General features: G+C 34.1%; 6 protein-coding genes and 4 long non-coding RNA genes across 15 annotated transcripts; 3 read left to right on the top strand and 7 right to left on the bottom strand.

Moving 5' to 3' along the window:
• Window positions 1–8,811: 8,811 nt before the first annotated feature.
• On the top strand, window positions 8,812–11,829 carry LOC127902714 (uncharacterized). Its single transcript, XR_008055253.1, has 2 exons — window positions 8,812–8,863; window positions 11,396–11,829. It is a non-coding gene; the product is annotated as an uncharacterized LOC127902714 (long non-coding RNA).
• Window positions 11,830–33,975: 22,146 nt separating this feature from the next.
• On the top strand, window positions 33,976–35,357 carry LOC127902388 (protein STABILIZED1-like). The gene is made up of 3 exons (XM_052441297.1): window positions 33,976–34,018; window positions 34,429–34,724; window positions 34,827–35,357. The coding sequence occupies exons 1-3, from the start codon at window positions 33,976–33,978 to the stop codon at window positions 35,355–35,357; spliced, it is 870 nt and encodes a 289-aa protein (XP_052297257.1).
• An 11,488-nt stretch (window positions 35,358–46,845) lies between these two features.
• LOC127902387 (F-box protein At3g56470-like) lies at window positions 46,846–47,994 on the bottom strand. The gene has a single exon (XM_052441296.1). The coding sequence runs from the start codon at window positions 47,992–47,994 to the stop codon at window positions 46,846–46,848; it is 1,149 nt and encodes a 382-aa protein (XP_052297256.1).
• A 10,866-nt stretch (window positions 47,995–58,860) lies between these two features.
• On the bottom strand, window positions 58,861–65,535 carry LOC102618979 (disease resistance protein At4g27190-like). 2 transcript variants are annotated; one of them, XM_052440645.1, is made up of 5 exons: window positions 61,942–65,535; window positions 61,332–61,820; window positions 60,275–61,108; window positions 59,933–60,025; window positions 58,861–59,502 (listed from the first exon to the last, which is right to left on the bottom strand). In XM_052440645.1, exons 1-4 carry the CDS (start codon window positions 64,813–64,815, stop codon window positions 59,972–59,974), a joined length of 4,251 nt encoding a protein of 1,416 aa, XP_052296605.1. In that variant the 5' UTR covers window positions 64,816–65,535; the 3' UTR covers window positions 58,861–59,502; window positions 59,933–59,971. The 2 variants fall into 2 exon arrangements, with proteins under 2 accessions (XP_052296605.1, XP_052296604.1); XM_052440644.1 differs by lacking the exon at window positions 58,861–59,502 and having other exon boundaries at window positions 59,654–60,025.
• A 4,724-nt stretch (window positions 65,536–70,259) lies between these two features.
• Window positions 70,260–73,266, bottom strand: LOC127902781 (uncharacterized). The gene is made up of 2 exons (XR_008055378.1): window positions 72,811–73,266; window positions 70,260–72,462 (listed from the first exon to the last, which is right to left on the bottom strand). It is a non-coding gene; the product is annotated as an uncharacterized LOC127902781 (long non-coding RNA).
• A 4,603-nt stretch (window positions 73,267–77,869) lies between these two features.
• LOC102622643 (uncharacterized) lies at window positions 77,870–85,913 on the top strand. Of its 4 annotated transcripts, none has more exons than XR_008055375.1 (3): window positions 77,870–80,000; window positions 80,269–84,535; window positions 85,015–85,913. It is a non-coding gene; the product is annotated as an uncharacterized LOC102622643 (long non-coding RNA). The 4 variants fall into 4 exon arrangements; XR_008055374.1 differs by having other exon boundaries at window positions 77,870–81,293; window positions 82,339–84,535; XR_008055373.1 differs by having other exon boundaries at window positions 77,870–84,535; window positions 85,430–85,913.
• Window positions 85,914–86,445: 532 nt separating this feature from the next.
• LOC127902783 (uncharacterized) lies at window positions 86,446–88,069 on the bottom strand. Of its 2 annotated transcripts, XR_008055382.1 has the most exons (3): window positions 87,042–88,069; window positions 86,872–86,918; window positions 86,446–86,768 (listed from the first exon to the last, which is right to left on the bottom strand). It is a non-coding gene; the product is annotated as an uncharacterized LOC127902783 (long non-coding RNA). The 2 variants fall into 2 exon arrangements; XR_008055381.1 differs by having other exon boundaries at window positions 86,446–86,918.
• An 8,147-nt stretch (window positions 88,070–96,216) lies between these two features.
• On the bottom strand, window positions 96,217–103,344 carry LOC127902778 (probable disease resistance protein At4g27220). The gene is made up of 5 exons (XM_052442837.1): window positions 99,945–103,344; window positions 98,311–98,790; window positions 97,289–98,110; window positions 96,899–97,004; window positions 96,217–96,506 (listed from the first exon to the last, which is right to left on the bottom strand). The coding sequence occupies exons 1-4, from the start codon at window positions 102,837–102,839 to the stop codon at window positions 96,957–96,959; spliced, it is 4,245 nt and encodes a 1,414-aa protein (XP_052298797.1). The 5' UTR covers window positions 102,840–103,344; the 3' UTR covers window positions 96,217–96,506; window positions 96,899–96,956.
• A 16,649-nt stretch (window positions 103,345–119,993) lies between these two features.
• On the bottom strand, window positions 119,994–121,826 carry LOC127898693 (uncharacterized). The gene is made up of 3 exons (XM_052442838.1): window positions 121,178–121,826; window positions 120,214–121,008; window positions 119,994–120,120 (listed from the first exon to the last, which is right to left on the bottom strand). The coding sequence occupies exons 1-2, from the start codon at window positions 121,787–121,789 to the stop codon at window positions 120,808–120,810; spliced, it is 813 nt and encodes a 270-aa protein (XP_052298798.1). The 5' UTR covers window positions 121,790–121,826; the 3' UTR covers window positions 119,994–120,120; window positions 120,214–120,807.
• Window positions 121,827–121,836: 10 nt separating this feature from the next.
• LOC127902386 (uncharacterized) lies at window positions 121,837–123,492 on the bottom strand. The gene is made up of 4 exons (XM_052441294.1): window positions 123,432–123,492; window positions 122,636–123,354; window positions 122,022–122,480; window positions 121,837–121,872 (listed from the first exon to the last, which is right to left on the bottom strand). The coding sequence occupies exons 1-4, from the start codon at window positions 123,490–123,492 to the stop codon at window positions 121,837–121,839; spliced, it is 1,275 nt and encodes a 424-aa protein (XP_052297254.1).
• Window positions 123,493–128,887: the final 5,395 nt, after the last annotated feature.

Here is a 128,887-nt window from a genome sequence, read left to right as displayed (position 1 = left end):
ACTTTTCACATGCATTGTAGAAGAGTCTAATAATCTCCACAGGTAGACAGAATCATGTTTGTTGATACTAGCAAAAGCTAGCTATGAGGTTTTGTACATTAGAAGAATCCTAACCCTAAAATTCTCTCTCCTCCAACTTTGTCTTACCTTGTTGTTTTTTTGTTCAGTGGCGAACATGTATGGTTGAAAATGATTGCAGTATCTCTCTCATATTATTTCTAACTTTTCATGTATAAGCTGAAGTGTGAAAGCTTTTTTATTTTAAGTGACACCGGCAGAATAAATATTTAATGGGATGAGCTCATTTCGCTTCAAATAGAAGAAGGAAAATTACAAAAAGAGATGGGAGCTAGATCAGGATTTATATCATATATGTCATCCAATCATAGGAAAAAGTTAATTCATTAAAATGCAGATAGAGACTTCCTTCTGTCAAAATAACAGAATAAAACAACAAAGAGATAAAAGGCACTACCAAAAATTAATTAGAATACCCTGAAATGGGACATGAAAAAGAAGCACAAAAAAAACAACCATCATAATTGATTAATCAGGATGTTAATCTGAAGAGTTTTGGTCCCACACGATGGACCTAGCAAAAAAGGAGAAGTAAAAGAGGAAAAAAGTTACACCAGTACTGCCAATAAAATTCGGGTGAAATTCGTTCATTTGTTGATTACTCTTGCTAAGATATTGGTGCCCCGATCAATTAATTGAAATTTCAAATCATATTTTGATTTCGAATGATTTGTATGCACACCCGCGCAGGGCAATGACGCTGCAACGGTTTTAAAAAAAAGAGCAAGAAATTCATATGATAATTGTAAAGTACTTTATTATTTAATTAGTATTCAATATTTAAATAAAATAAGGGAAAGCGCATTTGTGTGTTGGGTGGTATTATTGTAAAGTAATATTTAGTTTTGATATTTCTGGAGCAAACTTTAGCTTTCCTCCGTCGCGCAAGTTGTTAGGTCACATATATAAATAAAAGCTGCCAGAACTATTTTATTTTCTATTTGATTTCTATTGTGTGTTGAATAATAAGAAAATCTCTCACAAATTATTTGTTCATTTTCTTAAATTTTCTCCATGCTTCCTCTTCTTCCTTACTCCTTAGTAAACAAACATCAAAAAAAAAAAAAAAAAAGAAAGATTTTTTATTTTAACTTTATGAAAATGAAGATTAAAAAAATATCGACATATTTATATAGCAAAAACAAAACTGTTTCAATAGTAAATACAATCAACGATGCTGGATGCTCTAAATCTTAGTTTCTCTAAGCCTGAAGTTTTATCTATTAAGGAAACGGCCAAGTTTTGGCATTACTGAATTTTGTAGATTGTTGACCAGTTTATAGAAAAATAAGCACTTACATCATTTGTTAAATAAAAATAAAAATAAAAATAAGAATAAAAATTAAAGAATTTGAAAGCAATTAATGAGTTTGTGTCTGATAAGGAAATTGAATAAGTAATTAAATCTTGACTCACTAAATATTAACATGTCATAATCTCATTTAAAACTTAGGAAGAATAATTGGATGACAAGAGGATACAGGTCCTTACTGTCCATTAAGTTACGGAAACCAACCTTGAATAACCAAATATTGCCCTTTGTTTTTCTCCTCCAAAGTTTTCAATACTAATTAATAACGAATAAAAAGAAAGGGGACCCAATTAAATCCACTTTAAATAGTTATCTAATTTTTATTTTCGCATTACTCCGCCGTCAACAAACATATTCTCACAACCATACTAACGTCAACAACCAGATTGTTTTTAATTATATAATATTTATACATATATTTCTTTTCTGAAAGACAAGAAAAAGTACTTGCAATGGAATTCATGGAATCTAAATGACGATTATTTTACATGTCGTCATGTGATAGACGAATGGAATCCAAATCCCCAATCAAGCAAAAACTTTAATCAACTTCCCAAGCTTGGGAGCAGCCAGTCATGTCAAAATCCGCAACCCTAGTAGCATGTGCTGCCTTCATACTTAACAGTGTGGTTAAAAGTAGATCCATCTATCTCCATCCAATCTTCCTCCAAGTTATCCGTGAATTCAGTACTGAAATCAGTGATGGATTGACGTTTAATTGAAAAGCTTGGTCTATAAACAATGTCCAACTCGCTTAACTTAAAAAGCCAAACTTGTGTAGCACTTGCCTTAAATGCAGATTGGTGTGGATCACAATAGTGTGTACTTGGAACTAAAGCCAAGACAAGTTTCTCAGAATTAGGGTGGCTTTTTTCGATTTCTATCATTGCCTTGTTGATGTAATAGATGAGGCATTGTGTTCAATCCTCTTCTTCTTGGACCAAAACACAAAACTAGTGATTGCCTTTGAGACAACAAAATATAGAAAAAGAACATAACCGAGTCTTGGTTTGATCAACAATTAAGAGTTGATAATGTAGACTTTTAGTTACTAGAAGGCCATTTTACATTCAGGGCCACTCTAACTTCTTTCCCTGCCAGCTCTCTGAACTTCTTTAATGTTCCTTTGCGATCACATCTCAATTATGGCCCGTATTTTGTCATGATTGGCTTCAATACCCGCTGTTGAACCATGAACCAAAAAAACTTCAAAGGTCCCGTGAAGGTACTTTGCATGGTTGTTGGCCTTAAGTGATTCGGTGATCATATTATCAAATTAAATTTCTACGATCTTCTCTATTTGATCTTTATATAATTTGCTAACTAGGCACTAGTAAGTGGCCCTAGCATTCATCAAACTGAAAGATATGACCTTATGACAGTAAAGCTATTTATTAGAAATAAAATAATCTTCTCTTTATCTCTTAGGTTATTTTTTCTGATTTCAGCTCATAAAGGCGTCCATAAAACTGGTCAATCCTTGGCAAAGGAAAAGTATCTCTAGGACAAACCTTGTTGAAGCCGGTGAAATCCATAACATTCGCCATTACCCATTAGCCTACTTTACCATTGCCACATTGAAGACTCAATCGAAATATTTAGCTTTCCGTTGGCCTTCTTACAACATTAACATCCCAAATTCTTAAAATTTAATATTCTTCTAATAATAATCATTTACTTTTTATATAACATAATGATGTTGAGCACCAGGAATATATACTGCTAATAGGATACTCTATTAATGCTTTCTTCATAAATATATCAAAATTACCATTTTCCTCATATCTCAAATAAGCTTAAATTATCTTTTTTGTCTCAGCTCTAAAATGTGTTCTTTAACCTTTGACGACCTATTTGCTCATAAAATTTATCACCATACTTATCAAGATCAACTCATTAACTTTTTTAGTTTTTTCTTGTCACTTAAAACAATTCTAGTTGGCCTATCTTTAACCAATTTTTAAGAATGAAAGAAATCGTTCCAATCCTTATTAAGAATGAAGCCACGACAAGAATACATTTTCCAAATGAGATTTTTTTTAATAATATTTATTATTTTGATAAAGTATATGGAATTAGAAAAGTTGTCATATTTATTGAGAGAAGCGGTTGTTGATTGCCTGGGAGCTAAGGTTTTGTGGATTATGGGTTCCAACAAGATGTTGCTTCCTAGAGATGAGAATGAAGCTTATGATTTTCTTAAATGAGAGGAAATGTAGAACGATAATTGAGGAGGAAAGATTTCTTAGATAATGACCAGAATAATCACCTTCCCTCTTTAAAATATGGCTTATGTTAGGCTAATTCTCTATTCAGATTTTGGTCATGTGGAGGATACTGGCCGTGTTTTTTTTTTTTTTTCCACATTGTTGTTATGCTCGTGCTCTATAGAATTGGCTGGCGTCTTTCCTTGGCTTTCGTTTTCCTAATGCAGCCAATGTTTGGGAGCTTATTAATTAATTAATTTTTTTTTTTTCACTTCGAGTTCTCCTTATGTGCAGTTTGCTAATCTTAGAATTTCCTTGGTGCTTTTTGTTCTTTATGCTACTTGGCATGCTCTTAAAGAAATTTGATAACAAATTCATGCATGTGATGCAAGTTATTTCTAATTGCAAAGCACATGGTAACATGTATTGAGCCTTTGTCTTGGGTACACGCGACCTAGTGAACATAGAAATTTGCTTTGGTATTTTGATATTCAGCCTTCTTTATTTCATGCTCCAAAAGCGCTTACAATTGTTTGGCTTCCTCCTTTCATCGGCTGGGTCAAGGCTAATTCTGATTGTATGTCCAAATGTGATTCGTGTTTGTCAGCCTATGGTGGGGTGTTTCGTGATTCTTCGGGGAACCTTTTTTAGGTGGCTTTGCTGCTTCTCTAGCAAACGATAAAGCTTTCAAAGCGGAGGTTATGGGTGTGATTTACATTATTGAACAGCTCATGCTCATGGCTGGTATAATTTGTGGATTGAAAGTGACCTATATATTGCTTGTATTTTTTCACCTTCGCAGTAAGAAAATTCCTACACCTTGGTCAGTTATGTATAATTACATACAAATTTATCGTACGTGAAGGTAATCATGTTGCTGATAAGCTTGCCAATATGAGTGTTATTTTGAGTCTCTTGGTGGGACTTAAAACACTTTTTGATAAGTTGAGAGGTATATATCTTTATTGAGTAATTTGCAAAAGAACACAAATGATATTTATACACAAGAGTTTAGTCTAGTTATGGTATTTACATAAGTCTTGGAGCGTGATTGAAGGTGGTTATGTACAATCAAGTTGGGAATCCTTGATTGATTGGAAATCTGTATTTAATTTCCGTTGATGGTGCTGTTGAGATAACATTGTTGAAATAATTTTCGTCAAATATGCAATTACCATATTGGCTTCATTCTTGTCTGCAGAAATTAGCTTTATTCTTCTTGTATTGTTGTAGAAGAGGATACATCTTCGGTTGAAGATATGGCATTTTATGAATCAATTACATCAGGTAAATATTTATATTATGATTTTTATTTTTATTCTATTTATATTTTCCTTGTATTTATTTGTTATAACATATATGCCTAATATTTTTATTTTTATTGTTATATAGATTCAAGATTGCATCAAATTTTGATGTCATTAATTTGGATTGATCTGGATTTTGATGTCATTGGACTGATCTTCATTACACTCTTGTTGGTTGGTGTTGAGCAATGGTTTCGGGAAACTCTCTTCCCATGTATGGAAGACTTATAAAATTTTTCACTCTTTGGACTTTAATGTTTTGTATTAAACAAGATTTTAAATTTATGGACTTTTTTTTCATTAGTTATGTACTAATAATTTGATTGTTAAATTTTGAAATATTGAATTTGTTGTAAGGATTTTAGTATTTGTGTTTTTTTTTTAATTTTTAATTAATTAATTTATTTTTGTTTAGACCATAAAAATGAACTTTTTCAGAAGCCCAACTCAATCAACCCAACTCGACCCAACTAGCAACTCTGCGGGTTGGGTTGAAAAATGTAATGGGTTGAAAAATGTAATGGGTTGGGTTGGGTTGAATTTTTTCAACCCGTTCTATATGCGGGTTGGGTCGGGTTGATTATCAACCCGACCCAACCCTAGATACTTGTCTTATTATTCCGCATTTTTCAAGGTGATTGATAAATGCTATTGAACTGAATTCTCCACCACCATCACTTTGGAAAATTTTAATCTTCCTGTCAAATAAATTTTCATCTTGTCTTTGAAACTTTAAAAAACAGTCAAGAAAGTCAATTTTAGATTTTAAAGGATATAACCATGAAAACCGAGTATTATCATCAACAAATAATGCATAATATCTAAAATTTTGAGATGAATTAATAGGAGAAGGACCATATAGATCACAATGTATTTTATGCAAGGGAAATTTTGATTTATTATTAGAGAGACCAAATGGTTGTTTACATGCTTTGCCTAATTGGCAAGATTCACACACATTCGGTTTTTTATTCCATCTAGAAAAACAAATAAGGTTATCATTTTTTAAAGCTTGCAAAATTCGTGAACTTGGGTGTCCAAGTCGTTGGTGCCACAAACTAAACTCTTCAGAATTTCCTTTTATTGCACTTAGAGTAGCAGCATGAACCTCCTCCAAAGCATAAAGGTTCCCTTTTCTACGCCCCTTGGCTAGAACTTGGTTCTCCTTGTTCTTCACAATGAAACCATTAGAATTAAATTCAAAAGAACATTTAGAGCTACTAGTAAGCTCAGCAACAGATAATAAATTCTTTTTCAAATGTGGAACCAAAAGAACATTATTTAATTTTAAATTACCGTGTGGTGTTTTTAAAATGGTATTACCAATATGTGAGATATGTAAGCCTTTTCCATTACCTGCATAAATTTTATCATATCCCACATATGGTGAATATTGAACTAGGTTACCTGTTGTGTTGGTCATATAAGCAGTAGCCCCTGAATCTGCATAGAATTGTCGATCCGTTGGATCCTCGATATTTATAGCGGCTAGAGCTTGAGGTACTTCATCTCCAGGCCCATAATAGTCATACATGTGATAACAAACAACAGCACTATGGTTATTTTTACCACAAATTTGACAGGATATGGTGCATGGTTTCATCCGTCTTTGGCACTTGAGATGGCTGTTGTGGTGGCTTTTGGGACCTTTGACCATATGTTCGCTGAGTTTGATTATTATTGGCCCACAAATATTGATTATTATTATTTCCTCGACCTCCATTGTTTTGTGAGTGCCCTCTGCCACGAGCTCCTCTATAATTTTTGCCCCTTCCTCTTTGACCGAAAAAGGCATAATTAGGATCAGTATGATTGTTGCCTTCTTCCTCTTTTGATACCATCACTGTCTGCTCATGGTTATAAAGGGCTACTGTAAACTCCTTTATGCTTGGGTAAGGAGGTTTGGTGAGCATTGCAGTCTTAAAGTTGGCATACTTTAGTCCCAAGGCACGAGCCAATTGAAAAACTTTATCTTCATCAAATAAAGGTTTTCCAATCGCAGCGAGGTTGTCTCATATCCCCTTGAACTTCTTCAAGAAATCTTCCAACTTTAGTGAACCTCTCTTTAGTGAATACAAACTGTCCTTTAACCAGGACTCTTGCTCTTTGGTTGCGGGAAGCATCTGCTCCTCTATGGACTGCCAAACATCTCTTGCGTTTTGAAGGCCTATGATTAGACTCAAAATATCTTCGGTCATCATTCCCCTTAGCCAAGTCATGAGTAATCCGTCATTGTTTTTCCAATTAGAAAACTCTGGATTGTTAACTTCCTTCCCATAAATAATAACTTGACTAGATGGTGTCCCAGCATCATTAATGTGATGCTCAAGGTCTAGGCTTTGTATAAGCGGAAGAACCTGAGACTTCCATACAAGATAGTTTTGGGAAGTAAGTTTGACAGAGACTAGGCTGGAGCATTGGTGGAATGTTTAGAGAGAAAATTTAGGTTCAACCATTTGGGAAATTGAAGCCATATGGCTCTGATACCATAAAACACGTTTTGATAAGTTGAGAGGTATATATCTTTATTGGGTAATTTGCAAAAGAACACAAATGATATTTATACACAAGAGTTTAGTCTAGCTATGGTATTTACATAAGTCTTGGAGCGTGATTGAATGTGGTTATGTACAATCAAGTTGGGAATCCTTGATTGATTGGAAATCTGTATTTGATTTCCGTTGATGGTGTTGTTGAGATAACATTGTTGAAATCCTTTTCGTCAAATCTGCAATTACCATATTGGCTTCATTCTTGTCAGGACTCAGCTCCGAATTCAATTTTGGATGATTTATTCCAAGATGTAGTTCGTGTCCCAAATTATAGATTTTGTTTGATTTTGCAAATTTTCAATTTGTTATTTATATATTGTTTTTGCATGCATTCATAGCTTGTACTTATTTATAGAGATTTTTTATTAGATTATTCTTAATATTTTTCACAGGGATAAGTCTCATTATGTTCCCTTAATTAAGTGTAACTTTTCTTTTTTAATTAATAAACTTTCCGCATGTGTTTTTTATACACCTGTAGATTCGTAGAAATAGATTAGTTTTATGCATGAACAACAAATATTTCATTCGCCAATCGGTGTTAACTATTTTTTTTACAACTGATTATTACAAGCTAAATACAGAATCATTTGAAAGTTCTGTTCCTCCAGATGTTGGAGACTATTACTGGTTCTGTAAAATAAATTAGAAGAAGAACAATTGATAAAAGAAATGATTTGTGTGTGTATTTCACTATTTGCAGGTACATATTTATAGTACAGAATTGATGATAAAAAAAGAAAGAGTACATGAGTTACGCATTTGTTATGGTAATTTCGTCAAACATGTGATATGCCAAAATTAACTGCACAAGTTATGCTTCTAACGGGTAAAAGACATAGCCTACAATATTGCCAATAATCTTGGCTGATTGCCAATGATCATGGCTGAACCAATTCCAATATTCCCCCCTAAGTTGGAGCATGGATGTTGTGAATGCCCAACTTGCCACTAAGACGATGGAACTGTTCCTTTCCAAGGGCTTTTGTAAAAATATCAGCAATTTGATGAGCAGATGAAACATGTGTTGTCTTGATCAATCTTGCTTGGATTTTCTCTCGAACAAAGTGACAGTCCAACTCGATATGCTTGGTCCTTTCATGGAACACTGGATTGGCAGCAATATGAAGAGCAGCTTTATTGTCACAATAGAGTTGCATAGGTTGTGGATGTGAAACGCCAAGATCATGTAAAAGCGATTTCAACCAAATTAATTCACAAGTAGCGGAAGCCATAGCCCTATATTCTGCTTCTGCTGTAGATCAAGCTACAGTTGCCTGTTTTTTGCTTTTCCACGAAATAGGATGTTAGAGTTCAATTTATGCACTAGTTTTGCATTGTTTATTTATCTTAATATCGATGTTTTGCACTTAATAATAGTGATTTACTTGTGTTTTACTTTTGTAGGTGCAATTCTATTGATTGGTGATAAAATTGAGCTATAAGATGATGTTTAAGGATGATTGTTCTGTTGGAGAAATTATGAGCGGCAGAAGAACTTTGTTGATAAGGCGTGGGCGCGTGCTGTCAACTGCGGACCTGCAGTTTTTAGTTTAACGTGTTTTGTATTTTTGGTTATTTTTGTAATTACGAATTTAATATTTCAGATATTAGTATTTTATTTTAAATAGAATTCTAAAAGAGAGGAGAGAGAGAGTATTTAAAGGAGGAATCTATTGTGAAAAAGGAGGATTGAGGAGAAAAAGGAGGAAACCCTAGATCTAATTTTTCTCTTCTCTCTATGAAGAACTAAACTTATTTTTCTGGTTGAAGGTTAGTGAAGTTTTGATTCATCACTACTGTGAGATCTTTCTTATGCTTTAATTATTTTATTACTTTTTGGGTATTTGTTTATTCTCTGAATTATTTTCATGATTATGTTTGTTAATTAGGTAATTGGCCACTATTTAATTATCAACTTAATCTATTGTCAATTAAAGGATTCATCGTATGAAGAATTTAATGTTTGTGACAAATAACATAGCAGAGAGTTGTGTTGTGAGAATAAACAATCTAATTTAAATGAATAATCATATGTGTTGATTAGGATTTGGGTCTCTCTGGTTTTTCAGGCTGTCAATTGATTAAATCCTATGATCGTATCTAGGGTTGTCTATTGATTAAGGAAATATCCAACGGTCGTACCTTGGTTATCGACTAGTTAAGGAGAGATTGGCTATTAGAGGGTCTCAATAGCTATAACCGGTCTATTCATAAGTAATAACAATCTATATTTGAATAAATGATCAGTAGTCGAATCAAGCTGAGTTAATTCCTTCAACCAGAGCTTTCTCCAATTTGAATTACAACTTTAATTTGCATTCTTGTTATTTTAATTTGATTTTTATTATTATTAACAATTTCCCCATTTTACGTTTTACGTTTCAAAAGGATTTAAATAATTACCGATCTCTGTGGACACGACCCTGCTCAATCACTATACATAATTTATTTAGAGTAGGAATTTATTTTTGTTGCCTTCGACAACCATCATAGGACTTTCTCCAAGGAAGACACAATAGCCAGTGACAAATCTTCGAGTGGTTAGACAGCCTCCCCAATCTGAATCACAATAAGCTTCAATGTGAAAAGAACTATTAGAAGATAATAAGATGCCTTTACCAGGAGAAGATTTTTAAAAAGCTAAAATTCTATAAGCAGCATCTAAATGAGGTTTACGCGGATTAGAGACAAATTGACTAAGTTTTTGAACTGAATACACCAAATTTGGTCTAGTAATGGTAAGATAAAGGAGGCGTCCCACTAGTCTTCTGAATAAGCTTGGATCTTCTAAGATATCACCATCACCTGGATCTAATTTTAAATTTTGCACCATTGGAAAATCAATTGGTTTAGCACCAAGAAAGCCTGCATCATTCAAGATCTCTAAGGCATATTTTTGTTGAGATAAAAAAATTCCTTTACTAGATCTAGCAATTTCAATTCCCAAAAAATATTTCAAAATTCCAAGGTCTTTCATGTGAAAACGATGATGCAAGAAATCCTTAAGAGCTTTTATGGCAAGTTCATTATTACCAGTAATGACGATATCATCAACATATACAAATACTACAGTAATGGAGGACCCTATTGTAGATGTAAATAATGAATAATCACAATGAGATTGTTTAAATCCAGCAAGACGAAGGACGGAAGAAAATTTTTCAAACCAATTACGAGAAGCTTGTTTAAGACCATATAAGGACTCTTGAAGCCGACAAACTAAGTGCTTCCCTTGTTGACAAAAACCTAGAGGAGGTTTCATGTAGACTTCTTCATGAAGATCTCCATGAAGAAAAGCATTATGAACATCAAGCTGATATAAAGGCCAATGTTTTATAGCTGCAACAGCAAGAACACATTGAAAAGTTGTTAGTTTAGCTACAGGGGAAAATGTTTCATGATAGTCCAAACCTTCTTTTTGAGTAAAGCCTTTTGCTACAAGGCGAGCCTTGTATCACTCAACAAACCCATATGACCGAAACTTAATTTTATACACCCATTTACAGTCAATAGGCACTTTTCCAGGAGGAAGCTGTGTAAGAGTCCAAGTCTTGTTCTTATTAAGAGCTTGAATTTCAGCAGCCATAACTTCTCGCCATTTTGGGTGCCTAATTGCTTGAGCATAAGATGTTGGCTCAATTTCTGTAGAAATAGCAACTGTAAAGGCAAAATGTTTAGAAGATAATGTATTGTAAGATATAAAATTATGAAGAGGATAAGAGATTGTTTTAGACTTAGAAATGATTGGGAAAGGACGATGAGGTAATAAATTAGAGTGAGTGACTAGTGAACAATGATAATCTTGAAGATATGAAGGTGGTTGATGAGTCCTAGTGTTAGAGTGCAATTTATGCACTAGTTTTGCATTATTTACTTCCCTTAATATCAATGTTTTGCACTTAATAATAGTGATTTACTTATGTTTTACTTTTGTAGGTGCAATTCTATTGATTGATGATAAAATTGAGCTATAAGATGATGTTTAAGGATGATTGTTCTCTTGGAGAAATTATGAGCGTCAGAAGAACTTTGTTGATAAGGCGTGGGCGCGTGCTGTCAACTGCGGACCTGCAGTTTTTAGTTTAACGTGTTTTGTATTTTTGGTTATTTTTGTAATTACGAATTTAATATTTCAGATATTAGTATTTTATTTTAAATAGAATTCTAAAAGAGAGGAGAGAGAGAGTATTTAAGGGAGGAATCTATTGTGAAAAGGGGGGATTTTGGGATTGGAGAAGAAGAAAGAAACCCTAGATCTAATTTTTCTCTTCTCTCTATGAAGAACTAAACCTATTTTTCTGGTTGAAGGATAATGAAGCTTTGATTCATCACTACTGTGAGATCTTTCTTATGCTTTAATTGTTTTATTACTTTTTGGGTATTTGTTTATTCTCTGAATTAGTTTCATGATTATGTTTGTTAATTAGGTAATTGGCCACTATTTAATTATCAACTTAATCTATTGTCAATTAAAGGATTCATCGTATGAAGAATTTAATGTTTGTGACAAATAACATAGCAGAGAGTTGTGTTGTGAGAATAAACAATCTAATTTAAATGAATCATCATATGTGTTGATTAGGATTTGGGTCTCTCTAGTTTTTCAGGCTGTCAATTGATTAAATCCTATGATCGTATCTAGGGTTGTCTATTGATTAGGGAAATATCCAACGGTCGTACCTTGGTTATCGACTAGTTAAGGAGAGATTGGCTATTAGAGGGTCTCAATAGCTATAACCGGTCTATTCATAAGTAATAATAATCTATATTTGAATCAATGATCAGTAGTCGAATCAAGCTGAGTTAATTCCTTCAACTAGAGCTTTCTCCAATTTGAATTACAACTTTAATTTGCATTCTTGTTATTTTTAATTTGATTTTTATTATTGTCAACAATTCCCCCATTTTACGTTTTACGTTTCAAAAGGATTTAAATAATTACCGATCTCTGTGGACACGACCCTGCTCAATCACTATACACAATTTATTTAGAGTAGGAATTTATTTTTGTTGGCTTCGACAGCCATCACCTAGTGGAGTGACGAAGTGTATCAATGTCCAAGTCAGATGGTGGTGGCTGATTTTGTTGATCAAGCGTAGATAGTTGCAGATTTTCTTGATCACTTGGTGGTGGTTGAGCATTAGCCTCATTTGATGTTTCATTGATAACTTCATTTATAGGTATGGGCAAAACAATTGAGGGTTGATTTTGCTGAAGTTGTTTCTCCTGAAAAGGGAATATCCTTTCCTGAAAAGTGACATCACGATTAGTGAATACGATATGCTTTTCAAGATCATATATGCGATAACCTCGTTGAGCAAAGGGGTACCCGATAAAGATACCTTTAATTGCTCGAGGAGCAAATTTATGTTTCTTGGGAGATAAATTTTGAGCATAACATAAGCATCCAAAAACAGGCAAATAGTCATAAGATGGCTTAGATTTAAGAAGAACTTCATGAGGAGTCTTACCAGAAAGCAAGGGTGTAGGCAAACGATTTATAAAATATGTTGCCGTTAGAACACATTAACCCCAAAACTTAAGAGGTAAGTAAGCTTGAAAACGAAAAGCACGTGCAACTTCTAAGATGTGACGATGCTTGCGTTCAGCAACACCATTTTGTTGGGGTGTGGCTACACAAGTACGTTGATGCAAAATGCCATGTTCATTAAAAAAATGAGACATAGATATAAATTCAAGTCCATTATCACTACGAATTTTTTTTAATGGAACATTGAAATTGAGTTTTAATCACGGCAAAGAAATTTTTTAAATGAATTTGAGTTTCAGATTTATGTCTCATTAAGTAAAGCCAAGTGCAACGTGAGTAATCATCAACAATAGTTAAGAAATAGTGAGCTCCAGATAAAGAAGGAACTGGATAATCACCCCAAATGTCAACATGAATTAAATCAAAAGGTTCATTACACCGGTTATTTTTATTAGGAAAAGGTAAGCGAGTGTGCTTAGATAAAGGGCACACATGGCAAAATAAATCATGACTAGAAGAAAAGTTATTAATACTCTTAGCTAAATAAGGAAGTCGAGATGCAGATGGATGACCCAAGCGCGAGTGCCATAGATCAAATGCAGGATGCTGTTGTTGAGTGAGCAAAATAGTAGGAAAAATGGTAGGATAATAGTAGTAAAGTCCATTGTGTTCTTTACCCAGACCAATCATCTGTTTCGACACAAGGTCCTGAAAAACACAGAAGTCAGGAAAGAAAATAACAGCACAATTTAAAGACTTAGTAATTTTGCTGACAGATAAAAGATTAAAAGAAAAATCAGGTACACAAAGAACTTTGCTAAGTCTGATTTTTTCTGATAGATTGATATTCCTAATATGAGAGATTTGTGAAAAACTACCATTAGGCAAGCGAACAGGTTTATGAGCAGAGATAAGTGTAACATGTGATAATGAATCTATAGATAAAGTAATATGATCAGATGCACCAGTATCAATAATCCAAGATGAAGATGTAGAATTTGAATAATAAACAGAGTTACCCGTGAGATTTGCTGCTGGTGCAGTAGAGTTAAGATTGAGAATGGATATCAGCTGCTGATATTGCTCTGTTGTGAGGTGAGGAATTTCAACCTTATTTGTAGAAGTAGGAGCTGTAACGTTGTTTGTTGAAGTGACATCGGTTGTGGTGGAAGCTGCATGAGCTTGTTTTGGTGGATAACCGTGAAGTTTGTGGCATTTTGCTTTAACATGCCCAAGCTTACCGCAATGTTTGCACTTTGGTCACTGCTTGCCTTTAGAATCACTATTTTGTGGACGAAATTTATCTTGATTGAATTCACCCTTAGCTACAGCTAGTGCGGCAGATTCAGGAAGGGGATTGGCATTAATATGAAGCTCTCTTTGTTTTTCTTCTTGGATGAATGTGGAGTAAACCTTTCCTAAGGTTGGCAGTGAACCCATAGCAAGAGTTTGACTTCGAAGGGCAGCATAAGAGTCATTTAACCCCATCAAGAATTGATAAACACGTTCTTGTTGTTGATATTCTAGAATTTCTTTGAGAGATCCGCAAGAACAATTTGGAATGGAAGTATAAGATGCAAGTTCATCCCATATGGTCTTTAATTTTGTGTAGTAAACATTTATGGATGACTGTTCTTGGAGAAGAGTGCATATAGCAAGCTTGATTTGAAATATTCTAGCAAGATTTCCTTGAGAAAAACGATTGCAGAGATCATCCCAAACTTCTTTAGCTGTATCAGCATAAATAACACTGTTAGCAATATCAGGAGATATAGAATTCAATAGCCAAGATAATACCATATCATTACAACGCTCCCATTCTGCAGCCTCAGGGTCCTCTGGTTTTAGGATGGTTCCGTTGACAAATCCCATTTTATTTTTGGCTGATAAAGCCATTCGAATTGCTCGACGCCAAGTGGGATAGTTATCACCGGTTAGGAGTTGGGACACTAGTACAGTGCCTGGATTATCAGAGGGATGAAGATAATATGGAGAAGTATGATTTTGAGTGACCAACCCAGTGGATGTACTCGGATAAATTCCGAGGCTGTATTCAATACTCATGATGAAGAGAATAATCAATGCTCTGATACCATGTAAAATAATTTAGAAGAAGAACAATTGATAAAAGAAATGATTTGTGTGTGTATTTCACTATTTGCAGGTACATATTTATAGTACAGAATTGATGATAAAAAAAGAAAGAGTACATGAGTTACGCATTTGTTATGGTAATTTCGTCAAACATGTGATGTGCCAAAATTAATTGCACAAGTTGGCTGATTGCCAATGATCATGGCTGAACCAATTCCAATAGGTTCTCCTTGATGTAGGAAGCATATTAGATAAAATAAATTAGAATTTACTGTGAATTATAATATTTGGGTCAATTTAGTATTTAATATTTTATGAGGATTTATCTTGTTTTATTAAGCTTATTTAAGTCATATTTGCAATTATAGTCTAATTAGAATTTGAGATTATTTCTCTCATCTGAGAATGATTAGGATTAAGTTAGCTACTAATATGTATATAGACTTGTTATTCATAGTTTGTGGTAACACACACAAGTTTCTCATCAATAATATTCAATATTTCTCAATTGAGATATTTTTCTCCTTCGTGAGAGTCCCCTTCTTGAGTTTTCAAGAATTTACACTAGAATGAAATCTAGTATCGCTTCTGCCCTACATCACTCCTAAATATAACAGCCAATATAAAAATCAATATAAAACAAAACGTAATTTTCAACTGATTATTTCAAGAGATTACAGTTAAAGGAGATTATCTCTAAAACTCTCAAAATAGTTAAACTGTTGGGAAATTTTATTTCATATATCGTTGATGAGGAGGCTGACTCGATATTTTCTACAAGTACAGTTGGTCCTTCCAATCACAATCATAAATATTGGGAGTAGGGTGTGGCTTAGATGTGGATTTTGCAAAAGACGGGCAATTAAAACAACATGAGTGGTCAAACCATAATATTGTATTTGCCAAATGACCTGACTCCTCCTCCATCGGATCAGATATAATTGACACATTGGATGTTGCATCTTCTATGAAGAGCGATAAATTACTCAAGTTGTCAACTTGAAACCAATTCACCTTTGAACGATCAAGCTTGAGAACACAACAGTGAGGACTTACCCTTAAAACTTGCAGTTCTCCATCAAACTCAATCAAGAAAGTTGCGAACATGATGTGGTGAACTCAGTGGGTGTGGGTATATTTTCCTTTTTTCCTTAGCAACGTCGAAGGTGCCTATTGCACGTGACCTGAAACAACAGTAGAAGACGCCGTCTAAATATTCTATGTCGTCAATCGAGTTATTTTAAGAATTTCCGGCATCGATAAACCAAATAGTCTTCCATGTTTGATCTTCAAAGTACACAAACTGACACGATATTTTAACATGTACCTCCTCATTATACTTAAACCAAAACGTCGTCCATGTATAAGCTGCTATAAAATTTAATGATGTCAATGCTAATCGTCAAGAAATAAATCAAGTTTCAGTTTATTTTTTTATTTTTAATTTTTTTTGGTACTTCAATTCTACAGTTAGAGCCCTAGGGTCCTTACAATTAATTTTGCTTCTTCAAAGCATGAATTTTCCTCGTGGTTGCGATTTCGATTGGTTTCTAAGAAGTGATGCAAAGAAATTGACAGTATTTGTTTTGCAAACATGCATGTTTCGAAACGAGCCGTATAGAACCTCAACTTCTTCCTCATCTACTAACAGATGGCGGCCTAGTCATCGTTCATTTATATTTGAAGAAGATATAAATGAAATGTTCAAGTGCATCGACTGAGCTGATTTTAGTTTATCATGCTTCCGAGCAGGTCTATATACAATCCTCTCAGAAGTCCAGTTTTAGAGTTGCCGTCACCATAGTATTACAGTAAGGATTTGGCAGATTATTTTGGAATCGGACTTGATGAATATGGCTTGTACGACTATAAGCAGCTGATAAATTATGGAATCGGATTTGATGGTACCACCATTACATATTTTTTTCACAATCTTCAACTATGGGTGAAGGAACCAGATAACAGTGGGGTTCTGAGACCTGATACATGCTTTTGGGGTAGCCAGAATGAAGTCCATGTGTATGCTTGCCGCTGTGGGTTGGTTTTTGAAGCTTTTTAGCGGAAGAAATTATTCGTTCTTGATATAGAAACAAATCGGATTTGGTACGTGCAAAACCCTTTGCCAGACAAATATTTATTTGATGCCATGGTAATTAACCATGTTAAGTTTTACAGGTACGAACCGTTCTTTCTCTCAAGTACCTTGGCAATCCAATTGCAGAAATTTCTGATAGGTTGAATTTCTCGACGTGCTTCGTGAGGTTTTTGTGTCTCCCTAGCTACTAGCTAGACAAACACGACATCGTCATCCATTACAATGTATATGGCTCTAGATTTGACCTAGTAGATTGTGGCAAAAGTTTAAATTAGAACGAATTTTTTATTTAGTTAGATGCAATTCGATCTAATAGGTGAAATCTGTTGGAAAAAATAGCATAACATGCTAATTTGAGAGCACATTTTGAGTGGGTCCCACTTAACGAAAGTGAAAAATATTGTGAGGTTCGGATTCTACTCCGTTGATACTTCAATAGTATAATTTTATTTTCTCAAAATGGTGCTTGGGTGAATGAGAAATTGTCTCTCAAAGTTCACCCTTGAAGTTGAAAATTTGAAAGGAAATGAGTCTTATCCCACATGGGAAAAAGAAGCCTAGGAATAAGTGTTTAAATATAAACACTTAACGATGCATGAGTAAGAATTATAAGGATAGAGGCTCTCTCCGCAGGGGGGTGCGAATCAAAGCCCGATTTGGTTGAACTCGTGTGCGCTCGCGCGTCCTGCGTACACGAATGTCAGCCCAAAATCATCCATGCAAGCTAGGCACGTTTTTAATTTAATTCAAAGAATTGGTTACAATTATTTTTCCCTTCATTCTTCTTCGTCTTTCTCTGATCGAGTTCACTGTTGTGGTTCGCCGGAATTTCCAGCCTGTGCTTGACTGGAAGTTCGTAAACAGATACCATTAGACCTTAAGCACTCTTCGTCTTTCTCTGATCGAGTTCAATGTTTTGGTTCACCGGAATTTCCAGCCTGTGCTTGACTGGAAGTTCGTAAACAGATACCATTAGACCTTAAGCACTCCGAATAGGTGGTAAATCTGTTTTAAGGAGACTGTTTTTGTGCAGGCCTCATGTTCCTTTTTTTTTATTTTAATTCGGTTAGCTAACATATAATTTGTTATCTCACTGTTTGGTTTTCTTACAAAATCTAGGTAACATATTTTTATATGCTTTATTTATTATCATTCTCAAACAAGGAAACACCACTAATAATTTTCTAAAACAAAATTTAGTCATAACTTATTTCGCTACAAATTGAAACAAACAGCATTTTTAGAGAAAAAAGAAAGTAAAGATGATAGAAAAATAATAATTAATTCAATATATTAGTGGTCCCAACATTTGAGTTCTAACATGAGTACTAATGCTATGTGTCACTTATCTATTAGATGATGGATTTTATAACTTGTAAAATTATCTAACCACCATTCAATGGATGAATGTCACGTCAGTTGGGATTCAGATTAGAACTTAGATGTTGGGATGCCTAGCTTTGTTCTGCTTTCTCAAATACAATAATTAATATTCGATAAATTGATAAGGTTGATTAAATAATAGTTTTTGTTGGTCCTGATATTGGGCAATACGATAAATTAATAATTCAATAAATTTATTACATAACAAATTTTCAAAAGAAATCTTATTTTTCTATAGGACCCAATTGCACATAAATTAATAATTAAGTAATCTGAAACTAAATGCATATGTTATGTTTTTTATTTTCTTTGTTGTACTAGGATAATGCTTTATGCGTTTCATAAGCCATTATTAATTTCTTTACACCTTTCAAATGAGAAGCCATTATTGTATTCTTTATAATATATTAAGAGAAATAAAAGAGAAATTGGCTTAATATATTGTCTCCAAAAAGTATTTTATGATGAGTTACTGTGTAATCGTGATCTAATCATGCAGTCAACCAAAGGATTATGAAGTGACTGATTCACTCAATCAAGATCAAATCATAGTTGTACCATACTGTTTGAAAGAATCACTATATTATTTAATTATATTAACTATATTTCATCAAAATTCCTATTATGGATGTGATATTACTTTATAAATTAATATGGTTCGGAACTGTTCCGGGGAAATACCGAAGATATTTACACAACACACGCATATCTTTATTTTTATACTGTCTGTTTGCTGAACAAGTCATTGAACTGCCGAATTTGTACTCTGAGGCCGAGGCAACAACACTCTTTGCATCAACATTCTCAACCATCCAGTTTCTTCGGATTGTGTTATATTTCCAGTGAGGACGTTCAGGTCTAAACGTTGTGTCAGCTTATATAGTCTCGGATATCAAATACCGACAACATTTATGCCCGATGATATGATGATGATAATTTTGGTGTGATTTACGATATAGAATATCTAGACGAAGTCTTATACTGTTTCAGTACGTGTGCAGTCGGCACCTTCGATGTTGCTCAAGCAAAATGGAAAACCCATCCACATTCTCTGAGCGGACTCGATTACGTTCCAAAAAATTCCACCTTCTTGGTTGAGATTGATGGAGATCTGCACCTTTTCAAGTAAGGACCTTTTGATAATGATTACTATTCTATTCTCGCTATTGTGTTTTTAAGCTGGATCGTCCAAAGAGGCAATGGTTTCAAGTTGATAACTTGAGTAATAGATCGGTGTTCATAGATGGTACTGATGATGCATTCTCCAATGTGTCAACTATATCTCCGGAGTTAAGTTAATTGGCAAATACAGTATTTCGGTTTGATCACTCATGTTATTTTAATTGCCCCTCCCTTTTCCAAAATCCACAGCAACGGCACAACTCATCACTTCCAAAGATTAATGATTGAGATTGGAAGAACCAACGGTACTTGCAGAAAATTTGGACCTCCTCAACAGTGATGAAAGAAATTTTCCCAAGAATTTAATTGTAACTCGAGAAATAATCAGCTGTAAATAACGCATTGGTTTATAAGCGAGATATACATACATACATGTGTGTAAATAAAATTTAATTTTCCTACATGTCGTTGTGTATGTATAATAAGTGAGATTTGACACTTACCACTAGAATTTTTATAATACTTCGTTATCCATACTATCTTTCTTAATTGAGACAGTCAGCAATTTTGAGGTAAAATGAAAATAAAGACTGATTAGAAGCGAACTAAAAAATATATATAGATTTTCAAAAAAGTGTCTTAACTCGAACGAGTTGGTATGAATACATAAAATTGTGGAATGAATGAATTGCATGTGATATTAGAGCATCTTCAAAAGTCTCTTTAAATTTCACTCTTCAAGTATCTATTTGTTTACCTATGTGGCAAATAGAAGAGTAAAAAAAATGCTATTCTCCAAAAAACTCTTCAAATATAAACAAGTTAAAATTATTTTAATCAAATAATAATTATTTTAATAAAAAAAGTCAATAGAAATTAAATTACTTCTCCCTCTTACTCTAATAAAAAGTAATAAAATATAAATTGAAGAGGGAGAAAATAACTATCTAAATTTGAAGAGAGAGAATCATTTTTTATTAGAAGAATTTTAATTGAAGTATCTTTTGGAGCCTTAAATGTTGATGTTGCTCTTCTTATAAATAATAAAATATTATTTGAACAGTGTTTTTGTGATGCTCTTACTGTTGGAAAAATATGCTCTTTAAAAGCATATGTGTTTATTTAATTGTAATAAACTATTTTTCTGATTAATAAAATAAATGAGATATTTTATTCAAATATCTTAATTGCATTAATACTTGTATTAAAGTCCATTTAATCATATTATATGTATTTATGTGATCACCATGTGGATTCACAGAAGACATAAATACAAGTTATCTTATGATTAAATAAATTTAGTTCGCAGTTGATAAATAAAGTTGGGCACTTTATTTAGGTATAGACTGTAATAAATTCATTGAATGATTTGTCTTAATCATGTATGAATTTATTGATGTAGTACGACTACATTGAACAGGATCACATATGAGATTTAATTAACTTTGTAATAACTGTCAGACTTATTAAATCTCATAGGCGTTGATTTTACTGTAATCTTAATCTTGAGTTAATTATGATTTCATGATTGTAATTGTTATTCCATTTGAGTTACCAATGAGCACGACACATCCTTGTGGTCAAGATTACCTAGTATCTTGGTGGGAGCAATTATGAGTATTGGAGTTATGGATTAACAATATAGAATTTGTACAACACATCTCTTGATGGGTTTTCGGCACTTGATCATAGAATTCTCTGGCCAGAGTGTGTCAACATATTTAGTATGTTGAAAATGATCATTAGAGAAAACCAGTAAAGATCAAGGAATAAGATGTTATTAAATTGATTGGACAGTTGAGATATCAATTTAATTAACGATGTGGTACAAAGGATTGTGCAGTAAAGAAATCAATGTGGCTTGGGACGAATTATTATTCGAGCATACAATTATGGAAGTCAGTTCCAATCTTTTAGTGGAGTAAATTTGGAATTAAATAATTGGACTAGTTTAATTACAAGCCTAATTATTGTAGCCACTATTGTATGTTCCCAAATGATCCCCGGGTTAGCTCATTTAATTGACTGCACCACTACTGGACTAATAAGTAAGATAACTAGCGATTTGGGTCAAAAGCCTAAATATATCATTTAGTGGGAGGCTCCATTTAATTAGCTTTTGTATAAGGGGCCTTATGTTATTTTACAAGGTAGGTCCCCTATTGAAAAAGTAAATAAACGTGAGTTTTATTTAGGGCATTATTTGGAGCCTAGGGTTTTCACTAAAGAGGGCATTATTTGGAGCCTTGGGTTTTCACTAAAGGGAAATATATAAGGCTTATTTTTCCCTAAAGAAAAGATAAAAGCCACTTTATACAGATCAGAGAATAAGATTTTTCTCTCCATTGTTGAGAGAAAAATTTTCTCGTGCTAGTTGCTTTGGTAGTGATAAAGGCGCCCACACGTCAAGTGCAGATCGAACCTGAGTCATAACCTGGAAGATCATTGGTGACAGTTCATGATCTAGCAAGCGTGGTGGTGACGGATCGTGATCTAACAGGAGCGGTGGTGGTGGATCGTGATCTAGGAGCCTAAATCATTTCAACGGAAAAAGCCAAATCGGATTTTCAAGGTACGATTTCTGGATTACGTATTCTTATATATTATATGAGAGTGATCTTCAAAAGGTTTAATAAAAATTTAAAAACCTAATTTTTCCCCAACAATTGGTATCAGAGCCATCTCATATTAATATATAAGAATTCCGTATGAAATTAATCTTGAAATTTATGTATTAGAGTGGCACAATTTATTCAGATATATATTATTTGTTTAATATATGAATAAAGCATGTTTTGGTTTGTCTTAATTCATGGTTAGATTTTCTGTTGTATTTTTCTTTGGATCTGTAACAAGAGGGGTGGTTTTTTATCACCATGTTTCCCTCTTGATTTATTTTACTGTAATTGAAATTTTGTAAAGCCAAAATTTGCGTTGAAAATTTGTAAATCACCGAAGCATCATCACTGGAAAATTGCGGAAACGTGCTGGAAACTGCAGCAACGAACCAGCACACGCAGCGAGCGGCCAGCAGCACATGCTGCCAGCAGCGCGCGCTGCACGCGCAGCGGCCAGCAGCCACGCTGCTAGCAGCGCGAGCTGCACACGCAGCAGCTGCAGCGCGCGCTGCACACGCAGCAACTGCAGCGCGCGAGCAGCTGCTGCAGCGCCCAAGCAGCAGCGTGAACGTGGGCTGGAGGCGCGAAGCGTTCTGGTTGGCGTCTTTCCGGCGTCGATGACGGCTGTCCGGTGTGGAAACAGTAAACAACGGCTAGGTTTTTGTGCTGGTGGCGGCTGGGGAAGAAGGGGAAAAGAAAAATGTGATTTTAGGGTTCCATGATTTTTATCGTGGAGGTCCCTATATTTTCATATTTTTCAGTTGGGCAGAAACGTTTTTAATATTTTGCATTTAAGTCCAAAAACCGTTTTGGACTTAAAGAATCCTAGTTTTAGGCCCAATTTCAATTAGGCTTAATGGATTAAAAATGCATAGATAAAATTAAATACATTAAATTTATTTTTGGTCCAAAAGTTTTATTTTAATAAAAACAAAATTAAAACTATTTATTTTATTTATTTCCTTTCAAAATTAAAATTGGACCAATTATAAATTTAAAAGCCCAATTTCCCCTAGTCCATTAACAAAGACAAACTTATGGAAGATGGACATTGACAAGAAGCCCAATGAAGATTAGGCTTAGGGTTAATGTATTTTTTCATTATTAGGAAAGCCATGAATTAAGATTATTTAATTGTTTTTCTATATGTTATGTTTTGGATGATAACATGCCATGATAACATGTCATATAGAATAGGTAGTGCCACTCTATGCATAATTATACATGTCATTCATTAATAATGAATCTCATTATATTGTTTGAAATTTGCACATGCTTAATAATATTTGATGTCATCTAGATAATATTATAGAAAGCATGCAATTAACAATATGTATGTTTTAAAAAGGAAAAACCAATTTTAAAATATTGAGTGGGAGAGGGAAAATTCAAGATAATTTTCCCACGGGCTCCATTGTTAGTTCAATAATAAAATTATATATATACCTCGACTTCATGATACGGTGATGCTCCCTTCGGAGGGTATATATATTAGATATTTTATTTGATGAACTTCTTCAAAGATAAAATTGAAATATTTTTCAATCGATTGTTCACCCCAACGGTGACTATTGATATGAAAAATACGTAGATTGAAACAATGGTTATACACTCAACTAAAGTTTGTTATTAACCTTCCCAACGAAGCTCTGTTAACAAATTTAGGCCCAAAGGGATAACGATAATTATTTATCATGTCTTTACATGAAAGTAAATAATCTAATGGATAATTGGGTCTAGTAAGTGTTGACATGACTTCCCCAACGGATAGCTTGTCAAAGCGGTACTAGATTATCGTTACAATAAATTAAAATGCATTTATGGTTTTTTGCATTTTTGTCATTTATTGTGAATATTGTTTCAAAGTATTTATGCATGTTTATTTTGTTTTGTTTTTCAGAAAATGTCTTCCATCAACCCATTATTAATTATCCTTGTTAAAAATGAACTCACTGGCGAAAATTATTTAGATTGGAAACGCAATCTATTTAATATTCTCACTGCTAAGGGAAGCAAATATGTGTTGACCCAGCCTTGCCCTCCTGAACCATCGTTATACGATTATAGAAATCAGAGGGAGCCTTATGAGAAATGGTGCGAAGCTAACAAAATGGCTAAGCGCTATATATTGGCTTCGATTTCTGTGGAACTGCATAAGAAACATCGGAGCATGGAAACAGCCACTGAAATAATGGCTAGTCTTCATCAGATGTTTGGGCAAAATACCCATTTTGCCAGAGAAGCAGCATTAAAACGTATCACAGATACTAAGATGGAAGAGGGCACAAAAGTTCGTGATCATGTCCTCAAAATGATGGACTATTTGAATGAGGTAGAGATTCATGGTGTTCAAATCAATGATAAATCAAAGATTAACATGGTGATTGAATCTTTACCTGATACATTCAAAGAGTTTAAGGTCAGTTATATCTTAAACAATAAAGATATGACCTTAATTGAATTAATGCACGAACTACATGCTATAGAAGAATTTTATCATAGCAGAAAACTTCCTGAAAAAGGATTCTCTTCAAGGCTTAAGTCGAAAGACAAGAATGAGCAAGCAAGAGTTGGGATCGGCAAACTGTCCACTAAAAAAAGTGGCAAGCCAAAAGGCAAGTGTTACAAATGTGGACAGAAAGGTCACTGGAAGAAAGATTGTCCTAAGATTATTAAAATCAGGTATAGGAAATCTTTAAGCTTCCTAATTAGTTCAGATTTCTATTGCATCATACAATAATGAATTCTGAGATAACTAATCTTATTTGTAATTCATTTATTTGGTTTTCAGGAAACCAAGAGATTAAGTGAAGAAAACATCAAACAGCAGTTGAGGACATGCTAGTTTATATCAATTGAAAGACTAGATCAATTTTACAAGACTTTAGTTTTGATATTTGTCTTTATATTAGAGGAATTTAATTTCGGTGGCTTGTTTTAATAAACAGGAGTACACTGTTATTTTTTGGATCCTCTATTTATTATTTATTTTGGTTATTTATAAAGACAATTTATATCATAGAAGTCCATTGATCTATTCAAAGTAAGATATAATGATAAAAAGTATATGCATTTATCTAAGAAAAGAAATGTTTCTTCTAACCAAAAATCACCTCTGATATTTATGCCTAAGTCATATAAACTATAATAAGATTTTAAGGAAATGATTAATGATAGACTTGTTGGCCTATTAAGATTGATCATTGTAACTCTATAAATCTTATTTAGAAAAGTAATATGACAAGGATGCTCTTTTTGAGCTAAAAGCATAACTATGTATTTGATGATTTAGCGCATACAAATGTATACGGACTAATCAGTTTACATGTTATAAGGGGTTATGAGTATTCTATCAATCTTGTTGATGAATATTCATTTTATTTATGTTTGTCTAAATGCGTCATGATTCCATTGCTTTTGAAATTCAAAAGAGTACGTGGATAAGACAAAAGCAATTAGACAGGAACATAAAAGAACTTCGATATGATCGAAACAAAGAATATCTCTATGGAGAATTCAAGCACTATTTGGTTGTCAATGAACACTATAATACAATAGTGTAATTAAATGGAGAAACAAGATTCTTTTGGATAAGACAAGATATATACTAAGTGGTTTATCATTTACCTTTTTTGATTCCAGATACTAGTATTTAAAACTACAAAGTTTATTGAACTTAGTTTCATCTATCTCGGTGTCTACTACTCCAAGAAATTATGAAAAAGTCACAAACATGGTTTGAGACACATTCGTATTTGGAGTTTACTAGTATTTCTACTAGAATCAGAGATAGACAAGATGGATTCGTGTTCAGAAGCTTGCATGTTTTAGGTATCTTAAAGGAATAAGGGAAAGTCTGAATTATAGTCCTCAAGATAGGAATGTATTTATAGAAATATTCTTTACTTTCTTTGAGGAAGACTCTATAATGACTTATAACCTAAGAGTAAGGTAAAACTAGAGAAATAAAAGAGATCAGGTTGATGCTCAGCTTTCAACACCTGTTATAGAACAGGAAGAACAGCAACAACCAGCTGATCAGCACAGGATTATCCTTGAACAACCATCACTTTTAGAACCTTGTCGTAGTGGGAGGGTAACTAGGTTACCTGCGAGATACATATTTTTGGGAGAAACCTATATGGCTATCTCAGATGAACATGTACAAAATCCCACTAGTTACAACGAAGCTCTAATAGATAGAGATGTTAAATTTTAGAAAAAGGCCATGAATCAAGAAATGGAATCTGTGTATTCCAATAAAGTCTGGGAACTTGTAGAGGCACTAAATGGGGTAAAACCTATAGGCTGCAAGTGGATCTACAAGAGAAAAAAAAAGAGAGTAGACGGAAGGGTGGAAACATTTAAAGCAAGATTAGTAACCGAAGGGTTTACTCAGAAAGAAGGAATCGATTATGAGGAAACCTTTTCTACGGTTGCTATGCTTAAATCCATCAGGATTCTACTCTCCATTGCTGCAGTGCTAGATTATGAAATTTGGCAAATGGATGTCAAGACTGCCTTTCTTAACGGGCATCTTGAAGAAAACATCTACATGCAGCAACCAGATGGATTTATACAAAAAGGCCAAGAACACATGGTATGTAAGTTGCAGAGATCCATTTATGGATTGAAGCAAGCATCCCGGTCATGGAACATCAGATTTGATCAAGCGATTAAATCACTTGGATTCATTCAGAACATTGATGAACAATGTGTGTATAAGAAAATTCAGGGAAAATTTGTAGCCTTCCTAGTTCTTTGTGTAGACAATATTCTCCTGATTGGAAACGATATAGGAGTATTGACTACAATAAAGATTTGGTTAGCAAAATAATTTGATATGAAAGACCTGGGGGAGGCAAGTTATATTCTTGGTATCAAGTTACTACGAGACCGGAAGAATAAAACTTTAGCCTTGTCTCAAGCGGTCTATATCGATAAGATATTGGCTAGATTTAGCATGGAAAATTCCAAGACTGGTTTATTACCATTCAGACATGGAATTACATTCTCTAAGGATCAATCACCTAAAACATCTGAAGAGATAGAGAGAATGAGACGAGTTCCCTATGCAGACGCTGTGGGAAGTCTCGTGTATGCCATGCTTTGCACTAGGCCAGACATCTGTTTTGCGGTAGGAATGGTTAGCAGATATCAATTTAATCCTGGACCTCAATACTGGACTGCAGTCAAGCATATTATAAAGTATCTGAAAAGAACTAAAAATTATATGCTTATGTATTCTGGTGATGAACTCATTCCAGTGGGTTATACTGATTCTGACTTTATGTCAGATAAGGATTCCAGAAAATCAACTTCCGGCTATGTGTTTACATTGGGAAGTGGAGCTATTAGTTGGATGAGTGTGAAACAATCTTGTATCACAGACTCAACAACTAAAGCTGAATATGTGGCTACATTTGAAGCTGCAAAAGAAGCTATATGGCTCCGCAAGTTCCTACGAAATCTTGAGGTGGTACCTGTTGTAACTGCACCCCTTAAACTATTTATGTGATAATGGTGGTGCTGTAGCTCAATCTAAGGAACCAAGGAACCACACGAAACAAAACATATTGAAAGGAAGTATCATCTTATAAGGGAATAGTGTAGAAAGGTTATATGACAGTACCCCAAATGGCATTAGATGCTAAATGGCAGATCTTATTAGAATGGCCATTAGTGGGAAACCTTTATAACCTGCACTTAGAGCCCTAGAGCATGTGCAATATGCCAGATATGCTTTGAGAGCTAGTGGGAGATTGTTGGAAAAATATGCTCTTTAAAAGCATATGTGTTTATTTAATTGTAATAAACTATTTTTCTGATTAATAAAATAAATGAGATATTTTATTCAAATATCTTAATTGCATTAATACTTGTATTAAAGTCCATTTAATCATATTATATGTATTTATGTGATCACCATGTGGATTCACAGAAGACATAAATACAAGTTATCTTATGATTAAATAAATTTAGTTCGCAGTTGATAAATAAAGTTGGGCACTTTATTTAGGTATAGACTGTAATAAATTCATTGAATGATTTGTCTTAATCATGTATGAATTTATTGATGTAGTACGACTACATTGAACAGAATCACATATGAGATTTAATTAACTTTGTAATAACTGTCAGACTTATTAAATCTCATAGGCGTTGATTTTACTGTAATCTTAATCTTGAGTTAATTATGATTTCATGATTGTAATTGTTATTCCATTTGAGTTACCAATGGGCACGACACATCCTTGTGGTCAAGATTACCTAGTATCTTGGTGGGAGCAATTATGAGTATTGGAGTTATGGATTAACAATATAGAATTTGTACAACACATCTCTTGATGGGTTTTCGGCACTTGATCATAGAATTCTCTGGCCAGAGTGTGTCAACATATTTAGTATGTTGAAAATGATCATTAGAGAAAACCAGTAAAGATCAAGGAATAAGATGTTATTAAATTGATTGGACAGTTGAGATATCAATTTAATTAACGATGTGGTACAAAGGATTGTGCAGTAAAGAAATCAATGTGGCTTGGGACGAATTATTATTCGAGCATACAATTATGGAAGTCAGTTCCAATCTTTTAGTGGAGTAGATTTGGAATTAAATAATTGGACTAGTTTAATTACAAGCCTAATTATTGTAGCCACTATTGTATGTTCCCAAATGATCCCCGGGTTAGCTCATTTAATTGACTGCACCACTACTGAACTAATAAGTAAGATAACTAGCGATTTGGGTCAAAAGCCTAAATATATCATTTAGTGGGAGGCTCCATTTAATTAGCTTTTGTATAAGGGGCCTTATGTTATTTTACAAGGTAGGTCCCCTATTGAAAAAGTAAATAAACGTGAGTTTTATTTAGGGCATTATTTGGAGCCTAGGGTTTTCACTAAAGAGGGCATTATTTGGAGCCTTGGGTTTTCACTAAAGGGAAATATATAAGGCTTATTTTTCCCTAAAGAAAAGATAGAAGCCACTTTATATAGATCAGAGAATAAGATTTTTCTCTCCATTGTTGAGAGAAAAATTTTCTCGTGCTAGTTGCTTTGGTAGTGATAAAGGCGCCCACACGTCAAGTGCAGATCGAACCTGAGTCATAACCTGGAAGATCATTGGTGACAGTTCGTGATCTAGCAAGCGTGGTGGTGACGGATCGTGATCTAACAGGAGTGGTGGTGGCAGATCGTGATCTAGGAGCCTAAATCATTTCAACGGAAAAAGCCAAATCGGATTTTCAAGGTACGATTTCTGGATTACGTATTCTTATATATTATATGAGAGCGATCTTCAAAAGGTTTAATAAAAATTTAAAAACCTAATTTTTCCCCAACACTTACCATATATAAAATGTATTTTAATTAATATGTGAGATTAAATTAAATGTTAACTTCAGTTTTTATCAATTGAATACTTAACCAATTATATTATTTTGTTATTTTTCTCTTTCACCTAATTTATTATGAGATTGCTTGATGACAATACAGTGTACTGCATATGTACCCAAACAACTCTAACACAGTATAGTTGTAAATAACGATAGTGATGCAAAGAAAAAAAACTGTATATTTACTCATCTAAATATTTTGAGATTAACGTACATTTAATGTCGCTTCACAATTTTCATCCATTGATCTTATTTAGAAGGGTTAAAAAAGGATCTCCGAGAACCCATTCACAAACAATATAAATGGAATACTAATAACTTAACATCATTAAGAATCAAGAAAATAATTTATCACTTTAGCAACAAGTCAGGATAAAAAAGAAAAGAACAAAAGAAAGAAAAGAGGTCTGGCTAAATGTAACTTACATACAGCTGATCATATTCTTCATATTAGAGTTAAAAGCAATTTCCCTCACCCCTCACCCCCCCCCCCCCCCCCCCAAAAAAAAAGACTCATGCGGAATTCCGATCCTTTCATCGTCGTTTTGGAGGTTGAATCCAAATCTTCTACATCCGTTTGTCCTTCCAGTCGCAATCATAAATCTTTGAGAGTTTGGAGTGTCGTACACACGGATTTGCGAACAGACAGAAGCAATCAAAATAACACGAGTAATCAAACCGAAATATTGCATTTGCCAAATGACTTAACTCTTCCCCCTCCATTGGATCATATATAATTGACACATTAGATTCTGAATCATTATCTTCTATGAAGAGCGATCTATTACTCAAGTTGTCAACTTGGAACCTATTCATCTTTGACCGATCAAGCTTGAAAACACAAGAATGAGGACCTACCATGTAAAGTTGCAGCTCTCCATCAAACTCAATCAAGAAGTTGAGACGTATGCGACCATGATATAGTGTATTCAGTGGATGTGGATGTATTTCCCATTTTTCCTGGGCAACGTGTAAGGCGCCGATTGCACGTGAACTGAAACAACATTAGAAGACTCCGTCTAAATATTCTATGTCGTCAATCAAGCTATTATAAGAATTACCAGCATCCATAAACCAAACGTCTTCCATGTTTTCTTTTCGAGGCTACATAAACTGACACTATATTCACGTGTACATCCTCACTACGAGTATAACACAATCGGAGGAAACTGGATTATTTGAGAATGTCGATGCAGTAGTAAGCGTGAAAGGGTCTATGTCACTCATAATCTCCAAATACGGTGTTCGAATGATTTCATCAGTAAACGGACAATAGAAAAATAGAGAAATACTTGTCCGAGTCAATTCTGGGCGATAACGACTGGAAACCATTACGGTTGGCCCCTGGAACAGCACCCAACCATATTTGGATTCTAGAACGTGGGATCCATAAAATCTTCTGAACGACGGTTTGGAAATAGAGTAACTTTGTTTGTCGGAAGGGTCATAGAGGAAACACGAATACAAATTAAAGGCAAGTATCCATGGTAATTTATCAGCACATCTGACTCCATGAACAGCTGTGTCTCTCCAATTCTTGCAAACCGCTTGAAAACGAATCTGATTCGCGTAACAAAGACGGTTCATGATTAAACGTATGATATGTTCAGGAAGATCGGACCATGATGAGTGGCTGTAGGACTGCCTTTTAATCTTCTTTGCCTTTACTCCAGCGCCCCTCATCCCTCTTTTTCTCGGCATTAATTCTGTGCTTGCTTGTACAAGGACTCTAATATATAAGGTCTAGCTAACGATCCTTAACAAATACGAATTCTGGTAGTACTAGGGTTTCGAAACGAGTCGGTGAATATTCAATTTTTGCTCGTGGATTTAATTATATTTAAAATACGTTATTACTACTCGTAGATATTTCATTAAAATTTTATAGTACTGAAAATCGGATTGTTATATACTAGATTTAAATTTTTTAATATTCACCATTAATATAATTTACACACACACATAATTACACACACACACACACACGCACACACACACACGCACGCACGCGCGCACACACACATCCATGTATATATAGTTTTAACTAGAGTTTTGCAAGGAGTCGATTTGAACCATTAAGTGGTTACTGAATACAAGTCAAATCCTATCTAAAGAAATAAATTTATGTTTGAGGGTAGATTATGATAAGTTTAGGTGTAGGTGTGATTTTATATTGTTCAGGGTAGGAGGCATAACTGAGGTGATTTAGGAGGTGAGTTAAGGTGATTTGGGAGGTGAATTGAAGTTTCTAATTTTAGAATAATATGGTGAGCATCAGTATAGCTTGTCAGAGTTGACATGAAGAGTTTAAGAGAGCTTAAGAGAGCTCAACGAGAGCTCTGGCGAACTCGAGAATAGCCCTAGAAAACTTTTCCAGGGAGTTGAGTAGAGCTTATCGTATAACTCAAGTAGGCACATATACAAAATGTGATATAGGTATCAAAACCATTATAATAAAAAGAAAATAAGCATAAACAATAAAGAACACATAATATTTTACGTGGTTTAGCCCGTTGAGCTACATCCATGGGAGTAATGAAATGACATGCCCCGAAACCCATAGGGCGAGTTTATCTAATCTCGTTAAATTGAATTGAGAAATAATCTAATATCTAAGGATTCTGAGAGCTTTTTCGTCGGGCAAGACTGATGGTTGGTACTAGTCATCTTGATTCTGCTCGAGTTTGGATGAAATCGATTATATATGAAAAGACATTGACAAACCCAGCAAACGAGAAGAAGTTGCTTTATGAAGGAATCAAACATTTTCCATCTTTCTTCAAGTTGTGGCTAATGTTAGGCCAATTGGGAGACAAATTTGCTCGTTTTGAAGATGCAAGAGAAATTTATCAAAAATCATAAAATTACTTTTTATTGAATATAAAGCCTTTATAATATGAAAACTATATGAAAGAATAATTTGAGTTTTTAAATCAATTTTAATCAAGTTTGTTATCATCAAAATCAATATTAAAGAAATATTTATGTTAACATCTTGCAGCGCTCTCGCCATTAACAAACATGCCTTATTCTTTTTCCCATTCTCCAAACAACGATCAATCTCAACGGCCCAAAGTTCCGGGTTGCATGGGTTGACCTCTTTAGCCTGAGAATACACATTTTGAGCATGTGAGAAACCGTCTATCTTCTCTACCACGTTAGCTAGAGAAATCCAAAGTGGAATGCAGTTCTGACAATTATGAAGACCTTTTTGATAAATTTCTCTTAAATCTTCAAAACGAGCAAATCTCTCCTTCAACTGGCCTAACATTAGCCACAACTTGAAAAAAAATGGAAAATGTTTGATTCCTTCATAAAGCAACTTCTTCTCGTCTGCTGGGTTTGTCTATGTCCTTTCACATATAGCCGATTTGATCCAAAATTGAACAGAATCAAGATGACTAGTACCAACCATCAGTCTTACCCGACAAAAAAGCTCTCTTGCCCGGCCTGAATCTCTCTGAGTTACTTTCTCTGCTAGTTCCAGCAGAATATCCAAACTATTAGGAAAAATGAGGTAAACGTCTTCAAAGAATTTGCGCCATTTATAATTTCTTCTTGTACCATAATTGTTTTCAATCAGCATTTCTTTAGCACCAAGAAGCCACAAATCCCTGGCTTCTAGACATTTCTCAACAGCATAAATAAAAAAATCAATAAGAGCATTTCTAGTATCATTTTTTTTCACCAACCTGGCAGTTGCTAGCCAAACAGCTTCCTCGCTGGGGAAAAGCATCGTTGCCCTAGCCAACACTTGAAGGGCATCAGCATAAAGTGGCTCCTTCTCAGCCAAAGATAACCAAAACACCAAATGATGAGGACAACTCAAAACTGCTTCTCTTAACACATTAAGACTATCACTATCTCGTGATAAATTCAAAAGAGCCTCCCACAACACCATAGAATCGGGAACAAATTTCAATCCCATCCTCACCACTCTTCTCTTCTCATTAAAAAGAAGCTCCAAATCTGTAGCCTCAACCTAAACATATTCGTCTGTTGGGCATACCTTGCAACCCTCTTCGATCACAATTTTGGCAGCATTTAATTCCTCAGCCCTCTTCACATGCCTTGCATAAGGAATCCAAGTCTTTGCATTTTTTCTATTCATCTGAATAGACCTCAATAAATCACTTTTCTGCAATGCTTCCAGATACTCTTCAGGATTCACCCTAGTCATCCTTGAAGAATAACAAGAATTAGTTAACAAATCTTTTCGTTCCAGTCCACCTGCCATTGCATCAAAAGAACCACAGGCTTTGTTGAAAAAGCAAAATGATATGAGGGGATTTTGCTAGGTTTGTTGTGTACAGTAATGGGTGGATTCAGTGCTGGGTTTACAAGAGGTTTTGCTTTACGTATGTTTACTCTGACGAAAAAAATGAAATGACGACAAAAATATTCATCCAATGATTTGGCATTTATTCATTGGAGGTTAAATATTCACAGTTTTTAAAATTACTTTTTACAATATTCTAAATTTCTAACATCCAATTCATAAATATTACATTTAATGAAGTGGAAAATAACTTTAGATAAGATTTGGACAAATTTTTTTCCCTTAAAAAATTGTGTGGCACTTTCACGGTTTTTCCTTTTCCTATTATCGACATCAAATCAATTCTTGAATATTTTGAGAAAAATAGTTCACCCTTTTAATTGTCCCACTTCTGCAAATTTATTTCTATAATCATTATGATTAACAAATAAATTTAATTTTCACATTATAAGCGTATCATTCTCTTAATGAACAAATTAATTATTTCAGAACTCAGAATAAACATACAAAAATGCATTTCGCATTATGCTGTTGAGAAATGTCCAGAAGCCAGGGATTTGTGGCTTCTTGGTGCTAGGGAAATGTTGATTGCAAGCAATTATGACACAAGAAGAAATTATGAACGGCGCAAATTCCTTGAAGACGCTTACCTCCTTTTTCCTAGTAGTTTGGATATTCTGCTGGAACTACTAGAGGAAGTAACTCAAAGAGATTCAGGCCGCGCAAGAGAGCTTTTTCGTCGAGCAAGACCGATGGTTGGTACTAGTCATCCTGATTCTACTCAAGTTTGGATCAAATCGGCTATATGTGAAAGGACATAGACAAACCCAGCAGACGAGAAGAAGTTGCTTTTTGAAAGAATCAAACATTTTCCATCTTTTTTCAAGTTGTGGCTAATGTTAGGCCAGTTGGAGGAGAGATTTGCTCGTTTTGAAGATGTAAGAGAAATTTATCAAAAAGGTCTTCATAATTGTCAGAACTGCATTCCGCTTTGGATTTCTCTAGCTAACGTGGTGGAGAAGATAGACGGTTTCTCGCATGCTCAAAATGTGTATTCTAAGGCTAAAGAGGTCAACCCATGCAACCCGGAACTTTGGGCCGTTGAGATTGATCGTTGTTTGGAGAATGGGAAAAAGAATAAGGCTTGTTTGTTGATGGCGAGGGCGCTACAACAGTGTCCTGCTAGTGGTGTTCTGTGGGCTACATATGTTTGTATGGTATCTGATGATCAGCTGGAGTTTGTTTACTCCAAAGCCCTCTCTATGTCAAACAACGATGCAAATGTTATTGTTGTTGTGGCAGCTTTGATGTCGAAGAACAAGAATATCGAAGTGGCTAGGGACTGGTTTGAATGGGTTGTTAAAACAGACCCTGACAATGGAGAGTTTGGGGTTTATACTATCGAAATGAGTCATTAGAGAATAGGCCACAGTTGGAGAAACGATCCGAAGCACGGGAGACTGTGGGCTGCTAATTCTAAGACGATGCTTAAGCATGAAGCTCTAACATTCACAGCTGTGAATGTTTGTTGAATCATAAATAACCCATTTTAATATGCACCAGCTGGTAAAAATATCTAGCACCTTAAACAAAGTAAAGGTAGTTTCAAAGTCAGCTAAAAATATTCTTAATAAAATCTTCATAGAGAATTGAACAGTTCATTTATCATTGTTAATAATTTTTTAAAGGAAAAACTTTAGAGCATGGATGAACAAGTAAACTAATAAAGTTTTCTCTCGTTCCATCAATGTTTAATAAAAGAGATAACAATAATAATAATAAGAATAGGGTCTGCTACAACAGTATATATTTGCATTTTCATCAATCATCAACAGGATCATGGAAATCCTTATTACCTAACCTTTGCACATTGCCTGTAGTCCTATTTAATCACTAATTATGCTACTTAACAGGAGACCTCTAAGCATCATGCACTGTTTGGTCATTAGATGTTGTTGAAAAAGACGAGCTATATATTTTGAAAATAAGAACAAATGACCAGTAATTGTCTCCTTGGGCACCCTACCAACAACAATTTGTTACCTAAAGTGAAATAAATTATTGAATAATCTGATCTGTGCAGGTAGAACAGAATAGAGCGGAGAAAAATAAATATACATTCACCTGTATACCAATTGTGATCTCAGTTACCTCCACCATTTATTATTTCTAGCGGAGGAATACTGAAATAAGTTCATATTTATTCAACAGCACTGCAGCAAAAATCAAATTATTATCAGTTCAACCATATACAAGTTTATTGAAATAATAGGCAGACGCTTTACTTTAGAAAGTAAAGTAACAAGACTTATTAATCTCCTTCAGAAAGGAAAATGTAAACTACGCATGCTAACGAGGAAACATAATGAACAAACCACACACCAAATAATACATTTTTAACCAGTGTCAAAACTTGTAGATGCATTTATACTTTCATACCACCAGAGTGAAAAGGCCATTTATTGGTTTTGTACCAGCTTCCAATATGATCAAATTTAGATTCAAAACTTTCCATGCATGAGTGAAATAAAAAATTACACAGAAGAGACAACTAACATATCCATGTGCATGGTGCCTAAAAATGAGTATATAAATGCATCAAACACTATGTATAGATTTGAATAGATAATCAATAAGTATTTTTTCTATATTGGAAGTATTGGATAGTGATGCAATAGATATTGGATCAAATGAGAAAATGTGTTATCTAAGAAGAAAAGGACTAGAGTTGCTAGAGGCCAAGAATAGTGATCAGAAAATATCATCAAGAAGAATATAGTGTAGCATACCATCCTAAGAAGCTGACTATCATTCAGTAGCCCTTTTAAAAAATGAACAAGGAGGGAGCTTAACTACTAGTGCATTTAAATGAGCTTAAAAAACAAAAAATTCACATGAAAACTACGGAAAATTGGTGCTCATACAGAGATCAATTATGAAACAATGTCTTATTTACTAATAGCATTGAGAGACAAATAAGTATATTATGTATTCAACAACACTTCGGACACCAAATCAAAACCAATTATTTCCATCCAATCATGCAAAGATTTAATGAACAATGCAGAGCATATTCATGGAAAATATAGAAGAAACAACTTACTCATCCATGTGTATGGTGCCTAAAAATGAGTATACATATGCATCAAAGAACAATTTATGGATTTTAAATAGATTATCAATCGGTGAAATTTTCAATATTAGAAGGATTGGATACAGTGATCCAAAGAGGGTTTGGATCTGTGAAGAGAAAATGTGTTATATATGTAAGTAGAAAAATGACTAGATTTCCCAGAGACCGATAATGGTAGTCAGGAATATCATCAAGGAAAACAAAGCAAAACAAGATTCCCATAACTTGCCATCCTAAGAAATTGAGCTATCATTCAGTTGCACTCTAGAATTTAAGCTTAACGCAGCCACAGAAATTCTTAACTCTAGAATATATTACCTTGTGGAACCAACATTTTTCTTCTTCCCGAACCAAAAAATGGAAACCCACAATATTGAGTCAAAATTTTCTGGGTGCATTTCGCCCTATGACCAATATATAAAAAAAGGTATAGAATTTATATAGAAATGAATTAAATAAAGCATAAAATGGTGAATGATTGAACTACATAAAGAACAAACAAAAATACCCGGGGAAAAGCTGCACATATAGTTTCGTCCAAACTCTTGAATGGACTCCCCTGAAAACAGAAAAGCACAAAACTTTTTCACAAGTTAAGAAAGAAGTAAACACCAACCACAAAAATAAACTAATCAAAAACGATAAAATTAATAGATCTGGAAACCAGAAGTTCGAAAAAGGAGACATTTTTATGATTCAGTAATATACTATCTTTGGGTCTACGCCTTCCTCTCATCAAGCAAGAAGCAACAGCATTACTTGGGCGGAGCATAAAAACTGACAAACAAAGAACAGCAGAAAACAAACAATCGATGCATGTTTTGAAATCAAATTTGATTTTTCTTCTCTTCATTAGACAGAGCAAGATCCATAGAAGGGAAAAAAAATAATAATAGAAACAAAGAATGGAAGTTGAAAAAGCAAGAAGCTGACCTGAGTAAAGATTGCAAGTGAACAATAAGCCAACTTCACATCTCTCGAAATATAAAAGCATATATGTCTGAAATTTTATCCACACAATTACACGTTTTATATTTTCAAAATATAAGAAGGCTTTGCGTGCAAGAAAGTAGAAACTGCACTTTCTTGCACTCGCTTACAAGCTTTGGTCTTTGGAAACGAAATGACATTAGTCCTAAAGTGGGTTTTTATTTTAATCTCCAACTTTTTTATTTTGGAACCACTTATCATGAATTAGCTGATAAATTACACCCTTATCCGGTATCCTTACACGAGGAAATGGGTTAAATCGCTTTACAGGGGATCATTATAAGGGGAACATTTTTTCCTTTATTAACGAGAGTTAATCTAATCTCTTTTGAGATCAAATCTTTGGAGTGTCATAACAAAAGTTCTGATTGTAATAAATTCAATTAATATAGCAGCAGCTAATGCAGCCTCCTACTGCACCAAACATGGGGTTGCATTTTTACATGGGGTACCAAACACCCCCATGGAGAATTGGAGAATGATGTAGCTGACTAGTTGGAGGAAGATCATGATGTGCATTCGGAGGGCTCGGCTTTTATTTGTTCTCTTTAGTTTTTTATTTTTGGATGCATAATCATCGAAAATGCAAATTCACTCTTCAATCCAATCTATTGAGCGGCAAAATATAACATGAGGCAAAGTGGGTCCTTTTCTACAAGTGATGAGATGTATTTGTCATTTTAGCAAAACTCTGGTGTACACTGCAAACAGTGGCAAAGCTACGAAATTATTTTAACCCAAACTAAAATAAATCAAATAATATACAGACATTATTTATTGAGACTACTATGAATTTTCTTAGTTATCTACATGAACTTTTGTTGGCGACTACTATAAATATTATTAATTTTATTGAGATTATAAAAAAGTTGATTTATCTCCCTGATATTGTTTTGGCTTCAGCACACAACTCCACCAACTTGATACTATTTTTTTTTTTTTTTGGGTGGTATTAGGGGAATTTAATATCGAATGGAATTATTTTATGCATGTTTGGAGGTCGTAATACAATTAATTTGCACTGCCAGTTGCTTCACGTGTGATTTTATGATTGCAAATTTGTCATTGCTGGATGTTGGCCGAGCCCGAGACGTTATTCTACATCGCTCGTAATGGAAAATGTTGACAATTAAAGACCCGTTTGGCTCCCCGGGTCAATTCTAAGAGAATATTCTTCTAGAATAGGCCCACAGCGCAACTACCCCGAACGAATCCTAAATCCGTTAAATCCCCGAGATTTTGCCAGTATGCACCAAACCCTTTAATAATCATATGTCATTATTAAATCGGTTAGTCTTTAATACCAAATTACTCGCAATCAATTGCACAGCAACTGGAATTATGGCTGGTTTTTAGTTTACAAAGCACATTCAATTTTGCACAAAGGGAAATTTAATTTCAATTTTGCACCTAGGTAAGTTAGACAATTGAGATTTCCTGACCAATTTTTGGGAAAGCCGACTTTTTATTTTTGTTGCAAGCTTGATTTCGGAATACTGCTGCATGCAACCTTTGGACAAAGAGCATCCTACCTGAATTCAAAAAATTCAACCACTCATCTTTCTACAAGTGTATTTTCTTAAGGAGTACGATCAAGATTTAATTAATCAATATATTTTCTTTCAATAACTCCCAATTATAATTTTCTATAATCCCAATTATAACTTTCTAAAAAATCACAAAAAAAAAAAATCAGACTAATTGATTGACATAATCATGCAGACATATATATAACATATTGCCAATCTATTAATTATTTGATTAACTTGTTTGTGTGGTTTACTTATGTGAATGTTATAGCATATATCTCATGAATATGAGAAAGTTGATTAGTATGTTGAAATTGCCATATTTGCAGATATACAATAGTTTTTTTTTTTTGGTGAGAGGGGGCTCGTCAAAACGAGCTAAACAGAAACAAAACGGGGTTGAGTAACCCCAAACAAGTCTTGCGAAATGATAGAATATATACCCATAGGAGGGTCAGAGAACACTTGCAATCCAAGAGGAGCTGAATGAGCCATATTAGCCATGAAGTCTGCAGCTGAGTTTGCTTCTCGATAGATATGGGTGATAGCAATCTGCCAATTTCTACTTAATAATTCCTGGACAGCTACTATTAAAGCATGGAACACATTAGGAACGACCACCTGCTTAGAGATTATTTGTGTAACACAAAGACTATCCACTTCCACCAACAACCGTTTTATGCCTACATCCCAAGCCAGAATTAGACCCTGATACAGCCCCCAAAGCTCAGCCATAAGCACTGAACTCTCCCCAATTCTCATACAAAATCCGGAAATCCAATGACCGACTGAGTCTCGAATGACACCTCCTGCTCCTGCTTCCCCGTCATTTTTACGAGAGCCATCTGAATTTAATTTGCACCATGGCCATGGCGGCGGCATCCAACGAATAAAAATCTCCTTTCTCCTCGGCTGTTGACTTATACCGGAATTATAAACTTTGTAAATTTCATTAGCTCTAGCCATAGCATCCATATAGACTGTTACACCATCCACCAACTTCCCTGCAAAAAAGAAGTGGTTCCTCCAGAACCACAGCCTCCAAACCACCACTCCAAAGATACAATCCCAAGGGAGGGAAGATGCAATCTTCCATTTGTTCTGCAAGTTCCCAGCAATCCATTCACGTAGATTCGAATTGAAGAAAGCATTATGAGTTGCCATTGGGACAAGCTTACGCCAAACTTGATTAATACAGCAGCAATCTCTCAATGCATGGAGAATATCTTCAACCGCACCCCCACATCTATCACAGCCCTCAAGAACATTGATATGGCGCCTAGCTAGCTCAACATGAGTCTTTAATTTCCCATGCATCAGCTGCCACAGAAAAAGACGGATGGATTGAGGCCCCTTCCAACTCCATGGAAGCTTCCAAATTCTGTCATGATCAGCCAAGTGATGATAGCAAAGGGATACATAAGCTGAACGAACCGTAAACATGCCGCTCGGATCCAGACCCCAGTAAATTTTGTCATACCCAAAATGCGGTCCCGGAGGCATGACTGATGCGATCTGCATGAGAGTATAATGTGGCAGCAAATGCTCAAAGCTCGACCAATTCCATCCCCCCTGACCATTCGTAAATTCACTCACAGTGGCGTTGAGAAGCTCTTGAGGAATCGGCTGGAGAGCTAGGCTGATCAAGGGATATTTCGTAGCCCAACAATCTATCCAAAAGCGAGCTCGACTTCCATCACAAACAGACCAGCGAGCACCCTGAACTGTTGTCAACCACGTGCTACGAATAGCTCTCCAAATCTGAGAACCCGGTTTATCTAGAAGGGACATCGGTAAATTGCTGGAATCCAATCCATATTTGGAACAGAAAACTTTCACCCACAATTTATCCGAGTTGGACACAATCTCCCAGCTCAATTTCATTATCAGCGCCTGGTTCATCTAGTCCATTTTTTTGAACCCCAGACCTCCATATTGTTTCGGCATGCAGATTTTGCTCCACCCAACCATACTCATCTTAGGACTCTTTGAATTCCCATCCCAAATAAATCGCCGACAAGGTTTGTCTATTTTATGCCTCACTGGAGAAGGAAGAAAAGTCGTTTGCATGGCATAAATAGGCATTGCTTGCAGAACTGATTGAGCCAGGGTGACGCGTCCAGCAAAAGAGAGATGAGTCGCATTCCAACCAGTAAGCTGCTTATCCACTTTATCAAGGATGGACTGATACGTGGATTTATTAACCCGCATGTGAATTAATGGCATTCCAAGATAATCACCCAAATTATTTGTGGCCGAAAAACCCAAAGTAGAGCCTATGAGATTGGCATCCCGAGTATCAACATTTTTTGAGAAGAACACCTTGGTTTTTAACTTATTTATTTTTGCTTCAGAGCTCCTACAATAGTTTTCCAGAACAGCATCAACCACATAAGCTTGGTCAATTAAAGCTTCCGCAAATAAAAGCAAATCATCTGCAAAAAAGAGATGAGTTAAGGGAGTTCCATATTTGGCCAACCTAATAGGCCTCCATCTCCCATCCATTACCGCTTGGGTTATCCCATGACTCAAATGCTCGACACACAGAACAAAAAGATAAGGCGAGAGGGGATCTCCCTGATGAATACCTCTCCCTGGAGTGAAGGTCCCTGTAACCTCACCATTCCACAAAATACTCATACTAGCTGAAGTTACGCATTCCATGATAAGTCTAGATAAATGAGTTGGAATACCAGTCTGTTGAAGCGTATCAAAAATGAAATCTCAATTAAGCCGGTCATACGCCTTCTCTAAGTCCACCTTAATGGCCATAAATCCTTTCCTGCCAGTTTTTCTGCGCATTGAGTGAACGACTTCCTGAGCCACAACAATATTATCTACGATATGTCTCCCTGGAACAAAACTTGTCTGATTTGGGCCTATTAGATTGGGCAGCAGCGATTGCAAGCGAGTGGCTATAATTTTAGTCACCGTCTTGTAAGCCACTGTGCATAAGCTTATGGGCCTAAACATCTTTAAGCTAGTAGGGTGCTCCTCTTTTGGAATCAAAACCAACAGGGTAGTATTTATCTCTTGCGGCACTTTGCCCGTGGTAAAAATATCATCAATAAACCTGCAAAACGACGGACCCACAACATACCATTGGGATTGATAAAAAATAGCATGCAACCCATCCGTACCTGGAGCTTTCAGCGGCTTCATACTAAAAACGGCACTTTTAATCTCCTCCCTCAAAATTGGGGCTGCGGCACCATCAACGTCATGAGAACTCAAGTCTGGAAAAAAATTTGGCACATGGTAGTTATGATAAATAGCATTTTCTCTTTTAAATAATTCTGAAAAATACCCCACTGCATGCCTCTTTATATCTTCCTCATCATACAGCCAATTCCCCGAACTGTCTCGGATAGCCTCGATTCTATTCCGCCGCCTTCGAGCAATAGTTTTTTTATGGAAAAAATTCGTATTTTTGTCTCCATGTAAAAGCCAATCCTTTCGAGATTTCTGGAGCCAAAGAATTTCCTCCTGGCTCATCACCATTTCGAGCTCATTACGCAATCGGGCCTCCAATCGCCTCAAACTGCGAGAGCTAATTTCTCTAGGGTGGCTTGAATTCCATTAATCCGAGCCATAAGCCAGCGTTTCCTCTAAAAGATATTCCCAAACACATCTCGATTCCAAACTTGAACCTCCTGAACAAAATGAGAAGCTGATGCACTAAGATATACAATAGTTTTCAATCATTAACTAACAAATATTTTTATTTCAGTTGTGAGCTTCTAATCTTCTTTTGTAGCCACACTACATAGAGAAAAGCAACAAGATTTTTTTTTTTTTGGAAAGGCAAATATCTTTTTTTTTCATTTATATTTTTTTAATTTCTAATTATTTTCTCAGTCTTAAAATATCTCTCTTTTTTTTAATAAACACTATTTTCATTTATAATTTTTTAATTTCCAATGATTTTCTCAGTATTAAAAATCTTGGTGTCTCAAGTCACAAATATCTATTTTAGGTTTTTTTTTTATTTACTTTACGTAACTTTTATTTTTCTTCTAATTTATTAAAATTATAATCGGTTTAAAAACCTAAAAGTTTGCAGTGAGCTTGAGTTCCGTGGCTTACGCGGTTATGCCAAAGCCAGATCCGTACAAAGCGAGCTGTGGGCTTGGGCTAGAAAGTGACTCGATCGGGTCGAGTTCCACAGCCATGAATACAGTGAATAAGCTGCCGTGTGTTTCAAGAAAAATTCATGAATTCACATTTGGGTTTGTTGTAAGTTACGATTAGCAAGACTTTTTATTTTTATCCCGACTTGTTGTCAATGTGACGAATTATAATTCAAATAACATATATTGGCTTATTGGCTTAGTAACTTTATTTTTCTTGATCCCAACGATTTTTATTAATATTATTTGTAAGGGAATTATTATGTTGCAGGTGCTCTAAGTTAAATTATTTCCTATAATTATTGGATCTAAAGTTGAAATGAGTATTGGTTCTTTCAACTTTACATCTAATGGGTGGAATTGATATTCTAAGTTAGAACATATTTAACATAGCTGAACCCTATTTGTTAATGGGTTTCAGGAGCCTTTTTTTTTTTTTTTTTTTTTTTTTTGTAAACACAAAATCCAAGCCTTTCAAATGATCAATGAATGAAAATGCTGACTTCATAATAATATTGTGAAGCAACATAAAATTACACTAGTCTAAAAATATTTAGACGAGGTAAAATGTAAACTTTTTTTCCCCCCTTTGGATCACAATCGTTATTTTCACAATACTCTTTTAGAGTTGTTTGATGTGTATGTTCAGGCTTCTTTAAAGCCTTGCGATTCCCATCCCATCAAGTGGGGAACCAAACACTGAAACTAGCCCGAGATGAATGTATGTATGTGTGTATATAATATTACAAATATTCTAATTCAGGATCTTAAATTTTATTAAAGTAAAAAAAAAATTATTAAACTGTACAATTTAATATTGTATTGACCGTAAAAATTATTAAATAACATAGATGAATATTATAATGGTATTATACTAGATTTATTAGACTTTAATAAAGTCCAGAATCCTGGACTAGATCAACATTCAACACTATATATAGTACACTATATATTATCATCAAGCAATCACATAATAAATTATGTTGGAGAAAAAAATAGTATCTGATTAAGTTCTTCAATTAATAAATATTGAAATTAGCATTTAATTTAATCTCATTGATTAATCTGAAGAATTTGTCTCAAAAGAAAATTGGCTCATGAACCTATCCTAATATGAAAAATACAAATGGTAATATTACATGCTATTCATCCATTCCAATATTAGATATATGAATACCAACTAAATCGGGTTAAGTTGGTGTTCATGTTATATAGAGGATAATGATCCAATTCGAGACTCCCGGACTCTCTGTGTGTATGTAAGTTTTCCACTGGAATACTACCATTGGAATCTTCCAGCCATATGTAGACGCGCAGTATTTCATAACTCTTTTATCATTAAATTTTTAAATTTTACATTTTTGTTCAACTGATAGTGTGTTGACATGTCATATTATATAAGAATCTATTTTTGAGTAATAGTAAAACCACAAAAAAAATTGTATACATTTATGTGTACAAATTAATGTGGCATGAATGAATTGTTTGGATTGATAATTACATTGACTTTTATGCTTTTATAGATGGAGTTTGCACTACTCTGATAAAAAAGATAAGTAATGCAGCATAAATATGTTTTATTCAAAGTAATTGTTATACACATTGGCTAGTATATTTGTGTAGGCTCATTTGATTGAAGCTCTGTTCTTTTCATGTTGTCTTAGCAAGGCAGTGTAGTTGCGGATAAGCTCGCCAATATGTGTAGGTTGTCTCTCTTCTTCTCAATGCCAAATTACTTTCGTTGTTGGGAACTCATAAGCTTTAGGATCCCTTCATTATAAATTATGGAAACATACTCTCCCTTTCTATCAATTTTGACAAAATAGAGTATACTATGAATGATTGAATATATCACATCATTAGGAATAAGACAGTAATTTATTGGGCTTAGAATGCAGGCCGCTAGTTGGATCCTAAAGTTGGTTGGGGATTCCACCCACCACGCAAACGTAATATCAATATTAAAAACGTAAAAAACAATACTAAGGAAATCAAGATTTCTGAATTATGCATAATCATAGTTTAAAGAGAGAGAGAGAGAGAGAGAGGAAAAGGGACAAACTCAAGGCCACCATAGTATGTGTATTATTTGTTTTTGTTTGAATAAAAGAAAAATTCATTAAGTAAAGAGGAAAATTGCATCAGCTACAAAAGGAAAATTACGTAAAATACATAATTAGGTATCTGAACAAAAGAGCAGGATCATGAATCAAGTAAATTGATCACAAGACAAACCCATGTTGACCAAATAATCAGCAGCTTATCTTCTTAACATATATGCGGAAAAAAAATAATAAAAAAGACATTAATTTGAGAAAGTATTTCACGATACTTAATCCATAGATTATGCATGCTCTAAGGAAGCTTGAAAGAGAAATTATTAACCATAATATGTGAATTAGCCAATTAAGCGTAATTGATATCATAACTGAATATATACACTCACACACGATACATACATGCACACACACACCCCTACATACATATATATGGGTATATATATACATATATGTGTAGATACACACACACACATATACATACACACACAGATAGATTCCCGTGGTGGCCAACTCTGTAGAGCATTTTGTCATCCATGATTCAATTAAGCAATCAATTAAAACAAGTAGTAGGATCCTTTCTTTGTTTATTGTTCTCCTTCTCTCATTGCCTTCATAATCAAGTTAAAAAAGTTGGTTTGATTGTCAATATCAAATATAATACTCAATCTAACCACTTATTAAGTAAGGAGTGGCGCCGCGGGGGAGGGGGGGGAGGGGTAAGGAGTGAGAGAGGATAGTGATCAGTTGTTGGGTGCGGGTAAGCAGCATTTTGGAGGAGAGGATCAAGAATTGCAAATGCTTACAATGAAGTTGATAAAATCACTCACCTTTATCCAAAATCTGAAATAAAAGATTATTTGTGAGGCTTTCCATGAACTCGACCGAAGAGTGAAAAATGTAAACAGTAATCAAAACATTAAAAATGTAATCATGGACAGCCAAAAAATGTAATTATGTAAGTCCAATAACACTATTTATACTCAAAATAACCATTTAACCTTCGTCAAAAAGTTACACAAGGATCCATCAAACTACTTAATAATAATGGGGTTGTACACATTTGTTTATTCACAATCATTAAGTAGTTCATCTCGGCAATTCGAGATTTGAATGCCGGTATCCCCTCTCTTCAAAGGAGGCTGAATCCACACAATCGTCTCAGGATTTTCTTCCAAAATCCAGTCAAAACTTTGCGGACAGTCTAATCTTTCATCTTCAGGCTTCTTGTAAAAAGAAGAAGAACACTCTACATGTATTGTATTTGCTAACTCACTTGCATCATCCACGGCAAGTTTCATGGACGTCGACGAGGGATTCAGAAACAATGCTCTATCATCCAATCTATTTACTTCGACCCAGTTCTCCTTTATTAAATCAAACCTGAAAACAAGCCATTGAAGTCTGTGACTGTCATAATATACCGATAGCAAGCTCCCTTCATGTTCAGATTCGATCAACCCATAGTAAAGATACACGCTAGTGGGACGTATCCGATTATGTGGGTAAATTTTCCAGCTGTTTGTTGAAACCCTAAAGGCGCCCAACACGTTATTACAAAAAGAACAATACAACACCCCTCTCAAATAAGTTAATCCATGAAGATCACCATAGAAGCCATCAAAGAAATGCCGTGTCCACGTTCTTTCTCCAGGTTTACATGTGCTGATGCAAATCCTCCGGGTTGAATAATACACACTCAGCACAAACACAGTACAAAACAAGGAAGTTGGGGCCGTGGAGAATGTTGCCTTATCGGAAGAAAACATGTGCAACGGCGGCAGTTCAATGATCGATGCGCTGAACGGGTTGTAGAAGAAGAGCGATGAAGGAGAAGAATTGTACGAGATGAATAGAAAAGGAGAGGGATTAATATTTGCTTTGGAGAAAAGCACCCACCCATCTTTTGAAGCTTTGATTTTTGAATGAAGAACTCGAGGGTCGGTTTTAATAGTGTATTTTAATTTGTGCGTTGTGTCAAAAAGGTGTGATATGCTGTGGCAAGAAAATAGCCATGGCTGCAGATTTATTTCTTTGAGAGGAACACATGTTGATTGCCAACTCTTGCAAATTGTGCGGAAGCGGACTTGATCGGCGTAATCGGCGTAATAGTAAAGGTTTTCCGCGATTAAATTTACAATATCGGGCGGAAGATTGGACCATGACTTAGTGGCTGATCGCTTCATATTACGCCGGCTTCGTCGATTTATCGGCATAATGTAAATGTGAAAGTATAAACGCAAAGCTCGAGAACGTATGATTAACAATAGAAGACACAAGCTAAGAATTGATGATTGGGAAGATTTAAAGGTAGGTACAAGTTTAACCCGATTCGATTGGGATATGAAGTAATGGTAACCTGATTTACTAGGAGACTGCTTTTTTTTTTTTTTTTTTTAATTAGGAATAGGAAACAAAAATGCTAAGGGATTCGTTTGGTTAATTAAAAAGTAAAAATAGTGGGGACTAGATGTTATCGGTTGGATGATTTTCTTATTGGCATGATCATTAATTATACTGGTTTTATATTTTTATTTATCTAGTGTGTGACACACAGGAGTGAAATCTACTCTTCCAGGGTGATTCTTAAAATAATTAATAACTACTAAAGTTATATTTTATTCACAATATGTACTAATGATAATTATTATATGGGTGGACTTGGGCTTTTGAACTTTTAAAGGGCAAAGGGTTAAGGGGCTGATCACTGAGGATAACAAGGACAGTACTTAAAGCATAAAATAAAATTTGTTTGAATATTTTTTTTTTCAATCAAGTGTAAGCAGCTAACGCCAGTTGGCGTTCACTATTCCTGTTTCTGTTGACACATTAGTTTGTATAAAAATTTATATTTAAGTAATAATAATAATAAAGAAAATTTATATTTGAGTAATTAATAATAAAGTCACAAATAAATTGTATAAATTTGTATGTAAAAATTATGTAGCATGAATGAACTGTTCGGATTATTTTCTTTAACTGCAGTGACTTTGATGCTTTTATGGATTGACTTTGTATTTGTTGCACTACTCTAACTAGGCTTTTATTATCTTACATAATAAGGTAACAAATATAATAGATTTGACAAGTATTACCATTTCTCCACGATTTCTATTACTGTTACCTTATATTCCTAGAGCCTTTTAATTTTTCTACTTGGAGATCTAATGCTTGTTATTTACTGATGTTTTATTACCTTATTATGTGCCAGTTTGTAATACTATAACTTTTAAAATAATTATTGTTAGTTATGCTGTAGAAATAATCAATTGTAAAAAAAATCAGTTAAACATTTAGTAAAATTTATTTTTAAAAGTGCTGTGAGTTTTTAAAAGTAATTGTATATGTTTGGTAAATCTTACTGTTAAACTATTGTAAGAACATAAATGACTGAATTGGACATCACATAAAATAAAATTTATTTATTACTTTTATAAACACGCATATAAAATATTTGTTTGTGTATATATAATAAGAATTGATAACTAAAATAAATATTTTATAATATTACTTTTATTTTTCTATTTTGCTATCCCAATATAATTAGTAATATTAATAATCTCTTTAAAGTTATTGATTTTATTTCCTAATTCATAAGGAAAATTTTGAATTTTTATAATACAAATGAGGATGTATTAAGTATAAAAGTAATTCTCAAAATCAAATCTTAAAAAGCTACTCATTGCCTGCTTTCAAAGTGTGCTATATGATAGAGTGATTTTGACAAAAGTGATTCTTTAAAAATTTATCAAACACCAAAATTATTTTTTAATTTTTTGAAATTATTTTTAAACCTCACAAATTAAAGTAATCCCAAATGAGGGTTATGTAAGGTATCAAAACTCTAATTATAAAGAGAAATAGTACAGCCTTAAGTATCTTTCATTCAAAGTGATTCTTATCCACCTTGGCCACATCGTTTGCATTGACTCATTTGAATAAAGTTTTTTTTTTCCCCTGCTTTCTTAGGAGGTAGTGTAGTTGCTGATAAGATCTCTCTTAATTCTCCTCAATGCCTTGTTGGGAAGGCATAAGTTTTAGGATTCTTCAAATTCATTCTTTTTATTGTTATTTTTATTTGCTTGTTATTACAATTATGTAATCCCGTCACCCTAAATTATAGAAACATACTCTCACTTTCCCTTAATTGTGTTAAAACGGGGTAGAATTTATCCCAATATTCGGAGTAAACATAAATTTATTGGGCTTAGAAATGCAGCCCACAAAATGGATCCGTTACTCTAAATTATAGAAACATACTCTCACAGTCTCACTTTCCCTTAATAGTGGAGCTATTGGCAACCCTAAATTTTTCTTACAAAACCCCACTTTAAAAAAAATTACAATTAAGGACAATTGAAAATTAAACACATATAGATTTTTTTTTTCAGCAAATTACTTAATTCATAATCAATCCTTTAAAAAAAAAAATTATATATCTTACTTCCTATTTAACTAAAATAAATTGTACAAATTTAAAATAGTCTATTGTTCTCTTTTGATTTCTTATTGATGAAATATTTTTATACTTAAAATTACTTTGAAATTATAATTTGAAATATGTGTTATTTCAGCCAATGATTAACACTAAAAAACCTATCACCCACATAACTTTTTAATTTGTGTGTAGATTAATAATAAAATTAAAAATAATTAAAAAATAACACAAGAATACTTTGAGTTTTAACAATAAAACAAATTGAATGAAAATTAAGAACTTAGAAAAATGTATCTAAAAAAAGGGACATTTTCGAAAATAAAATTAATATAACTAAAAAGGGGTTTTTATGGGGAGATGAGAGGGGTGCCAATAGTCCAACTCTTCCCTTAATTGTGATAAAACGGGGTAGAATTTATTCCAATATTGGGAGTAAACATAAATTTATTGGGCTTGGAAATGCAGCCCACAAAGTTGGACCGATCTTAAAGTTGGTAGGAGTTACAACAGACTATATAAATGTAAGGGAAAAGATCGCCGACATTCTCAATGTTTTTTTTTTTAAATAATTATGCAGACTGCTTAGTTTTATAAATTAAAATTAAAATTAAAATTAAAATTATATAATATATAAAATAAGATAAAATTTATAAAATATTTAGAATATTAAAAATTTATTTTAACATTATTAACCTATCATATTCTTTTAATAATAATAAAATCTATTTGACATATTGATAATATTAAAACAATTATACTTAAATTCACAATAATTTATAAAATATCTATTATTTTATTTAAAATATATTTTCTAATATGTATATATTAATATAAATCCTAAAGTCAATTTTTAGATTAATATATTTTAGTATTAATAAAATCCGTCGGGATACACTAATACTAACTTGATACTAAAAATAATTTTCATTATATACATTGTTTTATTAATTATACTTATTGTAAATTTGTAATATTCTATTTGTATCATATGATATTTATTTATTATTGTTATCTTATTACTATATTTATATTTATTTGGGTGTTAAGGTGGTATGTGTAATCATTTAAGCAAACCTTGGAGGTGTGAGTGGTTTATTCCCTAGATGTAATATTAATTAATATTAAAAATAATGTCGTATTATTATTGTTGATATTGTTGCAACTTCACCGTGGCTCTTTGATCCAACCATAATGTCGTACAGCATTGCATATTTTCTTGTTCGCTTTGGAAATAAAGGAAAAACATATTGACTGGTCTAAAAAAAAAAGAAAATTACATTGTTTGCATATTCACTTGCCTCCCGGCCCATTGCTGGAACCGAAGCCAAATCTCCGTGACCCATGAACAATAAATTGTTATATGTACATGATACTGATGGTTTCAAGTATAATATTTAACAGTTAATTAATCACTTTGACATCTAATCTTTTCAAGTCCTTACGAAGAAGGAAAGAGCTCTTACTGCTGACATATAACTTGCCTTTCATAAATCAACCTATTTACCCTCACCCAAAAAAATGCGAGCTTATCATTAAAATAATCAACAAATAAAAAAGAACTTAAACCACATCAAAAGGTTAAAGAAAGAAAATCTTGTTAATTGAGGAGGTTGAATCCAGATGTTATCTAAATCTCTCCACGTCCACGGCCCTCCATAATGTTGTGGGCTAGAATCCTAGACTTCTTGGTCTTAGAGAATATAAGAGAGAAAATATCGAACCCTCCTTAAATTTATAGTATTTGCTAATTCACTTGCCTCTCCAATTGCTGGAACTGATGTGGAACCTGCTTCCCCTATGAAAAATACTTTGTCACTCAATCTTTCAACTTCAAACCACTCCATTTGAGATGAATCAAGCCGAAAAATACGCCCATAAGAGTGGTGACAATCATAAAATACCATCAGAAGAATTTGATCAGGCTCAGACACAACCAGCTTGTTAATTGCAAGGCCTTTGATGATTTGTAGCTTCCGGGGCGACAGCCTCATATGTGTATTTATTGCCAACTCTGTTGTTGAATATCGAGGTCAAACAACATTTTATGGGAAGCAATATATAAGAATCCTTTTCAAACAGGCCATCAATGCAAGGACAATTATTGAGTTTTTGGAAGTCATGCATCTCAACACAAATATCACACACTGCTGAGCTTGGACTCGTAGTGAACAACATTCTCTCGTCGAAATGCTCGGCCATGCTCAATTCTTCCGGTAGTTTTATGATTTTATTGGTGAATGGACAGTAGAAAAAGAATGACCAATTTGAAGTAGAGGCTTGTTTTTCTGCAGAGAAGAATCTAACAATATATATTTTGAATAAAAGATCTTTGCACCAACAACTTCTTTTGGCAATTCAATGTTGTGCTTTTGCTTGCGAGAAGGATCGTAGAGGTAACATGGAGGTCGACAAATAATGCTCTTATCTCTGTAATTTTTGCCATTAGAAAATATCCATAGCAAACTGTCAGCATATTTGATAGGGAAAACATTTTCTGATAGCCAACTTTCACAGACTACCCGAAAACGCACTTGATTGAGTAATAGAGATGGTCCATTTTCAAGCTTATGATATTATCAAGAAGATTAGCACATGACTTGATGACAAGATCGGCGGCAGCACTATGGTCACGGTTCATATTGTAAAACCTAGATTGAATATTACTCGTACAACATTGACTAGTACCCCTATCATCACAAATATATTCACAATCTTTTCCTTTGTTTTTACTCCATTTTGCTTATGTAAATTTGTGTATAAAAATGTATCCGACCCGTCCCAATAGATAATGTGTGTTAGTTTTGAGATGCGTTAATGTGGGATTAGTTTGGATCAGATTGTTGTTACATGATTACTTTTAGACTAATATCATGATTTCATTTTATGGTGTTTATACAGAGGGACCTGAACCTCTGTTCTGATACTGGTGGCTACTTAAGTATCGTCAAGTCAAAAAATAGCCGACATATTCATACTCAAGAACAATTATATTGGTCACTTGCTGACAATTTCATTCAATTTTGTTAAACCTCTTAGTAGTTACTGAACTAACGCAAAGTGCTTGATATGATGAATCAAATGTTTGATGATTTGCCTCAGTGAAAAGTCACATATTTGCAGCATCATCAGTACTATCGGATCCAATGATCGAGCGCGCGAGCATTAAAAAAAATAAAATTAAGTATGAATATATGATCAGAGAATAAAAATTTTTGTATATGAACATGTAGCTTGAGATTTCTTCTCTTGCGGGTCACGTCTCATTCAAATTCGTATTAATCACATTTTCAAAAATACATAATTAAGTAAACCATACTTTAGGAAGTCAAAACAAATCTGAAAACTGATAAAATAAGGATTGTTATGCAAACAGAGCAATATGGTTCGCAATATATCCAACACCCCAAGAAAGAATGATCAACACACGAACTCAGAACCAACAATTATGAGAGCAAAAGAAGAAAGAAAGAGAGAAAAAGAGAAACAAGAAATGTCACACTCAAGAAAATAACGTGGTTCGGTTCCAATGGAGCCTACATCCACGGCTGAAAAACGCCAGCAAGGGCAGAAGCTTCATTGATGAAGAATGGCTGATTACCGATTACAGAGAGCAACTCCACCATACAGATTAAAACCTCTAAGCTTAGTGTTTTTCTATCTGTGATTCTAGAGTTGTAAAGATCCTCCTTCAGGCTTCAACAAACAGCATATATATATATATACACACCTTTTACACGTGTGTCCCCCAATAACAGAAACAAGCTGTTAATACTAACTGCTTATTCACTTCGGCCCCACAAGCGCCAACACATCAGCCACCTCAGCAACCTCATAACAGAATATAACTAATTCGGCTTCACAGGGATAAGTTTTATTGTAACTACATTTCCTTTAATTGTTCTATAATAAATTTTTTAGTAAAAGTGCGAGCAATTGTCTTCGTTGATCACGTCAATATAATTCAACGAAATCACTTAACTTACCCATGAATGATAGTTGCACTCAAATGAATGGTGCTTGTTTTAATCAGATTTTGGTAGATTCAATTAAAACAAATAGATTTTTTTAAATGGGAAAAGGCTGCTTTGCTAAATTTGAGGTGTGCTTCCCCAAGATGAAGGAGGATAGCTAGGTAAATTTGGTATTTGGATTTGGTAAGGGGATGAAAATGGGATGAAACCGGAGTAGAAACCATAGACCTTGAGCTAAGACAACTTGTAAAACAGAGCAAACTAAGGTTAGTGATTGAGCTGGCAGTGGCTGGCAACCACACTTCGACGCTCAAGTAAGATTTTGGATGTTAAAATTGTGGCCTCAATGTTTAAGGGATCTTTAAGCTATAATAATGGTGTTTTTGCTGTTAGGAAGAAAAAGCTAACTCTCCTTTTTGAATAATGGAGAAGTTATTATTTTTGGAGAAATCCTTGAGCTTTTGTGGAGTGTTCCGAGGGTCATTTTGTTCTTTTTGAACACGTGACATTCATTTAATGGTTAACCTCTCTCAAGTGAGGATAGTTAAGTAATTTGCCTTCTGATCCCTTATTGTGACGCCTATGAACTTGAAAGGTAAGAAAATCTTTAACCCCCTTTTTACCTTCACAGTTAGGTACATGGCAGCCTCTCAGCCTCTCAGCCTCTCAGTCAACATTGCTAAGGAATTGAATGACAAGCACAGAATCACTTTCTAACCAAAGTTGCATATCCAAATAATTGCCCACATTATGAAAGATAATAATTTAAGAGATAATAAAGGAGTGGGGCTATTAGAAGGCACCAAGTGGATAAATTTTTATTACAAAACTATCCTCAACTTAAAGTACTATTATAGATAAACATTATATCTTCTAAAGATTTCTCTGCAACTGTTTTCTCAGGATATATTAAAGATGTACCGTTGCTTAATTTGACATCAACTAAACTACAATTGTCCTTGATAAATAAAATTGAGGACTTACTTGGACATGAATTAAATTTCTGTATGGTGTTCGAAGAAAAAATTCCTTGCACATTGACATAAAAAAAAAAAAATCAGTTTTATTTTATATTCTATTGGCGTAAAAGAGAAAAACTGCCATTGCAACAAGCTAATAATGGAGGATTTAATTAGAAAACCTTAACAATCATGAAACCTTAACAACAGAAAATTGCTAAAATAAATATAGATAATAGATAATTAATCAGGGTATATCGGCTATATAAGTGGATTTAGAACAGTAAAATTTTAAATTTTGATGATGGGTTATTATGTATATGTGTTCATCGCATATTATATTATTATGGTGGATTCAATTAGAGTCACCCATAATAATAAAATTGATTGACTTAATGAAATTACTCTTTCAGATGCTTCAGTCAGTGAAATTACAAATTGAAGCTTGCCTTCCGCTGTTGACCATGAGAAAAATTTTGGTTAAATTACATGCAATAAAATTTTGAATAATAGATGCAAGCATTGGAGTAAATGCATAACAAGACAGCAAGTGCATGTGTCGTGCATTTGGAATGAAGAAGTATTTAAGTGGCCGAATTATTGGTGAGGGATGCAAAGGCCATAAAATTTGCAAACCAAATTTGGTCAAAATTATAACTTTGTTCATATTCTTGGAAATTATCTCAATTTTCAAACGCATGCAACAAGCCTTGGGCTTACGAAGATGTTAATCATGCATCCGTTTCATTTAACTTTGTTCATACTATGCAACTAGAGAAATTTTGGAAGCTCTTTCTTGATCAGCCAAACGGTCCTTTCCGCTTCATTTAAGTTCCTCTAACTTCTGGAAGACCTAAAGATGATCAATTTCAACTCAGCATTCACTTGTTAAATCACCATATGAACAGGAATAATTTAATCAACCCATAAATGTTAACTTTTTTGTTTTTTTTTGTTTTTTGTGCTGCTTAAGGTGAGAAAAAGTTGCAAGTATCATATTCGTCCGCAAGGATTGTTTGCTACTTTAATAAAAGACATTGATGATACGTTTAGTAATTATATAAACTTGCGATAATTAGTAGTTGATTTACGGGTAAAAATGAATATAATTCTGTGCTAATTAGTAATTGAGTAATGATACAGCTACAAACTCTCGTACAAACTTATTTTGTACAAATTGACGTGGCATTAATTCATTGGTTGAATGAAAATATAAATTAATAAAAACAAATCATGTGGGCCAAGTGATATTTAATTCAACCAATCTTATTATGCCACATCAGTTTGTACAAAATAAATTTGTACAAGAGTTTGTGGCTGTATCATTACTCTTAGTAATTATATAAACTTGAGATAGCCACCTTTAACATTATGGTCTAAGTCTTAAATATGAGTTGGCCCATAAATCTATACCAATTACCTACCATTCAACAGAAGAACCCCAACCCAAACATGGAATTTTAGTTCATGTGCCACCACTAGCGACTTGCGATCTCCTTTTAAATGAATCACACACCTTAAAGCCTAATCCTCGAAAATGATTTTAAAACCCGCCGCCGCCTACATAATCCAATTTTAAAAGGAATCAAACTCACGCTCGTTACGTGGTAAATTTGGAATCCTTTACCCGAAAATTAATTAACCAATTAACTAACGGGGTTAATTTCAGTAGTGAGCCGGCTATCATGGTGCTTTTGGACTAATGCATGAATTTGTCCAGTAATCGAATGGTCTGATTATGCAATTCTACGTTTATATATATTATTTATCTGCTTTTGGAAATTTCCACTTTGGACTTTCCTGGTTCGAATATTTCCAAAACATCCATACTTTTTGAAAGCCTAAAAATTTACCTTTAAAACTTGTACAATAAAATAAGAACTGAATATAAAATTAATTAAGGTAGAAAGGCCAGGTCATGCTAAATTATATTGTATGTAACTTACATCAATACAACTTGTAAGTTCAAGTGTTGCAACTTTTGTGTTAAATGTAAGTTATAAATATGGTGTATTTACTTGCCAACAATGAGAATGAAAACTTTAAAATCGAAATCAATGACATGTTTACTTGCAGAATTAAGGTTTACAGTCGGAATTAAAATAGTGTTGGGCCAACAACATCATTCCCATAGATTTGATTCTCAAGGGCATCTTGGGAATCAAAATCTGATTCCTAAAATCAATTTTACCCTCCATTAAATTTTCATAATCCCCAAATTACCCTCAATTAAGTAATGTTATTTTTACATTTTGGTCGCTACAGAATTTATGAAAATACCTAGAATTTTTATATTATTTGTAAACAAGTCCTTTATTATTTACTATTATTATTATTATTAGTAGTAGTAATAATAATAATTACTATTATTATTATTTTAATTATTGTTATTGTCATTAATTTCATCATCATCATCATCATTAAAACTTATTAATTTTATTGTTTTAATTTGTACTATTGTAATTATTATAATTACATTCAGTTTTATTAGTAGTTTTAGCAATTTGTAACAATTCATTCTCATTTGACTAAATGTTGAGTAACCAGGGAAGCAAATCAAATGGTGCTGAAACGACGGATGTTATTCGCGTTTTGGAGGTCAAACAACTCCGACAAAACGACACAAAGAATCTGCGTTTCGTGTTATATTGATTCTGCTCGATCAAAACGACAAGAAATCATGCCGTTTTCAGTTTAATGAAACATGAGCATTGCACGTGAGTTAAAATGACGTGAGAAGTTTGTTAGAAGCCGTTATGGCATATGCACCTCACGTGCATTTCTAAGCAGGTTTCTGGGTTCGTTATAAAAGCTGTTTCCGCAGCTGGTTCTTGGGCAACAAGAGAGAAATATAGAGTATTCGAGAGAGGAAGATAGCTTTGAAAAGAGAAAGTGATCTTGTTCTTTGAATAAGCTAATGCAAATTAGTTGAGCCACGTAATTAGCTGTGTTATGTGATTCTTGGGTGTTTTGATCTTGTTTTGATAGCTTTTGTTTAATCATCATTTGGTTCTGATTTGCAGATTCTTGATTAACTATTTTAGATCATCATTTGAACACCTTGTTGTTTCTGAAATGAAGATCTCCGGCAGTGTTTGTAAGTGCTTGGTTTGCACAGCCCCTCACTCACTCCACCAAACAACAAGGGCATTAACCACGTTAGTTAATTGGTTTTCAACTGAAAGACTCCAAATTTACCACGTAACACGCGTGAATTTAATTCCTTTTAAAAGAAGGATTGTATATGTGCCGGTGGTTTTCAAAATCATTTTCAAGGATCATGTTTTAAGGTTTGTAATTCATTTAAAAGGAGGCCACGTGCTAGTGGTGGCATATGGTTCGGTTTATACTGAACTAAGATTCTAGGTTCGGTTTGGGGTTCATTTGTAATCTACTGAATGGTGGATAATTGGTACAGAATCATGGGCTAACTCGACCTTAAATTTTAATGTTAAGAATGGTTGTCTCAAGTTTATGTAAGTGGCACAAGATCTAGCTTAGTTGTGCTATATAATTATCTTCTTTTTCACATAAAACTTTTTATCAGAACTGTAATACTGTAAAATCGATGTTTTACTGTCATACAAGATGATAATTCCAGGAATTAAGCAAAATAACAACATATTACGAAATAATTTTAGTGGTAAGAAGCGGTCACCCTAAGAATCAGATCCTGAGTTTAAATTTCAGACTCACTAGTATGGGTAGGTTAATTAAAAAAATAAATAAATAAATAAAGGGAGGTAATAAGATGTTATTATACATGACATTTATGCAACTGCTTTCTTTGTTGGTAACAGCATACGCACCTTTCGCTAAATAATAAAGTAATAAAGTTCAATCCTCTGGCTAGAGCTTAATGGAATTACTCTCTGAGATGCTTCAGTCAGTGAAACTGCAAATTAAAGCTTTTGCCTTCCACTGTTGACCATGAGGTAAATTTTGGTCAAATTACATGCAATAAAATTGTGACTAATAGACGAAAGCATTGGAATAACTAGACAGTAAGTGCATGTGTAGTCATCTTTAGTTAGTTTATGAATTCACTTCTTACTTGAGATGATCTAACAAAGGAAACAGAAGGACTCGTATGCTAATAAGTACAAGTTCCATCCGTTTTTCTTAATTTCCAATGCTAGCATTCCAAAATTAGTTAAAGCTGATTTAATGTGAGCATGGACTGACCATAATTTAGGTCTTCTTTGTGATTTAACAACCACATCCAGTACTGCTTAGTTAAACCGCTCAATCTCCAGATGTCCGAAACAGAGAACACAAATCCAGTGCTTCATTATTTGATAATCAAGTTTTCCTCTTGCCATCTCGCGTCCTTAAGGAGATCAACCAAGCCAAGTACTGCGTCATCAATAAATTATGATAAGTACTATGTCCTTCCCTTTTTAATTTATCAAAGGTAGATGTGGAGTAAACCAAATGAAACCTCAAAAAAACAGAACAAATTTGAAAGTTAGATGAGAAGCAAACAAAATAAAAATAACATATCACAATAGATATCGTGTATTAAGCATCAAATTAAAGTGTATCCCACAATACATAATACAGTAAGTTTCACATCTAAAATACCCGAAATTTTTCAACAACAACAAACAACCACAATAATAGTAAATTACAGGACAAATTTAATTATCTATAGTGTAGATATATGGTTCTTGATTATTAGATGATAAATTGAAGGAAACAACACGATGGTTATTCTAACATTGTCAAAGCAGCAGTGACACAGTGAAGTAAAGCAAAGGAGAAGCTTCTCAGCATGTGTAAACACCTGGGAGAATGTAACCAGCTGAAAGAATCAGAACACTTTTCATATGTCACGTATCCAGTCGTACGCGATATGAGATGACGATCCCTCCAACAGCTGGGAGAAAAAAAAAAATCTCATCCATTAATTTGACAAAACTTTTATATTATGAAATTTATTGAAGTAATGATTAATGAATTTATTGACACTTCATGGAACGTGATTCTCTAACTTCTGCGATAATTAAAAATAATGTCATTGTTAAATAGGACAGTTTCCACATTTTGTTAAAATTTGCAAATTTATAAGGTAAAAGTTTTGCATGGGAGATAGGTAGGTAGGTGTGTATTAGTGAGTTAACCGTACCTTTTCATCATGTAAATGTTGTATGGTTGTGTTAACGCCACCATCATCCGAACGCCATAGATTTCCCTCTCCGTACCAGACGTTTACTCTGGGCGGCGTGCATAATTCTACTGTGGTGAAAATCGTCATCTTGGGACAACCGATCACCTCTAAATCTTGTAAAGATGGGAAATTAAAGGTGTAATTGGCCGAGCAAAAGCTCGTGAGACTATCTAAATCAACCAGACTGATGCTCTTCAATTTGGTGAAAACAATCTCTTCTTTCGGATTTGCTGCTCCATTTTCGTCACCTGTGACCACCTCTGTCATTGCTCGGCATCCATATATATTCAGCATTAGGAGTCCCACTAGACTTTTTGCTACGGAGGACGTTACTAAGTTGATCAATTTCTTGCAATTGGTAACTTGCAGTTCTGTTAGATTCCGGAAAGATATCGATGCTGATGGCAATAGAATTAACAGACTTTGACAATAACTCACAAATAACTTTTCAAGATACTGCAAAATGTGTTCCAGTTTGGAGTTTGGTTTCCACAGGTGCTTCAGATCGTCAAGTTCAACCAGGTGCAAACGTTTTATCAACGCAAAATTCCGCACATCTTTCTCCAAGTATTCATCATTTGATGAGAATATTTCTTTGTATGAACATGCACGTAGGTAGAGATCTTCCATATTTAAAAATCTTTCAAGTAAACCAAGTGGAAAGCACTCTGATTCGTCCGTAGCAACAGCTACTTGCTTAAGACAGCCAAAGAGGTGATGTGGGAAATCACCCATCAAAATCATCTCGACGTCTTCTCCACTTAAAGCGAGATCCTCCAAGTTGGGGAAAATCTGGAAAGAAAATCATTTGATGCTCTCTCAAGCAATTTAGTTCAAAAGGCATGGAAAACTAATAAAATAAGATATTATTTAAGTTGTGCCCAACGAAATTTCAGAGCAGATATTCATTATTTGTAGTGCATTTGTTCTAAACAAAAGTATAGAGTTCATCCATTATTGAATTTAAATCAGTATCCTTAAGATTTGCATTCAAACTTTGTGAAAGTTATAATACCTTTTCGAACGAGAAGAGGGGCACCTGTGCTGCAGCGATACCAAGTTGATCATTCTCATTATTCAAGGATAATCCTGAACTGAACGGCTTTATTTTGCCGCAACTTACCACATTCAATATTTTTAGTGCCGGCCATTCCGAAGTATGCATTCCAGGGTAAAAACATTTAAGTTCTGGTAGCCCTAGGAGGATCAAAGTGGTCAACCGTGGAAAGACAAAACAAGGGGTGGTCCTTTGATCGGCTTCTGCTCTGTCTTTGGAGATGATCTCCTGCAAAACCATGCAATTCGATATCTCCAGGCGTTGTAGCTGCTCAAAGCTTCGGATCATAGTAGCTGAAAATATGTATTTTAATTTGTTACAATCCCAGAGGATCAATCTTGTTAAACTTTGAGAGCCAGGAAACATGGCCGGAAGTTCATTGTAATGCCAAATCTTGTCTATATTAATGTCACGCAGCTCCAAAGCCTCCAAGTTAGGCAACACTACCTGAAGATAAATTTCTTGTTAGACACAATTAATATCCATATGAGAAGCACTTACGGAAATTTACTTCGTCCATTTCAAAATAATAAAATGATAAGAGAAAAGAATGTGTTAGCTAACCTACCTTCTCATTGAGAAGTTGTATCGAAGTATCAAGCTCGTCCTCCTCCGACTCTCGTCTGTTTGGTGATGCGGGAGGAGTTTTCACTTCACGGAAAAAATTTGTAACCTTTGGAAGCATTCCTAGACTCAAAGATTTTAATTGAGCAAACTCTATCTTCTCAATTGCATTTTTGTTGCCTACATCAGCTTCTCCACCAATTGCAAAAACTTCTTCCATCTTTTTGCAATCAATAACTGCAATCCTCTCAAGTTTGTGAAGGCATTTCGTATTAGAGAGCCAGAAGATATTAGTCAACTCATCACAATTTTCCACCTTAATGATTTTAAGTTCATTGAAAGACTCTACTTTGAGTCGATCCATACATGTCCTCTCCAAGCGAATCAAATTTTGAAGAGTAAGTGACTCCAAAAGAGGAAAGGCGTCATAAGTTTCCCTATCCCTTGAGTCAACGATACAGAGCAAGTCAGGATTGTTTTGAATATGGAGATGCTTCAACTGTGAGAAGCCCTTTGTGTCCAATTCGAAAAGAACAGTCTTGACGCCTGGCAACTCGTCCAAACACAAGTATTCAACATTATTAACGCCTTGCAATTCCTTCGAGCCAATAGGCTTAGAACTAAGCTTGAGCTTCAATGTTCTTAAACTCTCATGTTTACCAATCATAAAGTTTGGCCGACTACTAAACCAACTTTCCACAAAATAAAAGGGAGTACTGAATGATTCATCCCCTACTGATATTTTGAACCTTGCCAGCTTTTTAGTGAAAAAGCCTTCAGGTAAAATATCATCATTTCTAACTTCTATTTCTAAAGTGGTCAGCCGAGGTAAACGCACGAATTCATCAAGGCTTGCACTCCTTTTTTCACTACCGCGTGTTTCAACCTCCCACTCAACATAGCAGTTATGCATATACAGGGCTTCTAATCGAGTCAAGCTTGATAAGACATTCGTTGCAATAACTTTTAGTTTGAAGCAATCGGTTAAATCTAACAACCTGAGCTTAGTTAACTGACCTATTTCTTTGGGCAACATTACTATATCAGACTGGAGAAAGCTAAGGACTTCTAGATTCTTCAACTTTCCAATAATGGCAATGTCTCCAACCGTGCTTCTCTCCAGACACAGTGTTTGCAGATTTTGTAGGAGACCAATTGAATACGGCAATGAAGCCAACCGCATTCCAGAGAAATGTACAACTCGGAGCTTTCTCATTCCAGTGAAAAAGTCTTCAGGAACATCTATCTCAAGAAAAGAATCCTTGGAATTTGCGATAGTTAGAAATTGAAGTTGTGGACACTTCAATCCTTCAGGAAGTTCATGAATGCTACTATCTCTAACAGAGATTGCATAGCATTCTTTTTTTTCATCCTCGTCTGGCCAATCCCATACATCCTCATTTCTCACCAAAAAAGTATGTTCGTCTCGGCATGCAATTGAAATAGCAACATCGCGAACAACATCATGCATGGAAAAATTGTCACCACTATCATCCACAAGCAACAAACAAGAGTCTACAAGTTCATGGACCCATGCATGCATTTTTGTGCGTGCATCTTCCAGCTTATGGACTCTTTGAAACATACCCAAACCCATGCAATATTTCAACAAGTCAAGAGTATAACAGGGATTAGGCATAAGACTACAGAGCAGAAACATTTTCTTAAGTTTCTCACCTTCCAGATACTTGTAACTTAGCTCAATAGTTGAATATGCCTCTTTCGGCACCCCTTGGAAGCTTTCCATTGAAGGCCTTCGGAGTTCTTGCAAGGCATTCTCCCATTCGGGCACACTCTTTTTTCTTAGTGCCTTTGCTATTGTAGTTAAGGCAATCGGTAAACCTCCACATGCCTTGGCTACCTGTGTTGCTATAGATTTCAACCGACGATTTTCAACATCATCGTCTGCCGTCAGCTTAAACAACCTCCAAGCTTCTTCTTCATTTAAAACGCCAATAGGAAAGTTTTCTTTGGAACCCATGCTTAATAGTACACTACGATCCCTTGTTGTCAGCAGCACTTTACATCCCTTATGATCATCTCCATAAGGAATTCCAATAGTAGTCTCCAAATCAAGAGATTCCCATATATTGTCCAAAACGACAAGGATCTTCTTTTCTTTCTTCAACCGTTCATACAGACTGCTCGCTCTTCTAGATTCACTTTCTTCTCGCAATGTCAAGCCCAATTTTTCTGCTATTTCCCCTTGAATATTTTTTATGTCTGGAGTTTGGGAAACCTCTGAGAAAGCCACCGCATCAAAGATGTTATCTTCCTTGGCTCGCCGAGCAACTTCTTTTGCAAGTGTTGTCTTTCCGATGCCGCCCATACCGTACACCCCAATGATGCTGACATTCGGATCAGTTAATGCATTTCTAATAGACTTCAAAGTAGACAACCTTGATTCAAAGGCCTCGTAGCCTTTGATAGAGTGGAGCCATATATCCTCCGGAATGGTACGGTAGGAGACTTTCGGAAATTTTGCAGCTTCTTCCCTGAGTTCAACAATATCCTTCACCAATGTTGCTGCCTTCTTGCTAAGCTGATAGCGAGTCTTCAGATTAGGACACAGGCCCTTAATGCAATGCTTTGTGGCTGTCTCTTCATCTCCAGTAATTTTCACTGTCTCATCAATGATCTTGTTCACTCGTTCAAGCCATTTCTCAACATTCTTTTCAATCTCCTGCCTATTTCTTTCAGCTTCTTCAACTCTCTGCCGCATGCTCTCTCTTTCACCCCTCAGCTTCTCGACTTCTTTCTTGAGATTTTCAAAGCTGCTGGTGTAGTTACTCTTACTCAAATAACTTACTTGGCGTCCAATTGGAGCAGCCAACCACTTGGCAACTTCAAAAACAACATTGATAATGATTTCAACCATCTTCAATCCTTCAGCTCTTTCTTCTTTTCTTTTCTTTTTTTTTTTGGGGTGGGGGGGGGGGGGGGGTTTTAAGAAGTAATTAGGTGTGAAGCAGAACAAATATGAATAAAACAGACAAGACAACAACTGGACAAATTATTGCTTAGGAAGCGAAATAAATCATTGAACACAAAGTGACCAGAACAAGCTGGCGGTAACAAAGGATTTTCGTGATACAAAGACGAAGATAAGAGAATGAGTTTTTGGATGGGGAAAAAATACAACACGATTAACAATTTTTTTTTTTTTTAATGAACACGATAACAAGGGAGAAAGAATTATTCAATACACAGCGAGTAGACAATATTACAACAAACAGATGTAATGTTGTTGAGATCAGAAGATTGAAATGAGACAAAGGTTTCTTAATTAATCCAGTGCAAAACTGCAAATGCAAAAGGGTTGATGGCAAAAGGGAACAAAAGTAAGCTGAATAACAAAAACAACAATGACACAATTTGGAATAGGAGCAAGTTTGTTTGAGATCAAAGGTTGCAAGGGCTTCAAGGGGCTGAAGAATAATGGTTTGCCAGGAGTTGAAGGAATTGACATTCTCTGCAACTTCAACAAGCCAAGAATTGCACCTCATGGTGCTTCTCTTTTCTTTGGGGTTGAACTAACAATCTCGAAGGAAGCATAATACAAAGATAGCAAAGTAAAGAAATGTGCGCATAAATCCAAACCTTCCCCAAAGAGGAAGTAAAGTAGAGAAAGTGTGGTATAGCAAAGTAAAGAAATGTGTGCATAAATCCAAACCTTCCCCAAAGTGCAAAGTAAAGTGGAGAAAGTGTAGTCTTTTAATAAACAATTAGTTTTTGCACACAGCCAATGCCAGCTACTCAATTCATATGCTTTTACAAGATTTCTTTCGGGAGAAGGATACTTAAACCCATCGTTTGCTTAATTAAATGTACATGTAAACCGCAAAGATTTAAAAATGGTCACATAGATCCTGATTCAACGCAAAGTAATCAAATGGAGGAAAAACATTAGTGCTGTCACTGTTGTGAAGCATAGCTAAAGCAGAGCAATGAAGATAGAGACGCAACGCCTGCTTGCATTCAACCGATGGAACTTGAGGTGCAACGTCCGTCAAAATGGAGTATAGAAAGATCATGATCCCGTGTGGAGCATAGCAGTTATTTAGGAATTTTATTAAGCCCTGGAAATTCCAGCTCTTAAGGAAGCTAATTTCACTAATATCATTTGAGTACACTAAAGTACAAAACAGAGTATATGAGGTGATTTCTTGTTTTAGTAAATTCTTATTGCTACATTTTTCTTATCTCTCACATTTTGATAAGTTGTTCAATAACCGTACAGAACAATAAAGGAATGGGTTGGAAGTTTGTTTTGTTCCATTTTTTGCAATTTTTTTTTAATTAATGACTAGTTGAGACGAGTATTTAGTTAAACGAATGTAACTAGAGGCCTAGATTAGAGGTGGCAAAAATATCCGCCCGGTCCGGACCCGGACCGTACCCGGGTGTTGCGGGCCGGGTAATAAGGTATGAAGCCGGGTCGGTCTTGGGCATCACTTGATAAACCCGGAACCCGGATTTTATTAAAAAAAATTATAAAATATATATTATTTTAAATATTTTATATTTATTTGACTTATTTATTATACATATATAAAGTTTTAAACACTTAAAGTTTATATTTTCATGTCAAATTTTATTGAAATAAATTTAAAACTTATAAAATTATCAAAAAATAAAAAATATATACACATAAAATATTAAAAAATATAAAATTCGGGTACCCGGATTAAAACCCGGCCCGGACCCGGACCCGGACCGGTTGCATCCGGGCAGGGTCCGGTCATGGCAATACCCGGACCCGGCCCGGGGTTTTGCCATCTCTAGCCTAGATACTGCTAGCTCCTAAAATAAAACGCAAAGAAAATAAAAGTTTCGATAAAAAAATAAATTTCTATATCTGTAAATGCTCCTTTGATTATATTTCGACCTAAAAGTCTGTCTCCATGTTTTCAAAAAATACCCAAGGCAAGACACCACTGTGGTTAAAATTATTTCCTTTTAACTAAGGGTGGGGTTTTTTCCTGCAAATTACTAGAAGTAGATTTCAAAACTTAGTACTCGGTAGATCTACCACACACATATGTGGATGGATTGTAACAATTTCAAAAAAAGATGTAAACTTTTTTGTTGGAGTTTTTCTTTTATTTTGACTTATACTTATAACACAATAAAATATTTTTTTCTTAAAAATCTAGATATAACGGTAATAAAACTGATCGTAAGAATATCTTTATATATTTTTTAAAATATAAGGACAAAAAAATACAAGAATCAAAAAGACGTTTATCTTTTCTACTTCCAAATAACAAAGCATGTATATTATATTTTAAGTGACTTACATGGCATTCAGTTATTAAATAATAAATTTTACATTTGAAAAAATTATATACATACAAATTCACTGATATGAAGTGACAGAAACTTTTGAACAAAAACCTTGCGGAAGCTCCTGACGATAATGAGTCATGTATAAACATGAGTGGGCTCAGAATGGGTAAATGAAATATTTAGTATTAGATGTAACATCAATTTTATATTTTGGTGGGACCCGTAACATTACTCTCAAGTGTCTGCACTCTACACCTACTGCCTCCCGATTCGAACGGGGACTTCTAGTCTGGGTTGTGGTACGAGCTTAAAATTACCTTCCATAGTTGGTGCTCTTCCCAAGATACCTCGTGGTTAAGACCAAAAAAAAAAAATGAATTACTCCAACCACATAAATATATGTTTTGACCAAGAAATCACCCAAAAACGATGCTTAAACACACACATAGATGATCAAGAACAGATATCAAACTCAGAAAACAAGAAGAAAATCCAAGAAATTAACGGTTACCACAAGCTCAAAACATGGAGGTTCAGGGTCGGCTCAACCATATTTGGGGCCTTAGCCAAATGATTTTAATTAGTTCTTCTTAAAATTTAGGATAATATATATATTATTGAAAATCAATTCTTTAAACACTCTACAATGTAAAAGTATTAAGTAAAATTCTATTCTACTGTTGCTAATCCATGAAATTGTAATTCAATTATAACATTTCCACATATTTTTTAAACTCAAATTATATCTTTTTTACTACCCCTTTTCTAGATTAAACTAATTTTTATATTCTTCTATTCTCTAAAGTTTTTCGATATAGTTTTATTTCAAAATAGATAAAACAAGCACACAAAAAAAAAAAAATTGTAGATGAATAAAAGAATACATTAAAAAGAAATAAGAACAAATAAATAACACAACTAATTAAGAGAATAATAAAAATATAAAATCTGCAATTTGAGATGAAATCATAAATTAACTTATGTTTATATTAATTGTTTGAGGGTTTGAGTAATGACTAATAGCCATAGAAAATAGAGAAAACTATTAGATGTTTTCTTTTTCTTCTTGAGTGGAAAGTAGAGGAAGCATGATTTTTTCCCTCTCTCTCTTTCTTTCTCGCAAACACCAAGAACATATCATGTCTTGATTGTTGGAGGAAAAATTTAATGGATAAGTAATAAAATGTGGGGCTTTTATAGAGGTTTAAAATGAATATAAAACTTTTGAAATATAATATATTAATTCTAACAATGAAATAGAGAATTTATAGGATTGAAACTATTAATATATCGGTTTTTTAGGAATTAAAACTACTAAGTACTACATTAAATAAACTTTATGGGAATTTGATAGTTTATTTAGGAAAAGATAATTACAAAATAATAATAAATTAAATGAATAATAATGACTTTTAAATTTACTTTCCTCTTTTATATACAAAATAATCATCTCGTGGAGTCTTTGTGTAAAGCAGGGCCCTAGGCAACCGCTTAAATTGCCTAGAGGTCAGGCTGCTACTGCCGAGGTCTAGTGGCACTTCATTACCAACTCAATAATTGCAGACCTAATAATGTACAAATTACAAGAATCATATTAAATCAAGAATCTCAATTTGACTCGTTAATTATTTACAAATATATGGTGTTAAAAATATCAGCTAACAATCGGCCTTTTATGCGCTGTTCCAACAAAACTAATTGTATACTTTGTAACTAACTTGCTGTAAAGTTGTGCAACTTATTTCCAGCTGAGGTGGCAGCGAAGACATAAAGCCATCAATAGAATTTTGATCACACAAATTTGATTAACACTACAAGTCTACACTCACATTATGTAAAACTAATTAACTAATGTTCTTAAGAATATTGTAACTGTTGTCCAATCAATTCCAATAACACGAGGAGTTGTTGGGATAATTTCGTAAAAAGTGGAAATGATATTTCAAAAAGATGCATGGCATAGACTTTACATGATAGATAATTCGGAAAAATTCCAAATTCGAATTTTATGCACTCTTTCGATTGGTACAATTTCTTATGCTCACTAACAATAAAGTTGGCAAAAAGATTGGTAAAAAGAAGGGTGTGGATATTTCCACCCCATTATTTTAATAAATTCACTATATTTTTATAAAATAATTATAATAAATTCACATTCTACAAGAATAGTAATAATGGTTTCAACCTTCTTCAATCCTTAGTTTTTTAGAAAAAAAAGTTGCTTTTGGAGTTTTAAGAAGTAATTAGGTACGATGCCCAACAAATACAAGTAAAACGGAGCAGACAACAACTGGAGAATCATTGCTTAGTAAATGAACTAAATCATTAAACACAAAGTGACCAGATGACCAGAACAAGCAGCAGTGATAAAGGATTCTTGTGATACGAAGACGAAAAATAAGAAAAAATGTTTTTAGATGGAGAAAAAAAAAAAAAAAAAGAGAGGATACAACGCGATAACAATTTTTTTTAATTATTAACACGATAAAAAATAAAACTGATTTGGATACTGATTATCAACTTAAATAGAATTGAAGGAAATAAACTGAGACAACAACGGTATCATGGCTAGAAAGAGAGAAAAAATTATTAAACACACAAAGACTAGACAATAATACAACAAACAGATGTATTGTGTTGCTGAGATCAGAAGACTGAAATGAGAGAAACGTTTCTTAATCCACTGCAAATGCAAAAGAGTTGATGGCAAAAGGGAACCTAGTTGAACACAATTAAGAACAAGTTTGTTTGAGATAGAAGTTTGCAAAGTGAAAGGGCTTTCATTGCAAAGTGAAAGGGCTTTCTTTAATTTAGAATTAATGAATGGAAAGAGCAAATTCAATTTGACTAGATGAGAAAATTAAAAATGATTTCAATAAGAGGGAGGGGCTGAAGAATAATGGTTAGCCAAAAGTTTAAAGAATGACATTCTTTGCAACTTCAACGAGTCAAGAATTGCATCTGATAATACTTCTCCTTTCTTTGAGCTTAATCCAACTAATACAAAGAAAGAATAATACAAACATAGTAAAGTAAAGAAATGTGCGCATAAATTCATCTTTCACAAAGTGAAAAATAAAGTAGATGGCTATCTTACATCAAAAGCAAAGTCATAAAGATGCCCTGAATTTGTATAGCAAGTAAGGGTATACGTAGAGAAGTGTCATCTTTTGACATTAGTTGTGGCTGACAGCCAATGCATGCGATCCTTCTACGGAGCCATGATTTTAGATATTTCATCATAGGTAAATAATTTTGCTTTAATGCATGCGGAGCAAAATGACCAGAAATTTTTTAAAGAAAACTAATTACAATGCATTCTAAAATCTGAAAATGACTTTATCAAGATTTATTCAAACATAATCATGGAGTCATCATCAAGCTTTGTGATGTCATTTGTCTTCTCCCTGAACCACGTACAGCCACCTGTCCACTTCCTTCCTGCAACTTCAGATAGCTTTTTCTCCAGTTTAGAAATGACCTCTTCAATACGTTCCTCAAATTCCCAATAAAAGTACCTCCATCCCCAAATCTTCGAACACCCGTGGCAAAAAATGTACTTTGTTGCGACCCTACCATCTTTTTCAATGTGAGATTTGCTTAGGGTGTTACATACACCCACTTTAGGCACTCAACGTCCTCACTGAGGTTTGTCCTACCATCTTTTAAGAGGACACGCAGAGCCTCTCTGATACTATTTATCATGAACCAACCCAAACTTGCCAAGATATTATCCGTTTTAGGCTTATTTAACTGTTAATGAGCTTTAGATTTAGCCTTTCAGCCTAGTTACAAGTTAGGTTTTGATCAAGTAACTTTATTTTGATTTTATTTTAGAGATCCAGAATGCTGCTTTAATTATATGCTAAATGGCAAGTGCAGAATGTTGTACAATTTCTTTCTCCTATATTCTCTCAAACTAATTAAGTAGCTCTTAGGCTTATAGATGTCTCCTCATTGCCTATAACAATTATTATTCTTGTTAAAGAAATGATGGTGCTTTTATTTTTTCCACGCAACCAAGTCTTGGTGGATCCCAAATACAGTCTCATCTTTCAATTCAAGGCTGAACACTCTCAAGTGCCGAGTTCAAGTTATGAGCCAAATGATATTTAGATTCTTAATGATTCTTGCAATTACATACTTGTTTTTCCAGCCTGAAGCAACTTGAAGACATAGTATGCCGATCACTTTCATCCTGTTGTCTTATGATGTGTCTACGGCTCTGTCGACAAGCTTTGTGTAGACATGCTTAGAGGCAGCGAATTTCTATGGCTCCTATACTAGGAGGCTCTCTGCTTGCTGCATTTCTTTTCAAACAGCTGTGCCTTGCATTTGCTTCATATCCTTCATGGATTGGCCAATGTCTCTCAAGGGGCAAAAAGAAAAATAATGATTCTGCACTAGGAATGAAGATTCCTGTTTTATTCTATTCTGCTTTTCATTATACCATTAGTATGCGGCCTCATGCCTTTTGCAAGCTTAAGTGAATGGAAAGAACACTTCTCACTGCTAGTCTTAGATTATCAGTCGTCCATACATGATTGAAACTGGATTTTGATGTGCCATAAAGGCCAAATAAAATTGGACACCTTGATAAACAGTACAAAAACAGAAGACTAATTTACACCAATTGTTGATAAATAAACCTTCATTAGATGATGAATGAATACACAGATCGTTACAGCATACCAAACTTCAATTTCAAACGCATAGATGACTGATAATCTAAGACTAACAGTGAGAAATGTTCTTTAAGTTAGATTGGGCTTGCAAAAGGAATGAGGCTGCATACTAATGGTATAATGAAAAACAGAGTAGAATAAAGCAGAGATCTTCATACCTACTGCGGAATCATTGTTTTTCCTTTTACCCCTTGAGAGACATTGACCAGTCCGTGAAGGACATGGAACAAATGTGAGGTACAACAACTGGAAAAGAAATATAGCGAGCAGAGAGCCTCCTAGTGTAGGAGCCATAAAAATTCGCTGCCTCCAAGCATGTCTACACAAAGCTTGCCGACAAAGCCTTAGACACCTCATAAGAGCAACAGGATGAAAGTGATCAGCATACTATGTCTTGAAGTTGCTTCACGCTGAAGAAGCAAGTATGCAATTGCAAGAATCATTAAGAACCAAAATATCATTCGACTCATAACTTGAACTTGGCACTTGAGAGTGTTTAGCCCTGAATTAAACGATGAGACGGTATTTGGAATCCACCAAGACTTGGCTGCCTGGAAAAAAAGCACCATCATTTCTTTAACAAGAATAAAAATTGTTATAGGCAATGGGGAGACATCTGTAAGCCTAAAAGCTGCTTAATTCGTTTGAGAGAATATAGGAGAAAAAAATTATAAAATATTCTGCACTTGCCATTTAGCATATAATTAAAGCAACATTCTAGATCTCCAAAATGAAATCAAAATGAAGTTATAAGATCAAAATCTAGTTTGTAACTAGGCTTAAAGGCCAAATCTAAAGCTTATCAACAATTAAATAAGCCCAAAGAAGATAATATCATGGTAGGTCTGGGTCGGGGTCATGACAACTACAAAGCAGAAATATTTTCTTTAGTTTCTCACCTTTCAAATACTTGTAACGTAGCTCAGTAGTTGAATATGCTTCTTTTAGTACTCCTCGGAAGTTTTTCATTGAAGGCCTTTGGAGTTCTTGCAAGACATTCTCCCATTCAGGCACACTCTTATTTTTTTAATGCCCTTGTTATTGTAGTTAAGGCTAGAAAGGGAGACTAGACAATATTACAACAAACAAATGTAATTGTGTTGTTGGGATCAGAAGATTGAAATAAGAGAAGGGTTTTCATGATTGATACTCTGCAAATACAAAAGAGCTGATCACAAAAGGAAACAAAAGTTGAATAACAAACACTAGTGAACACAATTAGGAACAAAAGCTTCTTTGTTTGAGATCAGAATAAAGGCTGCAAAAAATGAAAGGGCTTCTTGAATTTTGAATTAATGAATGGAAAGAGCAAGTTAAATACGATTTGATGATAAAATTTAAAATTATTTTATAAGGGGGAGGGGTTGAAGAATAATGGTTTGCTAAAAGTTTAAGGAAGGAAATTCTCTGCAACTTTAACAAGTCAAGAATTGCATCTGATAATACTTTTCTTTTCTTAAAGTTTAATCTAACTAATACAAAGAAAGAATAATACAAATATAGCAAAGCAAAGAAATGTGCATGAGTCCAACTTTCACAAAGTGAAATAAAGTAGATGGTTATCTGACATCAAAAGCAAAGTCATTAGGGTGCCTTGTATTTGTATAGCTAATAAAGGCATACATAGAGAAGTGTAATCTTTTAACATTAATTATGGCTAACAATGAATGTAATCCTTCTACTACGCCATGATTTTAAATATTTTGTCATAAGTAAATAATTTTTCTTTAATGCACGCATAAAAAAATGACTAGAAATTTTTTAAAGAAAATCAATTACAATGCATTCTAAAATCTGAAAATAACTTTATAAAGATTTATTCAAATATAGTCATAGAGTTCATAACGATTTATTTAAACATAATCACGGAGTCCTCATCAGCTGCCTGCTTTGGGATGTCATTTGTCTTCTCCATGAACTATACACAACCACTTGTCCACCTTCTTTCCTACAACCTCGGATAGCTTTTTCTCCAGTTTAGAAATGACCTCTTCAATCCATTCCTCAAATTCCCAATAAAAATACCCCTATCTTCAAATCTTCGAACATCCATGGAAAAGAATGTGTCAAACTTGAAACAACTCTTCAAAAACATGCCAAAATAAACATGCTTAACGCTTTTGATGTAAACATTGCATGATAAGCACGTTAAATTTAATACATTAATGGACAAGCTTTGGGACACAAACATTGCTATAGGATGTTACTTTAGGATTTTAAGGACTTTATTATTTTAAGTGGATATATTTTTTTTTAATTAGAGTCAACTATACTATGTGTTTTAGACTTTTATTTCCAGTATGATTGTGATTTAGTTTCCCCTTTTAAGTTAAATTAGAGGAATAAGTTTCCTTTATTATAAATAGAGAGGTTCTGTTATTATTTTCATAACATCAATTTCAATTATTTAATAAAAAATTCCTTTTAATAATTCCTTTTGGGATTATCTATCAAATCTCTTTTATAGAGTTGTTTGAATTAGAGCATCATCTAATCTCGCTTAATACATTATTAAAAATCTCATTGAGTTGTTTGGATTAGAATGAGATCTAATTACGTTTTAATTAGAGCGTAGGCTAATCGTGTTCGCCTGGTCCGGTACTAGAACGATAGCTAGTGCTATCTCCCTGAGAGTTAAACCTTAATTATAGTTTTTCCATTGGTTGTATTTTTAATTTGAGAAAAATGATATAGATAGAATATCAGGATTCATATTGTTTTCTTAAGTTTGAAGATATCCTATATTCTGATGGTATCCTAATAATATTTTTTACTGTATATGCATGATGGATGATTTTCTTCAAACTATCTCATTAAGAGTTGCTGTTTCTCATGCATCATTTAAGTTGATAGGTGATGCTTTAGATTAGTAGGAAAAACTACAAGAATCAAGGATTGGACAAGGGCAAAAAGAAATCAAAGAATGGTTTGATATGAGACAATTAATAGAAGACCATTTTGTTCATTACAACGATATTGAATCATCTCTTTTTACACCAATGAAAGTAGAAGATGATGAGATTATTGATTTATCTATTATTTTTAAAGAAGAAATACAATCTACTCTTGATTTGAGCATTGAGCCTAATAGTACGATTGAGTTTGTGCATCAAACTCAAGCTGAAAAGACCCCATCAAGGATTGACACGATTATGCCTATACACTTTGAATACAAGAAGTTATTCTTGAAGACGATTTTGTTACAAAGATAAAGTTAATTGGCGAGAACATGGGCAAGATTTTGGTAAAAGACTTGAGAGACTTGGAAGTTGTTTGCTCCTACAAGACTTCATCTTTTCGTAGAATGACTAACAAGATCAAGAAGAAAATGAAGCATGGAGAATTTCGAGTTTGAAGAAAGATTGATGAGCAAGGCTACAAGTTCAAGCTCCAAGATGCGTTGATGCTCCACTTCAACTTCTATCCTTCAGATAAACTCAAGGATGAGTTTTCTTTTAAGAGGATAAGACTGATGTAGGACTTATTTTAGGATTTTACGATTTATTATTTTAGGTCTTTGATATTTTCTATTTTAATTTGAGTTAATTATGGTTTGTGTTTAATATCTTATTCTCAGTATAATTGTGATTTAATTTCTCTTTCAAGTTAACTTAGAGAAGTAGATTTCCTCTATTATAAATATAGAGGTTTTGTTACTATTTTCATAAATTCGGTTTCAATTATTCAAAAAAAAATCTCTTTTATAATTCTCTTTGAGATTATTTATTAAAATCTCTTTTACAAAGTTATTTGGATTAAAATGTCAACTAATCTCACTTAACACATTATTAAAAATCTCATTAAATTGTTTGGATTAGAAAGAGATACAATCACGCTTCAATTCGTGCATAAGATAATTGTACTCATTTGGTCCGATACTAAAACAATATTTAGTGTTATCTACCTTATTAATTCCGCTTCTGCTACCTGCTCCGTCAAAACATATATTATAATTTGCATCCTGCATACTCAATTAATTAGTCACTATCAAGTGTACCTAGGTTTCAGTTAATCTTAATGAAGTCAAAAAACCTTGTCAAAGAAGATCTAATCACGGCACAAAGATCAAACTTCTGGAATAAAAGTACTATTTTTTACTTAACTATTGACAAATTGCATCATAAACGATTACTTGAATGATAAATTTGAAGAGAATTAGTTTATTGTCAAGATTAAGACCATTAAAAGTACTATTTTTGTTTTTATCATGAGAACCAATCTATTAAACAAGCCTACAATTGGATTAAAAACATCAATACTTAATATTTTTTCTTTTAGCTTTGTATATATATATATATATATATATATATATATATATATATATATATATTGGGGCTATAGTAAAATCAATGACATAACTATACCTAAACCATATAAAGAAATGGAGTAATAACATCAAGGTTATGAATTTTTACAATTTTTTCAAACAATGACATAGTTCTGCAATATTTATTTAGTACAATCATAGTCTATTAGGGTTCTCATGATTAAAAAAAGGGAAATTTACAATGGTCCACCTGTTTGTTTTATCTTTTTAAAAAATACACAAACACTTTTTTTTTTAGGGCGCCACCTGAAGTTTGCTTTTTGTTACATTCGTCCACTTCTGTCTAATTTTCGTTAGTGGATTTAACGGAATGTTAACGAAATGACCTTTTTACCCCTCAAAATTATAATTTAACCCAAAATAAATTGAAATTAGAGATAAATTGGATGGATTTAATTTTTTTAAATGGTGGATGCTAGAAATTGGAGGAAAATAGTGTTTGTTGCTTGCTAAATTTAGAAAATTTGTATTTATTTTTTCGAAAGAGAAAAAATAAATACAAATTCTAAATCTAGCAAGCAAGAAACACTATTTTCCTCCAAAAAAATAAATACAAATTTTCTAAATTTAGTAACAAACATTATTTTCCTCCAATTTCTAACAAGCATCCACCTTTGAAAAAAATTAAATCCATCCAATTTATCTCCAATTTCTATTTATTTTGGGTTAAATTATAATTTTGAGGGGTAAAAAGGTCATTCCGTTAAATTCACTAACAGAAATTAGACGGAAGTGGACGAATGCAACAAAAATCAAACTTTAGGTAGCGCGCTAAAAAAAAAAAAGTGTTTGTGTATTTTTAAAAAAGGCAAAACAAACAGGTGGACGGTTATAAATTTCCCTTAAAAAAAAATCATTGTCTTTTAGAAGTCCATCTATGAGGATTGCATAGCTCGTAAGTCTAGAAAATATAACTAAAAAATTTGCGCCTACAAAAGTGTGAGATCTAGTCCCATTTTAGTAATTTCTGAGTTATATTCAATAAATCCTTTTATGATATAATTATATGAATTTAATCTCTATTAGACATTGATAATGTTATCAACTATATTAAAAAAAGGAATAAAATTTTTACCCCTCTTTGTTTTTTTTGGATTAAAAAGTTAATGAATAAATATGATTTTTTATGTATAAATTAATCAATCTTATTGAATTACATCTTAATTTATTAGTAGATGAGAATTATTTAAATTTATAAGTAGGATTGATCTCTCCACTCAATAGTTAATTTTTTTGAATTAGAATGTAGATAATTCAAAATCTTAAGTCGAATCCTATAATAATTGAAAATATTTACAAATTATAAAATGAGTATTAAAAATTTATAAAGGACATAAATGGTAAAAATAAACTTGTAAGAGCAGCAGCAACTCAATTTGTCGGATTTGGATCCCATGCTTAACTGACTGTAATTTGTTTTTTATTAACAAGTCTCAACTTCCAGCAATTAAAGGTTATTTAAGATTAGGAGAAGTCCTACTGACTTCTGATTATAAATATAGTAGAATTCTAATTGTAATATATAAAAAAAAAAATTCAATGGAAATTTTTTTAAAAAAAATTATTAACTCAAATGCACTTTATTAACAGACTTTTTTTTTTCATCTCACTTTTTTCTAAAACATTTTTTTTTTCTCTCGCTTTCCTTTCCCACTCATTTTCTTTGACAAATTCACGACAACTCTATTGAAGCTCAAAGTGTCAACAACAATGGCGTATATAAAGAAATATAAATAATTTTTTTTGTTTCAATTCTTGGAAGCGATTGATGAGGAAATTAAATTTGATATATATGCAAGGAATCTAATTTAGATTTACTGGATTCGATTTTTATAGTGAAATCTTGATTTAGTTTTATTTTTTCTTCTCTATTTCTCTAATCTTTTTTTTTTTTTAATTAGGAGACTTTTAACTTTTATTTTCTCCAAATAAATCAAGGTTTTGTGATGGGGAAGTAAGAAAAAAAAAAACTAGCTGCCCAAAATATTTTAAAATTTAAAAAACAAAAACGCAAAGAAAGAAACGTAAGAAAAAGAAGGGCAAGAGTTTGATGAGATTGGGAAAGTCAGCTGAGCATTGAATCCAAATCCCAACTTGTCACTCATATGTCTGCCTCTCTCTTTCAAGATTTCTTTTTCGTCTTTCAAGAATTCTTCTAGCTAAATGTCTACTCTCACGCAAATTATCGAACACTTATGTTCACTTATTGCTTGCATATTTTTTCTGCGTTAACTAAAAAGAACTAATATTCTCATTATTTGTTACTATTCTGTCAGCTCTGCATTTGAATATTTTAGTTCCATAAGGCTGCAGTTAGTCAATTAGTCAATTAGTTTTATTTGGAGTCCAGTTTTAGTTAGAAGTCCATCAGTGTTATTTAGGCCACTAGGAGTTCAAATCTTCAATTTTTCCTCAATAGGTGCATGAGTTTTTGAGCCTGTTTATGTTTTGATACATTTTTAGCTTGAATGTTGTGCTGCTTCTCACATTTTGGGATTTGGAGTTAATGTCAGTCTATTGGGAAGGTTTGAGGTTAATTTATGCTAATCTGCCAATCTTATTGTTATTGGATCAATGAATGTGTCAGTTAATTCGAGGTTTATTTGCTGAAAGAGGTGGGAAGTACAGAGTGATGATGTTTTAGTGAATCCATATGTCAAAACGGTATCGGTGCATTGATAAGGAGAAGAATGAATTAAGAGCTTTGATTGTATTGTTATGTGTTCTTCTTCAGTGATTTCTTTGGGCAAATTATGTGGGTTTGTCATAGAACAGGTGGTTTCTTTTCATTTTTTTATTTTTTTATTTTAATTAACTTATTAATTAATCTGTTGTTTCCCTGCTGGGAAAAATTGAGGACAGTGGAGTAATGAATTATTTTTTATATACCCTTGTGTTAAACTGGTATTAGTGTATTAATACAGAGAACAAGGAACTGGAATTCTTTGTTGCATTGTTGTGTCTTGTTGAAAGACTTCTTCTAATTGATTTGATTGTTTTTGTTTAGCCTTGCGATTGATGTATAACAATTTATAATAGAGAGGACTAACAAAGTGAAAAATTAAAATCTTTCGTAGCATTGATTCCAAGATGGGTGTTTCCGTAGTAATGGTGTGAATTTTTAAGCTTTGCATAGAGTAGTATCATGGAACCACGGGATTAAGAAATGAGCTAGAAGTGCAGAGGACCAGGAATAAAGAACATACGTCGTGGGTTGTCAATGTGAGAAAACTGAGAGATTAAGATATAATTTTCTTTTTCCTCCTGTACATATTTCCAATAACTATACGGTGCACATGATATCTTAATTCTTTCATTGTCTCATTGATACAATTGCAAAGCTATGTGTACTGAACAGATGGCAAGGATACATATTTTTCTTATGTCTAAACTGTATAAAGTTGTTTGTTGTTATTCTGCATTTTTTTTTTATACTCACTTCATAATCACATTGGTGCTGATACTATTTTATTTGTTTATGGGGTTAGACCTTGTTGAAGTTATTACTGTGGCAGCTGCCGCATATTTATTGCAATTCTCCATTTACTTTCGCATAAATGTTATGTAGTCTCATGTTACTTTTGGAGCAAACACTGCAAGTTTAATGAGTGGTTTTCTTCCTAATATGCAATAGATTGACTTTGAGCCTGTTTTATTATGCCATTTCGTGTACCACTAACTTGATATAATATTTGTTGGTTTTATAGATATTCTTTGAGTCCACTGCATTGGTGAAATGATCAATTTATGGTGCTCAGGAAGGTATGAAAACTAGTTCTTATGGTTCTTGTAAGTCCTGTTAATGCCTGTGACTTAAAATTATCTAGTACCTTCTCTGTAGCTTTTTAGCCCTTGCCTATGAATGAAAGGTTTGATGGCTCCTTCATTTAGTCTTCTTTTGTTCTGTACATAGTTCCTAAGGGAGTAACGAATGGGTGATCTCTCAATTCCAAACAATAATGATAGGGATATAAACTATTTTAAAATCTTACATCATTCGAGGCTAAAACTGTTCAGCCTAAGTCTGCAGAAGTGGCCCAAACTGACTGGATAGAGCATACTTCTGCTGATGGAAGAAGGGACGTTATTGTGATAGCTACAACTGGTCCTATACACCTGTTTGTACTTTTATTTGTCTGATGTAGTTGCATATTTTTAAAGTTTCAAGGGTATTGGCAAAACGGAAAAACCATGTTTGAATCAGCATTGAAAAATATTGTTTGCCAGAGCTTTTAAAGGCCTTTTGTGACAGTTTTGTTGTTATAGGCTGACTGTATGACAGGCTATTCTCAGGCATGTGTTTCATGATAATATTGTTTTAGCTTCATTTTGGTAGATATTAATTTTCTTAATAATGCCAAAGAGGGTTATTTTGGTTGGTATTAATTTTCGTAAATAAAGTCAAAGGAGGTTTCATACCAAGTTCACGATTGCTAATATGGCATGTTCATCTTGCTGATAGTTTTATTCTCTCTGATTAGATGAAAGTCAATCCTTCCACAAATTATATCCTCGTAAATTTATTGGCTATTGCTATTTTTTAGAGTACCTTGAGAATTTCTAAAGCTTCTTTTTGGCTTTAGAATGATTTCAAGTGAATTGAAACACCATTTACAAAAACAGTGTAGATATCCTTGGGAATTGCTTTTTATGGAGAAGGACAAAATAATATAATGCACATTCTGCAATGACATATTTCACATTATTTTAAATGCATTGTGTCACTTATCACAATTTCCTTTGGCATGTTATTAGTTGTTGACAGTTGCAATATGTCACCTAATTCTCACAATAAGTTGGTCCATGTTGGACTCTTATCGAAAATATGGTGGCAGAGTACGTGATCAGCATTTCTTAGAACAATTTGCATCCGTCTTGAACTTTACTTGGTTTTGCTACAGCATTATGTTTATCGTGTTCTTTTGGAGGCATTCTATATTTTATTTCTCACACTAGTTGAATATGATTCCTCTGAATTTCTAGAGATATTATAACAACAACAGGACCAGACAATCTACTTGGGATAATCCTTTGGAATTAATGACACCAGTTGAGGTGAGATGCACGACTTAATATTCTGTTTCCTAAACCTTTCTTCTTAATGCCTTGTTATTACAGTAATGCATGGCTCATTAACAAGTGTTGCTAAAAGAAGGTAAATAGTACACCTTACCCAGGAAGATTTTATGTTTGCCCTTTCAGTTTTGTCATATGTAATTTGATCAAGGTTTTGTTTTGTATTGAATGTGTATCTGTTTTGTGTTACATGTGTCACATATTATGTAAACTTGCTGCAGACACCCATTTTTAGGAGTAGTACTTATTTCTCAAGTATGCGGTCATCCATTTTCACTTCTTCTGTTTACTTTGAGGTTTCTTACCTGTGTCAAGTCTGTGGGTTCAATATACTGTCTCTTGAAAGGGGTGATCTTACCTGTGTGCTCCCCTTCTGTTTTCATTGGTATAAATGTTGGGAATATGATTTTTTTTCATATGGTTCCTAACAAGATCTCTGTCCTGGGAAGAAAACATGAGTTGTTAGTGGATCTTTCACCTCCGTTACCTGAGAGTTTTTATTCAGTTTTATGACCCTCCAGTTACTCATAAGGAGGTCTTTTTCTATTCTGGATCATAAATAATTAGAAAAAAATGGGTCTCCTTTCTGCTTCCTGTTCAGTTGCTTTCTTCCTTTTGTTCTCACGCATGTAAATAATGAATTAAGAGCTTTGATTGTATTGTTATGTGTTATTCAGGGATTTCTTTGGGCAAATTATGTGGGTTTGTCATAGAACTGGTGGTTGCTTTTTCATTTTTTTTATTTTTTTATTTTAATTAACTTGTTAGTTAATCTGTTGTTTCCCTGCTGGGAAAAATTGAGGAAAGTAGAGTAGCGAATTATTTTTAAGATATCCTTGTGTTAAAACGGGTACTAGTGTGTCAATACAGAGAAGAAGGAACTGGAATTCTTTGTTGCATTGTTAGTGTCATGTTGAAGGACTTCTTCTAATTGATTTGATTGTTTTTGTTCAGCCTTGCTATTGATCTATAACAATTTATAATAGAGAGGACTAACAAAGTGAAAAATTAAAATCTTTCGTAGCATTGATTCCCAAGATGGGTGTTTCCATAGTAATGGTGTGAATTTTTAAGGCTTTGCATGGAACAGTTTCACATACTGACGAGATTAAGAAATGAGCTAGCTAGCAGTGCAGAGGACCAGGAATAAAGAACATACATCGTGGGTTGTCGATGTGAGAAAACTGAGTGATTAAGATATAATTTTTTTTTTCCTCCTGTACATATTTCCAATAACTATGCGGTGCACATGATATCTTAATTCTTTCATTTTCATTGATACAATTGAAAAGCAATGTGTACTGAACAGATGGCAATGATACATATTTTTCTTATGTCTATTCCGGACAAAGTTGTTATTCTGCATTTTTTTTACTCACTTCATAATCACAGTGGTGCGTGATACTATTTTATTCCTTTATGTGGTTAGACCTTGCTGAAGTTATTACTGTGGCAGCTGCTGCATATATATTGCAATTCTCCATTTGCATTCACATATATGTTATGTAGTCTCATATTACTTTTGGTGCAAACACTGCAAGGTTAATAAGTGGTTTTCTTCCTAATATGCATACATTGACTTTGAGCCTTTTTTATTATGCCATTTCATGTATCACTAACTTGATATAATATTTGTTGGTTTTATACATATTTTTTGAGTCCACTGCATTGGTGAAATGGTCAATTTCTGGTGCCCAGGTATTGTGTGAAAACTAATCCTTATGGTTCTTGTAAGCCCTGTTAATGCCTGTGACTTAAAATTATCTAGTGCCTTCTCTGTAGCTTTTTAGCCCTTGGCTATGAAAGAAAGGTTTTATGGCTCCCTCATTTAGTCTTGCTTTGTTCTCTACATAGTTCCTAAAGGAGTAACGGATGGGTGATCTTTTAATTCCAAACAATAATGATGGGGATAATATTGTTTTAGCTTCATTTTGGTAGATATTAGTTTTCTTAATCACGCCAATGAGGGTTATTTTGGTTGGTATTAATTTGCTTAACCAAAGTCAAAGGAGGTTTCATACCACGTTCATGATTGCTAGTATGACATGTTCATCTTGCTGATAGTTTTACTCTCCCTGACTAGATGAAAATCAATCCTTCCACAAATTATATCCTCGTAAATTTATTGGCCATTGCTATTTTTTAGAGTACCTTGAGAATTTCTAAAGCTTCTTTTTGGCTTTAGAATGATTTCAAGTAAATTGAAACAGCATTTACAAAAACAGTGTAGATACCCTTGGAATTGCTTTTTTCTTCCTTGATGAATCTTCTATTAATGCCTTTAAAAACATGGAGAAGGACAAAATAGTATAATGCACATTCTGCAGTGACATATTTCACTTTATTTTAAATGCATTGTGTCACTTGTCACAATTTCATTTGGCATGTTATTAGTTGCTGACAGTTGCAATATGTCACCTAATTCTCACAATAAGTTAGTCCATGCTGGACTCTTATCGAAAATATGGTGGCAGAGCACACAATCAGCATTTTTTAGAACTATATGCATCCGTCTTGAACTTTTAACTTCTTGGTTTAGCTACAGCATTATGTTTATCGTGTTCTTTTGGAGGCTTTTTATATTTTGTTTCTCACAGTAGTTGAATATGATTCCTCTGAATTTCTAGAGATATTATTACAACAACAGGACGAGACAATCTACTTGGGATAATCCTTTGGAATTAATGACACCAATACTTAATATTCTGTTTCCTAAACCTTTCTTCTTAATGCCTTGTTATCATGGAAATGCACAGCTCATTAACAACTGTTGCTAAAAGAAGGTAACTAGTACACCTTAACCAGGAAGATTTTATGTTTGCTCTTTCAGTTTTGTCATATGTAATTTCATTAAGGTTTTGTGTTGTATTGATTGGTATCTGTTATGTGTAAACTTGCTGCAGAAACCCATTTTTAGGAGTAGTACTTATCTCTCAAGTAGGCTGTCATCTGTTTTTATTTCTTATGTCTACTTTGAGGTTTCTTACCTATATCAAGTCTGTGGGTTCGATATTCTGTCTCTTGAAAGGGGTGATCCAACCATTGTGCTCCCTTTCTGTTTTCATTGGCATAAATGTTTGGAATATGATTTTTTTTTTTTCATATAGTTCCTAACAAGATCTTTGTCCTGGGGAAGAAGACATGAGTTGTTGACGGATCTTTCACCTCTGTTACTTGAGAGTTTTGTTCAGTTTTATGAGCCTCCAACTACTTAAAAGGAGGTCTTTTTCTAGTCATGGTCATAAATATTTAGAAACATATTGGTCTCCTTTTTGCTCCTGTTCAGTTGCTTTCTTCCTTTTGTTCTCATGCATGTAAATAATCCTTCCTCCACAATTATTTGTACAGATGGAAACTGCTTAGTGATTAGTTCATCAATAGCATATTGTTCCAGAGTGAAATTTGTTCGTGTCTGTATACACCCGATTTGTAGAAGACTTATTACAAATAGACTGCTGAATGGTTTCAATTTTGACATGTTTTTAATTGAACTTGATGGTTATGCCATTCATATACACTCTGGGTATTCCATATGGGCAAGTATTCGCCAAGTTATTTCTAAAATTTGTCTTCTACTGGTGTCTATTTGCACTAAGGTGGGCATTAATGTCAAATGATTTATTGACTCCATTTGAAGTTTTATCTTTTTTTTATTTTGGTTATTTCCATATATGCTTGCATGACTTCCATAGCTTTAAAGGTGCTGACGAGTACCTGCTGTGCCACTCTGTTGGGAAGTAGCATATGCCATGGGTCTTTTCTGCTTGCTCTACCTTCTTTACGGCGTGAATGATGGTTGATTCTCCATTTGTATTATTTGTTTGATTTATATGATTGTCTGCTCGAATATCTCATGTTACATAAGAAAGGGACGTCCTTGTATCAATTGTTTGGCAATTATATTTTTCTCACAAGTTTGATTGTAGAATGTTTACTTGTGTCTAAGACTTGGCATAACATCTATTTTGAACGTTGAATGTGAGAGGTCATGGGTTCTTTTTTATGTTGTATTTTGCATTTTCTATTCATTTTCTTGCTTTGACTAGGAGGCATGAATCTTTGTCAAGAGAATCTTAGAACTTTAAGCTCTTATTTTCAATGTAACTGTGACACAGGGCAGGTGAAGCGTCTGACTGGATACTTACTTTCTTCCATCAGATGCTCTAACTGTCTTACACCAATGACTGCTGTATCACCAAAGTGAAACGAGATGCTGTAACTGTCAATACAGTTTTGGAAACAAAGTACTCTTTAGCTGGTTTGTAGTTGTTATGCTTATATTTTTGCAATTGGTGTGTTGAGTTTCAAGGAAAGGGTCACAAAAAGTTCCCAGAGAAATGACTTTATTATTCGAGATGCTGTACGGACGAGAATCCAGCATCTTTCTCAGAGCCTGGACATTCTGTTATCCTAAAGCATAATATTTGAGCAAAAACTGAAGAGAAAAACTATATTGCGTAGGCTTTTCAGATAACCTGCCCAAAAACTAGCTTCCTTCTATTTTTCTTGGTTTTTTTAATGTTAATTTGGTCTTTGTTTATGTATTTTCACTTCCACTGTGGATTCAATCTAACCAAAAAGAAGGCTTATTTTGCTAAATGTACTAGTTTCAGAATGCACCAGTGAATAGCGACGCATTCTAAACATTAATTGTGCCTATTCAAACTGAGCTTTCAAAGTTATTGATTGCTGACCAAACACTAGTAAATCAGAGTATTGAATATATCTCAATATAACCAATTTCACGACTAAAACACTTGATCTTCCAGATTGTAGCAGCAATAATAATAACAGGGAGCTGGCTAAGTTACAGATTCTGTAACATACAGATCCCACTTAGCCAGCTCCTGATTGGTTAGCTAGCTACCGAACAAAAACAATTGCATGCTTTTTCTCCATATGCAGGACAGGTGTGGTGCATGCATTGGGTGCGTATGTTACAGAATCTGTTGGTAACAGTGACATCAACAAACAACAATAATAGTAAATTACTAGACTGCTGTTGAAATTTCATTTGCATGAGTGTCGGATAAAACTTTTATGATATTAATGTGTTTATGCATGCAAGGCCCGACGTGTTTGTGATCACAAAATAAAACTGAAGATAGATCCGAGCAATTACCAAGCTCCGTTGAAAATTCAAACATACTTATATTTAAAATGTCGACACACAGAAGTTTGGTGCTTATGATACAAGTACACAATACACACAAATTAACGACAAATCTAAACATCTTTCAGTTTTGGTATATATCCTGTCTTTCAACTTATACATTCAAAGCTGTAGCTACACATTAATGGAGTAAACGAACAACGAAGATCGAAATGAGCAGCCCCTCAGCATGTAAACTTTCAACAGGCGGAGCACAAGTTTCACAGGAAAAGAAATGGCTCTAATTCCAGAGGCTGTAGAGAAGAGTATAAACTGTCGTTCTTATTCATAAGTTGGGAATTCTGTAATCAGAGCACAACATTGAGCAGGAACTATAGAAATGTATTACTTCGTATACTTTTCACATGGTAACCTTACCAAAAAAGCGGCTTAATTAATTATTACCTGTCAGATTAGTACATTGTCGAGTAAGATGACGACCCCTCTCACAGCTGAAAAGGAAAAAAGGAAAAAGGAAAAAGAAAAAAGAGAAGGTTCTCATTAATAAAAATTCATATTCTAAATTTTTTATACGGTGACAGATAGTTTATAGTGAGTTGTTTATGGAACCATACCTTTTCTTGATGTCAATGTTATATGGTTGTGTTAAGGTCATTGTCCCAACAACACGCGCTCTCTGAGTACCACGCGTCTACTCTCTTGGGTGTGATTAAATCTCCTGAAGTGAAAATCTTCATGTTGCAACAACCGGTCACAATCAAATCCTCCAGAGATGGGAATTTGAATGTGTAATCGACGACCCCAGAGCAGAAGCTTGTGAGATTTTCTAAATCAAGCATTGTCATGTACCTCAATTTGCTGAAAAGAATCTCTTCTTCTAAATTTGCTCCTGCAACATCTGAATCTCCCTGATCACAGCTTGCCACCACTTGTGTCATTGCACTGCATCCACTTACCCTCAGCGTTACAAGTCGCTCTAGACTCTTTGCTACAGAGGATGGTACTAAGTTCATCAATTTCTTGCAACTGAAAACTACCAGATGGGTTAGATTCCCAAAAGATACTGATGATGACAACGGCAATAGAGATAACAGATTTCGACAGTAATTTAGTGACAGAAATTCAAGATTTCAAGAAATGGAGTCCAGTTGAGACTCTTGTTTCAACAGGTACTTGATGAGATGATTAAGTTCGACCAGCTGTAAACTTTTTATCAGCGCCAACTTGCTTACACCAACGTGACTCTCCAAGCAGCCTTCATTTGAGAATATCTCTTTGTATGAAGTACAACTCAGGTGAAGAGTTTCCAGAGAGTGAAGTACCTCAAGTAAACCAACTGGAAAACCAGTTGCCACGTCATCACGCACAACCTCCAGTCGTCTAAGTCTGCCAAAGAGGTGTCGTGGGAAATCGCCCTGGAAAATCACCTGGATGTCTTTGTCCAGGTAATTCTTAACTGGATAATAAGAAATGATATTTTTTTTATAGGTTTATTAAATGATTTTAGAGAATGATTCTAGACTTTTCTAATTTACTAGAATTACTTAGAATTTTCTAGTATTACATTTATTAATTACACAAGACATGTGTACTTACATTATTACTTGTATTTGTTATGCATTTATTATTTATATTTTTTATAAAGGCTTGTATTTATTTAAAGGTGCATGAACATTCATAATTACATTTATTTAAGCTTTTTGTTTTATTAAAGTTTACTTTAATTTATCAAAATTTACTTTGTATATATAATTACACTTATTAAAATTTACTTTATAACTTCAACAAAACTTACTTTAATTTATTATTACACTTATTAAAGTTTACTTTATATATATTGTTGTTTTTATTAAAGTTACTTTGTTAAAGTTTGCTTTACATGTATATTTACATTTATTATTTGCTTGCTTTGTTTTTGTTAATTCTTGATTGAAAACCGCGACTTGAAATAAGAAAACATAGAATTATTCAACTTCTTTCATTATTCATCATCTTTCTCTGTCAACACCAAGATCTAAATTCTAGATCTCTCATAGCAACTTTCTCCAGTTCTTCAATAGAATTAGAGATCTTAGTTAATTTTGAAGCTTCTTGATTTAGTGAGTCTCTATTGCTTATGTTTTTATTGTTGTGAATACATGCTTAACTTGAAATTCTAATTGTATGACACATGTTATGGAATTCTCTGGACAACATTAATATTTTGTATTAAAATCATGGCCATTTAAAATGATTTTGAGAATAACCATGTCTTTTTGTAAACTAGACATCCAGGGCTTATTAAAAAAAAATTATTTCGTAAGATTTGACTTTATTTTTGATTTTATATAGAATTTCGAATACAATATTGTTGTATTGGAAAACTATTGTTCCAGCAGAATGACCAAATTCACAACATTATTTATACTGTAAAATGAACTCGAAAATTTTTGAGAATTTAAATAGGAGTTAATATATCTGTAGTATTTCTAGTTTTAATTTCATAATTTTTTGATTCATATATAATTTCATAAAAATCTCGGGACCAATATTGTTCAATTAAGGCACTGTGAGACAGTTTTGAATCTATCAAGAAATAAATAGTTTCTCCCTCAACACCAAGATCTAAATTCTAGATCTCTCATAGCAACCTTCTATAGTTCTTCAATAGAGTTAGAAATCTTAGTTAATTTGGAAGTTTCTTGATTTGGTGAGTCTTCATTACTTATGTTTTTATTCTTGTGAATGCGTGCTTAACTTGAAACTATCAAGAAGATAAATAATGAAAGAAGTTGAATAATTATATGTTTCCTTCTTTCATGTCCCGGTTTTCAATCAAGAATTAACAAACACAAAGTAAGCAAATAATAAATGTAAATATACATGTAAAGCAAACTTTAATAAAGCAACTTTAATAAAACAACAATAAATATAAAGTAAACTTTAATAAGTATAATCATAAATACCAAGGTAATAACAAATTAAAGTAAGCTTTATTAAAGAAACATTAATAAAATAATAATAAATATAAAATAAATTTTAATAAGTGTAATCATATATACAGAGCAAGCTTTGATAAATTAAAGTAAATTTTAATAAAGCCATGAAAAAAGCTTAAATAAATATAATTATGAATGTTCATAATTACATCTTTAAATAAATGCAAGCTGAAAAATATAAATAATAAATGCATAACAAATGTAAGTAATAATGTAAGTACACATGTCTTGTGAAATTAATAAATGTAATACTAAAAAATTCTAAGTAATTCTAGTAAATTAAAAAAGCATAGTATCATTCTCAAATCCTTTAGTAAACCAATAAAAAGAAATAACATTGCTTATTATCTAGCCAAGAATTACCATAATTATTAATAAAGAAAAATTTTGAGGGCGTTACAAATTCTACTTTGAATTATTTTAAGAAACAAGAAGGAACTGATAAAAACGCTTAACAAAATAGTTTCATACCTTTCCGCACAAGAACAGGGGCTGTAGCACTGGGATATGGAACATATTCTTCTCATCATTATTTCTGCGGGAGCAAGATAATTCTGAAGCGAATGCCTTCATTTTGTCACAGCTACACACCTGCAAAGTACTTAGCGACGGCCATTCCGAAGTATGCATTCCAGGGTATGAACATCTAAGGTACGGCAATCTTAAGAGTTTCAGACGCCGGAAGACAAAAGAAGGGTTCACTTGATCAGCTCCTTCCTCTGAAATGATATCCTGCAAACTCACACCATCGTGTATCTCCAGATGTTAGAGCTTCTCAAAGAGATTCTGATCACAGAAGCTGAAGATATGTGTTTTAATTTGTGACATCGACAGACAATCAATCGTGTTAAACTTTAAAAGCCAGGAAACGTGACTGGAAGTTGATTGTGCCGAATTTTTTCCACATTAAGTTGATACAGCTCCAAAGCCTCCAAGTTGGGCAACACTGTTGGTTTGAAAAATATTTTGTAGTGGAAATATTTGGATCGCAATTCTCACACAATATATAAAATTGCCATAATTTAGAAATCATACCTTTGCTTTTTCGCTGGTATAATCTAGGCTCTTAGATTACGATATGTCACCACCAATCTTGTTAGATCACGATCTGCCACTAATGATCTTCTAAGTTATGACTTAAGTTTGATCTGCACTAAACGTGTGGGCGCACTTATCACTACTACATATTTATCTCTACTAAAAGCAACTCACAAGACAAAAAAAAATTCTCTCAAAATTAGAGAGAAAAAATCTTTTTTTCTCTGATTTGTATATTGGGACTACTCCCTCATTTTAGAGAAAACAAACTCTTTTATATATCTATTTGGTGGAAACCTAGACTTCTTATTTTTTCTCCCATTTTTTTAATTATATTAAATCAAATTTGATTTAAATAAAAAAAAACAGACAAACCAAAAGTGGCGTTACACTTATTCTTGTTATAGGGGCCCACGTTGTAAAAATAATACAAGGTCCCTTATGCACAAGCATATTAAAATGAGCTTCCTACTAAATAGTATATTTAGACTTTTAACCCAAATAATTAGTTATCTTGCTTATCAATCTAGTAATGATGCAATCAATTAAATGAGCTAACCCATGGATCAATATAATACATACAATAGTGGCTACAATAATTAGGTCTATAATTAAACTACCTCGATTATTTAGTTCCAAACCAACTCCACTAAAAGATTAGAACTGACCTCCATAACTACATGTTATCTAGGATAGTGTTCTCGAATAATAATTCGACCCATGCCACATTGATTTCTTTACTGAACAATCTTTTGTACCACATCACTAATTAAATCGATATTTCAACTATCCAATCAATTTAATTACATCTTATTCCTTGACACTTACTGATTTTATCTAATAATCATTTTTAACATACTAATTATGTTGACACACTCTGGGCAAAGAATTCTATGATCAAGTACCGAAAACCCGTTAAGAGATGTGTTGTACAAATTTTGTATTGTTAATCTATAATCTCACTGCTCATAATTACTTCCACTAAGATACCGGATAATCTTGACTACAAATGTATGTTGCGTCCAGTGGTAACTCAAATGAAATGAAAATAACAAACATGAAACTATAATTAACTCAAGATTGAGATTGCAATAAAATCAATGTCTATGAGATTTAGTAAGTTTAACAGTTATTTCAAGGTTAATTAAATTTCATATGTGATTCAGTTCAATGTAGTCAAATTACATCAGTAAATTCATACATGATTAAGACAAATTATTCAATGAATTTACTACAGTTTAAATATAAATAGAGCAGCCAACTTTATTTATCAACTGCGAACTTAATTTATTTAGTTATAAGATAACTTGTATTTACGTCTTCTATGAATCCATATGATGATCATATAAATACATATAATATGATTAAATAGATCTTATTCAAAATATTTATACAATTAAGAATTTTTGAAAAATATTTCAAATATTTTATCAATCAAAAAATAAATAAATTAATATACTTTAAAGAGCACATCAACAAACACAACCTACTAAAGATAAAGTTTTAGTTAGAATTTTAATTCCTTCTTTTTTTTTTTTTTGGTCTTATCCACGAGGTATCCTGGGGAGGGCCCCAACTGTGGGAGACACCTTTAAGCCCGTACCACAACCCAGACTAGAAGTCCCCGCTCGAACCGGGAGGCACAGGTTCTCCCAACAAAGGCGACTTCCCTGCGACTCGAACTGGGGAGCAAACCCAGTCAAGCCACTTAAGGGGACTCCATTGCCAGTGGAGCCAACACTTTGTTGGTAATTCCTTCTTTTTCTTTTTTCCTAAATGATTTATTTTCAACATAAATATCCTTGTCATCAAATGAGAATGCATGGTAGAATAAAATAATAAAGAAATAATTAAAACAAAAAATGTGTTAGCCTACCTTCTTGTTGAACAAATGTGTCGAGGCATCCAAACGGATTTCGTTGGATTCTTGTCTATTTGGTGATGCTGAAGGTGGCTTCACTCCACAGCAAAAACTTGTAAGCTTTGGAAGACTTCCCAGACTCAAAGACCTTAATTCATCGAACTCTATCTCCTCGATTGCATTATTGTTGTCGACATCAGCTTCTCCACCAATTGCAAAAATCTCTTCCACATTGCTGCAATCAATAACTGCAATCCTCTCAGCTCTTGGAAGGCAGTTTGTAGCAGAGAGCAAGAAGATATTACTCAACTCAACACAATATTCCACTTTTATGGTTTCTAGTTCATTGAAAGACTACTTTCAGTGGATCAATACATATCCTCTCCAAGTTAGTCAATTGTAAAGAGTAAGTGACTCCAAATGAGGAAAGGAATCACAGGGTACTCTGTTTATTGAGTCAACCATACAAAGCAAGTCAGGATTATTTTGAACTTTGAGATGCTTTAATTCTGAAAAGCCATCTGTGTCCAATTCAAAAAGAACATTCTTGACACCTTGCAACTTGTCCAAACATAAGTATTCAACGTTCCTGATGCCCTGCAATTTGTTCGAGCAAATGGTCGTAGAATTAAGCTTGAGCTTCAACCTTCTTAAAGTCTCATGAATGGCGATTGAAAAAGATGGCCGACTGAATCTAAGCCAATCTTCTATGGAAACCTCCGAAGGTACACCCGACACATCTCCTACGGAAATTTTGAACTTTTCAAACTTTCTACTGAAAAAGCCTTTGGGCAATGTATTATCATTTCTAACATCTATTTCAAGCATGGCCAGCCGAGTCAAATGCATCAATTCATCTAGGCCAGCACAACCTTGAACATCCCATTCAACAAAGCAATGTCTTTTATTCAATTCTTTTGAACGAGATAAGCATGATATGACATTGGGTGCAATAACTCTTAGTTGGAAACAATTTGTCAAATCTAACAGCCTTAGCTTAGTCAGTTGACCTAGTGCTTCGGGCAACTGTACAATGTCAGAATTGTCAATGCTAAGGATTTCTAGATTCTTCAACTTTCCCATAATAGCTGTCTCCCAACATGCATTGATCTAAACATAGTGTTTGAAGAATTTCTAACAGATCAATTGAAGATGGCAAGCAAAATAATTGCATCCCAGTAAAATCTACAACTTTAAGCTTTCTCATCCCTGCAAAAATGTTCTCTGGAATATTGATTTGAAGGTAAGAAACTTTGGGAGATATGTATAAAATCCAAGTTACGGGCATTCCAATCCTTCAAGATGCTTGTGAATACGACAATCTCTTATAGAGATCGCATAGCAATTAAATTAAATTTCTAACTCCGTCTGTGTGGAGGGGAAATGTGTACGCTCTCTTGAGATTCAATTGCTACCAACATTTCAAACTTTATAAACTCTCCGATCCTTCATAGCTCTGATTATGGGGTCCGCCTACCTTGCACCTGTTTTGTGAGTAAACCATTAGATCTGACTCGTAAATTGTTTCAACGACATGGATCCAAAGGTTTATGTTTCAAACTTTATGTTTATGGCCCCTAAAAATTTTCACCTCTTTCACTTCTGGAACCCATGCTTTCTGGCACATGCACCAATACTTGGTTGCAACGACATGGTGCTCTTTGATAATTCAAAAATCCAATATGATTTATAGAGAATTACAGAATTGTGGTACGTGATAATTTGCTGATGTAATGAGGGGCCGAAATTCTTATACATGTGATTAAGTTATATATGTATAATTAAGTAATTAATGAGCACTAGTTGGGGGTATTTGTGTCCATGGAAATTTACAGCTGGTTGTTGACATTATACTGCGGGTGTGTAAGTGTAATCATGGATCTGACCATTCAAATTAAAAAATGGGGTTCCCGCTAACTTACAGAACTAGTAATTATTACGTTTGCAGATATGTTCCTATACGAGAATCTTATCATAAATTGAAAGAATACGAGAACTTGATTGGGCAGGTCATTACATAATTAGAAGGGCACAGCTGGTCGGCAAGAACACTTAGTATGTCCAACCAATCACAAGATGACAGATCAAATGGGGGTGACTGCTAAAATTATTGACGATATGGACAATAATGCAACCTCATTAATAAATTCTAAAATGCATGAAAATTTGACACGCCTCAACAATTTTTTTTAAATAAAATCTATATTAATCTACGGAAAATAATTTGAAGATGCAATAAATAAGATATTAATTTAAATTTACTAATAATATTGACATATGACTAAATAATAAAATGTTCATTTTAATTTTTTTTAATACACTCACCATACTTTTATTTCAAAAAGAATAATTATTCGGCCTTAGCCGATAGTTTTAGAGAAATAATAATGATTAGTAGCACTTATATGTCTAAATTTTGAAACCTATATTATTTATCAATTTTCAACAAGAAATATAGATTACAATATAATTCAATTAGAAATAGATAAAATGGGAGTGAGTTACACCGAGCAACAAAGTTTTGTCTTTGATTAAGATTATTTGATGATAAGAATAAATTGATTATGATAACTTTTAAAATTTAATATTTCATCAAACATAAAACTACCTTAATTTTCAAACTGTAATTTATAAATATTTATCGAACATTTTGTGATTACACGGAAACAATAGAATTAAATTAACGATACTTTTTGAGACTTTTATTTTTAATTTTGTTTTCTTTTGAAGAGTTAGTTGCACTGGTGATTGCTGGTGGCTTCTTGGAATCATTTAAGTCGAAAAGGCAAATCATTGAAGGCCAAACAGACCAGCCAACAACTTTATGCATGAAAATTAAGCACAACATTTACAGGCACATTGATAGCATTAATTTCGTCAATCAGTTGTTAATATCATATGCAGCGCCACCTACCAATGGCGACTGATTTCCATGTTGTAAATGATCCTGTTATTTTCACGCTTGTATCTCCGGCTCCTATCATTAACAGGCACATTGATGGCTTTTTGGACAAGGATCCGATCGGTGGCAATGAAATAGACCAGCTAGCAGCCAACAAGTTTTCTAATGCATGATTTGATACCTCTTGCATTTTCTAAGCACTCTTTCCATGCCTCCTAAATTTTGAAAGTTGGATTTTGTGAAGCAAAGTAGCAAGCCCAATGAAATAAACAGAGGAACAGAACAAACAGGGCAAGAACTAAAATACAGAACAACAGTGATGACAATAAACAATTGGCAAAGAAGATTGATGCTAAATATGTTACGATGAAGTTGTTTCATAGCTACATCAATTTTTGCAAATTTTAAACTCCTTTTGTTCCTTAACTTTAACATTTTTCTTAAATTTGAAAATTCGAGGCAAACAAACTGAGACAACAAATCCTCTGGTTTCAGCATCATATATGTTTGGGGTAATTAAAAGAGCACTAGCCGCGCATGCCCTCATTACCTGACCGAGGAAGAATCTCCTCGGCCTAACAAGCTATGAGCAGATTCCCGATGCCGGAGCACTCTCTGAGGTGCAGTTATGGCCAACCAGAGAAACTCCTGTTGTTCCTTCTCTTACCATATTTCTTAAATTTGAAAATTTGATTCGAGACAAACAAAAATAAAACAAATCGAGACAACAAATCCCCTGATTTCAGCATCATGTATATTATGAATATCTCTAACATAATAAACTTATCATCTAAAATACTTGAAATTTCCAATTAGTAGTAATAATAATAGACAGCAACAACAACAATAATGGTAAAATCACAAGATTGCTGATAAAATTTCATTTGCCTGCACGTCTAATAAAACTCTTCTGGGATATTATGTGCTTTTATTCATGCAAGGGCTGACGTGTGTTTGAGATAACAAAAATAAAACTGAAGATAAATCAGAACAATTATGAAACCTTTCAATGAAAATTCAAACATATCTCGTATTAAATATCAAAATACATCAAAAATTTATTGTATATAATACAAGGGGTGCAAACAAATGGTAAATTTAAACATCTTTAGTCAAGCAATGTAGCGCCTTCGAAACTTACAATGCTCAAATGAAGGAAACAATAGTTATCGCAACACTCACAAAGCTGTAGCGATACAATGAAGTAGAACAGCAAAGATAACACAGGAAGCCCCTCAGCATGTAAACTTTTAATACAAGGAACACAAATGTCAAAGAAAAATATCTTTGATTCCACATCCTGCAAAAGAAGAGTGATAAAGTTGAGACCTCGGTAATCAAAAAGAGCAACATAGAAGTGCAGAAAAGATTATTATTTTTCTGTAATCTGAAGGCTTTCAACACAAAAGTGTTGTTCCTTTCAATGACATTGTCAAGCAATTTTATCATAAAAAAATTTGCACAATCTTAAGGAATTATAAATAGCATACTATAAAGCCTTGACTATCAAACAAAATCTCAAAAGTTCAGACCAAAAGACATCCAATGATGAAAAATTTGCTCATAAAGCCCTGAACGAAACATTAAAACTTCATTTCAAAGTTAACAATAAACCAGTGACGCAATCTAAATAGTTCAGGTGAACCGATGAAACAAGCCACGAGAACAAATAAATAAAATGAAATTATTTACCTGGGACTTTATTCTTCTATTTCACAACTCGAAGTAATATATTAAAAAGCCAATGCGATCACAATGTATCGTACTTCCTCAAATTAGAAGATGACCCTTCCAACATCTGAAAATAAAATTCTCATTCATTAATTTGACAAGACTTTTATATTATGAAGTTAAAACTAATGATTCATGAAGTTTTGATAATTGAAAAAGATTCCCAAACTTTTGGCAAAATGTCCGTTTTAAATTGGACAATTTCAAGAATTAAATACAAAAGTGTCTCACACTTTTTAAAACCTGATCATGCGCTTAATCAATAACAAATATTCTAGTTGTCGATGATCTATTTTCTGAATTTTGCAAAAACTGCAAATTTTGCAAAAATTTCCTTGGGATTAACCGTACCTTTTCAGCATGTAACTCTTGTATCGTAACGTTAAGGTCATTAGCCCAACGACATTCACCATCTCCCTCTCCATACCAGACGTTTACTCTCGGCGGTGTACATAATTCTCCTGTGGTGAAAATCTTCATCTTGGGACAACCAATCACTTCTAAATCTCGTAAAGATGGGAATTTGAAGGTGTAATTGCCGGAGCAGAAACTTGTGAGGCTATCTAAATCAAGCAGAGTCAACGCCTTCAAATTGCTGAAAACAATTTCATCTTCTGCTCCATCTTTCTCACTTGTTACCACTTGTGTCATTGCTCTGCTTCCACATACCTTCATTATCCTGAGTCGCACTAGACTCTTTGCTGTGGAGGATGTTACCAACTTCATCAATTCCTTGCAACCCCAAACTTGCAGATCCGTCAGATTTCGGAAAGATACCGATGACGATGGCAATAGAACAATCAGATTTTGACAACAATATACTCGTAGAATTTCAAGATTTGTGAAAATGAAGTCTAGTTTGGAGCCTTGTTTCCACAGCTGCTTCAGATCATTCAGTTTGTACGGCTGTAAATGTTTTACTTGTGAGAACTTGCCCACGTGCTTCTCCGAGTGTCCTTCATTTGATAATATCTCTGTGTATGAAGTACGACTCAGATAGAGGATTTCCAGATTGCGAAACTTCTCAAGTAAACCAAGCGGAAAACAAGCTGAGTCATCTTGCACAACCTCAATGTATTTAAGACTGCCAAATAGGTTTTGTGGGTAATCACCCTGCAAAATCATCCTGAAATCCTTTCCACTTAATAGGAGTTTCTCCAAGCTGGGGAAGATCTGAACATCATCAACTCATATAAAAACTAATTAGTTCTATTGATGTTCTGTCAAACAATTTTGAGTAATACATACATGTACAGTGGGTATTTCTAAAATCTTTTGTTTGTGAGTTTCTTTGCAACAAAGAATCAAACGTAAAACATAAGAAACAGTAAGACTCAACTGATAAAAAATCAAATAAATGGTTGCATATATACCTTTTCGATCAAGAACAGAGGCTGTTGTGCTGGGATAGGAAGTTGATTCTCATCAATGTTTCCATGGAAGCTAGATAACTCAGAAGCAAATAACTTTATTTTGTCACAACCAAAGACCATCAACGATTTTAGTGCCGGCCATTCCGAAGTATGCATTCCAGGATATAAACATCTAAGTTCTGGTAGACGACCTAGTCTTAGAAATGTCAGCCGCGGAAAGATAAAACAAGGTGGCACTTGATCTGCTCCTTCGGAAATAATCTCAAGCAAACCCATACAGTTGTATATATTCAGCTGTCGGAGTTGTTCAAAGCTTCTGAGCATAGAAGTCGAAAATATACATTTTAATTTGTGACATTCCCCCACGATCAATTTAGTTAAACTTTGAAAGCAAAGAAACATGGCTGGAAGTTGATTTTGCCAAATCTTTTCGACAGTAATTCCAATCAGCTTCAAATCCTCCAAGTTGGGGAGCACAACCTAAACATTAATTTTTTATTAGATCCAATATAAGCTGAGAAGTATCTTCTTTGATTGTAAATATAAGCCATCAAAACCTTCTTCCTAAGTGACAGCTTCAGTGCGTGTTTGGTATTTGATTATTTGACAATCTAATGTACCAAAGAGTTTGACAAATGTAATTTAAAAGTAATTATTAAAATAATGTGCTCAATATTATTTATGAATTATAAAAAACCTCTTTTATTTTTGAAAAATAATAAAACATGTATTTTATAATAGTAAATTACCAAACATGCATGTGTACCGAATGTAATTTAAATAGTAAAACAAGTATTTTAGTTATTAATTTTTTTGTTTACTTATGTTTAATATTGGATTTTGCACTTAAAATAACTTGCAATGAGAAAATAATAAGAAATATTCCAAAAAAACTCGAAAAAAAAGAAGGAGAAGAGGAGAAGAGGACAAAGAAGAAAAAAAAAAGAGGTCAAAGGCCCCAAAAAAGGAAAAAAAAATACTTACTTTATTTTGAAAAAATAAAAATAATGAGTGCAAAATTAATTTTATTTATGGAAAAATAAAATAAAAATATTGATTTTATCATTATTCATCTAAGTATTGATTAAGATGTTGTAAATAAAAAAGTTTTAAGGTTTAAAACATGAAAATTATATATATATATATATATATATATATATATATATATATATATATATATATATATATTAAATAATGAGTGTGTTATATGGGGTGTTCATAGTAATCATGTAATATTGACTTATAATAAATTGTGCTTAACGTAATTCATATGATAGATATTTTTGTTATAAAATTTTTATTTCAGAGTGTTTAGAGTAATTTTTGAAGTGCAAATAGCTCACCCATTTACAAAACATTGTGTTAAACTTTTTTCAAATATGGTTTTTAGAAATCCGTGCTAAAAATGATTTTTTGAGAATTATTACCATACCAAACATACACTTAATATGCAATTTAATTCACATTATTACTATGTAAAGCGAGCTTGAGTGAGTGTGTGAGATTCTAATTTCCAATTCTCATTTTCTTTTTCCCTTATAATTCATTTTCTATAGTTGTCATCAAACGAGAATGCACGATAGAATAAGTTGAGAAAGAAAAAAGAATGCTTTGGTTTCATTATAACAGCTTACCTTCTCGTTGAAAAGCGGTGTCGAAGTATCAACCTTGTCCTCCTCCAATAAACTGATTTCGGTCGAGCAAGTAGTAGCTGTCAATTCCTCTTGCGACCCTTGTGTATTTGGTCTCTTTACTTCAGAGCAAAAACTTGCAAGCTTCGGAAGATTTAGCAGATGTAAAAATTTTAATGCAGCAAACTCTATCTTCTCCACTGCATTATTGTTGTCGACATCTGGTTCTCCACCAATTGCAAAGACCTCTTCAATCTTATCGCAATCAAAAACTGCAATCCTCTCAAGTGTGGGAAGGCAGCTTATAGAAGACAGCAAGAAGATATTACTCAACTCATCACATTTTCCCACCCTTATGGTTTTAAGTTCACAGAAAGACTCTACTTTGAGTCGATCAATACATACCCTCTCCATGTTAATCAAATTGTAAAGAGTAAGTGACTCCAAAAGAGGAAACACATCACGAGGTACCCCCTCCGTTGAGTCAACAACGCACACAAAGTCAGGATTATTTTGAACATGGAGATGCTTCAACTGTAGAAAGCCCTCAATGTCCATATCTAAAAGAACATTCTTGACACCTTGCAGCTTGTCCAAACACAAGTATTCAACATTCTGGATGCCCTGCATTTTCTTCGAGCAAATAGGCTTTGAGCTAAGCTTCAGCTTTATGGTTCTTACACTCGAAGGATTACTGATCAAAACCCGTCGACTACCGAACCATTCATCCGCACGCACGGGAGGCTTGAATGACTCATCTCCTATTGATATTTTGAACCTTTCTAATTTTTTTGCAAAAAAGCCTTCTGGTAAAATACTATCATTTTTGACATCTATTTCTAGAGTGGTCAGTCGCGGCAATTGCAACAACTCACCAAGGCTGGCAGTACTTCTTCTACCATTAGGTCTTTCAACATCCCATTCGATAAAGCAATTTTTCATGTAGAGTTCTTCTAATCGAGTTAACCTTGATAGGACATTGGGTGCAATAGCTTTTAGCTGGAAACAATTGGATAAATCTAACAACCTTAGCTTAGTCAATTCACCTAGTTCTTCAGGCAACTGCACAATATCTGATTTTAAAAAGCTAAGGATTTCCAGATTCTTCAACCTTCCAATAATAGCTATGTCTCTCAACATGCATTGATCCAAACATAGTGTTTGAAGATTTACTAAGAGATCAATTGAAGATGGCAAGCAACATAATTGCATCCCAGTAAAATCTACAACTCTAAGCTTCCGCATCCCTGCAAAAAAGTTCTCAGGAATATTGATTTGAAGGTAAGAGTCTTTGGGAGATACATATAAAAATTCGAGTTGCAAGCATTCCAATCCTTGAGGAAGCTCCTGAATACGGCAACCTCTTATAGAAATCGCATAGCAATTTTCAAGTGCTTCCTTTTCCGGCAGCTCCAACACATCCTCATTTTTTGCCAAAAATACATGATGGTCCCGGCAAGCAATTGATATGCCAACATCGCGAACGACGTCATGCATTGAAAATTGTTCGTTGCTACCTCCCTCAAGCAACAAACAAGCGTCTTTAAGTTTATAGGCCAATGCATATAATTGGTTTCGTGCATCTTCCATCTTCTTGACTCCTTGGAGTATACCCAAACCCATGGAGTATTTAAACAGGTCTGAAGTAAAAATAGAATTACCCATTAGACTACAAAGCAGAAAAATTTTCTTGAGCTGCTCACCTTTTAAATACTTGAAACTCAGCTCGATTCTTGAATAAGTATCTGCCGGCAGTCCTTCGAAGTTCATCACTGAAGGCGTCTGAAGTTCTCGCAAGGCATTCTTCCATTCATGCACAGTCTTGTCTCTCATTGCCCTTGCTGTTGTAGCTAAGGCAATAGGCAAACCTCCACATCCCTTGGCTACATCTGTTGCTGTAGATTTCAGCTGACGATTTTCAACATAATCACCCGCCATCGTCTTAAACAATCTCCAAGCTTCTTCTTCATTTAAGTTGTCAATAAAGAAGTTATGTTTAGAATCCATATCCAACAAAACATTACGATCTCTTGCTGTCAGCAAGAGTTTACAACCTCTATAATCATCACCAAAAGGAATTCCAACAGTCTCCAAATCAAGATGCTTCCATATGTTATCTAGAACCACAAGAATCTTCTTCTCATTCTTCAACTGTTCATACAGTCTACTCGCAGTTCTAGATTCAGTTTCCTCATGCCATGCCAGACCCAAGTCCTCAGCAATATCCCGCTGAATCTTTTTTATGTCTACAGTTTCGGAAACCTCTGAAAAGGCTATTTGATCAAAGAGCTTGTCTGCCAAGGCTTGCCTAACGATCTCCTTCGCTAGAGTCGTCTTTCCAACGCCGCCCATGCCGTACACTCCAACGATGCTGACATTAACATCAGTCAAAGCGTTTTGTATACACTTCAAAGTAGAAAGCCTTGATCCAAAGGCCTCGTAACCTTTGTGGGACTTGAGCCATATCTTGTCCGGATAGGTAAGGTAGGAAATTCTATCAAGTCGACCGGCTTCTTCTCGGCACTCAACAAGGGCCTTCACCTGTGTCTCTGCTTTCTTGCTAAGCTGATAGCGAGCCTTCAAATTAGGACACAGCCCCTTGAGACATCGCTTATTTGCAGTCTCTTCATCTTCCATGAATTTGGCATTCACCTCATCAATGATCTTGTTGGCGCTAACCAGCCACTTCTCGACTTTCTCTTCACTCTTTTCTCCTTTTTTTTCGGCCCCAAAAACTCTGCGCTCAATGCTCCTAATTTCAACCTTCAGGCTCTCGGTTTCTGCTTCGAGTTTCTGAATGTTTTCATTGTAGTTACGCAAGTAATCAAGTTGGCGTTGTGTCGGAGGAGCCAAGCATTTCACAACTTCTAAAACAACAGTAACAATGCTTTCCACCATCTTCAATCTCTTTTTTTTTTTTTCGTATTTTTCACATAGAAATAGAATAGAGTCAACGACAGGTCAGTTGATAATCAAACAGATAATGGCGAAATTATGTTTGTACAAAACAAGGACAAAATCAGTGTGGCAGACGAGAATCAAAATGCTTTTGAGATCAGAAAATTGAAACAAGAAAAAGGTTTCTTCATCCAAGGAAATGCAAAGAGCTGATGGCAAAAGGAAACAAAGCTATATAGGAAAAGAACTAGCACTAGAAGCGACCACAATCAACAGAAGCAAAGCATGTTTGAGATCAAAAGATGAAAATCCGGAAAAGGTTTTTTGGTCAAGAATTGAATGCAAATCATGGATGACAAAGTTACAGACGTTCAAGCAAGGAGGAGGATCTGAAGAATACAGAGATCAGAGAGAGAAAATGTTTGCTGGCGAAAAAATTTTTAAGACTCTTTCTATCAAGAAATATTCCTACTGCACCCCCAAGACTTTTTTTGGTATATTGTATGACCTGCTAAATTGCATCCTTTATAATTTTTTGAACTATATATTTTATTTTTTACATTTTATTCATCTGAATAGGATGTTGTTTGAAAAATTTAGTGGAATATATTAATTGAATTTTAATTTGATTGGACAGGAATTGGACGGTGTTCAATTATTGGATTTCTGTTCAATAATTTGTATATATTCAACAATTTCTATGCAGCAACCCCACAACCCTCTTTATTAATTTGTATGTAGTCACAATAGATTGACTTGGGGGTGAATCATAAAACAATAAAAAAAGTTTTATTTTAAAACAAAAAAAGGATTTTCTTTTATGGTAAATGCTAAGTTACAATTATTGTAACATACATCTCTCATGTGAACCACACAATAATTGTGTGGTTCACATGAGAGATGTATGTTACAATAATTGTAACTTAGAGGCTCCCTTCTTTTATTAGAAAGAGTTGTTCCCACTTGTCAATGATGTTGACGTGTCCAGCTTGACGCGACCCACGTCTAAGAAGCTTCCTGAACCTGCACCCCTTTTTTCTAATGCAAATGGATGAAAAAACAAGTAATTAATTAAGAAGATATAGTTGGATATTAATTTATTTCCTACCAATTATTATTGACATAGTGGCATCAATTGATATAGACCCAAAAAAAAAAAAAAAGAAGTTATGGCCAAATGGAGCAGCCACCAGCCAAACACCTTTTCCCGGCCAAAAAATAGGTCAGCCAACATCTAATTATTCCAAAGAGATGATCAGATTGTGCTCATTGCAAACATTTGATGGTTTAATGACTACTTGTTGAAGAAGGCCTTATATGGTCTTAAATAAGCTCCTAGGGCTTGGTACAGCAGGATTGATGAACACCTTCAAAGTCTTAGATTTATTAAAAGTCCAAGTGAAGCTACATTATATGTAAATGAACAAATACTAACTCAATTATAGTTTCTATTTATGTTGATGATCTCCTTGTTACAGGAAGTAATGAGAAACTAGTAAAGGGGCTTAAAGTGGAAATTCTCAAAGTATTTGAGATGATAGACCTTGGCTTGATGTCCTATTTTTTGGGAATGAAGGTGAAGCAAGATTAAGATGGAGTCTTCATAAGCCAAAAGAAGTATGCAAGGGAAATACTAAAAAAACTTCACATGGAGGATTGCAAAAGTACCAGCACACCAATGAATTAGAAAGAGAAATTTAGCAAAGATGATGGAGCAGAAAAAGTTGATGAAAGCAAATATAGAAGCCTAATTGGTTGCTTGATGTATCTTACAGCCACCAGACTAGACATTATGTTTGCAGTAAGCTTACTCTCGAGATTCATGCATTGCGCCAGTGAAGTGCATTTTCAAGCTAATAAAAGGATTGTAAGTTATATTAAGGGCACAACAAATTATGGCATTAAATATTCTTATTGTTAGAATTTTAAGCTTCATAATTTTTCTAATAGTGATTGAGTAGGCTCTATTGATGACATGAAAAGTACAAAAGGTTTTTGTTTTTGTTTAGGGAATGAAATAGGGTGACCAAGATAAAGATGTTTGCTCATACATTATCGTGCTCTCCTCAAAGTAAAAGTGAGCAAATGGTTGAGCAGATCACCTCGACTAGGATGTTGTTTGGTAACCTCAAGCACATCACCTCAACCAGGATGTTATTGGTTACCTCGAGCAGATCATCTCGACCAAGATGTTATTGGTCACCTCGACCAGAATAATATGTGGTGACCTCAAGCACATCACCTCGACCAGAATGTTATTGGTCACCTCGACCAGAATAATATGTGGTGACCTCAAGCACATCACCTCGACCAGGAGATTACCAGGAAGCACGACTCAGTCAAAATATTTTCTCCGAAATATTAGGGACCATATTCTTAGTGGGCTGAAAATTAATAGTTTTCTTGAGAATTCTAGGGGAGAGGATAAAAACCGCTATAATTTTCTATAAAAACCCTGGGAAGAAGGAGGAAAGGGGGGGTCTATTCTTTTCTCTCTCTCTCTCTCTCTAGGTGACTGAACCCATTGGATCTTTTTCTTTCTCTACCACTGGGAAATTTCTCTTTCGCTTATAATTTCTTTAAGATTAATTATTCTCAATTATTTTCCTTTAAATTTACTTAAAAGCTTTTGGTTTAAAGCAATCATAATTAAGCCACATGAACTATGGTATTGGTTTTTCCAAATAAGACCCAAATCGCTGACTTGAGCGTCGGAGGGTTCTCGCCGGAAAAATTTATGGGGCCTCCTGATTGTTGGCTGTGCTCACAGGCTCACAGATAATCACAGGTTATCTGCTCATGGATTGTCTGCTCATGGATCGTCTGCTCATGGATCGTCTCCTCATGAGTTGTCTGCTCATAGAACATCTGCTCATAGAAAATTTACTCATGGTGCTAACTAATCAGCGGCTTCACACCAAACAAATTTAATGTTGATGCAAGGATCTGAGATTTAACCAACTCATCCGGATTTCGGCATCAACATTTGGCGTCGTCTGTGGGGACCGGTACGATAAGCCAATTTTTTGTCTCTATCAATTTTCATCTAGTCGAAGCAAATCAGAATGTTACAGTGCGTAAATGGATGAGCTTGCTTAAATAAGGAAACAAAAACCTTAAATGAGAGCATATTGAAGGCACACGTTTGCAAAAATCAGAACAGGTCAGAAGTTAAATTTTTATTTACAAGTAATTTTTTCATGAAAATTTAATTATTTCTCTAAATCCTGGTATGTGAGATGAGGATACCTTATATTCATTAAATTGATTGTGCTCATATTAGGGCTGACGATATAACTTAGTTAACTTGATTTCTTGAGAGTTACTCAATATGAGAATGATTTAAGAAAAGAGAGCTAGGCTAGCGTTGAGAAGCCAATCAAAGTTTACTAATAAGGCATGCAAAGGCTCCAAAGTCTCAAAGCCTGTTTTATGGCGAGACAGGAAGCGAAGCATGCCAGGATCCGCTCGACCAAGTGAAGGCGAGCAGACCACCAAAGTTCCAAAAAATTTCTAAGGCGTACAAAGGCTCCAAAGTCTCAAAGCATGTTTTATGGCGAGACAGGAAGCTAAGCATGTCAAGATCTGCTCGACCAAGCAAAGGCGAGCAGACCACCAAAGTTCTAAAAAGTTTCTAACGCGTGCAAAGGCTTCAAAGTCTCAAAGTCTGTTTTATGGCGAGACAGGAAGCCAAGCATGCCAGGATCTGCTTGACCAAGCAAAGGTGGCAGACCACCAAAGTTCCAAAAAGTTTCTAAGGCACGCAAAGGCTCCAATGTCTTAGAGCCTATTTTATGGCGAGACAGTAAGCCAAGCATGCCAGGATTTGCTCGACCAAGCGAAGGCGAGCAGACCACTAAAGTTTCCAGTCTTGATTCGTTTCACTCTCAACAGTAGAAATTGGGGGATTGGTTTTTAGGGAATGAAATAGGGTGACCAAGATAAAGGTGTTTGCTCATACATTATCGTGCTCTCCTCAAAGTAAAAGTGAGCAAATGGTTGAGCAGATCACCTCGACTAGGATGTTGTTTGATGACCTCAAGCACATCACCTCAAACAGGATGTTATTGCTTACCTCGAGTAGATCATCTCGACCAGGATGTAATTGGTCACCTAGACCAGAATAATATATGGCGACCTCGAGCACATCATCTCGACCAGGAGGTTACCAGGAAGCACGACTCAGTCAAAATATTAGGAACCATATTCTTAGTAGGCTGAAAATTAGTAGTTTTCTTGAGAATTCTAGGGGAGAGGATAAAAACCGCTATAATTTCCTATAAAAATCCTGGGAAGAATGAGGAAATGGGGGTCTATTCTTTTCTCTCTCTCTCTCTCTCTCTGGGTGACTGATCCCATTAGATCTTTTCTCTCTCTACCACTGGGAAATTTCTCTTTCGCTTATGATTTCTTTAAGATTAATTATTCTCAATTATTTTCCTTTAAATTTACTTAAAAGCTTTTGGTTTAAAGCAATCATAATTAAGCCACATGAACTATGGTATTGGTTTTTTCAAGTAAGACCCAAATCGCTAACTTGAGCGTCGGAGGGTTCTCACCGGAAAAACTTCCGATGCCTCCTGACTGTTGGCTGTGCTCACAGGCTCACAGGTTATCTGCTCATGGATTGTCTGCTCATGGATCGTCTACTCATGGATTGTATGCACATGGATTGTCTGCTCATGAGTTGTCTGCTCATGGAACGTCTACTCATAGAAAATCTGCTCATGGTGCTAACTAATCAGTGGCTTCCCACCAAACAAATTTAATGTTGATGCAGGGATCTGAGATTTAACCAACTCATTTGGATTTCGGCATCAACAGTTTCAATTTTAGATTAGGAATTTTTACATGATCTTCAAAGAAGCAAGATGTGATAGCTCAAAGTACAGCTGAGGCAGAATATGTAGCAGCCAATGCTATAGTAAATCAAGGAATTTGGATCAGGAAAATACTTGCAGATTTATATATGTAACAAAATGAGCTTACGCATATTCATATAGATAACCAAGCTGCAATTGTAATCTCAAATGATCATGTTTTTCATGGCAAGACTAATCATTTCAAGATCAAGTTGTATCACTTGAGAGAAGTACAAAAGGGTGGCGAAATTAAACTGCTTTATTGTAAGACTGAGGAATAAGTTGCAGATATCTTAACCAAGGCTCTACATAAAGCTAGATTTGAAATGTTAATAAACAAATTAGGCCTCTGCAACTACTAAGACAAGGAGGAGTGTTGGAAACGTGTCTTAATTGCTTCAATAATCGATTTGCTAAATAATTGGTCAATAGACCAAGTCCTTAGGATATTTGGTTAGATATGGCTTGATATTAGGAAGATATTTTATTTTTCTGTTATGTTTTTCAACTCTATATAAAAGAGTATTGTAATGAATAACAATATAATTCAAATAAAATCTTTCTTCATTTCTTTACTTTCAAATATTTTTCTTTTTATTATTATAAATTTTCTGCCTTGTTCCTTGCGATACATTAACTACTTTAAACAATCTCCAAGCTTCTTCTTCATTCAAAACGCCACTTAAGAAGTCATCCTTTGAGCCCATACTTAAAGAGTAGTACACTACGATCTCTCACAGTCAACAATAATTTACATCCTTGTGATCATCTCTGAAAGGAATTCCAACAGTGTCCAAATAAACATGTTTCCACACATTATCCAACACTATAAGGATCTTCTTCTCATCCTTCAATCATTCATAAAGCCTATTTGCTCTTCTAGATTCAGCTTGTTCATGCAAGACCAAACCTAGTTCTCTGCAATTTACCCTTGAATCTTTTTTATGTTAGGAGTCTGTGAAACTTCAGAAAATATCACATGATCAAAGAGCTTGTCTTGTCTCGCTAGCCGAGCAACCTCTTTCACTAATGTTGTCTTCCCAATGCCACACATCCCGTACACCCAGATGATGCTGAATTAGGATCAATCAATACTTTTTGTATGGCCTTTATAGTAGGAAGCCTTGATTTGAAGGCCTCATATCGTTGGTGAGACTTAAGCCATATCTCCTATGGAATTGTACAGTAGGAAATTCTATCGTATCTCCTAGCTTCTTCTTGAAGTTCAACAATGGCCTTCTCCATTGTAACTGCTTTATAGCTAAGTTGATAGCAGGTCTTCAAATTAGGACACAAGCCCTTGAAACAGCGCCTATTTGTTGCCTTTCATCTGAAAAGAATTTCGCTGCCTCATTGATGTTCTTGTTCGTACTAACCTGCCATTTCTTACCCTTCTCGTCAATCTTTTCTCATTTTCTTTCAGCCTCAGAAACTCTGCGCTAAACGCTCCTACTTTCATCCTTGAGCTTCTCGATTTCTGCCTTGAGATAACCAAGTCTGCGTTCTGTTCGAGAAGCCAAGCATTTTACAACTTCTAAAACAAGATTAACAATGATTTCCACCATCTTTAATCTTTTTTTTTTCTTTTTCAAAGTTCTTGTTAATTTAAAACCAGCAAATGACTGATCTTTAACCTCCTAGACTCAATCTTGAAGCAATTAATCCTCAAATCCCTAATCAAACGAAACTAGAGATTGTAATCCAGTCCAAAAACAATCAGACTCAACAAAGAATTTACTAATCACAGAAGCGTAAGCAAATTGGAAATGTAAAACACACAAAAGGAAATTAAGTTGTTCAGCTTTCTAAGCCTACATCCACTGTGAAACAATGAAGCAAGATTTCACTAACTCTTTAAAAGCTCAGGATACAACCAGAGAATTATTTCATGAACCCCTTCTTTATACCCCCTTGAACATCAAGAGAAAAATCACAGAAGAAAACCCTCAAGCAAGCTTTATAATTCTGAGTTTGTTAAGAGCCCAGAATTTTTCCACTCAAGCTAACAGACTGAACCAATTAAACAGCTAATCTCCACGTGTCCATGTATATATGCTTTAGCTGTCAAAACGACGGTAGCTAGGTGCCGTTTAGGCTAATGGTTTAAGTGTTGCACCTGATTAGTCACATGCCTCAGTGGCCGAAATGGATGACAATTAGAACTATGTCGTTCATGCATATTTGACATATTCAGCGACATGTCAGCATTTCTATGCACACAAAATTGACACGTCCGACTGTTATCCTTGAGCAGATTTTAGGTTCACATCCAACAGTTCTCAATTGTAAATAAATACGGAGCGAACCAGAAGAGAGATTTAAAAAAAAAAAAAAAAAAAAGAACAACAAAAAAAGGGACAGCTTCGATAGAAAAAGGAAACTGGTGCGGAAGCAACGAAGTGAAAGAAAGGCAAAACATGAGTTTGCTCCCCAGTTCGAGTCGCAGGGAAGTTGCCTTTGTTGGGAGAACCTGTGCCTCTCGGTTCGAGCGGGGACTTCTAGTCTGGGTTGTAGTACGGGCTTAAAGGTGCTTCCCACAGTTGGGGCCCTCCCCAGGATACCTCGTGGTCAAAACCAAAAAAAAAGAAAGGCAAAACAAAGTAAAAACAGCTATAGACATACAAGAACGATAGGACAGGCTACAAAAACAAACAACAAGAAGCAACGGGAAAGACTTTTTCAAATGAGAAGATGGAAACAAGGAAGGGTTTCTAGTCGAGGCACAAATGCAAAGAGCTGATAGAAGAAGGACGGCTAGCTTTAGATAATGCAGGAGGAGGGAACTAATCAAAATAACATAAGTATTGACTAGAATAATGGTGAAAATAAGCTAATGAATGCAAAGAGTAGATGGTAAAAAAAAGAGGAATTTTAAAATACATCACAGCTAATACATTAATTAATTAATGTATATATGACATGTGTAATCAAATTTAATTCAATCATCATTTGTATGGTGGTTTTTCAAAATAAAGACACACATATCATAATATTATTTGTTTGTTGTAGTGGTGATATAATACCTCTGATATATTTTAAAATTTCTCAAGAGAGAATTTGATTAATACTAAACAGCGTCGAAAAATTACTGAGAGCACAAATCATTTTAGAGTACATCAAATGTACTACATATAATTAATGTATGTATGATATGTGTGCATTTATTTTCAAAAAATATCGTGCAATAAGTAGTTATATTTAATTGACGTATATATATCATTAGTAGTTTTCTAGTCCGAGGAAAAGTTAGGGTTAAAACTGTGAGGTTTTAAAAATTTAAAACTTAAAGTACTTAAACCGGACGGTTTATGTGTTTCCCGCACTTTAAAATTCCAAATTAAAATATTTTTATACATATCATATATGCATAGATGGGTGTAGTACCTCTAATATACTCGAAAATCTCTCCTTTCACTAATGTGACAAAATTTGCTTTAATGCTTTTAATAGAGCAAACCATTAATTCGCCTTATTTTCAAGCATCCTGTTAACTAACTGCTTAAGACCTTATGTGCAAAAATTAAATATGAGATATATTATTTGCACAAAAAAAGAAAAGAAAAGAATCATTTTAATAAAAGACAAACTTAATCACTTTATTAATATTATCTTCTTTTTTTTGCAATTTTATTAATATTATCTCGAAGCACAAATGCAAAGAGCTTATAGAAGAAGGACGGCTAGTTTTAGATAATGCAGGAGGAGGGAACTAATCAAAATAACATAAGTATTGACTAGAAGAATGGTGAAAATAAGATAATGAATGCGAAGAGTAGATGGCAAGAGAGAGGAGGAATTTTAAAATACATCACAGCTAATAAATTAATTAATTAATGTATTTATGACATGTGTAATCGAATTTAATCCAATCATCATTTGTATGGTAGTTTTTCAAAATAAAGACGCATATATCATAACATTATTTGTTTGTTGTAGTGGTGACATAATACATCTGATGTATTCTAAAATTTCTCAAGAGAGAATTTGATTAATACTAAACAGCGTCGAAAATTTACTGAGAGCACAAATCATTTTAGAGTACATCAAACGTATGTATGATATGTGTGCATTTATTTTCAAAAAATATCGTGTAATAAGTAGTTATATTTAATTGATGTATATATATCATTAGTAGTTTTCTAGTCCGAGATCTTAAAGTGTATGAAAGGTCTGAGAAAGCTTTAAAACCGTAAGGTTTTAAAGGCTTAAAGCTTAAAGCGCTTAAACCATATGGTTTATGCGTTTCTCAGACTTTTCCGCATTTTAAAATTTCAAATTGAAACATTTCTATATATATCATATATGCATTGAGGGGTATTGTACCTCTAATATACTCTAAAATCTCTCCTTTCAGTGCTTTCACTGATGTGACAAAATTTGCTTTAATACTTTTAATAGAGCAAAGCATTAATTCACCTTATTTTCAAGCCTCCTGTTAACTGGCTGCTTAAGACCTTATGTGCAAAAATTAAATATGAGATATATTATTTGCACACAAAAGAAAAGAAAGAAACATTTTAATAAAAGACAAACTTAATAACTTTATTAATATTATCTTTTTGTTTTATTTATTTTTTCAATTTTATGGAAAATAACATATATTATTTGCACACAAAAGAAAAGAAAGAAACATTTTAATAAAAGACAAACTTAATCACTTTATTAATATTATCTTTTTGTTTTTTTTTACAATTTTATGAAAATAACATTTTTTCCATTAAATATTCCCAAAGATTCTAGCAAATTGTTGTTAAAACGATTGTTGTAATAAGACGTAACTTATTATAATCAACAAATAGTACTCTTGTTCTAAATTATGGATTACAGATTAAACAAGTGGAAAGGCCAGAGGATGACGAAGCACGATTAATGAATTTATGAATTTAAAAAATTGGAAGTAAAGAATTTCGTGTTTTTCATTTGGTAAGAAATTCAGAAGAGAACATTTCTAGTTTAACAAATCAGCGTACCAGGTACCAACGAACCACCAGCAGACCTTTTCGAATATGCATTCCAGTATTTCAGAGAGAAATGAAAATAAAAGATAGAGCTTTCAGTAATAGATACTGATTTTAATCTTGATTATTTCATGACCTTATGTAACAATAAAGCCAGCTAGTGAAGAATATTGTTGTAAATTCAAAACGGAGTGTTTGAGGCTTCCTTCATTATCTACTAATTGCTGCACTATTCGTTTCATTATCCTTTGCCTTTTTCTGACCGATATCATTTTATTCTTTCTCATTTTTTTACTTTTCCCCAAGGATTGCTGGATTTCGGTTCCATCCCCTTTACTGAGGCTCAAACTGAGTACTTTGGCTCTAAGAAGCGATACTTTTACCACTTGATGAGCCAAGACTTCAACTCATTTCACAATAATTTATGTAAATGGGATTTATCCGAATTGAGCGTAACGCTTCTAGGAACACCCAAGATCCTTTTTTGTTATATTGTATTCACCACTATATTTCATTCTTAATAATTTTATTTTTAATTATTTTATTTCGTTGTGTACATTTTACTCATCTGAATAGGCCATTCTAAAAAAAATATATTAGAATATATTAATTGAGTTTTAATTTGTTTGGAAATGAATTGAATGGTTTTCATATATTGAATTTTCTATTCAACAACACTAGCCACCGGCCGAAATCAAACAATCCAACTAAAATAAATAAAACGTTGAAAGCAGCAAGCCAACAACTCTTTTTATATGTATTCACAGTCAGATGTAATTAAGAAAGACTTGAGCAATTAGAGAATCTAATCGTATAAAGTTCTTGGGGGTTATGAATGAGAAATTAAAAATCTGAGAGTCAACGTGTACCAGTTTTAGAGCCCGAATTACATAAGGAGTGAAAGAGTAAAACAATTGGAGATTAGGTGATAATGATGAAATATTTGTATTTGTCTTCATAATTTATATGTTTGAAATCAGAATCAATAACTATAAACTACATGCCGTTCAACCAAAGAGACAAAACATAGAAAAGAATTGATAACAATCTAACAACTTGCAAATAATATAAAGAAAGACTTGCAGACCTAGGGCTAACGCTCTAAGTCTTTATTATTATTATTATTATTATCTCTAAATAATTAAAAGTTAAAATATTTAATCAAAGTAACAATAGAGCTACAGATTTTTATATATATTTATTTTTATAAATTAATGCGGCATAAATCCGTTAATTAGATCACTCAAGTGATTACTATTAAGTGGTAGCATAGAATGTGACATTTTCGATTATCAGAAAGTGACCCACATGCATTTTTTAATTGCCTTAGAGGGGGAGAAAATTTAATAGTTTCAAAATATAGTTTCAAAAATGCAAAGCCGGTTAACATTTACAACTCCTGCACTCCATACTTGCCCGGTGGGCTGTTGCGGCTGGCTTCGCTGCCTCCCTGTAAATGACGCTGACGTGTCATACTTGGACAGGTCTCTACAGCTTTAAGTCAAGGAAAGGCTTTTAAAAATGCTACGTGTACTTGATTATATGGTAGTCTCCACAACAGGGAACAAGTCAAATTCATGCAATATATATTGGAGCTAATTAAGCAGGTTCATTTAGAGAAACAAGGCAGGTGAGGTGATTGAAGCAATAACTTTCAATTGTTTTGAACTGCTATTACAATCTTCCGTGTTAAAACAAGCCATTTGGTAGGTTTTAGTTAGAATCAACCTGTACAATTCTTGCCCAACAAAGTACCTCTAATATTCTTAACAGGGAACACAAAACATAAACGTTGAAGTCATTCCAGCAATGTCACTGGTTTATCATCCTTCTCATGGTGAGTGATTTCAACATGAATGGATATCATCATCTTCACCATACTCCTCATCTTCATCCTCATCATTATGCGATAACGTCATGGGACGTTCAGCCTGATTAATTTACCATTACACCAATAAAGTAAGCATAGAGTTTTAAATATCAATTCATAATACTTAAAATTCCTTAAGAATTGCTTTTTCTTAGCAAGCAGAGCAAAATAAACCAGAGAGCTTTTGTATTCGAAAATAAAGCTTGAATTGATTTCAATGTTTACAGGCCAACGTCTATATATACATAAGAAAACAAAATGACAGCTAGCTAAAAGATAACAAATTCAGATAAAACAAAAATAATCACTAAATCATTGGCCAATAATATAGTGCTTCTAGAATCTTCATCCATTCATCCCATGTGCGGATATTCCTTTGTGTAACTGTTTTGCCACCTCATTGAATTCATCTCATTTCTTTCATCAGCTAACTGTAAATGTGTGTAGCTCATGTGGCATGCCACTGTGTCATTAAAGTCAGTGGTTGACTGGCTAAGATCATGGCTACCATGGCTGCTATTTTCAACACCCTCTCTCAAACACAAGGTTTTGTCAAACACCTTGAGTTTGCTTCTGAAGCAGCTAAATTTGTAATAAGGTAACGGCTTAGTTAGAACATCAGCTATTTGATCTCTGCCTGCAACAAAGCTAATTTCCATTTCACCTTTAGCTACCTTATCCCTGATAAAATGTAGGTCTATCTCAAAGTGCTTAGTTTTTGAATGAAAAACTGGGTTGGTGGCTATTGCAGCTGCACTTGTGCTATCACTCAAGATTGTTGGTGTTCTTTGCATCTCTAATTTCAGCTCACTTAGTAAGGAGCTGATCCATGTGATTTCCGTAGCACAAAGGGCCATTGCTCTGTATTCTGATTCAGCTGTAGATCTAGCAACCAAGCCTTGCTTTCTTGAACTCCAAGCAATGAGATTTCCACCCAGAAATACACAATAGGCATTGATAGACCTCCTATCATCCAAATCGTTTGCCCAGTCTGCATCTGTGTAAGCCACTAGATCAAAGTACTCTGACTTCTTGAATTTCAGACACATGTTCATGGTGTTTTTGAGATACCTCAATACTCTTTTGCATGCTATCCAGTGAGGTTGCCTAGGATCAGACATGTATTGGCTGAGCTTGTTCACTGAGTAAGCAAGCTCAGGCCTTGTGATGTTGCATACTGCAGGCTGCCTATAACACTTCGATACAGTGTGGGATCATGAAACTTTTCTCCTTCATTCTTTTTCAGCTTTTCTGTGGTACTGAAAGGTGATTCAATTCCTTTACAGTCACTCATTTCTGTTTTGGCAAGCAAATCTTAAATATACTTGGTTTGAGACAGCAAAATGGCATTTTGTTTTCTGTTTACCTGAATCCCCAGAAAAAAAGTTTAGCTCTCCCAGATCCTTTAAGCCAAAGGTCTTATTTAAGTTGCTAACCAGCTCTTCAATACTTCCATTGTTATCACCAGTAATAATAATGTCGTCAACATAAATAAGTAATATAACTATCTCAGATTTAGTTCTTCTGTAGAATAATGAGGTATCACACTTAGAGTTTTCAAATCCCCAAGAGTTCAAGGCACCTTTTAGTTTGTCAAACCATGCCCTGGGGGCTTGTCTCAAACCATACAATGCTTTCTTTAATCTGCATATGTGATTGGGCTTGCTTTTGTTCATAAAACCTTCAGGCTGTGGCATGTAAACCATCTTTGTCAGCTCACCATTCAAAAAAGCATTGTTTATATCTACCTGCCTCAGCAACCAGTCATTGTTTACTGCCAAAGTAAGGATGATTCTGATTGTTGCAGCCTTAACAACTGGGGCTGAAGGTCTCTGTGAAATCGATGCCTGGAATTTGCAAGAACCCCTTCACCACTAATCTGGCCTTATATTTATTTATGGTTCCATCTGGATTCTCTTTGACTCTGTACACCCATTTATTTCCAATCAGCTTGTAGCTTGAGTCATTTAGTACCAAGGTCCATGTTTCATTTTTTATCAAGGCATTGTACTCATCTTCCATTTCCCTTTTCCAACTTGGTTCTTTTAAAGCTTCTGAGGTGTTTGAGGGTAATGCTGTGTGTGGTTGAGTAGTGATTTAGTACAGCTTTGGTTTAAAGATCCCTACCTTAGATCTTGTTACCATAGGATGTGATGGTACAACTTCTTTTGTGTTGGGTGCTGTTATAGGGGATGAAGGTTGGTCATTTGCTTGAGGCTGGTGATTTGAGTAAGGTGAGGATAACTGATTATTTGATATCATGTTAGTGCTCAAATTCTCTTGTGTCTTACCTTGGTCAAGGTTCTGGGATTGTTCTGTATCTTTAGGAGCTTCAAGAGAGTGGCTTTGATCAGCTGCTGACTAAGTGTTTTGAGGAGTATCAAGGAAGAAGGACACAACCTGAAATTTTTCTAAAAGATTAAAGAAATCATTCTGACTTGTGGACTCTTGCCTGCTGAACTTGGGGTCATTAGAAAAAGGGAATGAGCTTTCATTAGAAAAAGGGAATGAGCTTTCATTGAACCTGACACTTGCAGAGACATATATTCTACCTGAGTGATGCATGCAAACATTTCCTTTGTGAGTTATGCTTATTCTTAGCAGTGTGCATTTGGCAGTATGGAAATCAAACTTGTGCTTGTTATATGGTCTCAAAAATGGATAGCATTTACATCCAAACACTTTGATTTGTGAGTAATTTGGTTTGTGATGGTAAATCATTTCAAAGGGGGTTTTATTCCCAATAACAAGTGAGGCTAATCTGTTGATAATGTAGATGGCGTAATTGAAGGCTTCTTGCCAGAATTTTAATGGCATTTTAGCTTGTGCTAGCAATGTAAGTCCAGTTTCTACCACATGTCTGTGCTTTCTCTCAACCTTCCCATTTTGTTCATGTAAATAAGGACATGATTGTCTCAATATAATGCCCTCTTTGTCAAGAAATGGTTTGAATGGTTTAAACTCTCCTCCCATGTCTGTCTGTAGTGCTTTAATTTTCATATTCAATTGGTTTTCAATTTGGCTTTTGAAGGTGATGAATGTGTTAAGAGCTTGGGATTTTGTTATCAAAGGAAACAGCCAGGTGTATCTTGTCATGTCATCCACAAAAGATATGTAATATTTGTGTCCATGACTTGAGGGAATTGATGCTACTCTCCATAAATCAGCATGAATCAGCTCTAAGGCTTTGCTGGTTTTAGTTTCTGTGCTTTTGAAATTTTGCTTAGATAGTTTTCCATACTGACATGCACAACAAAATGAAGGAACAGAATTCTTGTTTAATTTGAACTGATTACAAGACAACAAAGTGCTTTTCAGAGCAAACTCATTTGGATGCCCTAGTCTGAGATGCCAGAGATCAATATCTTTCAAAACATCATTGATTGATTTATCAGTTTCAGAAGACTCAACACAAACATTAACTAACTTGACACTACTAGGATTAAATGACAACATAGACACTGGATTGCTGATGCAACTTATTGACTTAGGCATAAAAGATGAAGACAAAACAGCAGCATAAGGAGTTTTGTTCCCACTCAGGTGAGTAGGCAAGCACAGCAACTCATAAAGCCCTTCTCTAGCCACTCATTTCACCAGAATTTTCCCTTGTCTCTTGTCCTTGATAAAACACACAGATTTTTGAAATTCAATGTCAATATCATTGTCATGCAATAATCTGGAAATGCTAATGAGATTTTTAGTGATGTTTGGCACAAATAATATGTCATTCAAGGCAATGTGTTTATGTGGATTTGAAGTGGAAAGCATAGAATTACCAACATGAGAGATCATGAGTTTTTCACCATTTCCAACAGTTAATTTTTCATTACCTTGATACTCAGAGTTGATGTTTATGTTACCAAGAGCATTTGTCACATGGTTTGTGGCACCACTGTCCAGGTACCAGGCTCCACTGCTTTGGCCATCAGTTGCAGCCACATATGCACCTCTTGGTTATCTCATTTGGCTTGGTTGTGGCACATAATTCTTTTTGAATTTGTGCCAGCAATCAGCAGCTGTGTGTCCCATTTTCCAGCAAATTTGACAAGGTCCCTTTGGATTTGAACCATCCTCATCACTTACAGCTTTACCTTTCCCTTTGTCCTGAGAGTTCTGATTTCCCTGACCAGATCCATTTCCAGGGGTTCTAAAAACTATTCCAGGCTGGTGTTGATTTCCAGCCCTGTTATGGTTGTTCCAATTTCTTCTTCCATTTCTTGCTTGTGCATAGTTTGCCTCTATAGTCCCTGAGCTTAAGTTATGTTCAGTTCTGTTTTCTTGGCTGAGAAGCATGCTATAGACTTCAGAATGTGAGGGACTTTCTTGCATTGAGTTTATGCTGGCTACAACTGAGTCATATTCTGATCCCAAACTAGCAAATACACACATGATAAAGTCATCATCACTCATGTTACTACCTGCAGCCCTAAGAGCATTCAATATGGACTTCATTCTAGAGTAATACTCATGAATAGTTAATGAACCCTTTTTGGTGGTCTGGATTTGTGTTCTGAGGTGTAAGATTCTAGCTCTAGTTCTTGCACCAAACTGATTGGAAAGAGTTGTCCACACCTCAAGGGAGGTGGAACAATCCACCACAGTGCCTAAGACTTCCTCAGTTAGTGAAGATAACAACCAACTTAGAAGAATGTGGTCTTGTTTCTTCCAGACTTGGTATTCTGGGTTGGGTGTGGTAACTATTGTTTGGTCTTGTCCAAGGTTTATGAAGACTCTAGGAGGGCAGATATGATTGCCATCTATGAACCCCTCAAGCTCGTTTGCTCTAATGCTAGAAATCACTTGTGATCTCCAGAGCATGAAATTGTTTTGATTGAGCTTAATGGGGGTTGTGAATACATATGTGCTGCTAGTGATGTGTTGAGTGGGTGAGGGTGTGTTGTGACTTGAACTTCGTTCAGTGTTTTGATTTTCATTTTGATTCAAGTTGCCCATCTGATCATTTTGATTCACATTTGCTTGTGTGCTGCTACTGCTTGCCATAGCTTTAAAGATGGCTCTGATACCAACTTAAAATTCCTTAAGAATTGCTTTTTCTTAGCATGCAGAGCAAAATAAACTAGAGAGCTTTTGTATTCGAAAATAAAGCTTGAATTGATTTCAATGTTTACAGGCCAACGTCTATATATACATAAGAAAAAAAAATGACAGCTAGCTAAAAGATAACAAATTCAGATAAAACAAAAACAATCACTAAATCATTGGCCAATAATATAGTGCTTCTAGAATCTTCATCCATTCATCCCATGTGCTGATATTACTCTGTGTAACTGTTTTGCCACCTCATTGAATTCATCTAATTTCTTTCATCAGTTGACTGTAAATGTATGTAGCTCAGGTGGCATGCCACTGTGTCATTAAAGTCAGTGGTTGACTGGCTAAGATCATGGCTGCTATTTTCAACAATAATTACATTAAAAAAGAACATCATTAATATGAAAATTAAATAAAATAAATCTTAAACAAACCGATGGGTCGCCCCCTACATTTTCCTCCTCCTCCTCCGCCTCATTTTCCTCTGACATCGACGTCTCAGACTCGTATTCAACCTCTGTCATGCGACGTTTAGCCTACAGTTTTACACATAACTCTTATCAGTAGCAGACTAAATATGTTCACTAGCTATCAAGTTAGTGAGACAGATTAATGAATCGGTGGCGTACCATTTTTTCATTCAAGTGTTGAAGTGTTGTATTGACGTCACCTGCCCAAAAGTCTTCATCTAGTTTCCAATTTTGAACTGCTCGTAACCTTGGTGTCTTCAAAACTCCTGCAGAGAAAGTATTCAACTTGGGGCAATTCTCCACGATTAAAACTTCCAAGGATGGGAAACTGATGGCGTAATTGCCAGAGCAGAAGCTTGTGATACTTCCCGAACTTTCAAGAAACAACCACTTCAATTTGCTGAAAACAATTTCAATTCTCTAAGTCATTTGCAGCTATTTCTTCCAGCCTATGTCATTCGGATACTCTCAATTCTCTAAGTTGCACGAGTTTTGGCTGTTTGGGGTGTTACTAAGCTTATTAGTTGCCAACAGTCGCATACCTTCAAAACTGTGAGATTTCAGAAAGATGCTGAGGATGGTACAAGACTTATCAAGCTAAGCGCGCACTCTTTTACCTCTAGAAATTCAAGATTTTGAAGAAATGAGTCCAACTTGGAATCTGGATTCCATAAGTGCTCCTTAATAAACCAAAGTTTATTTAGCTTTAAGCTTTTTATCTGTGCGATCCCCTCGGCATGTTCCTCAACCTCTTCACATGAAAATATTTTTTTTGTATTGACAAGTACTCAGTACAAGCTTTTCTAGATTGTGAATATTCTGAAGCAGACCAACTTGGAAAAAATCTGACCCATCAGAAATGAAATGAAGAATTTTAAGCTTGTGAAACTGGGCCTGCCGCCATGTGGTGAAGATATATTTGCTTAATGTCAACTCCTCCAAGTTGGGGAAAACCTGTTGACCAATCAGACAAAGCTAGTTTGGAGTTGAGGTGACAAAAATATAAAGTAAATGAAAAAAAGAAGAGAGAAAAATACGGTCAGGTCACAAACTAACTAACATGACTAAACTTTGAAAAATAAATCGATCATTTCAGCATAGCAAATAAAATCATAATTCGTACCTTTTCGAACCAAAAGAGGGGTTCTTGAGCTGGAAAATCAAGTTGGCCCTCCTGAATATATTCTGAAGTAAACACCTCTACGTCGCTAACTTCTAGTTTTCTCAACTCAGGACATTCCAATGTGTGCATTCCAGAGTAGAAAGTTGTCAGATATGGCAAATCCCGTAGTTTGAGGAATGTTAAACTTGGAAATATAAACTTAGTGGCTGCGTCATTACCCCTTACGTCATTTGCAACAATCTCCTCCACTGATCCACAATCCTTGATAGAAAGCGTTTCAAGCTGCAGAAGGCTCTTGGCAACGGAGGTTGGAAATATACTTTTCAACCTCTGACATTCAAATATTCTCACGAGGACTAGATTTGGGAAGATGAGCTTTCCTCGAGGATCCTTATTCCATATCTTCGTCAATTTTGGTAGACAAAAAACATGCAATTCTCTCAATCGAGATACTGCTCCAGAATGTGTTTCTTCAGAATTTAACTCCTGGAGATTAAATATCTCTTCTAGTGAACCACAAGCACCAACAATTAGTGATTGAAGTTTCAAGAATCTTGCAAACATATTATGAGGGAAAATAGTCCATAGACTTTTGCAGAATATAACTTCCATTAGTTTTAGTTTGCAAAAGGACTCCCCAGTAAATTGGTTGTGCCATATCAGTTATACATTTCCTCTAAGCTAGGTAATACAACCTGTAGCAGTTATACATGTCATTGAATAACTGAGTTACTAACCTCTTATTCTAGTTGAAAGCACTAATGGAAAATCTTTTAGAATAAAGAAATAATTGAATATAAGACCACAAAGATTATGGAGAGTGAAGAATGTGAAAGTCTTTTACCTTCTCGTTGAAGAAAGATTGAATCCCCACTACAGTCATGTCTGTGTTGATATTTTGCAAAATGAATGCCTTCAATTCAGGGCATTTCGCCATCCGCAGCTGTTTCAAGGATGGAAGTTCAATACAATTTCCAGAACAAAATCTTGTGAGCTTTGCAAGATCTTTCATCTTTAGGAAGTTTAATTGAGGGAACACGATGTCCTTCCTTTCTTCTTCTATCATCTCTTCCGGGAAAACTATCCCTTCTAAGTCCATGCACTTGCGTATCTCGAGGTGCTGGAGCTGCACGAAGCTTCTGACTAGTGAAGTTGAAAATAAAAACTTCAAATTATTGCAGCCATGCACAATCAAACGAGTTAAATTCTGAATGCAGGATGACATTGCTGGAAGTTGATTGTGCCAAATCGTCTCAGAATTAATTGCAGAAAGTTTCAAGGTCTCCAAGTTGGGGAAGGCAACCTGCATATACATATGGCTTTTGGTTCAACATATTTTCATATAAATAAAAGAAAATTTCAATAACAAACAAACTATGCACAGACAAATTAATTTTTAACAAACCAAAAGAAGCAAAAAGAATATAAAGAAACAGAACAAGGTTGTTGATAACAAACCTTTTCATTGAAAAGTTGTTTGTTAGTATCACGCTCATAATCCAGAATGACTTCAGTAGACAATGTGCCGCTTGCCAATAGTTCCTGTTGCCTTTGCAAACTGTAAGGTTTCTTCACTACAGAGCAAAAGCTTCTAAGTTGCGGCAGAGATTTAAGAGTCAGTTTGCGCAATTGACTAAACTCAATCTTATCAATCACTTCAGTATTGTTGATATCATCTTCCCTGCCAACCTCAAATATCACTTTCATATTCTTGCATGCAGTCACTTTAATTGTTTGAAGTTGTGGAAGGCCTCTGGAAATGGAAAATGAGAAGATATGGGTCAATTTTTCGCAGCTTTCCACTTTTAGGTTTCTTAATCTGAGGAAAGACTCTGCTCTGAGTTGACTACAACTTATCTTCTCCAAGTTCATCAAATTGCTAAGAGATAATGACTCCAATAGGGGAAAGGCATCTCGAGGAACCAACTCTGTTGAATCATTGATACACAGAAGGTATGGATTATTTTGGATATGAAGAAGCTTCAAACTTGGAAAACCCTCCCTATCTAATTCATAAACAACATTTTCCACACCCTGCACTTCATCTAGCCATAGTTCTTCAAGTCCCTTTAACTGCGTGAAAAATTTATCCTTCAGGCAAATGCTGGCGTTGAGCTTGAGACTGATGTCATTTGTCTTCTCCCTGAACCACGTACAACCACCTGTCCACTTCCTTCCTGCAACTTCAGATAGCTTTTTCTCCAGTTTAGAAATGACCTCTTTAATACGTTCCTCAAATTCCTAATAAAAGTACCTTCATCCCCAAATCTTCGAACACCCGTGGCAAAAAATGTACTTTGTTGCGACCCTACCATCTTTTTCAATGTGAGATTTGCTTAGGGTGTTACGTACACCCACTTTAGGCACTCAATGTCCTCACTGAGGTTTGTCCAAGCATCTTTTAAGAGGACACGCAGAGTCTCTCTAATACTATTTGTCATGACCCAACCCAAACTTGCCAAGATATTATCCGTTTTAGGCCTATTTAACTGTTAATGAGCTTTAGATTTAGCCTTTCAGCCTAGTTACAAGTTAGGTTTTGATCAAGTAACTTTATTTTTATTTTATTTTAGAGATCCAGAATGCTGCTTTAATTATATGCTAGATGGCAAGTGCAGAATGTTGTACAATTTCTTTCTCCTATATTCTCTCAAACTAATTAAGTAGCTCTTAGGCTTATAGATGTCTCCTCATTGCCTATAACAATCATTATTCTTGTTAAAGAAATGATGGTGCTTTTATTTTTTCCACGCAACCAAGTCTTGGTGGATCCCAAATACAGTCTCATCTTTCAATTCAAGGCCGAACACTCTCAAGTGCCGAGTTCAAGTTATGAGCCAAATGATATTTAGATTCTTAATGATTCTTGCAATTACATACTTGTTTTTCCAGCGTGAAGCAACTTGAAGACATAGTATGCCGATCACTTTCATCCTGTTGTCTTATGATGTGTCTACGGCTCCGTCGACAAGCTTTGTGTAGACATGCTTAGAGGCAGCGAATTTCTATGGCTTATATACTAGGAGGCTCTGTGCTTGCTGCATTTCTTTTCAAACAGCTGTGCCTTGCATTTGCTTCATATCCTTCATGGATTGGCCAATGTCTCTCAAGGGGCAAAAAGAAAAATAATGATTCTGCACTAGGAATGAAGATTCCTGTTTTATTCTATTTTGCTTTTCATTATACCATTAGTATGCGGCCTCATGCCTTTTGCAAGCTGAAGTGAATGGAAAGAACACTTCTCACTACTAGTCTTAGATTATCAGTCGTCCATACATGATTAAAATTGGATTTTGATGTGCCATAAAGGCCAAATAAAATTGGACACCTTGATAAACAGTACAAAAACAGAAGACTAATTTACACCAATTGTTGATAAATAAACCTCCATTAGATGATGAATGAATACACAGATCTTTACAACATACCAAACTTCAGTTTCAAACACATAGATGACTGGTAATCTAAGACTAACAGTGAGAAATGCTCTTTCAGTTCGATTGGGCTTGCAAAAGGAATGAGGCTGCATACTAATGGTATAATGAAAAACAGAGTAGAATAAAGCAGAGATCTTCATACCTACTGTGGAATCATTGTTTTTCCTTTTGTCCCTTGAGAGACATTGACCAGTCCGTGAAGGACATGGAACAAATGTGAGGTGCAACAGCTTGAAAAGAAATATAACGAGCAGAGAGCCTCCTAGTATAGGAGCCATAAAAATTCGCTGCCTCCAAGCATGTCTACACAAAGCTTACCGACAAAGCCTCAGACACCTCATAAGAGCAACATGATGAAAGTGATCAGCATACTATGTCTTGAAGTTGCTTCACGCTGAAGAATGCAATTGCAAGAATCATTAAGAACCAAAATGCCATTCGATTCATAACTTGAACTTAGCACTTGAGAGTGTTTAGCCCTGAATTAAACGATGACACAATATTTGGAATCCACCAAGACTTGGCTGCCTGGAAAAAAAGCATCATCATTTCTTTAACAAGAATAAAAATTATTATAGGCAATGGGGAGACATCTTAAAGCCTAAAAGCTACTTAATTCGTTTGAGAGAATAAAGGAGAAAAAAATTATAAGATATTCTGCACTTGCCATTCAACATATAATTAAAGCAACATTCTAGATCTCCAAAATAAAATAAAAATGAAGTTATAAGATCAAAATCTAATTTGTAACTAGGCTTAAAGGCCAAATCTAAATCTTATCAACTATTAAATAAGCCCAAAGAAGACAATATCATGACAGGTTTGGGTTGGATCATGACAACTACAAAGCAGAAATATTTTCTTTAGTTTCTCACCTTTTAAATACTTGTAATGTAGCTCAATAGTTGAACATGCTTCTTTTAGTACCCCTTGGAAGTTTTTCATTGAAGGCCTTTGGAGTTCTTGCAAGACATTCTCCCATTCAGGCACACTCTTATTTTTTAATGCCCTTGTTATTGTAGTTAAGGCTAGAAAGGGAGACTAGACAATATTACAACAAACAAATGTGATTGTGTTGTTGGGATCAGAAGATTGAAATAAGAAAAGGGTTTTCTTGATTGATACTTTGCAAATACAAAAGAGCTGATCACAAAAGGAAACAAAAGTTGAATAACAAACACTAGTGAACACAATTAGGAACAAAAGCAACTTTGTTTGAGATCATAATAAAGGTTGCAAAAAATGAAAGGGCTTCTTGGATTTTGAATTAATGAATGGACAGAGCAAGTTAAATATGATTTGATGAGAAAATTAAAAAATTATTTTAATAAGGGGGAGGGGTTGAAGAATAATGGTTTGCTAAAAGTTTAAGGAAGGAAATTCTCTCTAACTTTAACAAGTCAAGAATTGCATCTGATAATACTTTTCTTTTCTTTAAGTTTAATCTAACTAATACAAAAAAAGAATAATACCAATATAGCAAAGCAAAGAAATGTGCATAAGTCCAACTTTCACAAAGTGAAATAAAGTAGATGGTTATCTTACATCAAAAGCAAAGTCATTACGATGCCTTGTATTTGTATAGCTAATAAAGGCATACATAGAGAAGTGTAATCTTTTAACATTAATTATGGCTAACAATGAATGTAATCCTTCTACTAAGCCATGATTTTAAATATTTCGTCATAAGTAAATAATTTTGCTTTAATGCATGCATGAAAAAATGACCAGAAATTTTTTAAAGAAAATCAATTACAATGCATTCCAAAATCTGAAAATGACTTTATAAAGATTTATTCAAACATAGTCATAGAGTTCTTAAAGATTTATTTAAACATAATCATGGAGTCATCATCAACTGCCTGCTTTGGGATGTCATTTGTCTTCTCCATGAACTACACACAACCACTTGTCCACCTCCTTCCTACAACCTTGGATAGCTTTTTCTCCAATTTAGAAATGACCTCTTCGATCCATTCCTAAAATTCCCAATAAAAATACCCCCATCTCCAAATCTTCGAACATCCATGGAAAAGAATGTGTCAAACTTGAAACAACTCTTCAAAAACATGCCAAAATAAACATGCTTAATGCTTTTGATGTAAACATTGCATGATAAGCACGTTAAATTTAATACATTAATGAACAAGGTTTGGGACACAAACATTGCTATAGGATGTTACTTTAGGATTTTAAGGACTTTATTATTTTAAGTCGATATTTTATTTAATTAGAGTCAACTATACTATGTCTTTTAGTCTTTTATTTCCAGTATGATTGTGATTTAGTTTCCCTTTTTAAGTTAAATTAGAGGAATAAGTTTCCTTTATTATAAATCGAGAGGTCTTGTTATTATTTTTATAACATCAATTTCAATTATTTAATAAAAAATTCCTTTTAATAATTCCTTTTGAGATTATCTATCAAATCTCTTTTATAAAGTCGTTTAAATTAGAGTATCATCTAATCTCGCTTAATACATTATTAAAAATCTCTTTTATAGAGTCATTTCAATTAGAGCGTAGGTTAATCGTGTTCACCTGGTCCAGTACTAAAACAATATCTAGTGCTATCTCCCTGAGAGTTAATCCTTAATTATAGTTTTTTCATTGGTTATATTTTTAATTTGAGAAAAATGATACAGATAGAATATCAAGATTCATATTGTTTTCTTAAGTTTGAAGATATCTTGTATTATGATGGTATCCTAATAATATTTTTTCCTGTATATGCATGATGGATGATTTTCTTCAAACTATCTCATTGAGAGTTGATGTTTCTCATGCATCATTTAAGTTGATAGGTGATGCTTTAGATTAGTAGGAACAACTACAAGAATCAAGGATTCGACAAGGGAAAAAAGAAATCAAAGAATGGTTTGATATGAGACAATTAATAGAAGGCCATTTTGTTCATTACAACAATATTGAATCATCTCTTTTTACACCAATGAAAGTAGAAGATGATGAGATTATTGATCTATCTAAGATTTTTAAAGAAAAAATACAATCTACTATTGATTTGAGTAGCCTAATAGTATGATTGAGTTTGTGCATCAAACTCAAGCTGAAAAGACCTCATCAGGGATTGACATGATTATGCCTACACACATTGAATACAAGAAGTTATTCTTGAAGATGATTTGGTTACAAAGATAAAGTTAATTGGCAAGAACATAAGCAAGATTTTGGTAAAAGACTTGAGAGTGAAGCGTGGAGAATTTTGAGTTTTAAGAAAGACTGATGAGCAAGGCTACAAGTTCAACCTCCAAGATGCGTTGATGCTCCACTTCAAGTTCTATCCTTTAGATAAACTCGAGGATGAGTTTTCTTTTCGGAGGATAAGACTAATGTAGGACATTATTTTAGGATTTTATGATTTATTATTTTAGGTCTTTGATATTTTCTATTCTAATTTGAGTCAATTATGGTTTGTGTTTTAATCTTTTATTCTCAGTATAATTGTGATTTAGTTTCTCTTTTCAAGTTAACTTAGGGCAGTAGATATCTCTCTATTATAAATATAAAGGTTTTGTTACTATTTTCATAAATTCGGTTTCAATTATTCAATAAAAATCTCTTTTATAATTCCCTTTAAGATTATCTATTAAAATCTATTTTACGGAGTTGTTTGGATTAGAACGTTAACTAATCTCACTTAATACATTATTAAAAATCACATTAAATTATTTAGATTAAAAAGAGATCCAATCACACTTCAATTTGTGCATTAAGTACGATACTAAAACAATATTTAGTGTTATCTACCTTATCAATTCTGCTTCTGCTTCTTCTACCCGCTCCGTCAAAACATATATTATAATTTACATCCTGCATACTCAATTAATTGAGTGTACCTAGGTTTTCGTTAATCTTTATGAAGTCAAAGAACCTTGTCAAAGAAGATCTAATCACGGCACAAAGATCAAACTTTTGGAATAAAAGTACTATTTTTTACTTAACTATTGACAAATTGCATCATAAACAATTACTTGAATGATAAATTTGAAGAGAGTTAGTTTATTGTTAAGATTAAGACCATTAAAAGTACTATATATTTTTTTAATCATGAGAACCAATCTATTAAACAACCCCACAATTGGATTAAAAACATCAATACTTAATATTTTTTCATTTAGCTTTGTGTGTGTATGTATGTATATATATATATATATATATATTGGGGCTATAGTAAAATCAATGACATAACTATACCTAAACCATATAAAGAAATGGAGTAATAACATCAAGGTTATGAATTTTTATAATTTTTT

Source organism: Citrus sinensis, chromosome 5, assembly GCF_022201045.2.
Source record: "Citrus sinensis cultivar Valencia sweet orange chromosome 5, DVS_A1.0, whole genome shotgun sequence".
Taxonomy (NCBI): Eukaryota; Viridiplantae; Streptophyta; class Magnoliopsida; order Sapindales; family Rutaceae; genus Citrus; species Citrus sinensis.
This window is presented reverse-complemented; position numbering and strand designations above follow the sequence as displayed.

Coding starts and splice junctions, on each gene's coding strand:
- LOC127902387 (XM_052441296.1), bottom strand. CDS start 47,994: ATGCCGATAAATCGACGAAGCCGGCGTAATATGAAGCGATCAGCCACT.
- LOC127898693 (XM_052442838.1), bottom strand. CDS start 121,789: ATGGAAGTTATATTCTGCAAAAGTCTATGGACTATTTTCCCTCATAAT. Junction 121,009..121,177: donor CCCTCTTTTGGTTCGAAAAG/GTACGAATTATG, acceptor ATTGGTCAACAG/GTTTTCCCCAACTTGGAGGA.
- LOC127902778 (XM_052442837.1), bottom strand. CDS start 102,839: ATGGTGGAAAGCATTGTTACTGTTGTTTTAGAAGTTGTGAAATGCTTG. Junction 98,791..99,944: donor CACCGCTTTTCAACGAGAAG/GTAAGCTGTTAT, acceptor ATTAATGTTTAG/GTTGTGCTCCCCAACTTGGA. Junction 97,005..97,288: donor AAGAGTTACATGCTGAAAAG/GTACGGTTAATC, acceptor TTTTATTTTCAG/ATGTTGGAAGGGTCATCTTC.
- LOC127902386 (XM_052441294.1), bottom strand. CDS start 123,492: ATGGTAGGGTCGCAACAAAGTACATTTTTTGCCACGGGTGTTCGAAGA. Junction 123,355..123,431: donor TCGAAGATTTGGGGATGAAG/GTACTTTTATTA, acceptor CTGAAGTTGCAG/GAAGGAAGTGGACAGGTGGT. Junction 122,481..122,635: donor AACAACTTTTCAATGAAAAG/GTTTGTTATCAA, acceptor ATGTATATGCAG/GTTGCCTTCCCCAACTTGGA.
- LOC127902388 (XM_052441297.1), top strand. CDS start 33,976: ATGGGTGGATTCAGTGCTGGGTTTACAAGAGGTTTTGCTTTAC. Junction 34,019..34,428: donor TACAAGAGGTTTTGCTTTAC/GTATGTTTACTC, acceptor TAATTATTTCAG/AACTCAGAATAAACATACAA. Junction 34,725..34,826: donor GTCATCCTGATTCTACTCAA/GTTTGGATCAAA, acceptor TCTTTTTTCAAG/TTGTGGCTAATGTTAGGCCA.
- LOC102618979 (XM_052440645.1), bottom strand. CDS start 64,815: ATGGTTGAAATCATTATCAATGTTGTTTTTGAAGTTGCCAAGTGGTTG. Junction 61,821..61,941: donor TACAACTTCTCAATGAGAAG/GTAGGTTAGCTA, acceptor ATTTATCTTCAG/GTAGTGTTGCCTAACTTGGA. Junction 60,026..60,274: donor AACATTTACATGATGAAAAG/GTACGGTTAACT, acceptor TTTTTCTCCCAG/CTGTTGGAGGGATCGTCATC.